Raw genomic sequence first — 144,179 nt, forward strand, 5'->3', positions numbered from 1 at the left:
GAATGGTTAAGCTCAAGGAGACAAGAAATACCACTTTCCAGATACTGAAGACCATCTTAGGTTCAAGTAATAGAACTGGAATGTGAAAGAACACATTTCACTTAATTTCACTAGAGTTAAAATGACAAGGTGACTCTGATTATCTCCCTTCTGTGTGTTTTCCATAGTTGAATATTAATATAAGAATTCTTGAAAATTACAGAGAGATGAACACAGTATTGCATTATTTCTGCCTAGGACATACTTCCTCTGCCCTATGTCATACTCTGCACCCACACAGCATAGAGTCTTTTCTGGCATGCACAATAACTAAAAGATGAGGGCAGAAGTAACACTGCCCTGTGGTTTTTACTTGTTTTTATCAGGCTACTTAAGGGAATATTCTTCCCAGTGGGCACATTTTCTGGGTGAGAAAATTACCTACATTCATTTCAGAGAGAATAAGAGAAAACGAAACAAAATTATAGAGCAAGGTAACCATTGTCCTGAGGGAATTGTTTGTGTTTGTCAACCTCCCAGTTGTTCCTCTATACAGGCAAAATGATGAGAGACTTGCCCCACTTTCAATTGTGGGAAAAGCTTATTGTTGGCAGCTTTTAAATTATCAATGCTCTATACATAGTTGATGACTTTTTTTAGTTGTTGTTTTTCTCTACAAATGTCTAATGTGTCTGTCATGCTTGATGGCACAAATTTAAGAGGAAGATGAGAGAAGGAAAGAGGAATAAAGGGACAATAGACCTGAAAACAACTTTGTTATATATTCTTTCCTCTATTTCCCTGTGCCAGGCAGGTAGGGAAAATGTCATGAGTCTCTAGCAAAATCGAAACTATCAAGTCCTACTTCTGTAGAAGATTCTTAATGCCAGAGATAAGACAAAAGTACCCTCAGAGAATTCAATAAAACAAGTATCACATAACAATATTACCATACTTCATTTAACTGTGAGATCATATATGGAGAGAATTAGAAAGGATGAGAGAAGCAACATAAGCAAAATTAAAGATTAGGAGTTTTCTACTCTTTTCTGCCACAGAAGCATCACTTTTCACAACCACTCACAGATGGGAATAGTTCTACAGGTATCCAGGAGTTCATCAGAGAAGTTTTAGCACGGCACCAGGGCAAAATATCTGAGAACAGATACACTGATGATGGTAGGAACAAGTTCACATTACCTGTATATCATTCCTTCCACAAGAAAAAAATGCAGTACCACAAAAGTTTCCTCAATCAGCAATTTCTTCATGGAGGAAAATGAGAACATAAGAGTGAGCACCTGGCTCCTAAAACATAGTAAGTACTCAGCTTCCCCAGCTATGTCAAATGCTGCCTAAGGCTCAACTTTTTCTCATTTACTGAGATTACTGAGATGATTAGCAAAGCTGAGAGATTGGGAGAGGCTAGAGCAGGGTGAAGAGGCCATGGACCATACAAACAGCACCACAGACTCCATCAGGAAGGCAGTTGGTATACCTTGCCTGTAGAGTTTCCCCACTGGCCCATGGGCAACAGAAATACTCTATACATCTAACAGCCACTTCCCCACACCAACTCCCCAGGCATAATATCACAGAAGATGAATGCAAGTATTTCATGCTGAAAGTCAGCAAGACTCGAAACTTGCGGTAAGGCACACAAACTTGAAAATTTCAAGGCATTTTTCCTAGGCAAAACTAATGGAAAGATTTCAGCATTCAATCTGGAATTTCAGGATCAACATAAGACATACAATCCTAAGAATTCTCCACCAAGAACAAGAGACATGTGAACTGGGTACATCCACATGAAGTGGGTGAAAGATTTTTAGAATAGTTGTTAGGGCTAGCAGGTGAAAGCATTTCTCTCTGGAAGGCAGTTAGTAAAGATTGCAACTATGGACAAATAAATATTTCCAAAAGCACGCGTGCGCACGCGCGCGCACACACACACACACACACACACACACACACACACAACTAATAAAAATGTTATAACCAAAGAACATAATAGTATTATAGTCAATGACCCCAAAGAAATGGATATCCATGAATTGCCTGACAAAGAATTCAAAAGAACTGGTTTAAGAAATCTCAGCTACAAAAGAACACAGATGGAAAATGGAATAATATTAGAAAAGCAATATATGAACAAAATGAGAAGTTCAATAAAAACATGGAAACCCTAAAAAGAACCAAACAGAAATGCCAAACAGTAAACAATGTCAGGAGAGAAAACTGCAATGAAGACTTTAACAGAGTTGATCAAGCAGAAAACACAATCTGTGAACTCAGGTCACTTCTAATTAGCTAATTGAGAAACAAAAAGTTAAAAAAAGAATAAAGATTTGAGAAAGCATATGGGATCTATGGGACACTGTCAAGAATATGAATACATGAATTCTGGAAGTCTCAGAAGGAGAGACAAATAGATAAAAGGGTTATTCAAAGAAATGCTCTCTGAAAACTTCCCAAATCTCAGAAGTGATATGGACAGCAAAATTTCATAAAGCTCAAATGACCACAAACAAAATTGGCTCAAAGAAGAATACATCCAAGCATATTAAAATAATATGGTCAAGTCAGAAAAGAATCCTGAAAGGAGTCAGAGAAAAGATCCAAATCAAATAAGGGAACCTCAGTAAGACTATTAATGGACTTGTAAACAGAAACCTTAAAAGCCAACAGAAGAGAGTGAGAATATATATTGAAAGTAATTAAAATATTTGCCAGACAATAATATACACGAATATATATTCAAAGTAATTAAAATATTTGCCAGACAAGATAATATACACAGCAAAGCTGTTCCTCAGAAACTAAAGGAAAATAAAAATACCCTCCACCAAAAAAACAAAAACAAAAAAAGAAAGTTGAGATCTAGCTTATAAAGCTAAAAATGTTAAGAAATGTTCAGTTTCTTTAACACTGAAACAAAAGGATGCTAATTAACAATATGAAAATCTATGTCATGGTAAAGATAAAAATAAACAAACCAGAATACTCTAATAATATAATTATAGTGTTCATGTCACTTACATTTCTAATATAAAGGTTAAAATACAAAACGGTTGAAAATAGTTATAACCACGATAATTTATTAAGGGATACATAATATTTAAAAATATAAATTTGCCATTAAAACATAAAATATGAAGAAGATTGGAGCAAATATGTACAGTTTTTGTATGTGTTACAAGACAAGTTGTTGTCAGCTTAAAACAGCCTTTTATAACCCTGAGATATTTTATGTAAGCTTCACCTGAATTTGGAATATCTCATTCTAAGTCCTTCTCGATTTTAGAGTCTGAATTGAAAAATCAGACTTGAACCTTATTGGTTTAATGTGACCCAAATGTTTCTCTCTTACAGTTTTTATTATTTTCTATGTTAGGTATGTTGACCATGATGTGTCTTAGAGAAGTTCTCATTAGGTCTATTTGGGATCCTGTATGCATCTTGTATATGAATATCTCATTTTTGATAAAGAGTTTTCTGTAATTATCTTATTAAAAATGTTCTTAATACCTTTAACTTGTATCTCCATGTTCTCTTCTATCCCCATGGTTCTCAGGTTTGGTCTCTTCATCTTGTCCCAGAGTTCTTATATATTTGATTATGTTCTATCATTTCTGTCCTTTATTGCACTCTGTGTACTCAAGTTTATAGAGCCTGCTTCAAGGCCTCAGGTTCTGTCTTCAAGGGCTGAAGTTCTATTTTCTACGCAGACTAATATGTTCGTGATGTTTCTGAAGTAAATTTTTAATTTGATTGATTGTGTCTTTCATTTCTAGGAGTTGTGATTGGTTTCTTTTCAATGTTTCTACTTCTTTATTGAAGCAATCTTTTTTTCTCCTATATTTGGTTTCTTAATTCCTTCCTTAGATCTTCTTTTAGTTCACTGGACATTTTAATGATCAGTTTTTTATAATATTTTACTAGAATTTCATCCACTTCAATATCGGTGGATCCTTTATTTGTAGATTATGAATTTTGGGGGAAAACTGATTGGCTGTTTTCTCAGGTTTTCAGAGGTCTTGGACTTGTCCCTCAATTCAGATGGATTCCCCTTTTTATTTTATATGCATGTCCTTTGTGCTATTGTCTTATTTGTTCTGAGACTTTTCTCTTTTTTTTTTTTCTTTTTGATATATTAGTAAATGTCAAAGGATGGAACCTGAGGTCCCACTCTGACTAGCCCTTCTTAGGTCCTGGCTGTTGGTTTGGGGTTTTTGCTCTTCATTGAGTTAGAGTAAATGTTAAGGCTCTGGAGGGCCTAGATTAGGTATGGGGTGAGATTCAGTGTTGCTTGGTTAAGATGTAAGTATTTCTCAGCAGCTGGATCTCTACTCTGTGATCTTACAATGTCTCAATTTATTTTTGGCCCTCCTTAAGAGGAGAGGAAGCTAGGAATGGCTTCAATGCCAACAACAGATTACAGTCTCAAGATAAATGTCTGGTGTCTACTTTGACATCTTTAACACTAATTGTCACCTACATTTGAATGGTGGGGTCAATAATTAACAACAGTACCAATAATAAAAAACTGAGAAGCAGACCGTGCACTTGATAGCAGGTGTCTATTATGTTGTCCACTGTATTAATAATCACAGAAACTTTAATGGGGGAGAAATCCACATAATTTCTATTATTTAGCAGGGTTACAGTTTCTTAAGTAAGCGGAAATAGGGTAAGTGGTCAAGAGAAAGTTTGAAGTGTTTGAAAAGGTGATCATAGGAGAAGCAAGAGATAAAGAGCAATTGTCAGCTATAAAAAGGGAATAAAAAGTGAACTGAAAATAATTTTAAAAAAGAAATAGGAAGAAACTGGAAAATTTTGGCTATTACTGGGGGAAAAAAGAGAAAATAGGCTAGATATAAAGGCCCAGAACCTAGGGATGAACAAACCAGCAAATGTAAGATCTAAACAACGCAAACTCTTGAATAATATTCACCTAAGTATAATGTAGGTAAACAATGAACACATTCAGGAGAGAGCTATTAGTATGTAAATAAAGCTATATGAATACATACACGTATATTCAAATCCATTCACACAATGAGAAGCATACACTACCATACACATACTGTCACACACACACATAAATCATGCATAATGAAAAAAATAAGTGAAGAACAATACAATACAATGGAACGATGTTTGAAAACTTGTAAAAAGTTAAAATTCAAAAATAATTGAAAAATGGGAATAGAGAGGGGGGAAAACAGAAAAAAAAATATTTTTATGAGAGTTCATTTTCACTGTGGTGATGAAATCTGTCAGCAGGGATGAATTTTCAGTCTTTATATTATTTTTAGCTTCATATTTTTGAACACTGTCTTTGTGTTCCTCACCTTGCTGCCAGCTAATTGTAGTAGTTCTCATCTTCCAAACTCCCAGTATTCGGTGGGATCCACTGGGGATTTCTGATGAATTATGTAATACTGTAGTGGGGGTAATGCAGTGCTCTAGACTGGCAATTCAGTGGTTGGGATTTGGACTTTGGTGGGTTTTGGAACTCTGTCCATGGGTATTTGAGATTTAGTCCACATCTCATATTGGTATGGAGCTTCCTACCTCTACTGGTCTTCTGGAAAAAAAATCACTTTTAGGGTATAGGGACTAAGCCTCCACAAGATTCGCCTTCACCAGTATGGATATGAATTATCTGTTGTCTGCCTTGGAGCGCAGATGCACTTGCATGGCCATGTTAGTGTCTTCACAATATCTTTGATGGAGTGCCAGCTATTATGGAATTTTTCTACATTGGGATCCAGAGCCTGAGTATTCCAGTTAAAATGGTCTTTGCACCCATTTCAGTCTCTCTGGTTCAGGCACCCTCTGGGAATATTTTGTTGACTGCTGGTGACTATCCTATCTCTGTTCACAGCTGTGTAAGCTGTTCTGGGATTGCTATCAGCCCCTGGGAACATTTTTTTCACCTAGTAACATGTTCCACTCCCTCAGAGGGATTTGTGTCCATGTCCTCAGAGGACTGGTCACCCCCACAGACTGTTTTCACCCCAGACCACATTGGATTTTTTTTCACTGATACACTTACCCTACCAACTATATGTCCATTAAAATTAGCCTTTCCCTGTAAACCGCATGTTTCCCCAGGTCATTTTGTCTTTATTTTTTAGCTTCTTTTTCCACTGGCCACATTTCTTTTGCTTGTGCTTTCTGCTTCACTCTGCTGCTGGCAGTGGATGGCACATGTATAAGCGATTATTTCTTATGCTTAAATTACCAACTTTTTGTAGTTATATAAATTTTTTTTTGCAGTTCAGTGTTATGTTTCATTAATTTTCCTTTGTTACTCACCTAGTTGAGGCCAAGTCTTCCTGCTTTATAAATCTGGTGCTGAGGAACTTCTGGGCCCACTTCCTTTCTCTACTCTGCCATCTTGTCCCATCTTCTGCAATAAATGATTTAAATAAAGTACTTAGGAATGAATTTATTCAAGTAGTAATAGTTTATACTTTGAAAACTATAAAACATTGCTGAAAAATACAAATACAAATAATGGAAAAATATCCCACAGACTTGAATTGAAAGAATTAGCATTGTTTAAATGTCTATACTTCACAAGTTGATCTATAAATTTAAAAAGATCCCTATCAAAATAATGATAACATTTTATACAGAAAGTTTAAAAAGAAATACTTTAAAATGTGGTATAAACCAGGCTTGGTAGCACACATCTGCAATCTCAGTGGCTCAGGAGGCTGAGGCAGGAGAATCAAAGCCAGCCTCAGTAACGTAGCAAGGGCCTAAGGAACTCAGGGAGAATCCAGTCCAAAATAAAGAATCAAAAGGGCTAGGTATGTGGCTCAGGGTTTTAACTGCCCCGGAGTTCAATCCCTGGGCCAGAGGTGGTATATTAAATACACAAAGGGATACTATGTGGTTTTCAAAAATAAATGATAATAAGGAAATACTGTCATTTGTGACAACATGAATGAACTTGGAGTACATTATCTTACGTAAAATAAGGTAGACCCAGAAAGATAAATACTACATGATCTCACTTACACATATGAAATCTGAACAAGTCAAACTCACAGAAATGTAGAGAAAAATAGTTTTATAAAAAGGTGAGGATAGGAGACTGTATTGGGAAGATGTTGTCAAAGGATACAAAATTTCAATTCCATGGAGTAATAAGTTCAGGAGATCTACTGTAAAACATGGCATTTAAGATAATAACAATCTTTTGTATCCTTGAAAATTGCTGAGAGAAATTTTAAATGTTTTTATCACCTCAAAAAGGAAAAGTATATTAAGTAATGGATAGATTAATTAGCTTGACTACTCATTCTGAGATGTATACATATACCAAAACATCATGTTATATACCATAAACATATAACAGTGGAATTTGTCAATCTAGATTTTTTTTCACAATTTCAATAGCAATTTTTGCAGAAATATATAGAAGTAATTTTAAAATTTATATGAAGCCACAAAAGACCCCAAATAGTTAATGCAATTTTGAGCAAGAATGACAAAGCTGTTTGCATCATACTTCCTGATTACAAATCACATTATAAAACTATTGTAACCAGAACAGAATAATACAGGAATGGAATAAAATCAGACATTGAATAAAAAATTGATTGAATTAAAAAATAAAACTCAGAAATAAATTCATGCATACACTATCATGCAATCTTTGACAAAGACACCAACAATATATAATGGATAAAGATATACTCTTCAACATATGGTGTTGGAAAAAAGCAACATATCTACAAGTTGAAAAGAAGAAGCAGCAATTGTATCCTTATCATATACCATTCAAAAAAATCAACTCAACCTGGACTAAGACTTTCGCATAAGTCCTAAGACCATAAAACTCCTGGAGGTAGGGGCATTGGGAAAAAGTATCATGAAATTGGTTTTCACAGTGATTTCTTGGATATAACATGTAAAGCATAGGTCACAAAAACAAAACTCAACAAGTGGAAGCTTGTTAAACTAAAACATTTCTGCAGAACAAAGGAAACAAGGGAAAAGCAAGCACAAAATGGGAGAAACCATACATCTGACAAGGGGTTAATATCCAAAATACATGACAACTCATACAACTCAACAGCAGCAAAAAGCAGACCTAATGGAACAATGGGCAAAGGACCTAAATGGACATGTTCCAAAGAAAGCATCTGACTGGCCATCAGGTATATTAAAAGGTGCTCATCATCACCAATAATCAGGTAAATATAAATCAAAACCACAATGAAAGATCACCTCACAATTGCTAGAAAGGCTATTATCAAAAAGATAGAAGATAGGGTCTGGGATTGTGGTTCAGTGGTAGAGCAATCATCTAGCACATGCGAGGCTCTGGGTTCGATCCTCAGCACCACATAAAAATAAATAAACAAAATAAAAGTATTGTGTCCAACTACTTCTAAAAATAAATATTTAAAAATGAAAAAAAGATAATTATTATCAAGGAAATGGAGAAAAGAGAAAACCTGTACACTATTAGTGGGATTGTAAATTAGTATAGCTGTTATGGCAAACACTATAAAGGATCCTCAAAAAGAAAAAATAAATAAAAGTCCTATGACCAGATGCTCACCAATACCATTTCTGGGTACATATACAAAGGGAATAAAATCAATGTCTCAAAGAGGTATTGGTGCCTTCATATTTATTGCAGCATTATTTATAATAACCCAAATGTGGAAATAGCCTGAGTGTCTGAAAAAATGGATAGATTAAAACTGTGATATATATATATATATATGTGTGTGTGTGTGTGTGTGTGTGTGTGTGTGTGTGTGTATACTTGAATGAAATACTCTTCAGCCTTATTAAAGGAGATTCTGTCATTTATAACAACATGAATGACTTGGAGAATACTGTGTGAAATAAACAAGATGTAGACAAACATTATATTATATCATTTGCATGTTAAATCTAAGAAAGTAGAACTCAGAAATAGTAGGTTAGTTTCAGGGGTAAGGGGGTGAGGGGATGTAGAAATACTGTTGGTCAGAGGATACAAAGTTTCAGTTATACAGGAAGAATAAGTTCTGAAGCTCTAATGGACAGCATGGTGACTAGAGTTAATAATACTGCACTATATACTTGAAATTTACCTAGATCTCAAGTAGTCTTGCCACTTAAAAAACAAATGGTAGCTACTTGAGGTTAATTAGGTTGATTTGTATACATTTAACAAAATATATGTATAAAAATATCACAGTTAAAATATGAAATTTTTATTTTAAATTTTACCTGAATGAAAATGGAAAAAATAATTAGGTTACTTAAAAAATGGGAGGAATCTGACAATATGTATGATTTTCAAGATGTTATGAATAGGGAAGAGCCTCAACTCACAGACAGTGAAGTTGGAAGTTTAGGATCAATGTGGGAAATGTAAGCTAAGAAAAAGAGGGGAGAAATTACAGAAAGATTTTCAAGGAAATAACCATCCGAGTAATTGGTGTAGTAAAATATTAAACTAAAAAGGAATTTATAACCAGGGACTGGGAGGCAAAAGAAAAAGCTCATAAATAATCCATTAACTGAGATGTTATTGAAGGATTTTTTTCCAGAGGAAGAAGGCAATTGAAGCTATAATTTAAGATATAAACTGATCATCACATATAGCATGGATCAGAGTAGAGGGAGAAATCAATCCTGTAGGGGCAAGAGAAATCAACCAGGACAGTGATGTACTTAGCAAAGGAGTACAGGTCAAATGTATATGACATTTGAGATTGGTTTAAATGTTCCAAAGGAGAGTGTGTTGCCAAAGTTGGGTTTTGATCTTGATTCACTAAAATAATGCTCATGGCAAAAAGAAGAAAAAATATGTGAAGTGAAAATAACAAGTTTGTTTTTTGAAATGTTGATATCAACAGCATTCAAAACAAACAGGTGGAAAGGTAAGGCATAGAGGTTTAAGATTTAGAAAGGTCTAGACCAGCCATAGAGTTATGGGAATTATATTCACAGAAGCAATACACAGAGGTCATAGAAATGGATGAAATGCTTATGAGATACAAAACGCAAAATCATAAACACACGCAGACTAATATTAGAACTTGGCCCAAGTGTATGTTCAGGACATGGGCAGAAAATAAGCAGCAAGGGGGAGAAATAAGGAATGTACTAAGAGTAGTAGGAAAAACAAAACAATGCAGAGATTCTCATGTACAAGGTTCTCAGTATTGACAACCTACTGATAGCACTCTAATTTTAAGAAAGTAAGAACTAGATAACTTATAGAAAATATAACGAGAACTAATCAAGATCAGAGTTATTAAATGCCACATCCACATATTTGAGAAGGAATATATGTTTCCCTAAATCTTGCATTTATATATCTGTTTTTTTTTCCTTTTCCACATTTTTATTGTTGCACTGTACTTGTACATAATGATGGAGTTTGTTATGTAGTATACATGCACAAAATATAACAATATAATTTGATCACTGTCACTCACCAGCATCTCCCCTCCCTCCCCATTTCTCATCCCTTGGTTCCTTTCCTCTATTGATCTCTTTTTGATTTTTTAAAAGATCCACCCCCACATTTCTTTTCCATTTTTCTCTCTAGCTTCCATATATGGAAGAAAACATACAACCCTTAATCTGAGTTTGATTTATTTTGCTTAACATGAAGGTCTCTAGTTCCATCCATTTTCCTGAAAATATCATAATTTTATATCTTATGGCCAAATAAAATTTTATTTTGTATATATACAATATTTTCTTTATGGATTCATCTATTGATGGAGACCTAGGCTGGTTTCATAGTTTTGCTATTGTGCATTGTGTTGCTATAAACATGGGTGTGAATGTGTCACTTAGTAAGATGATTTGAATTCCTCAGGATAAATATTGAGGAGTGGTATAGCTGGGTCTTAGGGTGGTTCCATGCCTAATCATTTCAGGTAACTCCATACTGATTTCCAGTGTGGTTGTACTGATCTACCATTTCACCAACAGTGTAAATATGTTCCTTTTTCTCCACATCCTCTCCAATGTTTATATTCGTTGTATTCTGGATGACTAACTTTCTGACTGGTATCAGATGAAATCTCAGTGTAGTTTTTATTTACATTTCCCTAATTTCATGTATTTGTTGAGCATTTGTATTCTTCTTCTGAGGTATATCTGTATAGTTCATTTGCCTATTTATTAATTGGGCCATTTCACTTTTTGGCATCAAGTTTTTTGAGTTCTTTATATATTCTAGATATTAATCCTCTGTCAGAAGAGTAACCAGTGAAGACTTTCTCCCATTCTATAGGTTCTCTCTTCACATTCCAGATTGTTTCCTTTTCTGTTCAGAAGCTATTAAATTTGATGCTGTCCCATTAATTAACTCTTGACATTATTTCCAAAGCTTTAGGAATTCTATTGAGACAGTCTTTGCCTGTGCCTAAAAGCCAGAATGTTGATCTACGTTTTATTCTATGTAGAATAGAATAGTGTCTGGTCTAATTCCAAGGTCTTCAATCTATTTTGAGTTGATTTTTGTGCAGGGAGAGAGATAAGAGCTGAGTGTCATTCTTCTACATATGCATAATCAGTTGTCCCAGCCCATTTATTAAAAAGTCTATCTTTTCTCCAATGTATGTTTTTTGCTCCTTTGTCAGGGATTAGATCATTGCAGATATGGGTGTTTGTCTCTGTGTATTCTATTCTGTACCATTGATCTATGTATCTGCTTTTAAGCCAGAACCATGCAGTTTTTGTTACTCTGGCTCGATAGTATAATTTGAAGTCAGGTATTGTGAAGCCTCCAACATTGCTTTTGACTTAAAATTGTTTTGGCTATTTTAGGTTTCTATTCTTCCAAATGAATTTTAGGACTATTTGTTCTAGTTCTATGAAGAATGTCATTGGTATTTTGATGGGAATTGCATTGAATCTGTATAATACTTTTGGTGGTATGGCCATTTTAAAAATACAAATGCTGCCTATCCATGCATTGGCTGTTTTTCCGTCTACTGAGATCTACTTCACTTTCTTTTTTTCAGTGTTCTATAGTTTTCATTGTAGAGGTCTTTCACCTCCTTGATTAGATTTATTTTTTCCTAGGTTTTCTTTTTTCCTGGGGATTGGGCCCCGGGGGGTGTTGTTGGTGGTGGTGTTGTTTGAGACTATTGTGAATGAAAAATTTTTCCTGATTTCTCAGCAGATTCATTGTTGCTATATTGGAAAGGTATTGATTTTTGTATATCGATTTTGTAACCTGCTACTTAGCCAAATTTGTTTATTAGCTCTATCAGTCTTTTGGTAGAGTTCTTTGGATCTTCTAGAATAGAATCATATCAGCTGCAAACAGTGATAATTTAACTTCTTCCTTTCCTATTTTTATTTCTTTGTTTGCCTAATTGCTCTGGCTCGAATTTCTACCACTGAATTAAATAAGACTGGTGAGAATGGACATCTTTGTCTTGTCCCAGATTTTAAAGGAAACGCTTTCAGTTTTTCCCCATTTACTATGAGGTTGGCTTTGGATTTTTCATATATAGCCTTATGATATTGAAGTAGGTTCCTTATATCCCTAGTTTCTTCAGTGTTATTATCATGAATGGATACTGACTTTTGTCAAAGGCCTTCTCTGCATCTTTTGAGATTACTAATCTTTGTTCTTAATTCTGTGAATGTGATGAATTATATTTTACACATTTCATTTCATTAATGTATACATTTATGCAAATATTAAACCATTCTTGCATCTCTGGAATAAAATCAAGTTGGTCATGGTGTATAATCCTCTTAATTGTTGTTGAGCAGAATTTGCCAAAAATTTATTAAGTATTTTTGTATCGAAGCCCATCATTATTCTGTAGTTTTCTTTCCTTGATGTATCCTTATCTGGTTTTGGTATGAGTGTTATACTAGCTTCATAGAATGAATTTCAAAGTGTTCCACCCCTTTCTATTTAATGGAATAATTTGAGGGGAATTGGCTTTAGTTCTTCCTTAAAGGTTTTGTGAAATTCAGTTGAGAATCCATCTGGTCTTGGGCTTTTCTTGTTGAAAGGCTGTTTATCACTACTTGTATCTCATTACAGACTATTGGTTTGTTTAGATTTTCTGTGTTTTCTTGATTCAGTTTTGGCAGATTTTATTGTCCAGAAATGTATCCATTTCTTCAAGGTTTTCCAATTTATTGGAGTCTAAGTTTTCAAAATAGGCCCTAATGGTCTGATGGATTTCTGAGATGTCTGTGGTGATTTCTCCCTTTTCATCTCCAATTTTATTAGTTTGGTTTTTCTCTATATCTGGTTTTGACCACTTCTCTATTGAAAGAATATTAGGCTAAGATTTTTATCAGTATTTGCTACTTCTTTTCATTTGTCATTAATGATCTCGAGGACAAATGACAGACAGTAGAGAAAAGGCCTGGTCTGGAGAGTGCCAGTGAATAACATGGGGTGCTCATTTGATCTTTGTTTCTTTAGATCTTTGTTTCTTTAGTGCATAAAAAGTGAAATGATTGAACATTTCAAAAAGTTACAAAAAGAAATTTAGTCACTAAATAATCAATAGGAAAATAAACAAATAAATGTGTTTAAAATTTTCTCCTTAAATCTACAAAACTACTGCTATAAGAAGGGGCTTTGATAGATTAGATTTCAAACTCTATCCTTCTCCACAAAGTCAGAGGTGTCTAACGGAGCCTCAGTGAGACACACAGTCTCTTTGAGCACAAGATACTCATGTGCCAAAGCACAAGACAAAAGTTCTAGATGCAAATTTGACTTTAACACTCCATGAACCAATTACCTATATCTGCCTACAGTGTATTAGCCAACATTGGAGATAAATGTTTTCTGACCCAGTTGCAAATATCAATAAAGTCTTTTGACTTTGATAAGAGGAAATGATTTATAATTAGCATAGAATATTCTTGAAACACCTTTCTGTGATATTTACCTCACCCTGGAGGACAATGTTATAGTGGCATCATCTCTAAAATATGATTTAAACCCACTTAAGAACATTTACAAAGGCTTGAGGAACTTTTAATTATTTACAATTGGCAAAAAGCAAGCATGCACAGCTGCCTATGGAAACATGTAGCATAAGATTAACAATAAATTAGGATGCAAACCTGCAATTTCACAAGTATGAAAAGAACAAATTTTCAATTTCCCAGAAGTAGAGAGAAATACTTATGGAAATGTTAAAACTTTACATAATGAGTATCTATGGAAAACCAACAGGAATAATAAAAATATAATTTAACTTTTTATTGAATTTTACAATTAAGACTTGGAAACTTATGAGGTACTTTATCACCGGTTCTAGAAGATATTTACTTAAAAATGCTTTATTATAGTTTAATATATGTAAAACATAAAATTATACATACTAATGTGGAACCATATAATGTTTTGATACATGGATACATTGTCTAATGTTAAATGAAGTGAAATATATCTCCTCAAACATTTATTATTTCTTTGTGATGAATACATTCAAAATTCTTTCCCCTAGCTTTCTGCCAAAACTGAATCAAGAGTACATTACTGTTATCTGTAGTCACTGTGCACTCTCTGCTCCTATCTAACTGTAACTTTGTACCCAGTGATCGTCCTTTGCATCACACCCTGGCCTCTGGTAAGAACCACAATTTTACTCTCAATTGCTATGAGCCCAGCTTTTGTCGATTCACATGAGTGGAATCATGTGACAGTTGTTCTGTATGCCTGGCTTACTTCACTTAACAGAATGATCTACAGTTCAATCCACATTGTTGCAAAGCATCTTACATTGTTTATTGTAGTCACAGGAATAACTGCTAATAGGTGAGTATAATGAAAGAAGTCAACTTTACAATTCAAATTACCTTAGCCTGTAATTTGCTGTTCAGCAAGGGTGGTAAGTTACACCATTTAAATATACATAAATTTGTTTTAGAGGATGTCAGCTCTGTAGGTAAGCTAAGTCATAAGCAAAGACAAACAAATATCCTTTTCCAATTATAGTTGTGAGGCAAATTAAGGACTTCTGCATCTGGCTATTAGGATCAACCCATATACCAAGGAAAATTCTGAAACCTCAGTGAATTAATTTTTTAAATGTTACTTTAAATCATCAACAAACTAACAAGCTGTACACTCAGAAAAAATGAGAAATTATACCCCATTTGATTCAAATGTATGATATGTCAAGATCATTGTATTGTCATGTTCAACTAATAAAAAAAAAAGATGAGAGTTACTGGGAAAAAATAAAAATAAAATTATGAAAATATAAGAGTCTGTAGATATAAATCCAGACTTTTAACCATAATAACCCTGGGGGTATCTCTAATTTCAAATATAACTGCAAAACTATTGGTGACCATACTGAGCTGGGAGAACAAAAGTCCTGGGCTTATTGAAGGTGAAAAGGCTGGCAACCTGGTATAAACTAAATCCTCCCTTATCTCCTCTGACTTTTAATGCTGAAGCTAAAAATCTACAAACCACATTTTTCCTTAGGAGGCATGATTCTTTTTCTGCTCCACAAATTGGAAAGACTTTAGAGACCCTGAAAGGCAAATGGAGAAGAGAAGGGTCTTATTCCTTTCTTGCTTGCTACTCCTGTAAATGTAACCCAAGGAATATCCCTGTACAGGAGACTCAGCTCTGCCCTGGACTTTTTCTTTTTTAATGTTCCAGAACCAGTTTCACTTTGCACTTCAGAGGTACCAGAATTTTCCAGGCATCATCCCTTTCTTAGATGTCTGTCTCTTTTGTAAACAAGAATATATCCATACATATTTATTTCTATTCTAGTAAACACTGCAGAAAATAAAAAACAAAAAGCTATTAGAACAACTTAAGAGCAGCTAGAAGGAAAAATAAGTTATCTTCATAGAATGATCATTAGAAAGGGGGATGGTTTGCCAAAGACAATAAAATCAAGAAAATAGCGTGATATATTCAATGTACTGAAAAAAAAATGTAACTCTCAACCAGGAACTCTAGATCCAGCAAAATATATACTTCAAAAATAAAGGGAGAAAAAAACAAATATACTACAGCAGGCCCTGATTAAAGGAACTATTAATGAATGACCTTCAGCAAGGATACATTTCATAGATGCAAGAAAATATGACAAGAAGTATTGAATATGTGCATAAATAGGAAGCTAATATAAGTAGAATAATAGTATTTTATAGTTTCCTTCACTATGCTAAAACCAAATCTCCGCTTCACTTTCCTAGAAAAGTAAACAGTGAGAAAGGAAGTGCTAAGAAAATTCATTTTTTCTCTTGAATGAGAAACACTATTATTCTATTTATATGTGCAATTTATTTCATTTATTAAATGGTTTCACCATTCATTCTCCTCCTCATGTATTCTATTTTATCAATTCTTTAAGATACAACATTTTAAACAAAAATTCATTAGATTTGTCTGCCTTCTACAGACAGATACAGAAACGATGTACTAGTGGTGAAAACAAAAATGGATTTGGTTTAGATTCCAAGTAGTAATGTGCAGAGATTTAGATTTGGCTTTGCCATTGGGCCAAATCTGCCAATTAAGGCAAGGTCTAATGGTCAAATTTCTACTTATTTCTGATATCCCTAAACTGGGGCTTGGTCAATGATTGATTTCATAAGTTATCATCACATGTAATCTGTTTAGCAATTATGAACAATATGAACGAAGCTATCTTTTGGATACAATATAAATATTTATAATGAATGAGTTTGCTACATAAATTTTAGAAGAATATTATGTTTCTTCTGAAAAATAAATGTTTTTAAAAATTTAAATAAGACATGGCAGAATACCAAAGACCAGATAATGTCATCATTCTAAAATTTATAGAATTATGTGGTGCCAGCATACATGACATTAAGCAAAATAACCTTTAAAAAACAATTCCATGAAGTTATGAGTCATAAAGATGCCATATTTAGGACTTTTTTAGATTTTTCAAGGATGAATTAAAAGTCAAATACCAACTCTGCCTCTTCACAATTTTAAAAGAAGGAAAAATTTCAAAATCATGCATGACAACATCCTTTACAAATTATCTTTCATCCAAATACAACAGAATTTAAATAAATTATATTGCAAAAACTATAATACAAAAGTATATTAAATAATTAAGCATACAAAATAAAGTGCCTTCATCTGCTAACCTCATTTGAAATGTAATATCTCTTCCATTATTACAAATATTATTCTAGGAATAAATAGCTGACAGATAATTTATTATCCCACACAATATTAAACTTTAAAAATCTGATCACCAAAATGTTAATAATAAAATGGCAAAAGTCTTTAAAATTCTGGTAATTGTGTAAATAGTTTATGCCATGGTGAAGAGTATGCTTGGTTCACAGCTCTAGCTATATTTCTTTTAACATAAAGTCCTTTAGCACTTGGCAAAAACATGCATTTAGTGCTACTTAACCTCTGTTCCAAATCCTGTTTTACTATAAACAAGTCACTTACTGTTCCTCATTTTCTATATTGAAATTTGAGATTTAAATGTTTAAATCTGATTATAGCTGTGAAATCAATTAGTACAATGTTTGGCATAGAGTAGGTGCTTTAAAATCAAATTTCTTTATTTATGTTGGTAGTTCTGATTTTTTTTTCTTAAAATATGTTTCCATATATATTAGTTGATTTCTAATCTATTTTAGGAGATCATTTGCAAGTTCCATTTAATTCTTATTGAATAAAATTTGGGAACAGAAGCTAATAAATAGTCTGGTCTAGACTATTACACTTACACATGTGCAAAATCTGTAATCTAATTCAAATATCTCTTTGAAACTTTCAAACAGTTTAATACATTGATTCCCAACTAGAAAAGGCACATTACATTTCCAACTTATTTGAAATGGAATCACTTGACAACATTTTCTATTGGTAAGCAAGTATTCTGAATCTAGATACACAGAGTTGAATCTCAAAACTCATAGAGTACATATTCCCTTTGTAAGCATAGCCAAAAACAACCCCAAGGTCATATATATATATAATCTGTTAAAAGACTTTTTAAAGGGGAAAAATGGGGATCAAGTAATGAATAAAAACAAATTCGTAGAAAAGGTGATAAACATATGTCTAGATTAATTTGCACAAAAAAGTAAACATATTCATTAGTCACTGTGGCTATTTCAATTCCAATTCAATTAATTTCAAATTTGCTTCCTCTTACATACTACATTCCAGTTGTTCAGAACCCACTTTAAATACAAAACATTTATATCAATGCAGAACATTCTATAGAGTAATGCTGATTAGATGATGGTGGAAAATTTTTATGGGTGATTTCTCCCCCAAAGAAATAAAATATTATCATTTAAAGAGGAAATCAACTGTTTGTAGAGTAAATACTCTAGGGATTTGGTGGTAATATTCTGTTGATCTGAAAGTGTTTATGCAGGTATTCTGAAAACAAGGAGCAGAAGGAATAATAAGAATAGGGATTAGCATTTTCATGCTCAAATCATTCCTCACTGGTGTAAACAAATAAGATTGCACACTGCAGTTGGATGTTAATGGCAATACTCAGATTTTCCCACTACCACTACCACTATGGCTGCTTTTACAGCTACGGGAAACTGGCGCAAATCACAGTCACTGGTGCTACACTTGTGCTGAGATATCCACGTAATAATAAAAAATGAACTGATGGCCACTAGTTGCGTGCAGGAGATGAGGAAAGTTCTTCTTTTCCATTACTGCATTAGTAAATGTTTAACAGCAGGCTCTCTGTGCCAAAATGAGGACATAAGATCCCTGATTTGTAAAGTTAGTTTTTGTTTCTCTGGTGTAAATTCTCCTAGCATGGCATGTGTCAAGTTACCAGCATGAAGCAACTAATGCCAAGCTGGGAAGGCAGGTGCACAACAGCTCTTGAGAACAATGCAAGCCAGTTCCAGCTCACCACTGACTTCTGCTACCCAATCATTTCATTTATTTCTGCAAGATGAAGTCCTTCAGACATCATATAGCAGAGAACTGAGATTTTTGTACAAATTCTCATAGACTACCTTAAGACTAACTTAAGGGCTTCAATAAATTAAAACAAAAGAATTAAAAACTATTTAAATCAATAAAGACTCAGAATTTGTTTTTCTGCTACCAGAAAACAGAGAGCAACTGTCTACCATGTGTGATCTCCACCATTTTTAAGCAAAGCAGGAGTAAATATGGGCTCTGAAGATATACAAAATTACCATAACAACAAAAAACAATTCATCCAGTGGAAAAATGTTTAATTAATGGATGTTAATTTATAATAAACTCAATAAACCAAGAATCTCAATAATCAAAATAATTACTTTGACACAGAAATATAGAAGCAAGAAAAAAATGAATCGCAAAATGTAATACCTATCAATCTTAAATTGTACTTTTTATTATGCTTGCATCTACCATTTGGAAATGCTAACTGAGCTATATCTGTACCTAGATTAAATTCCTAGACATGACTATATAGCCTGCATCCTTTAGTTTGTCTTAGAAAAATTTTGCTCTCTAACCTTCAGTAGTTTCACTCATGAAGATTAGTTAGTTGGAAAGTGTTGGCCATTGTAACACTATATTCAGTAGATATGAAGTAAGTATGTATCAGCTGGAATACTTTTCTTACTTGGGTTACAAAAAACAATAAAGCCACATATACCATCAATATACCCCATAAGCTTCTTAAGGCCTGGGACTATGTTGGTTTTTCCACAGCTGCATGTTCAATAGCTAAGGATTTGACCTACAGGCATTAACTATTGGATGAACAAGTGAATGTTAAAAATCTCCATAAAATCTCTGATGTTTGTCACTTTGGGGCAGGGGATAAACATTTTGGGGGGGATTATGGGGGATTGAACTCAGTGCTCAACCACTGAGTCACATCCCCAGTCTTATTTTGTATTTTATTTAGAGACAGGGTCTCACTGAGTTGCTTAGCATCTCACTGTTGGTGAGGCAAGCTTTGAGCTCTTGATCCTCCTGCCTCAGCCTCCCAAGCCACTGGGTTTACAGGCATGCACCACCATGCCCAGTGATAAACAACTATTTAAAATACTATTTTACTGAAATAAACACTTATTATCTAGGATAGGGCATACTATTTATTATTAGCTAGGATAGATTATACTTGACATTTATATTCATCATGTTGTTTCTCAAATTTGTGTGTGCATGGAAGTATCATATTTGTCCTCTTCTTTGTAACATCTCCCAAAATTTATTTCACTTAAGATGTATTATTTCTCTGAGGACAATTTAAAGATAAGATATTCTTATATTCTTATTTTGTTCAAAATTGCATCTGAAAATGAAAACATTGGGAAGTTCAGCTTATGTTGTCTGTGAGGGTTGGCATCAGTCCTTCTACTTCAGGTCTGAGGTCTCATGCCTGTGAGGATTCTGAAAGACCAAGAGAATACCAGGCCCTAATCTCATGATCAAAGACACTGTTTGATGAGCCACTATTACCATTCATTACTGCTTCATGTTCCCTTAATTTATAGACTGGTCATACAACCTTGAAGGCAAATTTATCTGAGAAAGTAAAAACTATATACCAATAATGCACCAGTCCAATGCAGAGCATAGGCATTCCAAGAGAGGCAGTCTGAGACTGAGTGATAGATAATTAAAGGAGGGAGGCAATTGGACCATGATCTAATTCTTTCCCATTAATTTTTTGAGTGGCACTCTACCCTATGTTTTCAGTGCCAATAGGGCTATACTCCTTTCATTTATTAAACTTATATCAAATTAAATGAGAAGATTTTTACCTATTTATTTATTGACTGGTTAAATCAACTTTCTTACTAAGAGGAAATTGCAATCTATAGTTGGCTGCATTTGATAATATCATCAGAGTATGATCTTACCTGAAAATTCAAGATGGAACCAAGTGACTTGCTATGGTTCCCTGTCCAGTACAGAAGCTTCTACAAATATGAGGCAGCTTTATGTTTGCATTTCAAAACATGGAATGAAAATGGCATCCATTGGAAGGGATAATTTAGGAGGAGTACAAAGGTAAATTAATCTAGGAAAAGTGTTTTTTAAGGAAAAAGGGAAAAAAAAAGATTCAAAAGCTTTCTATGTGACAAATAGATAACTAAAACATGCTAATATTTAGTTGTAAGCCAAAATCAATATTAAAACAAACTTGAAAGCCATGATCTTTATACTTGAATCACAGCAGCAAAGGTCACTGCTATGTAAGAAGTGTTTACTTAAATCTACAAAGGAGTAAAAAAATCATATTTTAAATATTTGAAAGGAAATCGCAGGAAAACTTAGAGATACTTTGACTGGTTCAGTGTGAAATTCCTCTAAGGTTTTCAAATGCAGTTAATAGCAGCACAATTCACAATAGCTAAACTGTGGGGCCAACCTAGATGCCCTTCAGTGGATGAATGGATTAAAAAAATGTGGCATATTTACACAATGGAATTTTACTCAGAATAAAAAAAGAATAAAATCATGCCATTTGCAGGTAAATGGATGGCACTGGAGAAGAAAATGCTAAGTAAAGTTAGCCAATCCCCAAAAAACAAATTAAGGAGGCTGGCTCATAGTGGGGTAGGGAGGGGGAGCATGGGAGGAATAGATGAATTCTAGATAGGGAAGAGAGGAGGGAGGGAAAGGGAGGGGGCAGGATATTGGCAAGAATAGTGGAATGTGATGGACATCAAATGCAGTTTATATGACAAGACTTATAATGGTTAGTAGAAGAGATCATTTCATTGCATTACTACCAAACTTCATTATCCCCAAACTAAGACAGAAACAAGGAGCTAAGTAAACAACTCAGATGACACACTTCTGGTCTTTCTGAGTGATGACAAAATTCCCACTATGCTAGTTAAATTCTCAACCATTAAATAGTTTGAGGAAGAAATGAGAGCTTTTCAATTCCAGAACATTATTTCCACATATAGAGGAATTAAACTGAAAATTTACCCTGAGGAGTAGAAAAAGTATGTGACTCAAAAAATATATATACCTGTACACAAAGGTGTTAAATGTTACTTAGGAATCTAGAAATTAATCCAGAAATCATTTTGGTGGGTATTATTCTTTGATAAATTTACTAGGGTCCCACCCAAAACTTAGATGCAAGGAGGAAGATGGGAAAAGGTGAGCTTTTACTTTGCTCAAGGCAAGGTTAGCAGGGGTCAGATTTAGATGAGGTCTCCCCAAATCACTCTTGGTCTCTTGATGCTATTGCTACTGTTGCTTTTCTGTGCCTGTTAAAGAGGGCTTAAAAAGGAAATGAGAGGCACATACAAATCATGCCTGGAAATTTCCCAGTTCCTGGTCTCTCTGTAACACTCTTCCACCATGATGTTCAGCCTCTCCTCAAGATGGAGAAATGGAGCGGCCTTCTATGGACTAAGACCTCTGAAACTGTGAGCCCTCAAATACACTTTTCCTCCTTTAAAAAAAAAAATCATTGATCAAAGGACAGCTGAGAGTTACTCCAAGTCATTAATGAGAAATGTGGACAAAGGAGTAATACTATATTGATCTTCTACCTGAAACTGCATTTCAATATACACCAAGCATGAAAAAAACATTATCTTTACACATAGTTTTACAATATTAGGGTTTATTTATTTTTAAATAAAATTGACATGGAAAATTTTAATTACACACACACACACACACACACACACACACACAGAAAGAGTTTGAAAAGAAAACTGACAACAGGTCTTAGAATTATTCAGATCTTGATCCTAGAGTCAGACAGAATTTGGAGTATTTGACCTTTAGGATTTTCTAAGCAGCATTTACTTCATGAAGATGCTTGAATCAGGAAGTAGTGTAGCCAGAAGAATCTGAAGAAAACGTATGAGGCACACACTCAAGCCTTGACATATTACATTCTGTTCTGTGAAATTCTTCAGAGTTCAAGTACAGACTGCCTTTCATTCAGAAATGCACCTAAAAGCCAGTAATAGAGCATGAGTGACATGTTGCACTGAGCATGAGGTGACCCTCACCGTCTTAGGCTTTATTGTCATATGAGACAGTCTCCCTAAGTGGATAGGAAGCCTGAAATCAGCAGCTCTGTTTATAATGAGAATCTTCTGAATTATTTAGAGAAGTAAAATAATTTATGATGGTGTTGTTTACGTCTGGACTCATCCCTATCAATTCTTATTTACCTTTGCCAAATACTGCTCATGGAAACCAGCAGTAAACTCACTTCCCTTTATCTTCTGTCCTTTCTCCTGTTTTCCCAACATTAATATTATAGTTTTACTTAACATGAATATGTATATTTGTTCATTGGTGGTTTGTGTGCTATGTTTTTGTATCTTCCTATATATATATATATATATATATATATATATATATATATATATATATATATATATTTATATTTCTCAGAGTATCTACCTTCTTATTTTTCTATCTCCTTATTTTTCTTCAAATCTTCTCTATCCTGACATCAAACTTCAGGTAACCTGACAGATCTATGTTCTTTCTTGTTTCCTGTTCTTATCTGGCCTGACTGCTTACTAAATCTGCAACAATAAAACTATGATTCATGGAACTTCTATTCTTTTTCTTATGTTGGACTCCTTGTTTTCATAATCCCTTATCTTCACTATTTTTCTTTATTTTGATGGAGCACATCTTCTAATGGTTACCTAAGAAAGAGTATGAGGAAGCTCAACATTACCTTCACACTTGACTGATACTTATGCTAGGTATAAAAATATGTGATAGAATCATTTCCCTTAGAATTGTTAAAGCATTATCTAATTGTCTTTTGCTTTTAATGTTGCTTCTGATAAATCTGATACAACTCTTATGCTAAGTTCTTTGCATGTAATTTGTTATTTGTTTCTGAAATGTCTAGGTTCTCAATATCACTGGTATTATCTCTGGTGTTTTCATATGCCTTTAACTAGGTCATTTTGCTGAATATCCAATGAGCCTTTTAGACTCCATAACTAACTATATCTTGCAGTCTAGAAAACGCTTTCTTTGTATTTTCATAATAATTTAACCATTTTTCTTAGAACCTCATATTAGATGTTCAATCTACAGAATATATACCATATATATCATACTTTTATTTTTACATCTTCAGGTCTTCAAATTAAATTCTGGTATTTGCAAATAGAAAAAGCAAAAGGTAAACCAAAATATATATTGTAAATTTTTACATGTTGCTAGGATGAATATAGAAAAAAATGTACATAAGGGAGCACATGTATCTTTGTGCTATATCTCTTCACTAGTTTGACATTTGAATGATTTAAAATTTTCAATTAATAAATGAAATATGCCTTAAACATAAAATACCATGACAAATAATGCTTGGAAAACAACAAACAATACATAAATATCCATTTTTTTATCAGTGAGGATTTTATCAGAAAAGCAGAAAATCCACTCACTCTTTCAAGAAGGAATGTATTTAATTCAAAAGAATACCTTTTTTTAAAGCTATGGGCATAACCCCTGAATTTCAGTCAATCAAGATATAGAAATCTCTAAACCATGACTCAAGTCAGCCACATCAGAGACATTTTCACTTACAGAAGTTATAAACTGAACTTAGAGGAAGATACTGGCATTTGGTAGGACTGTTTAAATACACACACGAAAAGACCTCTGAAGATAAGCCCCATCTGCCTGAAGATACCCCTACCACATGTACAAGGCTCCTGGAGGCTTGCAGTATATCACCAGGAGTGCCATGCATTGGCAAAATCACCAACAACACAGCTACAATAAAAGAGATATAAACAGAGATAAAAGAGCTAAGGGAAAACAGAAGCAACATAGGAATCCCAATAACATTCCAAAGAGAAAATGTTAATATTAAAAACAATTGTAATCCTAAGAGTGTCAGGGTGCCTTTGGCAATACATTTTCTTTTATGCCTCCCTTATCACATGGGACCTAGAAGCCTGAGGACCTCACTTCTCTGAAACCTTGAATTATCTAACAAAATAAAAATAGAAAATTAGAGTCATGGAAACAATGTGGAAGACTTTGTAGCTATGGTAACTTTCAATTATTAGCCACCTCATTAAAACCTGAGTCTCCTGAGAATCTTGACAAAAAGAGACATCTATAGTAAGTAGATGGTTCTCATTTGTCTCAATGACAGAAGATGATTTGTTTTTTACTTAAACAGAAGACTCCACTCTGGTTTTTTGGTATATACCACTCACTTCCCAAAATGAAAAGGACTGTGTGTTTTCCACTACATACACTCACAGAGGTGCTTCTCTTAGGCTTTCTGCTTTTCCACATTCTTTTAACCAGAGGCAAGCACCATGATGTAGACAGTTGGTTTTCAGTATGCCTCAGTCTAAACTATGAGTACTTTCTCTTTTCTTCCATGTCTGAATGCATTTATATAATGTGAAAATTTGATGATCCAATAATCTTTAGGTTAGTGATATGCTGACATTGTTACTCTTTGTACTTTCATACATCTCTTGTAATATTGTAACAAGCATTCTTGAACCATTATCTAAATGGAGTCTAGAACCTCAACAATAATTCTCCTCTTGCCATAGACAACAACTCATACTTCTGCTTCTCCTTCAGCCTGAATCCTATATTTGCCACTCCCTTGCTTTAAAATATTTCTCCTTATTCTGATGATACAAAGAGTCACTCATGTTATTACATGAAACTATCATTCATAATATTCTGCAAATACACCTCTTCACCACCTTTATACATTCATCCAATCAAGATTTAGACTAATTAATGTGTATTTCTAAAGTATTGTGAATACAATGGTAAACAAAACAAACCTTTACTAGAATTTCAAATGCCATTCACATAACTGATGCTATCATGCATCTCATTTTCTCTTCCCTTTGATAAAAATTTATCTGGTAAGTACTAAACTATAAGTATACCCACATACAATAGTCCAAAACAGGGCAATGTTAAAGGTGAACTTTCAGGTAGGCCATCAGGGTGATGAGGAGTTTGAAAGCAGAGGACATGCACTTATTATCCCTAACATATTACATCTTAGATGGCAACCTGTGCCACAGTCTTATGTTTAACCCATGGCACAATCTAGAGTAAATTGTATTCATTATAAATTAACGTAACTGTAGCTAAATTGTGATTATGATTATGAGATACTGAGAAGCATGTGAATCCTAAATAAACCCTTGAAAGTGAAAAGGATTTTTAATTTAGCATCCTACTTATAGAGAATATACCAATTTTTTATAATATAGGCACATTTCAATACTCACAGTGAGAAGTAAGAGGAATAGCATGTACCTTTGAGGCTGAATGCATCTTTCCTTTCCTCAAACTATATAAGCACACTTGTCAGGTCACCTTTATTCTGTATACTAAAGAATTGTGCTTCCCTTAATATATAGCCACAGAGTATTTCACCAATCTGGCCTTTGTTTCTCTCCTCCTTCACTAGAATTGCCTTTGCTCCTGATTTTATCTTGCTATATTTATGTTTTGGGTAATTCTGTAGTTCTCCTACACATTTGCACCTGGTGTCATCTCTCCCACTCCTTCTTCCACAAACTGCTTCCAACTGCAACACCTACTCCACACAGAGTGTCTGTGGTAATACTCAGTGCTGCCCTTGAGATGATGGAAGATGTTGGCTATTTCACACATATACTTAAAACCTATCCATAAGAAATCTTTCAACATTTTCCTCTTCCTTATCATTTCTTTTCTATGATGCTTTCCCTCTCCTGGCACCTTCTCAAGTCCTCCGTCTGATGCTTTCTTCCAGATCCTTCTGATTTTCTACATTATACCATTTTTGTTCTCTTACCTGTCCTATTTCCCCTTTTCCTTTCCCTGAAAATCTATTTATTCCAGTTGTTTTTTTTTAAAATGTATCCATAGTGTTTTCCACTTTACATTATCTTCATATATGAATAATACAATATTTAACAAAAGCTTAGATTTAAAAAAATGCACATACTGACAATGAGTTCATTCTTCTGAAGGAGCACATGAAAATTTTAAAAGCACTTGAGAAATCTCTCAAAACCATACATTGAATTATTATCATTTGTGGTGGAGATGGTGTTGAAAGGATTCAAGTGGGTCCATTTACAAAAGTACTACATATGTCTTATTAAGACAGATAATTTTATTGAAATAATATGTGCAGTAGCAGTATTTTCTAATGAGAAAATAAAATGCAAAAATACATCTTCACAACTTAATCTTTACTCTGTGAATAAATGTACTCTAAGATAACTATAGATGACCTACATGTCAACTGAAAGGTTAGAGCTATTTTATACACCAGTACATTTTGATTTCAATGCACATTTATTTCATCCAAGTACTATCAAGGGCCAGACCTCCTTGGCTTCCAAGACCAGAAGATATCAGGCTTGTTTAGGTTGGTATGGCCCTTAGACTTATGTTCATAGAAGCTTTGTACAGAATAGCAAAAATCTGGAAACAACCCAAATTTCCTCCAACAGGTGAATGGTTTAATGAACTGAGTTACATCAATATGATTGATACTGTTCAGTGATCAAATGGAATTAACTATTGATATAGACAACAATTTGAGTGTATCTCAAGGAAATTATGATGAGTGGAAAAAATAAGTCAATTTCAAGAGGTCACACAATATATCACTCCATTTATGAGGCATTCTTTAAAATGACAAGACATAACTAATATGTTCTCTATCTCTATAATTTTGCCAAGGATTAGAGAGAAAGTAGGGAAGGTTTTGGAACTATATAACATGAAGAATTTTTGTAATGGAACTGTTGTTGTATATGTTGACTATGGTGATTTTGGTTATTTAATTCTACAGGTGTAGAATTAAATACAAAGGCATGTGAGTGCAGAAAAATTTGTGAAATATGCATAAGTTGGGTAGATTGCATCAGTGTCAGTTTCCTGGTTGTATGTACTGCTATAATTATGCAAGATAATACCACTAGGGTAAACCAAATCAACCCTATTTGGATCTCTCATTGGTCACAACTGCTTGTAAAGCTACAATCATCTCAAAATCAAGAGTTTAAAACTCATGATAAAAAGAAAAGAGAGAAAATATTTATATTTTTAATACACTGAAATTTAGTTTGTAAATGGCATAAAACAAATACAATAGCTACATTTATCTCGTCTCAACATTCATTTATGATAAAAATTGTTGGCAAACAAGGGACAAATGGGAAATTTCACCTAATATAAATTTCCTAATTTAAAAAACGTGAATATATTTTATGATGAATCAGTAGAACTCTCTTTCAAATGAGGGACAAAATACAAATGTTGGCTAATTTATTTTTTTCTCACTAGCAAGAATTGTACAAGAGCAAAAACATTTCTTCCTATTTAGATAAGATTAAAAATATAAGTGAATCATGGGAAAACAATAAAAAATTCAGTAGGGTAAAAAATCAACTACAAAATCGTATAACATTCTCATAGTCAAGTAATGAACAGATAAAAACTATAATAGAAAATGATAGTATTATCAATATCAATTAGGAGTGTGTCAAACAAAACACACAGAAGCCATTTCCTAGAAACAGAATGGGATTATGGAAGGATAAAAAGAAACCTTGGAAAACTGGTGAAATACACCTAAAAGATGACATAGTTGTTTCAAATCAATCTACAAATAAAAGTGAGATTTTTAATAAGTCTACAAATAGTTATTGATGGAATTTAGAAGCTGATCCTTAAATTAGTATAGAAGCATAAAAGACAGAAAATAGCCAAAATAATCCTTAATTTGAGAAGTAATATGCAGGCAACTGTCAGCCAGATTTGAAGGTTTATACTATAAGCTATGTTAACTAAACGAACATGGAACTGGTATAGGCAGGAACAAACACACTTCTGGAACACATGGGGGAACCTAGAAATAGATCCCATGAATCAATAAAAACTCAATGTGTGAAGAAGTGACAAAAGTTAGTATGTGGCACAGGTGGCATTACAAATCATGTGAAAAAGATGAATCCGTTTCAATACATTGTCATGGGACAGTTGGTTATCCATATGAAAATAAATAGTCCTAGATTTAATCTCACACAACAAAGTTAATTTCAGTGAATTAAAAAGTTAAATGTGTAAAGCAAAACTTAGCAATTTTTAGAAGAAATGTATAAGCATATTTTATGACCTTTGGGTAGAAAATTTTCTTGAAGTAAAATAAAAAGATTATAAATTCTACAGGGGAAAAAAAGATCAGTAAATTTAACTGCCTTAAAACTAAAATCTTATACTCTACAAAAACATCACAAAAAATAGAGACAAAGTCTTGGTCTGAGAAAAGATATTTGTCAGCATGTAACTCAAATGATTAGTATTCAGAATTTATAAAGGACTCCTAAAATCAATGAGAAAAAAGGAAAATAAGTTACTCAAAAATTTTTTTAAAAATGTTCAAGAAGAGTCTATTCACATAAGAACTTGAGAGGGGAAAAATCTCACTTTTATGAACAGAGATGTACAATTTCATATATACACAGACACATATATTCATATGCATATATGTGTGTGTGTAAAATTGAGTAATTTTATTCATACACTTATATTTGTCTAGTATAAGTTCTGTTCATGGATTATCAAAAGTCTTTAGGTTTTAAAAAATAAAAATTTCTGGAGAAACTTTGGAGAAATGAAAACCCTTTTAAAGTGCTTAACTGTTTATAAATTGGGACAAACATACCACAGAACATTTTGATAGAAACAAGCCAAGTAAACATGCATAATGTATATACATTTCAACAACTCAATTCTACAAGCAAAGTAAATGTGTTCAAATAAATGTGCATACCTTTTCAACCATGCAATTCTACTTCTGGATATGTAATACAGATCACTCATACATCTGTACAAGGAAACTCATTATAAGAGTTTAATTGCTTTATGATAACAAAAATGTTTTCAAATATCCTTTAACAGAAGAATGGACATATAAATTGTAGTAGAGATGCTGATTACAGAAATTAAACCAAAATTACATGTTGATATGGATAAATGTCAATAACATAATTCCAAAATCAAAAAGCAAACTGCCTACCAATGAATTCAGTAAATCTACAAGACAAAGACATAAAACTGTCTACAGATATAATTGTATTTATTATTGATGAACAACATAGATAATTGATAAATAGAAATTCCAAGACAGCAGCTACTGTTAAAAAGGAGTGAATCAGGGAAGTGAGCACAAAGAAACCTCAACATTAGCAATGAACTTTTAGTGTCTGCAAAAATTCCAGGTGTGAGAAGAACATCTAAATGCAAAATGAAATGGATATGATAAATCACCAAATAAAGAGATCAGATATGGACGTAGAGTCCAAACTAAAGGTCTTAGCATGAAATTCAAATAGGAAATAAAACACGGAAATATCCCAAAGATATGGAAAAAGTACCACAGACTCCTTGGACAGACTACGTGTGACATTTGCTCTCAGATTCAGAAGTTTCCTTCACCCTCAGACTGCAAGAGAGAAGATGGCAGAAGATCTTGCATGAAGCTTTACAATAGTGTTATTTTCCTAATTTTTTGAGAATTTCAAGGTCAGAGTATATTAGGACACCTGAAAATGCCTAGAAAAATACTAGTAACCAGGAAATTTAAAAGAAACAAATCATATTTCACATCATCACCCTGGTAAATAATGAAGTTAACAGGCCATCTGGTCATAGGAGTTGTCCGGTGCAGTCTCAGAGTAATTTGAATGCCAACAGAAAGACTTTTAAAGAAATTGGCACATAATTCACCTGCTCATTGCCATAGTCCTCTTTGAGACTTTGCATAAGGCAACATGCCTTCATGAACCACTCTGTCTCTCTCAGTATTGTCTTGAAGGCCTGAGTTATTCACAAGTGTAGAAAGGCCCAGGAAATATTAGATTCAAACTATCTCTTGTCTTCCTCTTTTCCAAATAATCTCTTTCTGCAGTGCATTTGGTGAAAGCCTCTCCCAGGAGAGATTAATGAGGTTGGGAGATGAGTTAAGTCATTTATTTTTCCATTCCATCAAGAAAGGTTTCAAGGTTACTGCTTTCAATAAGCAGCCAATTGATCATGTGACTACTAAGCATTCCTGATTCTCCTTCATTTTATTTGAATTTATTCATGAAGGCAGAGAGCATCATAAAAAGTCTTAGATGAAGCTACATGAAATTCAATAGACCTGATCCCTTCCTTAAAAGCTTTCCTATGTATCTAACCTGCATATGCATTCTGCAGAATAACCTATAATATATAGAAAATGTTGGCATTCATGAAACAGTATTCCATTTTGTCTACACCAGGACTGGCTTCAAAGCTGCAGTCTTGCAGAGACTGAACAAACCAAGAAAATATTAAGTGGAGATTATCTTTGCTCTCACAATGCCTCTTACTCTCTATCTAAACATCATTCATTTTTGTTTCAGCAAAATTGCTTTTTTTTCAGAAAATATTTCAGTGAAAGGTACAAGAATTCTGATACTTTCAGTACATTTTATATTTTACTAAACATGAGAGTACTGTGACTTGTATATTTAGCCACAAAATGTTACTGCTGAAGGGTTAATACCTGAATATCTAATCTGCCTTCCTGACAAAGACTTCTCACTAGCAAGTGAGAAGTATTTATATTTATTCTTCCTATATAATCTCTATTTTATAATCAGTCTGTGAAACTCCAACTTCTCCCTCAAATGCCTTTTTCAACCTTCCCTAAAAGTGTGTGTGTGTGTGTTTTTAACTTGTAGAATCTTCTTCAAAATTTTTAATTGCTTACCTGTCAGTCCCTTATTCTCTGGTTTCATAGTAATGAGAAAGACCACTTAAAAAGATGATAATGTTACTCATACAATGGGAAAAATTTCCATTTAGAATAAATAAAATTCCTAATCATTCCCATGAGTATGAATTCTCATTAATTATTTGAGGGGTGGGATGGATATTATCTAATATGACATTTATTTCTTTAACTGTTTTAGCCTAGCTAATAATAATGTCCTTGGAATTTGTCTGAATGCAGAAAGTTGTATTCAGGTCTTGCATTGTTTTCTTACTGCTGAGCACCTCCTTATGCATACCTATGGCAAATGTCAAGCTTTGCCTAGAGTTGGCAAAGCCAAAAGTCCACTGCAAATTAAATAATTTTGCTAAACTAATTCTTAAATAATACTCACTTTTCTCATCCCTGTTTGAACCACAAACTCAGCTGTTCACCTTTAGTTCTCTAAACTCACTCAAGAGTAAAAGAAATGAAGCTTGTGGCCTGGAAGGTAAGTTGAAGAATTTAGTACTGAGGTTTTTGATAATAATTATATTAGGCAAACTGAACAGTAGACTGTTAGTATTTGAATTCTGAAGACAGAAGATGACAGGGATAAAGGCAAATCTTAGTTTATAGTTAATAAGAGATTCGGGTTTTCCGTCACCAAATTTTAGAAATTTACTTTGCATTTTTGAAGATTTCAAATTTTACTCTGTATTGGTCATGTAAATTTATTTGTTTATGTTAAGGCTGAATAATTCTAAACAATTATATACCTTATAGATCAGAAGCTAAGTGGAACCCTACCCTTGTCCTAGGAAGAAGTCCTTGAGACATCACTGGTGGATGGAAAAATATTTATCGTCCTTGTGTACAATCTGAGAATTTATCTTACTGACAGCAAGAGAATAATCAGGCTAACATTCTGTGGTGCTGTGAGCATAAATTTGAGAATATTTAACCTGAATTTAAATTTTCAGTTGCTAATGAATTTAAAGTAGTAATGGCATATCATGACCTCCTTTGAGGACAGATTACTAACTATATTTTAGTCATTAAGGTATCGGGAGTTGAACCTAGGGGCACTCTGCCACTGAGCTACATCCCCAGCTCTTTTAATTTTTTTTTCTTTTTAGATAGGGTTTTACTAAGTTGCCTAGGATGACCTAGATCTTTAAGCCTCCCTGGTTGCTAGGATTATAGGCATGCAATACTATGCCTGCCCAAGAGCAGATTAATAAATATCTTAGTTTGCAATGAAAGAAAAGACATTTGCTATATAAGCTAATGGATATGCACAGAGTGTATACAAAGTCATCACTAGCGCACAGCTCCATCCATACACACATAATCAGGCAAAGATATGACAAACCATGCCAGAGGTGTGATGATAAGAATTCGAAATAGCCAAATACCCAGTTGAATTTTAATTTGAATTCCTTGATATGCTATAAATTCTCCCCTTTTCTGCTAAATCCAAGGAGTATAAATGAATCAACAAAAAGTTTTTCACTGAGACCTGTTCTCCCACATTACCAATTCTGTTTCTGAAAGACATAAGAGCAAGGCTCTGCCCTTTAAAAATTTATAACTTAAAAGTCAGAAATTTTTATGGCCTCCCTTATGCCTGACTTCCTGAAAGAATCCTACTATGTCCTTATTTTGCCCTGGTCACTCTCCCTTTCATTGGTATCACAAAATTCATATTTTCTTCCTTTGGGACACACTGTTATCTTTCCCAGATTTCCCAGAAATCTTCAAAAATGCAAATTAAGTATGGCCATGTGACTGCGTTCTTGCCAATTCAGACTATGAATAAAAGTGATACAACTGTCTGGCATATAAAATCTCTCACACGCTCCTCCAGGCTCTTTCTGTATCCTCCAGTGGGATACTAATGATTTTAAGTCCTAAGGGGATGAGGGAACCACAATGTGGAATGGTTCCCTGAATAACCATAAAAAGAAGAGCCAATGCAACTTACCACCCTCCCAGGACTACTAAGTGAGAAAGAAATTAATTTCTAGTGTGTAAAGTCTCTGAATTTTTGAAATCTGCTAACATAACCATGCCTTCCTTAATTGACATGACTGGAGTTTTCAGTAAAGGATTCTTCATATAACTCAAAGGACTCTCTCTGGGTCAGCTCTGCTTCTTGTGCCAAGATCCTCATTGCTGTCTTTATGAGGTGAATGTCTACATTTGTCAAAGTATAACAACCCTTAAGTTTCAGTCTCGAAGTCAGATAATGACTCCTTTATTGGAACTCCAAACACCCAACATATTGAACCATTTAGATATATATTCAATAGAAAAGGTATAGAATGGAAACTTAAAAGGGCAAAATGGTAGCAAATTCACCTAGGAAAATAAATCATACTGAGGAAGAAATGAGATTATGTTAAATAGTTTACATGAGTACAGAGATTCAACATGGACTTTTAAATTAATTTATCTCACTAGTATTTATGTTGAGGCTACAGTAATTTTATCATTGCCATATATGCTTTTATCACAAAATTAGCAGTATTTCTTAACTCCCATCGAAAGTCTCAAGGGAGAGTAATCTCTAATCTGCATCTGCAAATATTTCACATTCACTCTTAGATAGTTGAAAATATATACAAAGAACCCAAAGAACCTAACAAGAGAATTAACCTCCAAAAATAGGATCCAAAGACCTACGTGTGGTCTCGCTGGCATTCTCTGACAAGACTCTTATTCTGCTCTTTTCATTTTCTCACAAAATTTATTTCTGGTGAAGCATTATCTCCAAGGTCAAGAGGAGAATGAGAGCCCTATGGACACATTTTCCCTGCAGGTCATCACAACCCATTCCTCCTTTCTCCAAGAACAGAATTCTTTTCACCAACTTCTTCAATTGCTATATTTTCTGCATTCTTTATAGAGTGTCTTTCTTTCTTAAAAGATAATACTGGTTTTTTAAAAAAAGTGTCATTACATAGACTCAAAACCACACACTCTTTATCTCCCTAATTCAAATATTTACCCTCTTGAAACATAAATTCATACCTTCTACTCTCCACATTCCAATGCTTGCTCTTAATGACCTTTATTCTTGTTATGAGAACAGAGAAGGTACAGGGAGAGAATGCCAACAGTCTTTTGCAATCATATTCAGCAACCAATCTGTACCTGTCTATGTATACCCTGCTTCCTCCCTTTTATTAAGGATAAACCAATTAAAACACACATTTTCCCCTCAGAAAATTGGTGTCATGTTTTGGAAAATAAGCTTTAAAAAATAATTGTAGTGAAAATTACTCAAAATATGTATATATAAGATCCTACTCCATTTTGCCTTGTCAGGGAATTATTCCAGGAAAAAAAAAAAGCTGTCTCTTCTACACCATCAGTTTCCCCCTGTCTTGCTCATTCAACATAGAAACGTGCTGTGATTTCTCACATTTGAGAATTCTTTGCATTGACACACAGACCCTTGACTTCTAGTTATTGCCTTAGATCATCTTTTCTTTATGAAACCTCTCCTCAACAGAGTTGTCCATACTCATACTTTCTACCTCCAATTGCTCTCTGGTTTTCCCTTTTAAACTATCATTTCAAGTTATTCTCCCCACCACTCAACTATAACTTTTTGTGTAAAAGTCACCGAAGACTTCCAGTTCTCATTTTACTTGACTTCTCAAGAACATTTGATATTATTTTTCAATCCCTCTCTCTTATTTTATTTACTTGCTAACTCAGATGTGTCTATTTTCTGATATCAGTACCTGATAACTTCACTAAAACTCTTCACAGTAGGTTTGGCAGGACTATTAACATCCTCTACAAACCTTTCAATCTCCTCTCTCTTCTACTTAGGGTCATTCCGTCGAAGATCCCTGGGCATTGCAGAAAGCAAGGTTTCTGCCCAGAATACTGATTTCTGGAGCTAAGGATGACAATTGGAAAAATGACGGATAGAAAAATAAAGTCTTTGCTTTTTAAAATTAGATATATTCATTGAAATCATCTCCAAAATATTACCTAAGTGTAAAATATTGTATACTTATTTAGTAGGGTGTCATACATGCAAAATTTTAAAATGAGCCAAATTTCATAACAGTTACACCCACACCAATCGTTAATATAGTGGCCGTGGTGACAAGGCTATGATTATATAGGAGAGCTTCCACTGTTATTCACCAATCTAAACTATTGTGTCAAAACTTTTTCTAGTCAAAAACAGCTTCCCTTTTTCTAAGATTCCTCTTAAAAGGACATATCCTGGGTGCCAAATGCCTATAAGTAGGTGTTCTTAATCCTCCCATCTGGAGATATTCTTTCTTGCTCTAGAACAAGTGTGGCTTTGATTAATCATGTGTTGTTGGTCATCTCCTGAGAGGTAGAAAATCAATTCGTGAAAGAAGGATATTGAAATTTTAAGAGTTGAGAGGGCTTATGTTTCTAGGAAGAAAAGGTGTTTAATAGTTGTAACAAAGAAAAAATCAGGGAAAACTAAGAAGAAAGTTAGAAGTTTCTAAAAATATATGTAGTCCTAATAGTTAAAGCTTGGGCTCTTTGAGCAGAGAACATTAAGACATAAAAGGTTCACATTCCTTTCTTGCTTCAGAAAGTTGACAAAATATTAATTTCTTAAGATTTTGCATTAAAATTTTTTCAAAGGTCTTTCAAAAGCTGTCTTGGCCTAATTCCTATTACTACCTCAGAAGATCTAACCATTTCTGGAAAGTGCTAAAGGCCAAACTTGTAGCTGTTAGATAAACAAAGCAATACTTTTGTGGAAGTCTCTTGGGTATTTCTTTCATATACTCCCTTTCTCTTGGCACATAGGAACATAATATCCACAGTGGTTATTCTATTGACCTAATATTAAAACCTCCAAGATCATCATCACACAAGTTAGCAGTCAGAACATCAAAATACTAAATGGTTTTCAGTTGTTTTACATTAACAGAAGGCATGCCCTAAAGAACACCTGATAGCCTCTTTTTTGCCAATAATTGGAATCCTGAAATACATAAAAGGAAAACTATTATTTTTTAAAAAATTATAATGAATACTAACTTTTACAAGTAAGGAATATTATTTTCAAATGTCTGAGATGTATTTTTAAAGTTGTTAACAGTAAAAATTACAGAGAAATGAAAATCAATAAATCCCCATATTGGATATTGGGACAATCATAGTTTTTTATCTAAATGTAATAAAACTAGCATGTGATTGAAAATTTGAAAAAAAATTATGATACTGTTGGAAAAATAAAATATAAATATCTATAATTTATAATAAAAATAAAATAGTATGCATAAAAATTAATATATGTATCCAACCAAGTGTGATCTCAGAGGAAAATTTAAAAACTGTATTTTTAGTATTTAAAATGAAAGACATGAGGAAATTTGTTAAATATTTAACTCAAAGCAAGAAGAAATAAGAATTAAAGGTATAAACATCACTTAATGTATCCAAAAAAGCAATAGAATGGATGAATACATAGACTTGTTATTTGAAGTGACTGACATAGACAGACCTCTGACAATGCAATCAATAGCTACAGTTGATCCCCAGACATTGGTTCCTGTTCAGAGCCTCGAATTAACTACAAATATTGGAAAAAGGAGAGAAAAACGTATCAAGGGATAATTCTTTGAAGGTTTCTCTAAGGAGAGGTTTCCTTTCCAAAAACTGAGAAGGGGTCTCTAACCCAATTAGATTTGATTACAAATTCATCTTTGTATTTTTAAACAAATTACATTAATCTTTTATCTCATTTGGAAGAAGTGCTGTTTCTGACTGATGATCTATATTAGGGTTTAAGATAAATATAAATTGGAGAATCGAAAGTTTTCTGGCTGAATTTTAAAATTCTTTATATCAGCAATATATCCAATTATTGGCAGCCTACTTTGTACTGAAAGAGGCAGTCATTGGTATAAGACTATGATACCTAAGTCCACCTTGATCATTTGAGGAGGAAAAATAAAACTCTTAAGAAAATGTAAACAAGCAACATTAACTCAAAAATGTGTTCAATTTTTGGTTAAGCAAATAAAACTACAACCAGAATAAAATCTTTTACAAAACTCTAATTCTTGCAACTTTTAAATTATTCTACTATTTCCCAATCCCTCTTGCTACCTCCAGCCCTCAAGACATTAAAATGTATTCTCTTTTTAAATTTAAAAGATGTGAATGTGGTACAAATTCAAAGGTATTCATACATAGATAGTGAAAAATAAATATACCCACTATGTCCTCAGGCCACCCAAATTCTCTTTACAGAGAATACCATTATTTCTGATTTCTCACATATATTTCCATTCATATTCTATGCATACACATTTACAGTACTTCTGCATACAACTCATATAATTACCTGGTAAGCACCAGACTTTCCTCATATTTTAAAACATAATTGTCTTATTTAAAGCTTCATTGTATGGAATTTCTATTGTGTGGTGATTGTTCCATAAAGTATTTTAACTAGACATCTTGAGGAATATTTGGTTTATACTTTTTGCTATTACAAAGTGGCAATTAATATGAATGAATCTAAAGCCTGTAGTAATTGAGTGAGAATATATACATGATCAATTCCTAGAAATGTAATTGCTGGTTATAGATATAGGCATTATTTACTGTAGCTACAGGTGATTGTTTCACTAGTGAGATTCAGAGATGTGGGTGCCTACTGGTCAAAAACCTTGTCAACACAATCATGTTTTTCTCTCTGATAATCTTAGTGGAAAATATTATTTCTCTTTAGTTTTCATTTGCATTTCTCTTTTTATCAATCCAGCCTCAATAAGTTTACAGGATATTTGAATTTACTTTTCTGTGGACTGTGTCATTCATTATTCTATTGGGTTATAAGTCCTATGTTATATGATTCAAAGAATCTTATGTGTCATTCTTTATGAGAATTACTAGTATATTTAGCCTTTTGTTATTTTTCTGTCTTCATTTATGATGGTTTTTCTTTCCATGCAATTTTTTAAAATATTATCTGTAATTTAAATTTTCATCTTTCCTTTTATGACTTCTGCATTTGGTTATCATACTTAAAATCCTGTTTATACTTTAAAAATATATAAGTATTCACTGTTAATGCTTTTGACCTCATTTTTATCCTTCTGTCTCAAACTCATATGGTATTTATTTTGTTTAAAGGGTAAAGGGATTCAATTTTATTTTTATTTCCTAGAAAACAACCCAGTTATCCCAACAGCATAAAATATATATTCCATCTTTTTTCCATGTATTTGCAATGCTACCTATATCACATACAAAAAAAATTCTGATCTATTTTTGGGTGCATATCAGAACTTCATACTCTGTTCCAATCTATGTATGCTCGGTATAGTCATGTCACTTATATTCTTCAAAATTTATTGTAATATTATGTTTTATCATGTGATAAAGATAATCATTATTTTTCAGAATTTCCCTTTTATTTCTCAATTGTTTTATGCATATTTTATGATTAACTTACTTAATTTAAAATAATTTTGTTGGTATCTTTTTTTTTTTTTTTTAATTAATTTTTATTGTAGGTTGTTCAAAACATTACATAGTTTTTGATATATCATAATTCACACTTTGATTCAAGTGGGATATGAACTCCCATTTTTACCCCATATACAGATTGCAGAATCACATCAGTTGCACATTGATTTACATATTGCCATTCTGGAGTCTGTTGTATTCTGCTGCCTTTCCCATCCTCCGCTATCCCCCCTCCCCCCTCCCCTCCCCTCTTCTCTCTCTACCCCCTCTACTGTACTTCATTTCTCCCCCTTATATTTTCCCTCCTTTCCCCTCACTTCCTCTTGTATGTAATTTTGTATACCCCTGAGGGTCTCCTTCCATTTACATGCAATTTCCCTTCTCTCTCCCTTTCCCTCCCACCTCTCATCCCTGTTTAATGTTAATCTTCTTCTCATGCTCTTCTTCCCTACTCTGTTCTTAGTAACTCTCCTTATATCAAAGAAGACATTTGGCATTTGTTTTTAAGGGATTGGCTAGCTTCACTTAGCATAATCTGCTCTAATGCCATCCATTTCCCTCCAAATTCTATGATTTTGTCATTTCTTAATGCAGAGTAATACTCCATTGTGTATAAATGCCACATTTTTTTTATCCATTCGTCTATTGAAGGGCATCTAGGTTGGTTCCACAGTCTTGCTATTGTGAATTGTGCTGCTATGAACATGGATGTAGCAGTGTCCCTATAGTGTGCTCTTTTTAGGTCTTTAGGGAATAGACCGAGTAGTGGAATAGCTGGATCAAATGGTGGTTCCATTCCGAGCTTTCCAAGAAATCTCCATACTGCTTTCCAAATTGGCCGCACCAATTTGCAGTCCCACCAGCAATGTACAAGAGTACCCTTTTCTCCACATCCTCGCCAGCACTTGTTGCTGTTTGACTTCCTAATGGCTGCCAATCTTACTGGAGTGAGATGGTATCTTAAGGTGGTTTTGATTTGCATTTCTCTGACTGCTAGCGATGGTGAGCATTTTTTCATATACTTGTTGATTGATTGTATGTCCTCCTCTGAGAAATTTCTGTTCAGGTCCTTGGCCCATTTGTTGATTGGGTTATTCGTTATCTCATTGTCTAATTTTTTTAGTTCTTTGTATATTCTGGATATTAGGGCTCTGTCTGAAGTGTGAGGAGTAAAGATTTGTTCCCAGGACGTAGGCTCCCTATTCACCTCTCTTATTGTTTCTTTTGCTGAGAAAAAACTTTTTAGTTTTAGTAAGTCCCATTTGTTGATTCTAGTTATTAACTGTTGTGCTATGGGTGTCCTATTGAGGAATTTGGAGCCCGACCCCACAGTATGTAGATCATAGCCAACTTTTTCTTCTATCAGACGCCATGTCTCTGATTTGATATCAAGTTCCTTGATCCACTTTGAGTTAACTTTTGTGCATGGCGAGAGAAAGGGATTCAGTTTCATTTTGTTGCATATGGATTTCCAGTTTTCCCAACACCATTTGTTGAAGATGCTATCCTTCTTCCATTTCATGCTTTTAGCCCCTTTATCAAATATAAGATAGTTGTAGTTTTGTGGATTGGTTTCTGTGTCCTCTATTCTGTACCATTGGTCCACCTGCCTGTTTTGGTACCAGTACCATGCTGTTTTTGTTACTATTGCTCTGTAGTATAGTTTGAAGTCTGGTATAGCTATGCCGCCTGATTCACATTTCCTGCTTAGAATTGTTTTTGCTATTCTGGGTCTTTTATTTTTCCATATGAATTTCATGATTGCTTTCTCTATTTCTACAAGAAATGCCGTTGGGATTTTGATTGGCATTGCATTAAACCTATAGAGAACTTTTGGTAATATCGCCATTTTGATGATGTTACTTCTACCTATCCATGAACAGGGTATATTTTTCCATCTTCTAAGATCTTCTTCTATTTCTCTCTTTAGGGTTCTGTAGTTTTCATTGTATAAGTCTTTCACCTCTTTTGTTAGGTTGATTCCCAAGTATTTTATTTTCTTTGAGGATATTGTGAATGGGGTGGTTGTCCTCATTTCCATTTCAGAGGATTTGTTGCTGATATACAGGAATGCCTTTGATTTATGCGTGTTGATCTTATAGCCTGCCACTTTGCTGAATTCATTTATTAGCTCTAATAGTTTCTTTGTAGACCCTTTTGGGTCTGCTAGGTATAGAATCATGTCATCTGCAAATAGTGATAATTTGAGTTCTTCTTTTCCTATTTTTATGCCTTTAATTTCTTTCGTCTGTCTAATTGCTCTGGCCAGTGATTCGAGAACTATGTTGAACAGAAGTGGTGAGAGAGGGCATCCCTGTCTTGTTCCAGATTTTAGAGGGAACGCCTTCAGTTTTTCTCCATTCAGAATGATGCTAGCCTGAGGCTTAGCATAGATTGCTTTTACAATGTTGAGGTATGTTCCTGTTATCCCTAGTTTTTCTAGAGTTTTGAACATAAAGGGATGCTGTACTTTGTCGAATGCTTTTTCCGCATCTATCGAGATGACCATATGGTTCTTATTTTTAAGCCTGTTGATGTGGTGAATAACATTTATTGATTTCCGTATATTGAACCAACCTTGCATCCCAGGGATAAATCCTACCTGATCATGGTGCACAATTTTTTTGATATGTTTTTGTATCCGGTTCGCAAGAAGTTTATTGAGGATTTTTGCATCTAGGTTCATTAGAGATATTGGTCTGTAGTTTTCTTTCTTTGAAGTGTCTTTGTCTGGTTTAGGAATCAGGGTGATGTTGGCCTCATAGAATGAATTTGGAAGTTCTCCCTCTTTTTCTATTTCCTTAAATAGCTTGAAAAGTATTGGTGTTAATTCCTCTTTAAAGGTTTTGAAAAACTCTGCTGTATACCCATCCGGTCCTGGGCTTTTCTTAGTTGGTAGTCTTTTGATGGTATCTTCTATTTCCTCAATTGATATTGGTCTGTTTAGGTTGTCAATATCCTCTTGGCTCAATCTGGGCAAATCATATGACTTAAGAAATTTATCGATGCCTTCACTATCTTCTATTTTATTGGAGTATAAGGATTCAAAATAATTTCTGATAATCTTCTGTATTTCTGAAGTGTCTGTTGTGATATTGCCTTTTTCATCCCGTATGCTGGTAATTTGAGTTCTCTCTCTTCTTCTCTTTGTTAGCATGGCTAAGGGTCTGTCGATTTTATTTATTTTTTCAAAGAACCAACTTTTAGTTTTGTCAATTTTTTCAATTGTTTCTTTCGTTTCGATTTCATTAATTTCAGCTCTGATTTTAATTATTTCTTGTCTTCTACTTCTTTTGCTGTTTTTTTGCTCTTCTTTTTCTAGGATTTTGAGTTGAAGTATTAGATCATTTATTTGTTGGTTTTTCCTTTTTTTAAGGAATGAACTCCAAGCAATAAATTTTCCTCTTAGAACTGCTTTCAATGTGTCCCATAGATTCCGATATGTTGTGTCTGTGTTTTCATTTATCTCTAAGAATTTTTTAATTTCCTCCTTGATGTCTTCTATAACCCATTGATCATTCAGTAACCTATTGTTCATTCTCCAAGTGATGCATGATTTTTCCTTACTTCTTTTATTGTTGATTTTCAATTTCATTCCATTATGATCAGATAATATGCATGGTATTATCTCTACTCCTTTATATTGTCTAATAGTTGCCCTGTGACATAATATATGATCTATTTTTGAGAAGGATCCATGTGCTGCTGAGAAAAAAGTGTAACTGCTTGATGTTGGGTGGTATATTCTATATATGTCAATTAAGTCTAGGTTATTAATTGTGTTATTGAGCTCTATAGTTTCCTTATTCAACTTTTGTTTGGAAGATCTGTCCAGTGGTGAGAGAGGTGTGTTGAAGTCTCCCATGATTATTGTATGGTGGTCTATTAGACTCTTGAACTTGAGAAGAGTTTGTTTGATGAACATAGCTGCACCATTGTTTGGGGCATATATATTTATAATTGTTATGTCTTGTTGGTGTATGGTTCCCTTGAGAAGTATGTAGTGTCCCTCTTCATCCCTTTTGATTAACTTTGGCTTGAAATCTATTTTATTTGAAATGAGTATGGACACTCCTGCTTGTTTGCGAAGTCCATATGAGTGATATGATTTTTCCCAACCTTTCACCTTCAGTCTATGTATGTCTTTTCCTATCAGATGTGTCTCCTGAAGGCAGCATATTGTTGGGTCTTGTTTAGTGATCCATTCTGCTAGCCTGTGTCTCTTAATTGGTGAGTTTAAGCCATTAACATTTAGAGTTATTATTGAGATATGGTTTGTTCTTCCAGCCATATTTGTTTATTTATGTTACTAAACATGGTTTGTTTTCCTCTTTGATTATTCCCCCCCACCTTTACTGTACTACCTCCCGCTGTTGGTTTTCATTGATATTTTCCATTTCCTCTTCCTGTAATATTTTGCCGAGGATGTTTTGAAGAGCTGGTTTTCTAGCTGCAAATTCTTTTAACTTTTGTTTATCATGGAAGGTTTTAATTTCATCTTCCATCCTGAAGCTTAATTTCGCGGGATACACAATTCTTGGTTGGAACCCCTTTTCTTTCAACGTTTGAAATATGTTATTCCAGGATCTTCTAGCTTTCAGAGTCTGTGTTGAAAGATCAGCTGTTATCCTGATTGGTTTACCCCTAAATGTAATCTGCTTCCTTTCTCTTGTAGCTTTTAAAATTCTCTCCTTATTCTGTATGTTGGGCATCTTCATTATAATGTGTCTAGGTGTGGCTCTCTTATGATTTTGCACATTCGGCGTCCTGTAGGCTTCTAGGATTTGGGATTCTGTCTCATTCTTCAAGTCTGGGAAGTTTTCTCGTATTATTTCGTTGAATAGATTGGTCATTCCTTTGGTTTGGACCTCAATACCTTCCTGTATCCCCATGACCCTTAAGTTGGGTCTCTTTATGTTATCCCATATTTCTTGAATGTTCTGCTCATGGTTTCTTAACAGCTTTGCTGAGCTGTCTATGTTCTTCTCCAGTTGAAATACTTTGTCTTCATTGTCTGATGTTCTATCTTCTAAGTGTTCTACTCTGCTGGTAGTATTCTCAATTGAGTTTTTAAGTTGGTTTATTGTTTCCTGCATTTCCAGGATTTCTGTTTGTTTGTTTTTTATAACCTCTATCTCCCTGTATAATTGATCTTTTGCTTCTTGGATTTGTTTGTGTAATTTATTGTCGAAGTGGTCGAAGTGGTCTTTCATTGTCTGATTTTGCTGTCTAATGTCTTCCTTGAGACTCCAGATCATCTGAAGCATGTATATCCTGAATTCTTTATCTGACATTCCATCTGCTGCAGATATTACCTCTTCTAAAGTTGAGTTGACCTGCATTGCTTGTGGTCCTTTTTTCCTTGTCTTTTCATACTGATCGCGTTTCGTTCTTCTGGTAGCCACGCCCCCGTATCTGGTGCAAGAGACCTCAGTTGTCAGCACTGGTGGGGGCTGTAGCTGGGAGACCCGCGCCGCGCGGCTCCCGCCGGCTCCTGCGTCAGCGCCGCCTCAGCTCCCGCCGGTTCCCGTGCCGCTGCCGCGGTTCCCGCCAGCTCCGTCCGGCTCCCTCGCCGCTCCTGCTAATTTAGAGTCCGCTGGGAAGGAATCTCTTTGGCCGATCTTTGGTGACTTCCCCTCTCTGCTATGGCGGGCCCCTGGCTCCTTGCAGGAGTGACCGACGGGAGAGGTGGAACTGGCTTGTCTCTGGTCTGATATAATCTCTGGTTTTAGATCCCAGTTCGCTAATTCATAGAGGCTTGGTTAGATTTCCTTCCCATCCTCTCAAGGTGGGGAGCCCTTTCCTGGGTGGGCAGGGCCGTTAGCAGAGCCGGAAGGGCACGTGCCTTCTGTCGGGCCAGGCGGGGACCCTTCTGGCTGCGCTGGGCCGCCGGGGGCTCCCTCAGCGCCAGGCAGATGGCGCCCGCGTGGCTAAGAGCCGGGTGGGGTAACCCTTCGCAGAGCGGGCGGGCCGCCAGGAGTGCCGGGATGGTGGGAGCTGTCTGCAGGCCGGGCAGGGACCCTTCTCGACGAGCAGGGCCGCTGGGGGCGCTTGTAAAGCCGGGCGGCTGCCGCCGCGTGTCTAAGACCCAGGCGGGCGGGGTGGCTGTTTGCAGGGCAAGAGCGGGACCGGCAGGGTAGCCGGGATGGCGGAAACTGTCTGTTGGCCGGGCAGGGACCCTTCTCGCCAAGCAGGGTTGCCGGGGGCACTTGTAAAGCCGGGCGGCTGCAGCCTCGTGGCTAAGAACCAAGCGGGCGGGGTGGCTGTTTGCAGAACGAGAGCGGAATGGCGGGAGCTGTCTGCCGGCAGGGCGGGGACCCTTCTCGCAGAGCAGGGCCGCCGGGGGCGCTTGTAAAGCCGGGTGGCTGCCGCCGCGTGTCTAAGACCCAGGCGGGCGGGGTGGCTGTTTGCAGGGCAAGAGCGGGACCGGCAGGGTAGCCGGGATGGCGGAAACTGTCTGTTGGCCGGGCAGGGACCCTTCTCGCCGAGCAGGGTCGCCGGGGGCGCTTGTAAAGCCGGGCGGCTGCAGCCTCGTGGCTAAGAACCAAGCGGGCGGGGTGGCTGTTTGCAGAACAAGAGCGGAATGGCGGGAGCTGTCTGCCAGCAGGGCGGGGACCCTTCTCGCCGAGGAGGGTCGCCGGGGGCGCTTGTAAAGCCGGGCGGCTGCAGCCTCGTGGCTAAGAACCAAGCGGGCGGGCTAGCTGTTTGCAGAACAAGAGCGGAATGGCGGGAGCTGTCTGCCGGCAGGGCGGGGACCCTTCTCGCCGAGCAGGGTCGCCGGGGGCGCTTGTAAAGCCGGGCGGCTGCAGCCTCGTGGCTAAGAACCAAGCGGGCGGGGTGGCTGCTTGCAGAACAAGAGCGGAATGGCGGGAGCTGTCTGCCGGCAGGGCGGGGACCCTTCTCGCCGAGCAGGGTCGCCGGGGGCGTTTGTAAAGCCGGGCGGCTGCAGCCTCGTGGCTAAGAACCAAGCGGGCGGGGTGGCTGCTTGCAGAACAAGAGTGGAATGGCGGGAGCTGTCTGCCGGCAGGGCGGGGACCCTTCTCGCCGAGCAGGGTCGCCGGGGGCGCTTGTAAAGCCGGGCGGCTGCAGCCTCGTGGCTAAGAACCAAGCGGGCGGGGTAGCTGCTTGCAGAACAAGAGCGGAATGGCGGGAGCTGTCTGCCGGCAGGGCGGGGACCCTTCTCGCCGAGCAGGGCCGCCGGGGGTGCTTGTAAAGCCGGGTGTCTGCAGCGGCGTGGCTAAGAACCAGCCGGGTGGGGTGGCTGTTCGCCGGGCGAAAGCAGGGCCGCCAGGGTAGCCGGGATGGCGGGCGCTGTCTGCTGGCTGGGCGGGGACCCTTCTGCCGCGCTGCTCTGGGCCGCCTGCCGCTTGCAGAAGCGGCGGGTGGCCACGGGATTGGACTCTGAGCCCGCGCTGCCAGTCAAGTTTCACTTGTTTGGGGCAAACTGTCACGTCTAATAAACTTACTAATTCTCGGCAGGTCTCCTTTCAACGGAATTTTGCTAGAAGATCCTCAGTAGGTAGAATGTAGCTGTTTTAATTGGTGTTTCTGATCCCGTTAATGTGGAGATATTGAAAGTGCAGCTTCCTCGCCGGCCGCCATTTTGGATCCCTGTTGGTATCTTTATAGGGTTTCTTGACTCTAAACATTACCCCAACATTTTTCTCTGTTATTTCAAATGATGTCATGACTTGTCCTCTCTATTTGTTGACAGACCTTATGGATATCCACAATGGGACAATCATTTCATAAACACTGCATTATTTTCTTTGTTCTTTTCTCAGCTATTTTAAAATACATAATTTTTTCAAGAATTTCTAGGGTTCCTATGAAAAAGCAAACAAAACATGGTTGAAAAGTTCATGAAGAAATACCAATTGCTAATAAATATCTGAAAAAAGTTAACCTCACTTGTAATTTAATAATGACTATTACTAAGTCATATTTTTACTTGATAAAATTGTTGATGTAAGGACAGGTGATGTTTGTATATTGCCATGCAACTGTAAGTTTTTACCTCTCTGGAGGAATAGCATATCAAATGTCTAAAATACCCATATGACCTTTGGCTTATAACTTTAATTCTATTAATTTATCCTGCAAAAAAAAAGCAAAAGATGGACAAAGTTCTATGAATACAGATTTCAGTATGTACTAGGGTACTCAGCAAACAGTACATCTAGAATATGCTATTTGAATAAACAGCCATCAATGAGATATGGAAAATTGGAAACTACTTAAATGTCCAAATAAACTGTGGCACATCCATGAGATGGAACAATATGTACTCATACAAATTATTTTTATGTTTTAATAATATTTAGTGGTCTAGAAAAAGATCATAGTAAACATTTAAGTGGCAAACAATAAGAGCATACAACTATATGGACAATATGATTACAGAAGTCTGGATATAGTACACATATGAAAAATTGGATAGATGCACAATTACAGGTAAACACTAATTGTCTCTGGATTATGTAATTATTCATGAGTTGTATTTATCACTCAAAGATGAATCTTTGACACAAAAGCAATCAAATTAATAATGCATATTACTAAGACTAAATAAAAACAAATGTTTTCTGATGTGTATAATTATGAATAATTCCTCTATTATTCTGCTGTATTTATAGTTTTATAATCTTGTCTTGATTATAAAAGTTCATTTACTTTGAATATTTTCCTGTTAATTTAATTATTAGTTTTATCTGTAACCAAAGAGACATGGACAAAGGAACATTCCAAATCATATCTATGTCTACCTATATCACTAAATCTATATTTGTATATATCTATGAATATACTGTATCTATAGCTATGTCTAATCCTCTGGGATCCCACTGTGATTATTTCTATGCAGAGTGATATTTACTTTGAAGTCAATGAAGCCTAAGCTTAATAGTCTCTATAATTGCATGAAACCTTCCAGGGACATTGAAGGTGTCCATGCAGTGTATTCACATGGTGACATGCCTTCATAAAATTTTCTAAAGGAAGATTCTCTGTCATCAGTTTGGATCATTATCTCTCTACTCAGACATCTCTCTATCACAACCGAAATGGATTTAGGCATTTTGGAGACCTGGCTAATTAGAAGTCTAGTTTGAGGTACATCTGTTTCGATTTAATGGGATATATTTATATGGTTTACAGCAGTGTTCATATATAATTTAGTTACTGATAGCAGCCTGATATAGGAAAAGCTTTCAGAGTTGAAACATAACAGTGCAGAGCCAGAAGTAATACCACAATGTGAATCGTTTTCTGGCCACTGGTACTGGAAGTATATAAATAATTAAGAAGAAACAAAATGTGTGACTTATAGAGCCAAGATCTAGTTTTTCAGAAATTCATTTAGACCTTGAGGTATAAAAGTAATAGGAATAAGATAGAGGGTTTCTCCCATTCTTCTAATGTGAATACTTCACATGACATTTTATAACAATTTGTGAAACTCAATAAAATTTTATAAAGCATCACACAGAATTTCTAAATTTTAATCTCATAACAGAGAAAAGATTATCTTTTTATCATTTCTATAGAAAAGAAAGTAAATAAATGTTGTAAAATGAAGAAGTCACCAAATAATGTGCTATATAATATAAGAATAAGTATTAGAGAGGTGTGACAAGCAGTTGAAGCATTATGTTTTCCTGGCTACTGTAACTTTTGTGTTGTTATTATTACATTTAATATTTTTAAATTCATTTATTATTTCTAAATGTGGAAAGCCGGCTATGCCCTTCTCTGTATTACTCTTTGATATGCATAAGAGCAGTTTTTAGGCTGTGCCTAAGCCTGAGTTATTCCATTTTGTTAGGCAGTAGTTTACCATAAGTTGTTCCCTTTTGAGTACAAATGCCAAGGTAGAATGACCTCATACCTTGTTTGTATAAGTAAACCACTAACATCTTTCTGGAACCACCAGAAAGCAAAAATTGATAAATATCTTACATGTTCCCAATTTATCAAACTAAAGTAAAAACTAAAAGTTCCCATTTATCAAACATGGACAAAGGGACATTCCAAATCATATCAGGAGCACTGGACACAGGAGCTTATCAATCTTATCAGATCAGAACACCTCATTAAAAACCGATAAATGGAGGATCCCCCTGAGACTGAACATTATGGCACCTTGACCCTCTCACTTGGTTGCTCATAATGAGCCTTGCCGAGGAAAATCAACCACAGCAATGAACCTCCAAATTTCTGTCCTTAGGCTTTAGTAGAGCTTAGCTTCTTCTGCCCTTGATGATCAAATAAGTCACACTCAAAGCTAACATCTTGAACTGACAATCCATGCTGACACCGTGAAACTGTCCATGTCTGGACATCAGTCTAAAATAAGATTCTGTGGTTTGGCAGCTCTGCACCCTGAACAAATTCTTTGACTGGTTCAAAATCTTATCTGACCACATTCGTGACTCTGCCTCCACATCTGATCTCTGTCTTCTCTGTGTTTGCTCTCAGTTCCCCACATATTCTAAAATATGTGAGGAAAGCCTTTCGGTTCTGATTTCATTTAACTCTTTATAAATCAAGTCCACAAATTATTTACTCCTACTTGCAAATTAAAGTTTAGTACATTAAACGTAAACATACCACATTTCTATGGTTGGTTTTGGTTTCTGCTTCTTTTTTCATACTGATATTTTTCCTTTTCACTTTTTCTCACAGTTTTTATGTTAGATAAGGATATATGTGGAATTATTTAGATCTGGAATATTCCCCCAAAGTTAATATGCCAAGCCGATGTTCAGGGGCAAGAAGACAAGATCATGAGGTCTCTGACCTCATCAGTAGATTAGTCTATTTGATGGATTAATAATTTGAATGCAACTCCTGTAAGGTGCTGAAAACAATGGCTAGAGGAAGTAGGTCCCTGGGGGCATGGCTTGTGGAGTATATTTGTCCCTGGTCCCTTCCTGTCTCTCACTCTTTCTGCTTCCTAGCTGACATGTGCTAAGCAGTTTTCCTCCACCACGATGTTCCGTCTCTCCTCAGGCTCAGAGCAAGGGAGTCAGCTGACCATGGACTGAATCCTTTGAAATAAACTTTGTCTTCTATAAGTTGTTCTTGTCAGGTATTTTGGTCACAGGAATGAAAACTTGACTAACACAATATATTGTTAACTGGGCTATTCATTCCTTTTCTCTTACAACTCTACTTTTCAGTTTGAATATAGTTTGTCTTACTATTTAAAAATCCTGTCAGTAATTTTACTTTATTACTTTAATCAAAAAGTTGATTGGGAACTCAGTGCTGAGTAAAGATGCTCTATAGCGTCCTGGTGAGATTAAAAATCATGATAAACAATTAAACAAATACATAAAAAGAAAGGATGATATGGAAGGGTTCAAAAGAACAACTACTGGGCCAAGGATATAGCTCAGTGGTAGAATGTTTGCCTCTTATGCACGAGGGCCTGGGTCCAATTCCCAGCACTAATAATAACAAACAAACAAAGAAAAGAAAAGGAAAAAAAAAAAAACACCTCCAGACAGTTTGAAAAAGAAAAGAATTAACATACTTTACATCTATAGGGAATAGATTTACTAGATCCACACTGATCCTTTTCTCTGGTGTCTTCAGGTAGAGCCACAGGGATACTAATTTATTACACAGAGGACTCTGGGTGACAGCACTGGTTAATACATATTGGATTTATAAAAAAAAAAAAAAAAACATGAAGGGCTTTGCTATAGGTACATCCTAAAGACAAACACCTCGTAAAGAAATTCCAGGAATCCTGCCAAAATTCATCTCAAACTGACATCCTGGTTATAATAGGCCTCTATAGCCTAGACATCTGACCCTGAAAGAGTTTGGGGTCTCTTTGTGTTGTTTCCCAAAATGTTAAGAGTTCAAGGAGTATGTATGCCCTTAGGAAAGCCCACAACCCTCTTCAATCTACACCAGATTGAAAATGTCAGGATTTGGAGAAGAAACTATCCAGTTACAGGTATCCAGATACCAACTTCAAAAGTACTGTGGATAGATCTAAGTCTCTGAAACTTTCACCATAAGTATAGGAAATTATGCTCAATGGAAAGCTAGAATGCTAAGAGAGTCTCTCAGAATTCTCATCACTGGGTATTAGGTTATACAGACAGTCACTCATGTAGATCAGAATAGTCTGGAATGACCTTCTTTCTTATCCCTTCCTCTTAAGAGTTGCAGCACTTCAAAGCCCCTCCCAGTCAGTCCCAATCAGATTGTCAAGGAGGTGTTGAAAGGTGTTATTCATTTCAGGAAGCTCCAGGTCAGAGATTCCAATAAATACAGACTTTGGGTTAGGCTCATTAACAAACTTGTTTACTCATTCATTTAACAAACATTTTTTTTAAGAACCTACTGTTTTTAAAGCACTGTGTAAACACTGAGAAAATAGACATGCCTAGGATTTAGTCTCTGCCCTTAAGGATTTACTTTCTAATGAATATAAATTTAGAAATAGAAAATGACAGTAAAATATCCTACAGTCTGTAATAAAAAATTAATCAGAAGGCTATAAGAGCACAGAAGAAAAAGTAACTAACAGTTGGAGACATTCCTTAAGCAGAGAGAGTACTATTGGAGCTGCCAGTTTCAAGAATGTCTTCATTTACTGACCACAGAGAAGGAATTTAAAGAGTAGATTTAAAGAATACTCATCCAGGTGTTTGCCTTGAGATATAAAGGATATAATTCTTAATGTTCAGTAAAGTTTAAACCAATAATTAAAAAGTAATAAATTGTGAAATACAACAAACATTAAGCATCAAGGGAGAGAGAAAAACACATTTGGGGACAAGAAATGTACCCAACACTATTCTACATAGAATCAGTTCTCATACTAATATCTCCCCATTTAGATGTTCATTCCAATGAATCTCAGGCACCATGGCACTTTATTCCTTTCATGTGACATTTATATTTAAGCCTGAATGAAAGAAGCCATCCTTAAACTCTTTGAACTTTTATGTCTCTTTTTCAAAATCTTTTGAAGCACCATACCAGAATGTTGCATATAGAAATGCTCAATACACATCACTACAATGAATAATTAACATAGAAGACAATGATGTAACTTGTAGATAATGTTATTCATTAGAGGACCAGTCTTTCTTTTCAGAATTGAAAGGTTTACTGACAGAATGACGATGAGGTGGAAAATGAGGCAATCAGAAAAGGAGAGGAGGGATAGATGGTAACTGGGAGGTGAGATGGCCATGCTGAAAATGTTGACAGTCACAAGGAGAAAACTCTCATTTCATTTCCATGATTCCCTTGGAGCAACTCCAAGGCCACCAAGACTTCAGCTCTAAATGTATTCTCACATCAAGGCTCACTCAAAATTTATTGGATGTGTGTGTGTGCACAATTACTTGCAAGGCTCTTTAGAGAGCAGGCTCCTCTGTCACTAGTCCCCAGGCACTGTGACAAAGAGAATATTAAAAGACTCAACTGGCCAAAATCCAGGAGAAAGTAGAGAGACCGAATAGATAAGGCAAGTAGTTAATCTTCTGGAAGGTACTTCAGGTAAAGACAGGCTTGTTCGCCAACCTCCCTTCTTAAGCCAACTTTCTTTTTGTTTGTTAAATGACCCAATGGGAAATCTGTGCCTTGATGTTGAATCACAAAGTGCAGAAGCCTGCATCACTAAATAAGGTCAAAGAAAAAGAATAAAACTTTATTCAAACTTTATGGAAGAACTGAAATTTGAAAAAAATTTGGCCCTGGGTGTAAATGGCTCTAAGCACATTTATTATGACTTGAAGAAAAGAGAAACCAATGAATTGGCAATGAGCCTTATTATTACAAAGCAATCTTTCTTATCATCTTTCAATAATGACTTCTAGGTGGATATCTCAGGCAGAAAATTGCACTTACTGCAGAAAATTATATTATATGTATTACCATAAAGATGACATCTCAATTGTCAGAAACATTAAGTGCTACCTAGGTAGACAGCCCAGATTCAACAGAATTCACAACTGATTGAAGGTATCATATTCATTCTCTAATGTGCCATTACTTACCTTGATGTAAGCAAATGTAGTATTTTAATAGAATTAATATTATATCCACTTGCAGGACAAGCTCAAATATTTTTGTCATCTTCTAAAATGTAGCGGACATGATTGTATGATGACATTGTCTCCTTCAAAAACGTGCTCAAGAAAAAATTCACATGTTGGATAGCAGACACTGTGATTTTCTCAACCTCTATTTCAACTTTTCCCATTACATTTAAACATACAATTTATGGAATTAATCTAAGGCAGTCACAATAATACTATAAACCTTGTTAAAATGCCTGATTAAGGATGTTGAGACGTGGAATTTTCCTGTACATAAGCACTGACTGAGACATGGTTTTGTGACTTACTACCAGGTGTTGAGTCCCAAACAAAGGTTTCTCAGTATTGTTCTGAAGGACTGCTTTCTCATTCTTATGAAGTTTATTTAAACAAAATTTTTCTTCATGTACTCAGCATCATGGTATATGCTGCATAGTTCCGGGGGAACAGCCAAGAGTAAAACCCAAAATGAAAAAAAAGGAACAACCAAAGGACCACAAAGAAATAGAAATGAAACCATTGAATTTTGTTTAATTCAAAGTGTTAGTCTTATGTCAATAAATAATTCTATTACTTATAGCTAACATTTTACTTATATATGCTTAATATGCTTATTTAAAATAACTGAAGCATGCACTAGAGTTGTTTAACAGCTATCTATCCCAAACATAATAACTAAAATCAATGAATAACTTTCTGTTGAATACTAGAGAGGAGCAAGGAAAATACCAGGTCTTATATTAAGTAAATGTTTTAACTTTTTAAGATATGACTTTATTCTTCTCTAGGGTGGTTGTGCCATTTTTACATTTTTATTAGCAATATATGTGAGATGTAATTTTTCTACATCTTTACTATCATTAGATACTGTAAATATTTGTGTTGTTTTAGCCATTCTGGTAGGGTAATGATATTTTAATTTGCATTTTATCAAAAGTAAGCAATATTGAACACGTTTTCATGTGTTTATTTACCATTCAGAGACCTTCTTCAGTGAAGTGTTTACTCAAGTCTTTTGCCTATTTTCCAAACAGAATGTTTGTTTTCTTACTGTTTAAGTTAAAAAACTCTTTATGTATTTGTATACAAGCTCTTTTTCCCATAGGTGATTGCCTCCCAGTTGCTGGGAATGTTTTTATCTACTTTGTTTTCTCATTCTCTTAACACGATCTTCTGGAAAACAGTAATGTTGAAAACTTTATGAAGTCCAGTATATATATATGTGTGTGTGTGTGTATATATATATATATATATATATATATATATATATATACAAAAATTACTTTATGGATGTTGTATTTGGCATCATGTTGAAGATCTGTTTGCCTAATCCTACATCATGAATAATTGATTTTCATGTATTATCCACTTCTTGTTTCTCTATACATTGGGCATTTCTTTCTTCCTGCCTACTTTGCCTTGCCTGCATTTCTTCACTTCTAATCCACCTGTGCCTATCCTAACCCTTGCATCATACAATTAAGATAGTATATCAAACCTGGGCAAAGTACTTGTCTCCAAATGTGTCCAACACACACAAAGGTCTCCATTTAGGTCTGACCTATACTTTGGTTCTTTTATTTGTGGCCCAATAAACCTCTCATGCAGGAGGGTTTTTGGTTATGTTTCCTTTTCTAGCTAATAAATGTTATACCGAGGTAGATACCCACAGTAGGATAATGGAATAAAAGGTAAGTTTCTTCTCACATTATTTGTAAGATCAATCAAAAAAGAGATGTTATGATACAAATGAAACAAAAACCTAAGCAAGGACAGATCAAGATAAAATCTGAGATCTAAAATCTAATTCTAAAAAAAAATGCAAGCAAAAAAAATTTTCTTAAAGCCAAGAAGAAAAAATAGACAAACACATAATCAAATTAAATATGAGAATTGATACCATTAGAAAGTTATATATTGATGTGTTCCCACTTTTCTCTAAGGAGAAAAATAAAACTACTAATAATTGCTAACTCTTACAATTAGGTTCACACTATGCCATGAATGCTTTAAACACCTGATCAGTAGTTCTCAAAGAGTAGTCAAGGGAACCTCGAGAAACATGTAGTTCTTAATTTTTAGAATATGTATCTCCAAATTTATCCTATAGTCATCGTCTATATATACCCCTACATAACAAATTATTGTTCTATATATACCCCTACATAACAAATTATTGTTACTCAATGTAAAATATTATCTGTCTTACACTTGATTTTTGTAATGATTGAAGATATTCTTATTAAATGGCAGTTGAGCAAATTTCTTGTTTCAAATATGAAATAGATATTTTCAAATATAAAGTAGATATTGGATTAGTAAATTTAATCTACAGCAAAATTTCAGTTTTATTCTTTTAATTTGTATGGATTTAGCACTCTAAAAAAACCCACAATCTTAGAACTTGTTTTTACTCTTTAATTCCCTTACCAAATTTGTTTTTATTTACTTATTTTGTTTTTGGAGTAAATATTGAGTAATGCTATTATATTTCCTTTTCAAGTTTTATAATAAATTTTATTGTTAGGAGTTTCAGGTAGACATAAATTCAAGTAAAAAACCGAGGGTTCCCTTTTGTCCCCTCACCTTGCCATATACTCTCAATCTACACTATTTTTAACATCTTGAATTAGTGTGGTACATTTGTTACAATCAATGAGCCAATACTGAGCCAGGTGTGGTGCATGCCTGTAATCCCAGCAGCTCAGGAGGCTGAGGCAGGAGGATCCCAAGTTCAACGCCAGCCTCAGCAACTTAGTGAGTCCCTAAGCAACTTAGTGAGACCCTACCTTAAAATAAAACATTAAAAAGTCTGAGGATGTTGTTGTTCAGTGGTTAAGCACCCCTGGTTTTAATCCCCAGTACACACACACACACACACATACACGCCAATATTAAAACATTAACTAAAGTTCATAGTTGCCATTAGGTCTCATTCTTTGTGCTGTACATCCTATGGGTTTTAAAAATAGATAATAACATTTATCCATCATTACATACAAAATAGCTTCAGTGCCTAGAAAATCCTGTGCTCCACCTATTTTTCCCTCCCTCCATTTCTCCCTGTGAATCAGGCAACCATTGAACTTTTACTGTCTCCATAATTTTGCCTTCTCCAGAATGCCACACAGTTGGAATCACACAGGCTATAGGCTCTTAAAATTGGACTTTTTCGCTTATAATAGGCATTTTTTTAAGTTCCCTCTGTGCCTTTTCATGGCTTAACGACTCACTTCTTTTTAGTGCTAAATATCATTTCTTTGGATGTACCAAAGTTTACAGTTTACCTGTTGAGGGATGTCTTGGTTGTTTCCAAGTTTGGGAAATTATGAATAAAACTGTAAACATTTTTGTATGGATATAAGTTCTCAACTCTTGAGGAGAAAGATTGTTTCCACAAAACCCTTCTGAAATATTACTGCTTAGGTAAAGATAATGGGGAATAGAGAAACACAAATCCCCATAATGCTAACTGCCTATGGTCACAGGCACACTCACTTACTTAGATGATCTTTTGTGCATATTGATAATTTATTCCTCAGTTAAATTACAAATTATAAATTATTTTGTGTCATAAATCTTTGGTATCAATGAAGAATAGTTGTAATCCTATATGAGGTCTGTAAATTAAAATTCTCTTACACCCAAGGGCTAACTCCTCTTCATACACTTTGTACATAAATCTAGTCATGTTTAAACCTAAATATTACCTTGTCCAGTGTGTGATTAATTTTAAAATACTTAATGTCCCCAAATTCCAATTACTGAAGTTATTCTTTTGGCTATGTAAGTAATTTGTGCCTACAGTTTTTTCAAGATCAAATACTATGAAAGGAGTTGACTTTCAGTATGCTTATCAATAAGTCCATGGTATTATAGTTGCTATTTACTAGGATTTTACTATTTCTTATTGATTTGGTATATCTTTATGATTGGTATCATTTAACCAAATGCATCAATGTATCATTCATTTAAATGCATTATTGCAATGCTCCATTGCTATGGAGTTAACTTTTCTTTTTAATTTGTGATGAACTTTTCATAGCCTGTATAAAAATAAACACAATTCATTGGGAGCTTATAGCGGTTTATGTGCAAATAAGGTAAAAATGTGAGGCAAGAGTAATAAACAGTATCAACATGATAAAAAAATCAATAATGAACAAAGATTAGTGCTGTGTTCTAGTAATGAGAAAATTGTCTTTTCTCAGAAAGCCCAAAGTATACAGTTTTTCTTTTTTTATTTTCTTAGAGTTCATTTTATGAGCCCATGATCTAAAATTACTTATGTTTATGTTCATGTATCTACAATTGGTTGCTGTGTTACTCACAAAAGCCAACCTTATATTGAAGGAACAGAATACCCCTGACATCCTATTGCCTAAATATGTTTCTTTTACACTCACACTACATGCCCAGTTCAAGGCTCTACTCTACTCAGCCACTCAGGGACACAGGCTAAGAGAAGTTTTATTATCTTGAAGGTATTTTCACTTAAGTCTTGCAGTTCCAATATCACTAGCATCATCAGGAACTTTGTTAGAATTAAATCTCAGATCACAGTTCAGTCAAAGATCAAAATCTGCATTTTATCAAGGTCCCCAAATGATCTTATTGTAGGTTAAAAAGCATCAGGCTGGCAATTATGGTCTCTTGGATTGCCATGCCAGGGAAAGGGACAAGCAATACTTTAAAAATGGACATAAATGATGAAGTCCAGAAATGATGAAGTCACTTCTCTTTCAAGAACAATTAACCAGAGCCAGATACTTTGCCTCATCTAACTACAAGGAAGATACTCTGATTTCTCTTTGGAACATATAAAGCTTACAACTTTTAACTCAAGGAGGCAGGAATACAGTGAACACTTGGGATACATGATGATCATGGCTATTTCACATCACTTCAATATCCTCCTTTAAAAATAAACATTTTGAATGATTATGGGCAAATCTGTCAGATCTCTAAGAATGAAGGCTGTTCACTTTTACCTAACAATTGCAAATTTATCTTTTCATTTTTGTTAACATGAATAAGTAATGCAACTGCTTCATACCAAATGATGTGGTAAATTTGATTAATCCATGTACTCAATTCAGATGTTCTAGGAAAAATTCCAATTCCACTTAGCTCCTTCTTCATCATAAATATTGATGTTCAGAATCAAAATTGATGTATATGTGACACAGTATTTACATACCCCCGGAAGTTCCTGGATCATTTATACACTTCACCTTCTTTGGACAAACTGTCGTAAAATCAATTATAGTCCTCAGGAAATAAACTCAACATCGACAATCATTTTTATTCAAAGCTAAGGTTATGGTTCAATATTTTTTTCCTAAGGTTAACAGAGTCCTTACATATCATGCATTGGCTGCAACACAGTACCACAAATGAGCAGGTGAACTAAGTACTGTACAGAGGTAATAGTACAGCATAAGAGTAAATGAAGGTCAGTTGTTACCTAGAAGAGTGCATTATTCTAAGAACCTCTGCAAGTTTATAGTCAAATGAAGGGCAAGCAAATGACATAATAAGAAATGGAGATTTAAGCCAAAATCACAATTTGACTTAGAAAATGAAATCTTAAGAATAATTTGAGCACATTTTAAAAGAACTGGCACAACACCTCATATTATTTATTCATGCAACAATATTCTCCTTGTGTTTTAAAGGATTTTAAAAACCATTTCCTATTTTCCTTGATCTCATCATCCTCAGTTATTAAACTTTTTTGCTATCTTTATATCTCTTGAAATAAAACCATGTTAATACCAACCATACTAGGCATGTGAAATATTTAAATTCCTTACAGTAGTTGAACCACATATACAATATTCATACCTCACCTTAGAATCAATAGTAATTGTTTATCAAAATACATGGTGTTCCCAATCTCATCTAAATTACCTATGGCATATAGAATGATACATTCTTTAATGTGGAGACACTGGAGCACACTTGACTAAGCAATACTAAAAATGAACATTTTTTTTCTTCAATCCAGATATGATAGACTGAGGCAATCAACTAGGCCCTACTAATACAAAATCAAATCCTGGCTCTGATGCTTATCACCATGGTTCCACTATAGCTTCAATAAGCCACATTTCCATTATTTCTTACGTGAAAAAAAATGGTGTAAAAATTATTCAGAGGTCCAAGACCTGTTCCACATGCAAAAAAATTATATTGCTATTATTTTAGAAATAACTTTATTATATCCAACATCCCGAACATTGTAGGTGCCACCAGTGTGACACTTCTGAATGAGATTTACCAATTTCCATGAGAAATTTCCACTGACAGGAAGTGCACTAGCAAACAAAGTTGGCCAACTAATTCATTCAATGGACAATTCTAACTTATTTCAAAAGTGTTTTCTTGCATGCATCTCATCTTAAGTGAATGACCTTTTTATTACTTATATTTTTGGCCCCATTACTGCTTTCTGGGATAATCCAATAGAAATGTATTTACTTGAACTTGATGTCAAAAGTAATGGCATCAGAAATGTACTTTGTGAAAAATTAATCCTCATTGATTCCATATGCCCACATTACAAAGACCCCCCCCCTTTTAAAAAATATTTTTTATTTGTAGATGGACACAATACCTTTGTTTATTAATTTATTTTTATGTGGTGCTGAGGATCAAACCCAGTGCCTCATACTTAGGAGGTAGGCACTACACCACTGTGCTATAGCCCTAGCCAAAAAAGTCCCCTTTTAAGGTTTTCCTCTGCTTACCCCACAAGATATTCAAACAAGTGTTTAAGCCATTGATTATTATACAGGGGAGCAGCTGTGAGTCATGCACACATTTTAAGTTCTACTAAAGAAAGATTATGCTCTTCTGAGAACTGCTCATTTGTTGTTTCCACCTAGCTTCACCTAATATAAGCATGTCTCGAACAAGCTCACATTCTGCAAAATTGAGCACTAAAAGTAACAGGATTCATGGAAACATAGAATTGGGCTATCTTGGAACTTTGTGACCAGAGCAGTAAGAAAAACAATAATAGCTCCAATAAAGGAGCCTAGTAAAGTTAAATCTCTACTAGCATGACTGTCAGAAAAAACCTTTGCAATATTATATATACTGTGCTTCCTGCTTCCAGACATAGATCCTGGAAGACATTTACTTTTGATGGAGACTTTTCATCAGAATTCTTTAATACATTATTTTAATTCAAGGTGAAACATCTCCACCTCTGTTTCATCTGCCCTTCCCCAGAGAGCTGCATGAAGTAGCAAGACTAGAGCTCTTGAAGCAAGTAAACAGCCACTCCATGCTCCAAAGGGACTCACTTCTGAGGATACCTACAATTTTTAACTCTTCATTCATTGCCAAGGTAACCCTTTTAATTTTAAGAAAGGTTTCTCCTAATTACTTCAAAACATTGATAGGCCGAGGAATAGTTGTACATGAGACAACATAGGCTCCACATTATTTTTATACACTCAAATTTACCCTCAGTGGATGAGGTGGTTCAAATAAAAGAAGCCTATTATAGAGAGCCTGACTTTAGTAGCCAGCTTTTTCAACCCCTGAGCATGTAAATCCTGTAGGTGTTTGTCAACTGACATAGCACAGAGACTTCCCAAGGACATACAGCGAAATTGGTCCTTGAGCTGGAAAACCATGGCCTCATTGTATCCACTTAATACTCTGAAAAACAGAATACACTTTAAAGAGTCTTCGAAGTGAGCATAGGGCTTTTGGAATTTTTATTTATTTAAAATTTACACACCACTTACTTTCAAAGATGACTTTAGGGTAACTGCCAGAGAGGAAGGGCCATGTGCCAAAGATAATTTCATGCCCTTTTTGTTTGTCATAACATATAAATCAGATAAAATTTCTACCTAAATTTTAGAGGGCCAAATTGGATAGAGGGCTTAGTGGTTAAGAAAATAGATTTTTGGACTAAGATGAATCTAGTTTTGAATCTTGACTTGTCACTCATTAGCTATGTGACATTGAGTTAGTTCTCTTCTCCAAACCTTGGTTTCTTCCTTTCTGAAATGAGGCTAACAGTATCTCCTCAGAAAGGTTTCCTGGATAAGACAATGTGGGAAACAATACAGAAAACTGTAACTATACAAGGTATATTGTGTTTTTTTTTAAATTTTCATTATCATTGTCTTACTCCAAGAATGAATCTCATTCAGTGCAGACATACAACCATGCAACATCTATCTATGTACTCAATAACTTTAAAAATAAGTTGCAACAGGAATTATTTTGAGCTTCTATAGTAACATGTTATTAAAAACTTACAATATATTCTGTTGTCCTTTAGCAGTGCTGAAGGTCATTGAGATCACATCATGGTTTTTGTGAAACCAGCCAAGTAAAAGTGAAATGTCAAGAACTAAAAGCAAAGCAGGGAACTCACTTTTGTTTAGTCAATAAAAGTGATTGGACTTGGTTATCTTCCCTGCCTCTTTCATTAGCCCTGGAGACATTTGGAGGTTATAACTTAAGCTGTTTCTAACATAAGATCAAAGAAACAATCTCTTTCTGAGTATTAATATTTTAACAACCAGTTAAACCAAGCTTCTTAAGTGCTGTCTGAGAAAAAATAAGAGGAACCTGGACACTGTCCAAATTTTCCCCCTTTTGATTAGTTTCACATTGAAGCTTTCAATAATGACCATGGTCTGTTTGTTAATCAAGAAAAGGCATCTCAGTCTGAAACAGTATGCCTTATCCTGGTCTTTCCTAGACAGTGCCTCTTCTAATCCCTACCTGTCCTTTAGGCTCTGGCTACTCAAAATGTCATCCAGCAGCATCAGCATCACCTGGGAGCTGGGAGCTGGCAGAAAACTCTGTATCCTTCCCATACCTACTGAATCAGAATTTACATTGACACAGGTCTCCAGGGTGATTCCAATACACTACTGCATGTATGACTCTAACTTTAGTACTTCTGTCTTCCCTTTATTCCTCCAAAAAACATCTAAAACCCCCTCACTAACACATTGGTGATATATAATGTAATTTCTACTATAACCCAAGGTGTATATTCCAAAACACTGTGTTTTTCAAAACTGCACCTATGTAACATGGTTGATGAAAATAACGTTCAGTAAGATCATTCAAATCCTAAGTTGCTTAGTGACCAGAGGCACTAACCAAAACCATAATCAGTAGGTCCAAAGGTAACCTACATAGCCAGGAAGATGCCCAGTGGGACTGGAGGCTGCTTCAAAAAACATTAAAACTCATAACAAATGACAAAGAAGCAATGTAGGCTTGCAGGCAAAAAAAGTAGTGCAGAGGAAAATGATGCTCTAGAAATAGGAAGGTGAATGTCCGCCAAAAGATAGTAAGCTCAGGTTCAACATTCTGGACGTGAATCCCCCCACTGCACCTTACTATTCATTCACTTATAATAGAACTGAAGGAAATCCTATTGGTATAGGCTCTAAGCTAATAGAGTTTTTGTTTCCCTGCAGAATTTGTTAATTATACTCTTGTTACACCAGTTTCCTTTGCCTAGGATTAGACACATTATGGACTGACATATCTTTTCCTTATGTTGAAATCATTCTCATATTTACAAATGATATCAAGTTCACACTTGTTAAAGAAAAGGGTATCCCCTTATTTTTCTATAAGCTAAAAACCAAAAATTTCCCATGAACTAATTCTCACTGAGGTGTTAATGATTCATTCTGGATATACTTGAAAAGAGCAATGTGTAATATTCAGAAGTCAGTTTTAGGGATAAAATTTGAGATATTACACAGGCGTATTTTAGCAGAGGTTGCTCTCAAAACCCTTCATGACACACAACACAAGCAAACACTTATACCCTGCTGTCACCTTTCTTCCTTCCTGCCTTTATTCTTTTCTGCCTCCCTTCCTTCAACTATTATTTATGGAGCGTCCACTATGTGCATGGCATTGTGCTAGATGCTATAGATAAAATATATCTTATAATGGGAACACCATTTTAAGAAAACTATTTAGAGATCAAAAGAACCACCACAAAAATTGGTCAAAGTTTATATCTATAAAATAAAATCTATACAGAAACATTAGAGGGGAAACAAGTTATTTATCCTGAAGAAATTGTCCAGGGGTCACCTCACAAGTGACTGTAAGTATTGGAAATGCTATTTGATCAAGTAGGTTGTCCAGCAGCTCTCAGAGATACTTTGGTGAGAATAAAGAAAGTGACTCAAAATTGAGGAAAGTGGTTTTGATTAGGTGTTCGGAAGACCATCCTAAAATGAGAGATATTCAATGTCATAATAGGGTATAGTATTGAGATACAGAAAGGTCAAAGTCAGCCAGTTCACAGAAGGTTTATATCCAACAGAAAATTCTTCCCTATTTCTCCCCAGTACATACTGTCTTATTCTCCCAGGGTTCTTGGCTGACAATTCACTCACATAAAAGCAAGCAATATTCAATTTGGCCCAATGAAAATTACACCAGTGATTTGTCCACAGGTCATTTTGTCCTGGGTAAAGCAAGACAGTGATGCAATTCCCCTGGTTGCCAAACCTTTCTTTTTTGGGCAACACCATCACCATTATCCTCATGGTCACTTTGATTACCGATCCTCAGTACATATGTGTTAAGGCATTTTGTCTGCCATTCAGCACATGCATGATCTTCAAATGAATATACATGAATTCAAATTAAACTGTTCTGAAACTCTTAATAACCACATGGGTACTAGGTGCCAAAAAGGCAACTGTACATTCACCATCTTCCCTTGTGGTTCACTAAAATCAGCCTGACATGCAATTCTCTTTAGGTAGTCTAAATTCTGGCCTTTTGTTAGTCATTTTAGATATTTTAAAACCAGTTCTTATGTAGATATCCGTCTTAATTTAAATTAATCATAGATACACATCAAATTTATAACATTTATTGCCAAAAAATATACCCTTGCATCTTTATGGGTGAACAAGAGGTTTTCCCTCAAGGAAGTGAAGTTGGTTCTGCTATTGAAATAGTGGATAAGATATCACTTCAGCTATTCCAGAATGGCAGGAACTCAGGATATACCTATACCAGAAGCCCAAATTCAGTGCAAGCTTCTCTCTGTATATAGTCTATTCCACATCAGACAACAGCTCCTCTTCCTTGAAAGTTAACTCATGCATCTGCCCTTAGGTAATTAAGCACTTTCTTCTGGGTTACTAAGGCAGCTTACACACTTCCTATTTATCATAAGTTTTCTAGACTGCCACTGCAGTCCCTTCTGACAAATTTGGGGAAGTTTAGAAAGTGAACAGCTAATCATCTCACACACAAATACATGCACACACACACTTTGCTTCTCATCTGTGTGTGTGCATTTGTCTATAAGGGTTGTGAGGCATATAGTATATGCATGTATATAAGTTGAAAAGAAAGGATGAGAGGAAAAAAAGACTAAGAGAAATGAAAGGAAAAGCAATTTCTAAGATATGTATTCAATGCATGATTTAATTCTAACCTATGTAATACTGAAAAGCTTTACAATATCATTTTATATCTTAATTATTAACAGGAATATCTTTCTAATTTTACAACTAATCTCTTTAGCACATTGAATAAAAAGTAACTATCTCTACAAGTTACCAGCAAACATACAACTCATTTTCATTCATTGAAAGTTCTAACATATGTATTGGTCCTGGTATTTATATATTTAATTAAAATTTTTCTAGTTTTAATTTTTATAATGTATATGCTATTTGAAAATTTTAAGTAAATTTCCCAAATGATTTTTTTTACTTACTAAGAATAGAAAAATTATAGAGATTAAATTCACAGACTTTCTAAAAGCAGGATTTAATTACAGAGTAAGTTCTAGTCTTACTCTTGAGAAAGCATTTAAATATACTATTAATGCTTCCATAAATAGAAAAAGTGAGCTTTATAAGTTATGAACTTTATTTTCTTAAATGTCAACAAAACATTGTATTAATTGCTATTTAAATCACATTTGAATTTCAAAATTACCATGATTTTTCAGTAAGCCTCTATATTCTAAGGAAATAAATTTAATAATAAGTTTAATAATAAATTTAATGAAATCAACTTGGAAATTTTTCCAAAAAAGTAAAATTCATAATTGTGGAAAATAAAATGGAATATAGTTTTATTTTCTCCAATCATTGCATATAAAGCAACAGGACAAAACAGACTCATAATCTACTGATTTTAAATATGGAAGAATTTTGATACACAATAAAAAGTAAAAGTATTTGCTTCATTATGTTTTTAACTTGTTTCACAGAAACATAGGACCAAAGAGTAGAAAAAACTTAAAGTCAATTAATGCCACCTCTAGTTAATGCTTGATGAATACCTCCAGAACATGCCTTCAAGCAGCAGCGTTTGCTTAAAAATATTCAGTGAAAGTAAGATCATTACTCTCTTCTCTGTCTTGAGTTAAAAATTTCTGTGGGATTTTGTTCTAAAGCTCAGCATTCATATTCTGTGAGTACCGTACTCCAAGAACTCAGATCTAGAAAATGACTGCTTTAAATGAGAGAGAAAAAAAATAAGTTATAACATTTAATTTTTAATTGTGACATATAAATGGAAATGTTTTCTAGCCATCCAAGTTTCAGAGATACAAATGTGATCAGGAGTTTGGTCAGGTTTGGCCACATGCATGATGACTTCCTTAACCTTGTATATCCAAAGATATTCATTTCCTAATAGCTTTACTGTCATTTTCAGGTCATACAGACCACACTACAAATTTCTCATGTACTTTCTCAAAGACTTTCACCTCTGTTTCCTTCAAGGAAATGATTGGTACAACAGGTAGACATTTTTCTTGCCAGTTTCTTAATTTGAAACCATAGTTCCTCCAGTGCCGTTTCAACAGAAGACCTCCATTTCCCCTCCCTCAGGTCCTGTTTCTTTCTCAGGATTCTAACAGTGATGTGATCATTCTCAGCACAAGCAATCTCCACTACTTCAAGGCATTCCCCTTCCATAACTTGACTTCCATAGCTTGCCTGACTAGTTAACCCTACCCAATGGAATTCTTCTTTCTCTTTTCTCAGGTCTAGTCCTCTCCAGGACTGTGTCTCTTAACTTTTGAGAAACAGAAGTGTGTATTCACAAAGGTTTCTTGTGCCTCATGCATGAGTAGCATGTGGTAGTATTCATGTGCTATCATGTGACTTCACCTGTAAGTGTAATGAAACTCTCAGAATAAAGGAGGAGCCGTGTAACCAAGTAGCAGTCAGCAGGGCTCAGGAAATATAAATATATGCCAATAAACAAGGACCAGGAGCTATGGGTAACTTGTCTCTGATTATTATATGTCACAAGAAGTCCAGAGCAATAAGAAAGCAAGTTCAAACATGATTCTTAGATAGAAAAGTTACAACATAGGAAAGAACAAGAGGGCACAGATAAAGGTATAAAAGTAGGAATGAGGACAAGTGTGGGTGGCTAGAAGTGACTAATAAGATTCCAGTCATTCAGCTGGATGGCAGATACTTAAATCTCAGGCCTCAGATAACAAGTTATATCCTCAAAGTGGCTTTCTCAGAACACTCATTCTGAAATAGAACCTCATTTGTACCCTTTTTCATACTGTCATTTTTCCTTTCATAGCATTTATCCTACATTGTAAGTACTGATTATTTCTGTGTTTACTTTTTTTTGGCATAGTGCTTAATCAGTGTGTAGCTATGGAGGAAGACTTCCTGAACTCAAATACTGGTTCTGCAACTTACTAGCTGCGCAACCTTGGGCAAACTTCTTCTCTGTGTCTCAATATCCTCATCCATTCAATAGGAAAAATAATACCTGTCCCACTGGGTCATCAAAGAGATAAAACAAAGTTATAAACAGTGTCTTTGTGTGTGTGTATATATATATATATATATATATATATATATATATATATATATATATATATATATATAATAAATAAATAAAACTAATTCTACTATATTATTTGCACACCAGTAGGCACTCAAAATTTGAAGATGACCAAGCTGGGAACAACTCATAAGAAGTACAGGTACTTGAACTACATTGAGATGATGCCAACATTCCAGTCATTTTATTTTGATGTATTTAAAATGCCACTGTATTGATTTCTTGGCAGGGTATTGATAAGGTGCTAGTCATGCTATCCCCAAACAGTTTAAACAAAATGACACTGGGAAAACCACAGAGGCAGAAAGTCACCTTTTAACTTACTCTATCCATCTCCCCTGAGAAGGTCACAGGTCCTCCTGTGAGAGGTGGTCTCCCTTTACCCAGTGGAAATGAACACCCTCATGTCTGAAGACACATCGTCAAGGAGAAGAATGTGAACAGTGGCCAGTAAGTTCTCCCCACCTGATTGTCACTAGGTCAGACATTTGTATCTTATCATTCTTCTGCTGAAGTAGCCACTTCTCCATCAAAACTAGCATTAAAACAGGTTTCTATGCTTCTTCACATCTTCATTTCATTTTTAAGGTTCCTATGTCACATAAAACTTAGATAATTTTCTCTTTTTGATCCGTCTTTTGTTATAAGAGCCTCAGCATGACTCCAGGATGGGAATGAAACATATTTCTTTTCCCCTATAGTATCATTCTACGAACTGCTTCAACCAACTGGAAGAGCATCTGAGGAGAAGATTAAATATGCTGAAAGCTTTTTTTTGCCCAAAGAGGAATATTAAACTCAACAATGACCCCATAATATTTATCATAAATATTGATGAACAATGGTGCATTAGTAAGTAGAATATTCATAGAATAATTAAAACAGCACTTTATTCTGGCCCTTGTCCTCAGAACAAACTCACATTTTCTAACAGGCTAGCTGTTCACTTAGGCATTCAAATCATAAATCTTAACCCTTCATGTTATAATATCTGAGCAGTAATCGCAGTTATTTTATGACCACAAGTCACAAAAGTATAGTCAAAATTGCATTTCTCATTTAGGAGAACCAGAAATTAGTTCCAATTATAAACCATAGAATTAATTTTGCATTTAAGAATTATTATTATTTCTTTGATGAATAAAGTAACAATGCTATCAAGTAAAAATTAAAGGTCTTAGGGGCTGTTTTCAAGGATAGGAAAGGTTTATAATTTCTAAATCATGGTGATGTAAAATTAGAGGTTTTTTTTTTTTTTTTTTTTTTTTTACATTAGGTGAAACCTTGAAGTGTGCTTTAAAAAGTTTTTCAAGAAACTTAAAAATGCTCTCTAATATTTAGTTTCAGCTATTCATTTGTTTAGAATGTGTTCTGAATAAAGTTTACTTCAGTGTAAACTTAGTCCAGACTAATACAGATTTTCAAGTGGCTTGTCTGAGAATCAATAGAATTCATGGCTGGTATAATATGGGCAGAAATAATTTAACTGTTGAACAAGACATTAATATTCACCTCAACTTGACTGAACTTAAAGGAGCTCCTCCTGACTCTACTCACCCCTGTCTAGTCCTTTTCTTAGAGCATTTCTTTAACAAACTTATCTTTTTCTCTGCCCTTTTGATATGTGAATCTTTTCAAAAGTTTCTTGACAATTTTACAACACAGGGATGTCTTTCTCCAACACCTGAGAACTCTCTCTTTGAAATGGAATCATCAAGGAAGATAGCACTCCTATCTTCTTGGAGATTCTGTGGAATGATAGGAACCTAACTTCCTGAGCACCAATTAGCAAGCACAATTGGCCTAATTATAAAGAAAATCTTCTTCAAAGTCAGATAGAATCCAATCTGTTGGACATAGCCTGGTGATCAGCCTCACCCTAACATCCTTTAGTAATTCACCACTAGCTCACTCCACTGCTCAACAACCCTCCAGCAGAATTGTGTTAAATGTCTCCTATTGCGGTAGTCAAAAAGGAAGTCTTCCTTGCTTTTTTAACTTTTGTCCAGTATAATTTTTGTGTAGGCACCATGAAAGGCATGTTTCCAAATATGAAACTCATTATCTGAACTGCTGTTGTTACAATTGTCCAAAGGTGACAAGTTGAAGGCTACCTGGGCTATACAGCTGGTCCTGCCAAGATTCTGGCAGTGAAGGCTTATTTAAATAGATCAATCTCATTTACCTTCGCAAAAGGTGAGACGCTTGTTTGAGCTAAAAGAAGTAAGACAAATTCTTCATACCACTTCTGGGTCTCACTATGGATTGTAACAGGGAGGAAGGGAAGCAGTTCCTCTCTTCTAGTAGAAGGCCCAGAATAAAAGGAAGCTCAGTGGGTTATAAACTGTAATTTTAAACTTTAGTCCAACACATTTCCAGATGAACAAAAATACACAGAATGGTGAGTTCAAACTACTTCCTTCAGGACAAGAAAAGGAAAAAAAATGGAGAAAGGAAAAATTCCTTACTAGGCCAAGAAATAAATAATTTTCACACAAAACGTGCATCTTCAAAGGCAAGTACTATTGTACAGAACTGTATTTCTAAGCAAAAGCCTCTTGTAGTTACTCATCCCTTTGTATTTGGATGATAATGAACTGAAATTTAATGAATAAAATGGATAAAAGAATATCAAGAGAGAATTGAACTGTGTGTGCTGATAACAAAAGACTATTCTGTCTTTTATTCTTTTTTATTCCACAGCCGACCATTAACTTATGAAAGGTATAGAAGAGCCCTTGTTCTAGGAACTCCCCCTACAGAGAATTTGTGAATATATGTAAATATATATATAAATATATTAGAGAGAAAAAAGAGGACATGCAGTTACAAACATCTCCAAGTATCCATGCTTTAAATTAGCCAATAGTGTCTAAAACTGTGTGAACTAAAGAAATCTTATAAAAGCATAACTACTGTTATACTGTTATTAGGAAATCACCCCAAAGTAAATAAGTGAAATTCAAGAGAAGCATCCTGAAAAATTAAGTTTAAACAACTTAATGTGAAAGAAAGGATGGTATGTTTCAGCCCAAAATATGGAATTATATTTAACATTTTCAACACCAGCTGGAGGTGAAATTTTAGGGTAAAAGAGTTTTGTGTTTGCCTAATATTTCACTCTTCCTATAGATCCTCTACTCTCCTGCTGTGTCTGGGAAAACACAGTCCTGGTCCCCAAGGTCTGGGTACCTGCACCTGACTCTGAGGTTCTTACTGTCTGAACATTCTCAGAAGGAAGACAGGAAGAGAGAGACAAGGAGAGAACCAGAATATTAAAGGAAATCTTTCAGACCTTTGAAGGAGACCGTTTTATTTAGAGGTCACACATTCTGTGCACCTTAATTCAATGACTAGATCATTACTGACTTCACACATTTCTCAATAGATGTTCTATACAAAAATAAATAGCTTATGTGATAAATCCTCAATTTAATCAATCAGAAAACCATAATGATTACCAATAATAAAGTTCATAGCTCTGACATGATTATAATGATTGAAAACAGGAATAAAAAATTTTTGAACATAAAACTTCGGCATCCTATAAGCTTTTAATATGTTCCAATTTGAAAATAAAGGAGTTAATTTTTTCTTATGCTTAATGTACCTCTGTATCCAAAACTGTGTAGGGATTAAGCAATTTTCCTTGAGTTTTAAAGACATCAGAATGCACTTAACAGAGTGAAAAGTATAAAGTAAGGTACTTGGGTTAATAGTTTGAGAGACCACAGCAAATGTTTTGCTATTTGGAAATGGAGGTAAAAATGGAATTCTGGGTGTCAATTAGTGCTGCTTCTTGTAAAATGCAACAGATATAAAATAAAGGATTGGGGTGTGGTGGGGGGGATGTTGGAGCTCAGTAGAGTACTTGCCTAGCATGCATGAGACCGTGAGTCTGATCCTCAGCACCAAAAAATTTAAGCAAAAAATTATCATATTCCTATTAAAAATGCCAGGTACTATGGCATACATCTTACAAGACTAGCCTCAGCAACTTGGCCAGATCCTGTCTCAAATTCAAAAGTAGAGTGGTTGGTAGGGCAGGGTGGGAGTGGGTATCTAGCACAGTGGTATAGTTTTCCTGGATTCAATCTCTAGTACCACAAACAAACAAACAAAAACAAGGATTATGCCCCAAACCTTGTCATTTCTTCATATTATACTGTTTTTGTGGTTGGGGAAACTCATGTTATTTGGGAAATTTTGAAGAAAAGTAGGGAAAGTACATATACTTTCAAAACCATTTATCAGTTAACCTGGTTAAATTTTAACTAAAGAAAACAATTATAATTGTACACATATAATTAGCTGAGGAATTATTTTTTTAACTTCGTACCAAAAATATCATAGGAAAAGCTTTTAAACAATAATTCATCATTACAGAATTGCCTGTCAGTGAATACAATAATCTCTTTCAGCAGAACAATGCACTTATTAAAAAGTATAATTTGCTGTTTCATCACACCTTTGGACTTGAAATGCTAATCATTTATGGTTTGCTGCTGTTGTTTTTAACATCTTTAAAATTCATTGCAAATTATACCAAGATTGTAAACACCTGTATATTGCTGCATACATATGTATAGAAAAATCAATATTACTATGCTAAAATGTTCGGAAAATATTACAACTATCTCAGCAGTTCTGGGGATCATCACTACCTTGATTTTCCTTTATAGTATTTTTTTATGTTTTTATAATATAAGAAAATATATGGTCCCAATTTACTTATCCTTTTTTGAGGGAGAAAGATAGTTCGTCAAGACAATTAAGGTTTCTACAGGAGATGTATCTTCTAAAGTGTGGAAAGTCTTTATCCAGATGCTAAAGTGAGCAAATGAATATTTAACAGATGTAACAGGTCCTTCAACAGGATCTCTCCTCATAGCAATTCACAGGCTAAAGAAAAAAGAAAGGAGAGTTTCCATGGAGACAATACTGAGTAAACCAACCAACATTTGTTTGGGTATTTTTCAAATTGTTTTCAGAAAATTATCAGGAGAAGTCTTCCTTACTAGAGTAAAACATTAGACACTTCTCAAATAATTTTGTCACTTTATAAGAGCCAAAATAAGGGGCCTTCATTCACTCACTTGAGAGTATTCAGGGCATGTGAAAATAACCCTATTCTAGTGGATAAGAGCATAAACCAAACAATTCTGAAGGATTCCGCCACTTCCTACAGGACTTTAACACCAAGCTTCCAATGAAACGAATTACAAGTCACACAGTAATTTCTTCTGCTTTGTTTAAAGAGAAAAATAAATTAGAACTTTGTATTGAATGACTTCATATCTCATCCTCGTACTACTTATTACCATCATGACTTTGAGTCAACCACTTACCACTGTTAGTTTCTTCATTAGTAACAGAAGGATATTATTGCCAACACTGGGTAATTCCTGGCACATAGTTGGCCCTCAATCTTACTTTACTCTAAATTTGAAGAAAATTATCCACTCACGGTTCTTTGGCACACTTCTACTGAATCTTCACAGTCTTCTGGAAGATAGTCTGAGCAGTTGATTGTATTCAGGTTTATTAGGGACAAACTCAGGTGTAAAAAAAACAATTTGCACAAGTTCATACAATGAGGTCTGTTTAATGGCAAAGCTCCGATTTCAATCCATGTTTCCCTACGTAAACCCAAATAGGAATGTGTCTCTGTTTCTTAGAAGAACATACAATACTGTACAAGGTTTTGTAAATCATCTGCAAACTAAATTATTTGCCCATTTCTCTATTTTGTCTATATAAAGTAAGTGGCTTATTCATTCCTTCTCTGTAGTGCTATTTTCTCTATTTCAGAGATCCTACCATAGTGACTCATTAATATATGGTTAAATATCCACACGGGTTCTCAAAAAAAAAAAAAAAAAAAACAGACAATTAAAGTCATCCATCCCAATAGTAAAAAAGAAAAAAGAAACAAAGTCATTTAATTACAAATGCTTCTGAATAGAATATTTAGTGTTCCTTTAATAATGTAGACTCTTCTGAAAGGAGATAAATTTATCACACAGAAGTGTTGAGAAGTGGGGTGCAGACTGCACAGCATGGGCAGGGAGCTGTTGGGGAAACTGTCCAGAGCATAAGGAATCTGGGAAGTGCCTGGAGGGGTCCACCCGTGTTCATGGACACTGTGACCTGTGAACTCATAAAGTCACTCTATTTCTCAGTTCCTCTCACAGAACCCTGTTAATTTCCTTCATGCAATTTATAACCCTTCTCTTTAACTTATTTATACATATTGCTTTTCTAGCCATCAATTTTAAATTTCAAAAAGGCCAACACCAACATGACAACTGTGGTTTTCACCACTGATTCCCCAGTGTCTACAACCCTGTGTACAGGAGAAGCACAAAAATATGCATTTGTTAACTAAATTAATGATGCTCAGAGTAATACTAGCAGCAATATGCACCAGTCAGAATGAAAGCAGTACAAGAATCATAGCAAGACCTAGAGAATGCTGAATGACAGGCTGTGGTCCTTTATTTTGTTGATGGGGAACATAAATACAATTAAAACCAGCTAAGAAGTATAGACTATGAAAGATTTTGATTTGGAAAATAAGTTTTTGTTATAACATAGCATTTATGTTTGGTTAAAAGTTCCTCCAAACTATACTGGGTATGGTGGCACACCTCTGCAATCCCAGTAACTAGGGAAGCTCAGACAGGAAGATTGAAAGTTCAAGGCCAGCCTCAGCAACTTAGGGAAGCCCTAAGCAACTCAGTGAGACACTGCCTCAAATTTTTTTTTAAAAAAAAATTCCTTCAACTTGACATATAGATAACAGCACAATTCTGTTTTAACTACTTTATGCCTTTTCATTAGTGATCTATAATAGGCACATACAAACATTTTTCCTATTGCATTGGAAAGAATAAACGGTTCCCAGTTATCTCTACATGTTCAGTTAATACTTGGAAGACATAGACAAGCTTAATTCAGATTAAAAGAGCTGGTCATATGCAAGTTCCAGGTATTGTCATGAGCTAATGACTACCAGATTTTTCATCATGTTACTTATTTTTTTTTTTTTTTGGTTTTCTTGTAGCAATACTATTGATATTTAAAAACCTAGAGCTATTGTCAAAGTCACAACAATTATGATGAATTAAAAACTCTTTCACTGGAGTGCTGAAAATTTAAAAAGCCTACATTCTTTTTTTTGAAAGAAAACTCAAAATAATCTTTAATATATTTTATGTAAGTTTAAGTGTTGAAAGAAAAAATCAAATTTCTAAAGAAATACATTTTTTAACAATTAAGTAAATCCTTTTCCCATATGAATGAAAACTTTGACAGTTTATAAGCCTTTCAACTTTTATATCTTTTTTTAAATGCCTACATTCTGAGTCTAATTTTTCAGGAAATTCTTCCAACTACCAGAGTCCATATTCTTCTTGGTCATAACCAAACAAACAATTACAAGGGTAAAAGCCACTAAAGAAACCATTCTGTCTCATTATTTTAATTTATCTGTGCCCTTTAAAAATATTTAGTTAACAAACTGTTTTTCTTACCCCAAAAGAGTCTGACAGCAAGCCCTCCTCTGAGTTAAGTTAATGGGCTCTCCTTGGAAAAGAAAAAATTAGGGAAATCGTTGGCATATCATGGGCCTGATATTCTTGAAAGCTGTGTCTGAGAGTGGGTTTGATTGCTACTTCATTTGAATTACAGAGTAATTAGGTTTCTCCTTTGGGGAATATTTTCACATATGTGTTTAGAAATAGTCACTTTCATGAAAAGGCCAAATTGTCACTTGATGCCTCTTAGTGGTACTCAGACCTCCATTTACATATAATTTTATTCATTCATAAACTGAGGCTCTACTAAGTTGCAACTATCATTCTTGAGGCCGAAGTTTTATGTTAAAACAAAAACAAAGGCATAGTTCCTGTCTACAGGGCTCTTGCTGTATGTTGAAGGAATTGACAAAGTATAATAAAGTGAGCTACTTAGAAAGTTAGAAATAAGGAGTAAAAGAGAACACATGGGAGAGTGATACAACTTATATAAGACAGTGGGGTGTACAGGTGACAGGAGAACCTTCCATGATGAACTGATACACTAGCTAAATCTAGAAAACTAAGTACATAGAATTCAGACAGAAGAAAAAAGGAGAGAGGGGACTTCTAGGCATACAACGGCCAATGCAGACACACTGGGACAGCTGCTGCTTCTGCCACAGAGGGTTGGTACAGAAGGAGAAAGCTGCTGCCCACTGCTGACTCTTAAAAGAAGTCACCATTGTGTTATGAAGATGCAAAACTGGGACTGGGTGTGGTGGCACCCTCCTATAGTCCCAGTGGCCCAAGAGGCTGAGGAAGGAGGATTGCAAATTCAAAGCCAGCTTAAGCAACTTAGGAAGACCCTGTCTCAAAATTTATATATATATATATATATATATATATAATATATTATGTATTTTATATATTATATATAAGATATACATAATATATAATGGTGTGCATATATGATTACCTCTACATCTTGTAAAACCAGACAAATGAGAAGTTATACTCCATTTACGTAAGACGTGTCAAAATGAATTCTACTGTCATATATAACTAATTACAATTTTTTTAAAAAGTATAAAGAATATAAAATATATATGTATGTAGGTATGTATGTGTGTGTGTGTGTGTGGGTACACACACACACACACACCTATGGCTTGGGATGTGGCTCATGCCCCTGGGTTCAATTTCCAGTATAAAAAATTTAAAAAGGCCAAACTAGAAAGCCCTTGGCTGCAGAATTTGGAAGCTTCCTCTGTACCAACTAGCTCCAAAACAATGCTGCTACTGCTACAATCTGCGCGTGCGTATGTGCATGTGTGTGTGTGCGCGCGCGCACACACTCAGCAGATGCTCCTTAACCTCAGATTATTCAGATGTGGTCAGAGATCTCTCATTAAATAACAAAATTAAGTAACAAACCAAACTAGATAAAAATATCTCATAATTGTGTTTCAGTTCCCTGTCATTATTTCTCTTTCCTTTAAAATCAATCTCCCTCCCCATATCCTCTGCCAAACTGCTTCTCCTCTCACCACTGACCTCTGAATGGCCAAATCCAGTGAGGACTCTTCTGATTTTTTCTTTCAGATATAACCAGAATTAAAGACTCACTGACTGTCCAACCTGTATGTTTGGGTGATTCGTTTTTTACTTAAAGAAAAAAAAAATCCTTGTGAGTTCATGAAAATTTTCAAAAATCAACTGATCAGTGTTATGTATGCATAACTCAGGAGAAGGTGCCTGGTTTTAGGAACTCTGGACTTCAACATCTCCCTAAAAGTATTGCTTTCTTCCTTGAGTAGCCATTCCATACAACTGAAACTTTGTATCCTTTGACCAACATCTCCCAGACTCCCCAGTCCATGGTAAATACCATTCTGCTCTGCCTCTATGAATTCAACTTTTTCTGTTTCCAGGTAGGTGTGATTGCTGTCCCTTCATGCTTCAGAGAACACATTCAATGTCAACATGCCCTGATGTTGTCAGGAATCTCTAGGGGTGATGCCAAATTATTGCCAATAGAATAGGAAGCTTAATCTTTTGCAAGTGATGGTAGTAGATTAAGAAGGTTGTGACTTTGTAAGATAATTAATGGAAAGTGAAATAGTTTTTAAAGGACACAACAGGATTCACAGCTTTTTATGGGGATAGGAGAACACCTCCAGAGGGACCAATGAGAACACTTAAAGCATCATACAGATTATAAAAAAATCCATCCATCTTAGAGTTTTTAGTATATAATAATTCGTACATTCACTCTGAATAGCCAAGAAATATGGATTCCAATATTATGCATATTAATTTTATTTTTCTAAAGAAGTAAGTTTAAAAGTTCCCACTTATAGTTGCTTTGTATACATATGCATAGTTATTTTGGAGCTATCACCATTTTTATAGTTCATTTACTAAGAATAATTAATGAGTCATTAAGTAAAAGATTTTAAATCCCATGTAATGTTGCACATTCTTAAAGCATATGTAAGCCCTACTACAATGGAATATGAGAAGTATTTACCCTGAACATTTTGAAAATGAAGAGTGTCTTAACATAAAAAATAAATGGAGTCAAGGATTATGTACCCGAGTCGGATTTACAAAATAAATTAGTCATTTTTGAATAAGGGGGTAGTTTGCAGGAGACAAAATGAAGTCAATAAATTAATACATTGCAAATTCAGAAGCTTTTAAAACTCTTAGGGACCTTCAGCACCTAGATCATCACTCTTACTTGACTGCTGTAGAAACCAAGCTCCTGGTAGCTTAATAATTTGACCAAAATTAGACAACCGATTAGTGACAGAGCTGAGGAAGAAGAGGGGTTGGCTTATTTTAGGATTGCTAAAATATTCAACATGCTTAGTAAGATGAATTGCCAATGTTTATTCTAAGCTTGCAAACCATATATCTCAACTGCTTTTTCCTTTTCCATAACTTAATTTGGATATACTTATATTTTAAAATTTCTAAGTAAGAACTTTAAACCTTTTAACAAAAGATAAAAGGTGGGGATATGGAAAAGGAGGAAGGAAGAGAGGAGAAATGGAGAGAGAGAGAGAGAGAGAGGGGAGAGAGAGAGAAAGAGAGACTCTGTTCTGTTTCCTAGCTAAAGGCAGAACTTCTTGTGAGCACTGAACTCCAGGCCTTCCGGACTACTCATGTCTAAGACTCTAGCAATTTTCTCTTCTCAACTCTCTACTGTAACACCAATGTATCTTTAGCAATCAGTAGCCATTAGCATACATATTTCTCATCAAAAAGAGTAACCAAGCTCTACTGATTTCAGTCATGCAGTCAAAATCTCTTTCCTCTGCTCTCCATAACGTTATTGAAGGGGTCTTCTGTCTTCACTGACACCAATGTACCCTCAACCATAGTTCTCTCTCAAGCCCAGCCTCTGCGACACTATTCCTCTGAAATCGCTTGCCCAAGGTCAGCAGTGACTTCCATTCTACTAAATATACAAGTTTTCATTGTCAGTCCTTGTTTTCCTCATCTCATGGTCAGTGTCCTTGGGCACAATTGGTCACCCTTTCAAAAGCTCTCTTCACTTGCTTTCCAGACTACTGCATTTCCTCCTAGGTCACTTTTTTCAGTCTCCTTTGCTGGTGCCTCTTCAGCTTCTCAACCTCTACACATGGATGGTGACTCCTGGCTTCAGCTCAGGGACAACTCCTCTACTTTTGCTTGTTCATTTAAATACCAAGTACCTGCAGATGAGTCCCAAACATAAATTCTGAGACAGCTCCCCTGGACCCTAGACTCCTGTATCTCAATGCCTTCTTGATAATTATAGAAATCTTTAAGTAGGTATAAATTTAAAATATTCTAAAACAAATTCCTAATCTTCATCCCCAAACCTGTGTCTCATTTTCACCACTTCAGTAGATAACTATATTCCAATGAGGACAGAAACCTTAAGGTCATCCTTAATTCCTTTCTCTCACTTTCCAAATACAAGTGCCATCATATACACTTTCAAAATATTTCTGGTCTAATCTCATCACTTCCACAGCTAACCTCCTTGTCCACTGTCATCTCTGATTATCACCTCACCTGTGTTCCTGCAGTAACCTCAATAAGCTTACCCTGCATTCATTCTTGCCCCTGCCACCCTACCTACCCCCAATGTCTGTTTTTAATATGGCAGCTTGTGAGCCTCTCTCAAAATGAGAAGTCTTCTGTGGGTTTTCATCAAATTCAGTACCAAATGTCCACAAGGGCTTCAAAACCCTATTAGTCTGATATCTGCTATATTAACACCATTTCCTACTGTTCTTCCTATTTCTCACTCATCTCCAGAAACACTAGTCTCCTTGCTATTCCTCAAACACTCCAGCCATACTTCAGCCTAAAACTGTCTTCCTCTCCTGTTTCCACACCTGCACTGCTTCTCTAAGGGGCATCTCCATGGTTCTCTCCTTTGCTTCCTTCTTATCTTTACTCAATATCCCTTCATTGAGGACTTCCCTAATCATTCCATTTATATTTGAAAAACTACCTCCAACCCAGCTCTCCTATTTCTTGAATCCTGCTTTATTTTATCCACTTATTACCAGTTAGTATACAAATTTTGCTTATTTTAGTTGTCTATTTGCTCCAATTCAAGCAAATAAAATAAAATCCATTATACAAAGATTTCTAATCCTAGCACTTAGAACCAAGCCAGGCACATAGCAGACACTCAATATCCCCATCTGGCCTTATATTTGACAACTTTTCATTACCTATGTAGGAAAAGAAAACATAGAAATAAGATTCTGAGGACCAGATAATTGAGTACTGAGTGGAAATGTTCTCTTTGTGAAGCTCATCTGAGTTTGTTTGATATTTAAAATCCCTTGAGTTTCATCCACCACTGATTAAAGTTAATAAAGAACTAAAAAGCACCACCAGTTAATGCAGTGTCATTATTCATTTATGCATAGTCACTTTTGCTTTATTTAATGCTAAGAAGAGATTTAAAAACATTAGAAAAAATGAAGAGTTATCTCTTATTTATTTCTTGTAGCAGCCAGTACTGAGCTCAAGACCCAGAGAAGCCGGAAAGAGTGCAGTGTCTTCTACCACTTGTATATGCATATTTCTAAATACTATATCATAAAATAAGGTTAAAAAACCCAAATAAAATTCTTCATTTTTCAACTATTAGTATATCATATACATTTTTTAACTACCATAAGCATTCTTTTAAATAAATTCAGCACCATTGCTTTGATGCTACCATAAAACATCGGCTTATTTTATAATTCAACCTTGGGTGAATCATAAGAAAGATTTATTGTAAGAAGTGAGTACTTATTAATCCAAGTAATTCTTTTAAAATATTGATCTGAGTCCATAAAGAGAGCTTTGTCAGATGAGGATAAACAAGAAAAAAAAAAAAACAAATGCTCTATTTTTCTGCTCTTCTTCCTACCCTGGAGAACATACAGCCTGGTTCAAACTATGAGCTACACTCAAACAATTCCCAAATTCCTTTTTTCTTATCTCTACTGTCTCCCTTGAACTTCAGGATAATGTAGTTGTGCATCTCAAAGCAACATTTTTGTCAACAAAGTACTGCATATATGATGATGGTCCCCTGAGATTAAAAAGGATCTGAAAATTACTATTTTTTGCATATCCTATATGATTCTATAAATAGAATCATATTCCTTCTACTTATAAAGGAAAAATTTATTATAAAACATGCTATGTCAGGACTGCAGCAGCTCTTGTTCGTTGCACCAAGTGATCAACGTACACTTTACAATGTTCACCCAAAAACACATTTCTCAGACCATAGCCTCATTATTAAGCAATATACATTCAACTTCTCAGGCAAAATACCTAAATGACTGCTGAACTTCATTGGAACCAACCACCTCTTTCTTTAATACCAATCACAAGTGTCTACACCTACTTTTTCCATTCAGGCTTCTCCAATGTATGACCAGTATTCACCTAGTTACTCAGCCCAGAAATTTGAGTTTTCCTTCATTCTTACTTTTATCTCATATTTATCATCCAGCAATAAGGTGTGATACTTAATTTTTGTGTCAGCTTGACTTGACAGAAGGATACTCAGGTGAGAAAACAATTTCTGGGTATGACTTTGAAGGTGTTTGCAGAAACAATTAGCATTTGAATTCAATCTATGTCTGAAGGCCTGAGAGTGGGAAGACTGTGACTGAACTGCACCACTGGCTTTCCTACTGCTCCAGTTTGCAGGGGTCAGACCACAGGACGTCTGGGTCTCCATAACTGCATGAGCCGGTACCCACAATGTATAACTAAATCTCCTATTGGGGGTTTCTTTGGAAAACTCTGGCTTTACATCAAGCATCTCTGTCTCATCATTAACACCCTACTTTAAGATCCATACTCATATTATTGCTACAGACTTCTTATAAGTCTCTCTGCCATTCTCCAGGACCAGATCTCAATTCTCAACACAACAGACTCCTCAAGCAGACATGGAGATTATTAATTCTCTCCCTTAAGGATTCCCATGGCTTAGTCCCAAAGTATCTTCCCTAGGAGGGTCTCCTTGATCTGGCCTTTAACCAGTTTCATAGCTTTACCTCCAATGCCTCTCCTCTTTGCTCTTTCCACTCCAGCCCTACTGGTGTTTTTGATTGCTCCCCCCACTTCAAAGACTGTCCTTAGCATTGCTCTTGCCTCTGCTGACAGTGTTCTTGCTCAGAATCCATTCACAATTCTTTCACTTTTAAAGTCTCTGCCCAGATATCATCTTTGATCAAGAAAGCCTTGACCATCTCCTCAGCGTTACTAAACTTTAGACACATTTTTCTTTATTACAGGCCCCTGACCTCACTTTCCTAAGAACATTTACTTCAGAAAATTGGCAATTGCCTCTTTCCAGTTTGCAGTCCATGAACATGTTTCTCAAGGATCTTGGAGTAATCCATTCTCTATAAGAAGTTAAGAGCCTAACATTGGTAGGGGATAATTAAGAAACACAAATGATTTCATCATGTGTCCACCTACACCCTATATTTTCTAGATTATTTCCACTGGTGCACCCAGTAGTTAAGAATTCTTCTTGTTTTCATATTAACAAAACTGAGTTTGATCTTTCCCCTGTTTTGATCATCTTGAGCCCACTTCAATAGTCATGAATAAAGTTTTCCTTGCTGGTGTATTTCTATGTGGTGAATATTTTCTTTAACACCTTCTCAGAGAGTCTGTTTTGACAACCAGTTCAGACATAGCCTATCCTACAAAATTCCCCATACTGTAGTCTAGTCTCTCCTCATGTCTTGCTTCTTTGTTTTTTCCTTCATTGAACTTTTCATTACCTAACATTATGTTATATTTTTTTAATGCAGTTTCCCCAACTAAAATATGAGCTCCACAAGCCTGGTTATTTTGTGTGTACATCATTACCTTTATATTCTCAGCACATAGAACTGTACCTTGAACCTCATAGGCCCAAAATAACTGCTCATGGGAGGGAGGAAATGGGCATAGGATTAGGATTTTTTTTTTTAATTCAGCATGGGAGGAAAAATACAAAAGAACATTTTATATATTCAGTTTTGCCCACCCTATATTCTTTTGTACTTCCTGGAAGCTTGGGACTTTTGTCAGCACTTTGAAATTGTCCATATATCCTAATTTTACAGAGTTATTTCATTTATATCAGGTTGCAACTAAGTTTTCTATTTCATGCATTACCATGCCTCATTTGAAGCTTTGAAAGCAAAGCCAGAAGAAGCAACATCCCCCAAAGAAGCCCAGTACTCTCTATGGACAAGCAGTCCCCTGTATTTCTTCTCTGTAAGGGACATACAGGGACATTTTTTCCTGACATTTGTCAACACTCTATCAATATCCAGGCGGAATAGGAAAGGAAAGTTCATTTCTCAGTGAACCACTCATGGCCCTGGGACTCAGGGATTCCAGAACTATTAATTATCATTTCATTCAACAAACAATGTGATGTTGTGGGCATAAGACAATAAACACACCTGAGATATCTCTCATAGGGCCGTCTTAGGGCCTTCACTTCTATGGTGAACCCTCCAACAGTGATGTGGCAATGCAATTTGAAGGTTATGATAGAGGAATTAACCAGGTAGGGTAGTGGCAGAGAAACCTACCCAAGTCCAAGGAGGAGAGAAGAGTGAGACCTGAAAGGTAAGCAAGAGGAAGCCAGTCGGATAAGAATATGTCACAGGAAAAGGGGACCATAGGCCAAAAGGCAAAGGAAGTTAATAGGAAAAACCTAAGGAAATTTAGTTCAGTATGGAAAAAGGGGGGTGAGAGATAAGAACAGGGAGGTAAGTAGAAAACATTACAGGGCATCACACAGCAGTGGGAGGGAGTGTGAGCTTTTAAGGACAGTAGCAACATTGAGGATTATAAAGATTTCTGTCTTTCAGTAAGATCATTCTGGCTGCAGTGATAAATACATATTAGGAAGGTCCAAAACTTGGGCTGGGGGTAGAGCTCAACAGTACAGAAGTTGTCTAATTTATACAGGGTACTGTGTTGGATTCCCAATGAGAGAGAATGAGAGAGAGAGAGAGAAAGAGAGAGAGAGAGAGAGAGAGAGAGAGAGAGAGAGAGAGAGAGAAGAAGAAGAAGAAGAAGAAGAAGAAGAAGAAGAAGAAGAAGAAGAAGAAGAAGAAGAAAGAAGAAAGAAGAAAGAAGAAAGAAGGAGGAGGAGGAGGAGGAGAAGAAGAAGAAGAAGAAGAAGAAGAAGAAACAATAGAATGACTCAAACTTGAGCTAACAGGGTCATTTTGGGAGCGGTTTTAGTAACCCAGGAAACATACATTGGTGACATGAGTTAGAGACTTGGGTAGAGAGAAGTGAATGGATAAATTAATTATTGTAGGATTGGGAGTTTAGATGTGAGAGAATATGGGTTAGGGAAAAGTTACAATTGGTTTTCAGGTTACTATTGGGTCTCACCTGACTGAAATGAACAATGCTGGTGGAAGAATGAGGTTTGGAGAAAGATATATCGTTTACTTATTTTGTTCAGGGCATTTAATCACGACCCATGTCTTCTTGTTCCCTAACACAGGCAGGTAAAAAGTCATATATTTTGAGGTTATGTAAGCTTTCAAGGTACTATTTAGACTCAGTCCAAGCTGCCAATTATATTTCATAAGCTGCTTCTCAATCATCTATTATTGATATCACAGAAAGGTCTGCAGCTCTGGTACCTCAAATTGATGGGTGGGACCCTCCTGGATGCAGCAGAATTTCAGGTATATGTAGTCACCCTTTGAAATCGAACCTTGACTAGAGGCCAAGGACCCTCTCTGCCTCGTTAGCCTCTTGGTTGTATAGATTTCAAGATACAGTTCATGATTGCATTTCACACTTGATTTTTTTTCTTCTCCTCTCCTTTCTCTGATAATATATAGATCTTAGAAATGCTATAGATGGAGAAAAAGGAAATAAGCTCCCAGGGACAAAAGACTAAAAGGTGTCAGCAACTCTTCTCTCAAAGGAGAGAGCACAGCAGGGAGTTCTTCTTTTTTTATATATCCTACAGTCGGCCAGGCAACTACGTTATACTTGATGGATACATTTTGGGCTCATTATTTCCTCTTTGGACACTGGGAATTTTATTCATTTTGAAGGGTTCACAATGGGCAAAGGTTACAAAACAGGAAGGGCAATAGCAATTGAATGTTTTGTTTAGAACATAGGTAGGTTGAAGGGGCTGAAGGCAGCAAGGGCCATCCCACTGAGCCGACTGCTGACGGGTATCTGACCAAGTGAAGTTACTGGAGCTTCAGCCTGTGAATGATGCTTATTTACAGTGCAGTGATGATGAATGTCAAAATGATGTCTGAGTAAAACAAACAGAGCAAAGAGTTATAAAAAATAAAGTCACTATAGGTAATTCCTATAATAGATAGGGTTGCTGGACTAGGAAGATCCAACTCTACTAGAAACACTCAACAAGCAAGGAGTATCCAGCAAAAACCAGCTTTGTGTTTCCCCACATTTACACACACACACACACACACACACACACACATTAGAAGTTCATTTTAAGGATGTATAAGTGAAAAAGAAGAAATGTTATCTCTGGAACTAATTATAGATTTCTAAGCTTTTCAGTTTTTTAATTTTTTTTCCCTACTTATTTTAGGTTTTAACTACAGTTAAAAGAATGAAGCTACTCTTGCTTGTATTAAATGGAAAAAGAAGACGCTTAAAGAAAATAAAATCTTTTTACTTATCAGTAATATAACAAATTAAAAGTTCTATAAAATGCTAAATTTTATTCTCTTTTATTGCTGAGTAATATTCCATTGTGTATATATGCCACATTTTTTTTAAAGAATAGACCAGGAGGGTTTTTTTTGTTTTTGTTTTTGTTTTTTAAGAGAGAGAGAGAGAGAGCGGGAGAGAGAGAGAGAGAGAGCGAGAGAGAGAGAGAGAGAGAGAGAGAGCACAACATCTTTATTTTATTTTATGTGGTGCTGAGGATCAAACCCAGCACCCGGTGCATGCCAGGCGAGCATGTTACCGTATCCCCAGCCCCTGCCACATTTTTTTTTTTATCCATTCATCCACTGAAGGGCATCTAGGTTGATTCCACAGTTTAGCTATTGTGAATTTTGTTGCTATAAACATTGATGTGGCTGTGTCCCCGTAATATGCTGTTTGTTAGTCCTTTGGGTGTAGACCAAGGAGAGGGATAGCTGGGTCACATGGTGGTTCCACTCCCAATTTTCCAAGAAATCTTCCATACTGCTTTGCGTATTGGCTGTACCAATTTGCAGTCCCACCAGCAGTATATGAGTATACCTTTTTCCCCACATCCTCACCAACATTTATTTTTGTTTAAATAAAATCATGGCATTTGCAGGTAAATGAATGAAGTTTAACTTCTAAATGAAGTTAGCTAATCCCAAAAACCAAATGTCAAATGTTTTCTCTGATATAAAGAGGCTGATTCATAATGGGGTAGGGAAAGGGAGCCTGGGAGGAATAGACAAAGTCTAGATAGGGCAGAGGGTTTGAAGGGGAAGGGAGGGGGCATGGGGTTAGAAATGATGGTGGAATGTGATGGTCATTATTATCCAAAGTACATGTACAAAGACATGAATTGGTGTGAATATACTTTGTATACAACCAGAGATATGAAAAATGTGCTCTATATGTGTAAAAAGAATTGTAATGCATTCTGCTGTCATATATAATTTTTTTTAAAAAAAGCTAAATTTTGCTTAACTAATGCCAGTTTCTTGCACTAATTGTTCCCAAATAAAAAGAAGCTGGTAAAAGAAAAATACTGGACCTTAAGTTGAATGAACTCCTATAACTTTTTAATCTTAGTATGTAAAATGACCTTGAATAACATCAAGAGATAATGTAAGTCAGTACAGAGTACAAACAAAGGGTTACTTCACAAATCCAGAAAATCTATGAATCTCTGCAGTATTCAGCAAAATAGTGTCTGTAAAGGTTTGGACGTTAGTTGTCCCCCAAAGCTCATGTGTGAGACAATGCAAGAACATTCAGAGGTGAAATATTGGGTTATGATAGCCTTAACCTAATCAGTGAATTAATACCCTGGTAGGGATTAACTGAGTGGTAGATAAAGGCAGGGAGGGTGTGGCTGAAGGAGATGGGTCATTGGGGGCGTGCCTTTGGGGTACATCTGGCAAGTGAGGTATCTCTCAGCATCCCAGGTGGGATGTCTTGAGCTGCTTCTTTTTGCCACAATTTTCCACCCTGATGTTCAGCCTCATCTCACTCTGACTAGGACTGAAACTTCTGAAACTATGAGACCTCAGATAAACTTTCCCTCCTTAAAATTTTTTTTTCTCAAATCTTTTGGTCTCAGCAGTAAAAGAGCTAACTAAAACAGTGTCCAAATATTTTTGTCATTGCCCACTCTGTTTCTTTCACGAACCTCACAACCACATTGTCAACCCTCCTCACAGACTCCCCATAGCTGTTGATGAGTTGCCCCTACATCATTACTCCAGATATTTTTTAAAATTACACAAAATCACCAAAGTCCTAGAACCGAAAACTCTTTCTTCTCCCCGACATTTGCTGATTTCACCACACATTCAGTTTATATTTACCATATAGAAACTGATGTTACTTTCTAGGCAAGGAATCTCAAGGTAGACAAGATAGAGAAAGCAAAGAAATCTCAAGTCTCTCATTTCTCAAGTAAGCTGGCAATTTCACTCTATATTCAAGCTTGTGTTTAGGATGTAGATGAGAAATCTGGGTGTAGGCAAGTTAGAAAGAGAGGTCTAAGTTTTTACCCTCGTTTTCTACTAGGGCACCTGAGCTAGTTTTCTTTGTGTGAATCTCAGTTTCTTAAGGAAGCTTGAATACTGTGACTGGATAGTGTTGAGACTGAGGCTGAAATTATTCTCCTAAGCAACTGACAACCCACCCTTTCTGTTCTGTGCTTTCCAGATGCACAACAATGTTTAGGGAGGGGGCATAGCTATCTATACTTTCTATGCAGTCCTCTCTAAAATAGGTGCATTCAGTTCACTTAAATCTTCTCTACCTCTTATTGTTGAGTAAGAGTAAACAACCCTCAAGAGTGACCCCTTAACTGATACCCTTTTATGTTCTATATTTTCCCACTTGCTTCCTTGAGCATACCTTTCCTTATCTAGCTACAATATCTGCTTCTTTAATGTTCAATATTGTTGTTTGATTGTTTGTTTGCAGTACTGGGGATAGAATGCAGGGCCTTGAACATGATAGACAAGCACTCTATCACTGAGTCACACCCCAAGCTCTTTTAAATTCAACCTGCAACAAGACGATATACTTTCTTCTCAGCAGCACATGGACCATATACTATGCCACAAAGCAACTCTTAGCAAATACAAAAAAATAGAGATACTACCATGAATTTTATCAGATCATAATGGAATGAAATTGAAAATCAACAACAAAATAAAAAAGAAAAATTTCTCCATCACTGGAGACTAAACAATATGCTACTGAATGAACAATGGGTCACAGAAGACATCAAGAAGGAGATTAAAAAATTCTTAGAGATTAATGAGAACATAGACACAACATATCAAAATCTCTGGGACACTATGAAAGCAGTACTAAGAGGAAAATTCATTGCATGGAGTTCATTCCTGAAAAGAAGAAAAAGTCAACAAATAAATGACCTCACACTACATCTCAAAGCCCTAGAAAAAGAACAAACCAGCAGCAAAAGCAGTAGAAGGCGAGAAATAATTAAAATTAGAGCTGAAAGCAATGAAATTGAAACAAAAGAAACAATTAAAAAATTGACAAAACAAAAAGTTGGTTCTTTGAAAAAATAAATAAAATTAACAGACCTTTAGCCACACTACTGAAGAGAAGGAGAGAGAGAACTCAAATTACCAGCATACGTGATGAAAAAGGTAATATCACAACAGATACTACAGAAATACAGAGGATAATTAGAAATTATTTTGAAATTTTATACTCCAATAAAATAGAAGACATTGAAGGCATCAACAAATTTATTTATTTTTTTATCTTGAAATAGGATCTTACTAAGTTTCCCATGTTGGCCTTGAACTTGTGATCATTCTGCCTTAGCCTTCCCAGTTGCTAGGATTAAAGGCATGAGTCCCCATGCCTAATAAATAAGCTTTTAATTAACTACTGTCAATTGCAAAAATAGCCTTTTTAAGACCATATTTATACTTTCCAATAGAGCAATAGCTCCTGTCAATAAGATATCAAGTGATAGTGATAGTGAATTGACCCATTCTGAAAAGCATGTCTATTTTAGCCTTGATATCTTCATGTATTTAATAAATAAATAAAATAAATAAAAATAAAATTAAGCAAATCAGTTTTTTTTTCCCTATTGAGATTTTCAGAAAATGAGCCCTAGAAGTATTCAGCATCATTTAGCTACCATGGGCTACTAGGTCTTCCCATTTGGGGTCCATTATGTCACTATCCCTAGTTTACAGAAATACTGAAAAGATAATCCAGCATAAGATTGGGAATGCTGCATATGAAAAATCAGCTTTGAATGAAAGAACTTGGTACACTTAATGAACAGAATAAAGAAGAGTTAATAGAAAGACGATGGAAAGAAGGAAAGATGAAGGAAGAAAGGCAAGAGGAAGGAAATAAAGAAAAGATGGAGGGAGAATATGAATAAAAAAGAACAGAAGGACAAAGTTGAAAAGTATCATAAAGTATATTTGAAAATCAGATTCAAAGAAGAGTAATGTTATTGTAGACCAAAGATATACTCAAGGAAATCAAGACCCATGAATTCTATGTGTAAGGAGCATTTTAGGAAAATGATAGGGATGATTTTGAGAATTTGTGAAGATGAATCACTTGGAAATGAAATATAAACAGTAAGAACTGGCCAAGGAGTTAAGATGCATGGATTCATTTTAACTAATAAATCTGTGTATTAGTGAACAATTTTATGTGTAGTTAGGACACATGGATATAACTGTGCTTTATGACTGGCAGTTTGGGGTTGACATTAGTTCATGCTGAAGTCTTTTGTCTCACATCACTAACACACACTGTATTACATAATCCTTGTCACCTCAGTCAAAAGAACAGTGAGGTTCAACACAGTAACTTCAGATAAGTATACAGAGCTGCATGATTAAACCACTAAAGTAACAATGAGTAACACTGATTTTGAATACTACAGACATTAGATCTTTATATTTAATCTTGGAATGTTTGTTAAAGTCAAAAAGAAGCTTTGGGAGTATAAAGTGTATGGAAATAACAAAGTAGGTGATCACAAAGAAAATAAAACCCCGAAGTTTAACATCTCTCAAAAGGTATTAATTCTTATGACTCTGTCTTCTGCCATTCAATTCCTTTTAGATATCATTTCTATCAGTATTTCTATCATCTTAGGGATTACATCAAAAAAAATGTCTGTAACACATCACCATCATGCATTACTTTAACTGTAAACTAAATGCACCACATTATGTAATGTGGCCTTCTCAAATACCTTCTAGTTTCTTAAAGGTTCAATTAAGCTCCCGATTAATCTACAAAAGGTAATTTTAACTATATTATTTTAAGGCTTTAATGCCATGATATAAAAGTATCACAATATCTATCAAGTCACACCTTGACATTTTTTACTTACAATGCATGCTGACCATTAGAAACCATGAGCTACCATGGGCTACTAGGTCCTCCCATTTGGGGTCCATTATGTCACTATCCCTAGTTTACAGAAATACTGAAAAGATAATCCAGGCATAAGATTGGGAATGCTGCATATGAAAAATCAGCTTTTAATGAAAGACCTTGGTACACTTAATGACCAGAGATATTCTCTCATTATTATTATTTTGCTAATAATCTACTGAGTTTATATTCAGGACATTAGAAAATTAAAGATTTCTACAAAGGGAAAATAGGATTACTTTTTTACTGAAGTTCATTTTTTGCTGTTTTCCTGGAAATGTCTTGTGTCTTTATAGGATTTGAATCTTGCTGCTCATGAAATTCTGTGACTGATATGAAGCTAACCAGTGTCAACCACTAGAACTAATCCATCACATACAGTTGTCATAGCACAAAGAATGTCAATTATCTCTCACAAAGTAACTGAGATGGCAAAATCGATCCAAGAAGGTGCAGCAAATTATCTTCTAAATATAGCATGAAAAGCTAGACTCCGTGGCATTCTCAAAAGTTGCTTCCTTAAAGAAAAGCCAAATGACAGTCTGTTAGACAACGCACCAGATACAGAGATTTGAGGACCCGAATAAAGCCCGAAGAAATGGGAAAAGTCCAGTGTATTTCAAACGGAAGAATCCACGTACAATACACAGGTGAAGGAAAGCATCAGAGCTCTCATTCACGAGCTGCCTCTTTCTCTTGTTGGCCCACTGAAATTGTTTTTAATATTAGTTATCTTAGTTTTCTAGTTTAAGAAATAAATGAATGATATCCACTTGGCAGGATATTCTCTCATTCTTGATTTAAATCAAATTCTAATCTCTCCCATGGGAGATTGATATGGAGAATATGTGAAAGAATCTAAAGAAGAGTTTGAAGTCATGTTTTATGTTGCTGAAGTTGAAACTCCAGGTATTTTTATTTACCACCCAAGGGCAGATATTTATGCCTTAGTTTAGAATTTATTTAATTCAGTCTGACTAAAATAAGGCAGGATCATTTTTTCATGTTTCTTGAGCACTTACATCAAACACCCTGCCAGGCAATAATAGTATATAGTCACAAACAAACTCGAAACAATAGTATCCTCATGCAACCAAACTCTAGCAAAATGATCTGTAATTCTTAACAATAAATATCTGTTTGGGGATTCCTTTCTATTTGTGAGAGTTATTATATGCCTGCTTCATTCTCATTGCCTACCTAACTATATTAATGATGAAAGAATTTTGTACTGATGAAGTATAATCATACTTAAGCACATTGAAATTATTTTGCAATACCAAATAGCAAACTTTAGGAGTAAAGAAATTGAATGAAAGCCACCTTTGAGCAAAGAATATTAGAAGATTTTATTAACAGTATAGAACAGACAGCAAACTTGTTTTTAATTCTAGTTAAAGTTTATTGATCTGCACAAAAACCTTGACAACTCAAGGAGAGAGCAAAGAAATCCCTGAGCTATCAAAATGTATAAATTAGAAATTCAGTGAATATGTACAGTAGACAACATGAGAACTACATTCCAAAATGTATTTAAATCTTTTATTTTGACAGGTAGGATTTAGCTTCAATTAGTTAAGATTGTTTTGGTTGTATTATGTTACTAATCTGTGGTACATTTCAGAAACTCCGTGAATTCTTCTTAAGAAACGGATGGCATCACTGAACCATTTTATGGGGAACAAGCAGGCTTTAAGATTAACAAAATAAGAAATATTCAGTCCTTACTACATGTCTATTTTCTTTGTTCATCTGCCAATAAATGACCAAGAGATCATACACGTTGATTTTTCTAGGCAGTATGGGTTTCCATGTAGGCAAGGAACTAAATTATAAGTAATTAGCTATTTTATACAATAAACTATTTCATACAAATGAGCCTCAAGTCAGTCAAAAATACATGACATTACTAAATTATATAATGTATAAATACTGGGAGTAAATGAACAGGGATCCTTGAACCTCCTCAGAAACTATTGTCCATGCCACTTTTATGAAACAGGTAAACCAAATTGCACCCCAAGAGAGCAATATGTCCAGATGTATTAATCTAGGCTTAGTGTTCAACAACTAAGTTAAATAAATAAACAAGATCTTATGGTTTCTGAGTGACCATTTAGGAAATGAACATACAACCTCTAAACACTTGTTTTGGAATTTAAAAAAAAAATGTTTCCATGACATTCTCTCATCTGATACACTATTCTCACTATTCCATTGAGAAGCAGAGTTACAGAAGGTACAGGTTTGACCTTGGTATTTTGAACACTGCCAAGAGCAATATTCTCTTAAATTTTCTCCTCCTAATTAGTACAAGCTGTCTCTTGCTTTTTATCTCTCTACATTTAAGTGGAAATATGAGTCAAAAAAAGACAAATTGTTCTTTGCTCCTTTCCTAGCTGCCACCAAGACAAATGATACTCCTATAGGTTATGGGAACACTTCGAGTAGCTAAAAGCCCTTTATTACTTTTTACTAGTGCCATGTGTAATAAAGGAATGAAGAATTAGCAGAATAGCACATCGCTTAGATAATGAGCACCTTCTGCACTTGAAGCATTACGTGTGTCTTAGTCAACCATTCTATTGTTCGTTCCTTTACTTGTATAGGTTTGGAGTAAGTGAATTGGGGCAAAACCATGTGTGGTTGTGGATGTGGGTGTGTATGTACTCTGCTGTACAATTTGTAAGTGCCAATGCCTAAGGATAATGCCAAAGATGACAAAACAGAGAAAAATCTTAATAAGGGTTCAAATAAAATATATATCTCTATATATATATTATATTCATATATGTGTATATATAGCTACATGTAAATATGTACACACATATATATGCAAATATATATCTATAAGAATATGTTTGGATATTAATGAATATATGCATACATATATGTATATATAAAGAACAATCCCGTGACAATGACACCATAAGTGGGTGCCTTTCTAGTGGTGGAGAAAACAAAGTTAGACATAGAAATTCCTATTGTGTTTTGGATTCCCCAGATTTAGATACTCTAAATGGTGTGGTTTTCTTTTTTATTGGCATGTTGAAATGAAAACTGCCATGAAGCAGTGATTACTAATGACTAGAATTTTAAAACTTTGAAATCCATTTGCAAAGCAAGGTAACTGCTGAGGCTTAAGGAATGTTCCTCAATGACTACTTGATATGTAACTCCTAAAAGCTTCATGTTTGAGCCTCATGTGCCCTTATACTTAATCTCTATTTGGCTCACTTTTGGTATACTGTTCCCTTTCTGTTTTCATGGCAAACATCTATTCTAACCATCCATCAACCCATTGCACCTGGTGAATATGTAACCTCAACCCAGACCCTTCCCTTTTAACTCGGTTCTTCTCTCCCGAAGACCGTGAAGTCATATATGTATATATATATAATTTCAACCTGAGCATGAAGGTAGGAGAGAGGATTCATAAACTAGGCCTCCAATGTGTTCATTTGATTAACCATGTACTGAATTCCAAGCCAAAATTCATAGGTGACCAAATGTGGTCTTTGAAAACAACTGAGCACATGAAGAAAAATGAACTCATCTCTTTTTCCTTCCATCAAGGTATTAATTGTATAAACTGACATTACTTAAAACTTTACTTGCTTTATAGTACAAATAAATAAAAACAGAAAATGTCAAATGTTCATTCGTCACTGACGTGACAGCCCAGACTAAGATTCAGGGAATGGAAGATAATCATTCCACATCTTATTCCTAGAGTACCCAATACACTTCCAGCCAAACATTCAGAATCAGCACAACCTCTGAGATCAGTGTATTCTTCCTACCTCCTACTAGAGATGTGATAGTCATCTCAGAAAAGTCTCTTTTGCAACATCTTGTCTGTGAAGATGAACACAGTAATTCTAAGATTTGCATTTCTTGACTTTCCAGTTTATATTTTCCATTTAAACATCCGAATGCTGTAGGTGTTTTTATTTTGTTTTTACGTGCTTTTGCATATGTATATAAAAATATATCACATAGCATGACTAACCACTTCCCTCAGGCTTATAAGTATACATTTTGCAAAGTATTTTCAACTCCCCAGTGTTGTAAATATCATGAATAGCTGTTATTCTGTAGATATGCTATTTTATCATCAACAGCTGCAGAGAGAAAATAGATTTAATAGTGATATGCTTAATTTATTATATTTTTAGAGATTTTCAGGTAAGCATTCTGCATTTGAAGCAAAATTCTATTAGATAGAGATTATGTTCCCAGGTATCAATTCAGCTAGACCATTAGTTCTTTAATGGTTCAATTTCTAAAAACTAGATAATTAATTTTAAGGAACTTTTTTGAAAGCTCCCTCAAATTATGTTCATATTCATTCTATTCAAAGAAAAAATATATATATAAAAGCCTTAATGGTTACCTTTGTAAACCTGCCAAATTACTAGCATAAAATACATTGGTCTTTCATTGTATTGAGCCATTTTTCGTTAAGGATTTAGGGGAATTTGGTGTGTAAATATTTTTAGAGTATTTCCTAGAAGTTTCCTTGGCCTCCCAACAATAATAAATTTCTCCTTGGGGTCAACCTCATTCTACCTATACATCCTAGATAAAATTTTTAAAATACAATATTTTAATCCTCTTGTATTGTTAGATATTATCATCTTATGTTCAACCACAATGTAGGGATTTTCCCCTTAAGGCACATACATTAGTAGTAGCATCACATATGTTACTAATGAAACAAACTAATATAAGTATACCTATCTTTCACTTGCTTAATTTCATAACCAAGCCAAAAGTATTAATACATGTTCAGAGAAGCTACTAAACAAATTGATTTTCAAAGTATTTCTCTTGCATATAAAATTTCGTATTATAACATAGTAATAGATTTTTAAAAAGTATTAATCTATTAATGTGACATAATTTGGTCAACTTTTCCATAGTTAAAAAAGAGAAACCAAAAGAGCCCTGGGCACTTAGACCCAGCCTCTGATCAATATTCTGATACCCACCTGCCTTATAAACTTGGAAATCCATTTTATTTATCTTACCCTCATTTCCTTAATTGTAAGATGGAATAATAACAATTTGCTGGATGTGGTGGCACACGCCTGTAATCTCAGTGGCTTGGAAGGATGAGACAGGAGGATCACGAGTTCAAAACTCAGCAAAAGTGAGGCTCTAAGCAACTCAGTGAGACCCTGTCCCTAAATATAATACAAAATAGGGCTGGAGACGTGGCTCAGGGGTTGAGTACCCCCGAGTTCAATCCCTGGTACCCTACCACTAAAAAAAAAAAAGAAGTAACAAATTAGCTTACTTGGCACAGTGGAGTGATAAGAACCAATTTTCATAGAGACCCAGATACAAAATTTATTAATAAACCTTTTTTCCAGTTGCAGAGTTAAATATGAATGGAAATAATTATTATCACTAAAATTACTATGTGCATAAGACACATGATGGAATCCAGAAGGCAAGCTGTTATTAAGTACTTTGTATTTCCATAACATTTACTCAAATAGTTAAAACATTATTTATTCATGCATGAATTTATCACGTATTACTATATAAGAGAGAAGTGCATCAACATTCATTCAATATCCTCCAGAGATTCACTACTTTTATCCAATATTCCCAGCACTTTCTCTTGCTCTCTTCTCTCAACCCTATCAAAGTTTGAGAGGTTTTAAAACTAAAATCAAGTGAGCAATGTGTTGTCTGCTATTTGACAGTTTACAAATTAGGGTCCAATTTATTATGTTCACTCTCCCATGCAAACAAAGTCTGACAATTAGATTACAATAGAATGTGTACTGTAACCTGTTTTATTTTCTGTATCTTCATAACTGTCAATTTTGAAAGTTTTTGAAACACTTAAAATAACTGCTAACTGTTGTCAGGGTAAGATTTAATTACTTGCAAGACTTCTTTGTAATTTATGTTTCTTTTCAAGTTGTTCTCAGAGACGATTAACAGGAGGGTAGGAGTTAATTTTATTCTACTGGAGATGCAACAGAATTTACACAAGTCTAGACCAAGTGTACTTAAAGTCTTGCCTCAGGTCAGAGAAATTCCTTCATTTGCACTGGCACCAGCAGAACCAAGGTAGGGAATCAGTAATAGATTGTATGTTAGTTTCCATGAGCTGCAACAAATTACCAAAATCTTAGTAGCCTGAGACAATAGAACTTCATCTCTCACAGCTCAGGATGCCAGATGTCTGAAATCAAGGTGTATGCAGGGCCATAGTCCCGCTAAAGACTAAGTGAGCATCTTTCCTCACATAACCCCAATCTCTACCTTCATTTCCATGTGGCCTTCTTTCCTGTGACTGTCTCTGTCTCTTTCGGTTCAATCTGGCAGTGTTTCCATTTATACAACGTTGTCACTAACCTTATGGGCCTAACCTGTACATCAATGGGATGGAGACCATTAGACAAGAAGAGAACCACAACTCTTCTGGATGACTCAGTCTCCCTGCCTCATGTCAACTCTAACGTCACACACACCTGATCTATTCAGCCACCTTGTTGGCCTCACCTCTATAGCACATTTTTTCCTGAACAATGAATTTCCTATTTTTACCAAGATTTGCATTCTGATTATGTTGAGAGTCTTCTAAATTATCAAGTGCCATCTCTTTTTTTGCTTAGCAATCCTTATGCATTTTTTTTTCCTCTTATATTTTACTATATGCAACAAGGAGAAACCTCTTGACTCTAGTCTCTACCTCCATCTTCACACAGACTTCTCACCAGTATGTCTCCTTTTTTTCTCATAAGGGTATCAGTCATAGGAATTAAGGCCCACCCTAAATTCAAGGTGATCTCATTTTGTATATTGAATTTCTTTATACCTAGGAAGACTTTATTTTCATGTAAGTTTATATTTGTAGGTATCAGGGGTTATGACATGAACATATATTTTGGGGGATCATTATCAAACCCATTATAGATATCAAGTCATGATTTTAATCCCTACTATGTACCAGTAGTGTGGGCTTCCCAGTTTATCCCTGGAGAAATATGGCAATGATTTTCCCATCAGCTCACTGTAATAATGCTGTGCAGTTGGTGTAGGAGATCTTGGTCCAGAAGATCTGGGAAACCAGACTACCAAACTAGATGAGAGGAAAGTCATCCTTTCCTAGGGAAATTTACCTGACTTTCTGCAGGAAGGATTTCAACCATATAAATGTGCAGAGTGGGTGCTGGATGTGAGGAGGAAGTAAGTGGGAGAGGAAACAGAACCAGTGCTTTTGTTCCTTTCAGGTCCAGTGAGGAAGCTGTTGTGCAGTCAATAGCAAGTGTAGCTGCAGGTACCTTTTATCTCTAGATCTCAAGAGAATAAAATTCAATTGCATTTTGATTGTCATCAATTACTACCTATATGTCTGACAAATCTATTTTCTTTTCTAGCACTAATCTTGTGAACCCAAGCAAAAAAACAATCAGTATTACTGAAGAGGAGAAATGTAAACAAGATGTTATAGAACACTATTGAAAATGACACATTTCTCTGAATCAAATCATTTAGCTTTATAATAGTTCTCAGTAAAGCTAGTGCTGCCAGCATTCAGAGATATAAAATTCCAAGATTGATCGAGTGAGCCTTGAAAGTCACATATAGGCACTCTGATTTTACAAAGGAAGAGGGGAGTGGCTTGCAACCTGTCATTTACAAACAGTAACCTTTGGTTCAAAAACATCACCAGTAGTTCCACAGTTAGTGCTGTAGTTTTAAAAGGTCACACATATTACTGGTTTCTGAAATTAGAATAATAATATCAATTGCCCAAAAATAAATTTTTGCTGGTTAAACCTGACCCTCTCAGAGAAGAATAGGCACAAATGAGATAGACCTCAAGTAGCTCATGGCATTGGTAGGGGGAAGGAGAAGACCTCTCTTTCAACCTAGTATGTGACTATAGATCACTTCTTCTTAAAGTTGAAAAATAGATTCCTTTATTTTTTTCTCCCCTAAAGTTACAATCATAGCTTCCCAGACAGAAAAATTCTAATGATATACAAATCTAGAGAGTACAATCCTGTTCCCACATATCACCATTGAAAATCATCATTTTCTTCTTTCTAATGACTCTAGGCATATATCAGCTTTGTTTGTGGCTTGGAGATGGGAGGAAAGGGTCAGGATTATTTCTTTACATAAATGATACTCTCCAGTTATCACCCCCAAAGGAGATTCACCTTAGAACTTACCTATTTTAGTTAGCTATACCTGACTCACTTCTCTCTAGTCACTGCTACCCAAATAGGGGGCCCTCCTTAGTGCTTGCATTGTACCCCACATAGATAAGCATAATAACATCATTATCACTCTAGCCCACCTTTCTGTTTGATTGTTATGTTTTGTTTGTGTCATCTCCCACTAAACTCTCAGTATCCAAACAGGATGCCTGTCCTAAACAGTTCTTCCCATGCACAAGCAGAGCAATCTCAGGACTGGAGAAGTCCTCACAACAAAGCACACGCACAGAAGCGTTTGCAGAAGGCACCGATTTACTAGTCAATACCCTTAGATCAACTGCAATGCCTTATATTTATACCCACACTTAGCCTTCATGTTTCCCTCCAGTTCAGGATATTATAAGAAAACAATAGTACATGCCACTGTTTTTCTAAACTAGCAAATTTATCTCAAAAAGGAAATGAGACTAGGTTGGCATGAATGCTCTTAGTAAAGCCACTATTGTGTTCTCTAGACTAGAGTAAAATTTCTGTTGCCTTGGAGAGCAAAGGAGCAAAGAGAGGGAAGTGGCTTCGTGATGACCAGACACCTTACAGAGCTGTTCTGTTTTTATCCAGACACTAATGCCTCATATGATCCCGACACAGGGGCAGATGTGTTCCAGTGACAGGAAGGTACGGCAGGCAGTTTTACAGAGTGTGGGCACTTTCTTAACCTCCAGGGCATCAAAGGTGAGGCCATACTTAGAAGAGCAGAGAATGCCCAGGGAGTTTTAAAATAGTTGATGAAGACTATTCATAATGTGTAAATCTCATAATTGGGGACATATTCTTTATAATTAATATATTATGGTATACAAGGAAGTGATTTTCCAATGTTCTCAAAGGACGAAGAAAAATGAAGCAAAACTAAGATAAAAATATTAGGTTGGAATAATTGAGTCACACCTGTCCAAATATAAAACCTGTGCTTTGGTAAAGAGAAATGAAATTGTAATGCCTGAAACATACTAAACTATTGTCTTAATGTAGGAGGTTATGACTGTTAATTTTGTGAATCAATTTAAATGGCATTCTGGAGCAATGGCATTAGCATCTAAATATGTGGATCTGGAGTAAAGCAAATGGTTTCCTCCAATTAGTTGAGTGCCTGAATAACAAAAAGATTAGCTCCCCTGAGCAAAAGGGCTTCTCTATTAGACTGCTTTCTGAGTCAATCTGAAATGTTGACTATCCTGGTATGCAGCCTGTTGGCTCAAAATGAAGACCTTAAACTTGTCAGCTTCCAAATTGTTAACAATTTACCTTTAGAAATGGCAGGATCACTATGTATGCATTTTTATTCTGGAAAAAATAAAACAAATACTTAGATTTTTATCTGGAGGTTCAGATTTAGACTTACACATTTTCAATTTTTATATATTCTAGAGTTAATTTTATATGATAAGTTATACTAGATTTTCTGACCTCAGGACAGCATGATGCCACCTGCCCTGGAACTCCCTTGGGCTGCATCCCCTTGCCAGTGCAATTATGGTCATCAGTTAAAAGCATACTTCAGAAGGCAAAGAAAAGGAGAAACCTAGACTTGCCAGCATCAGTCACTTTGGACATTTTGTTAGTCACCCTGGGCTTCCATAACAAAATGCCACAAAACATGTGGCTGAATCAACATAAATGCACTTTCTCATTTTTTTGGAGACTAAGAGTTCAAGATCAAGATGACTGTACTTTGGTATCTTCTAAGGCCTCCCTGACTTACACCTGATCACTTTCTAGTATTTCTGCAGGGCATAAGCCTGAGAGGAATTGCTGATTTTGATTCCCTGTATACCTGTTATGGATCTGCAATTTCTACCACTAAAATGACTTGGATGAAGCTGAAGTCTCACAGAAAAAGCAAATATTAAAAGCATCAAGGGATGACAGAAGCCTAGGATTCATGGTAAGTATGACTTTCAAGGCTCAGGATGGCTTCCCAGGGTGACAGAGTCTTATCAGTGTATGCCCTATTTTGCACCACAGCTGAAAGACCCCTAAAAACAGATGGATCTGGATTCTTATACAGCAGGTGTCATTTTGCCTGCTCATCTATGGTGTCTCAGGTCATCCTTTCTAGGCAGATTAGTAACAGAACCTGGGCTGTTCCATAGTCCCTCTTTAACTCAGGATGTCGCATTCCAAGCACATTCTACAGTTTCTGAGAACTACCAGCCAGAAAAGCAGAGGAAAGTCAAGTCCATCAAACCCATCCAGACACCTGTCTCTTACTGGGCTATAGGATAGATGTAGGATCAACTTTACTCAGATACTCCAGAAGCATATCTCTAAAGTACTTGTACAGATTTTACTACTGCTAGCACTGGGTGTTTTAAATGTTTGCCTTCCTGGTGGTTATTTCATTCTTTTTAAACTACAACTTTATCATTTTCAGACAATTCAGCAAACACTTCTTTATCAGGCCCATAGTTTGGCACTAAAGTGGGCTCCAACTATGATGCCAGATGGGGACATTTTTAACCAGCTGTGAAGTATTTTATCATTAAGAAATTTTCTTTAAAGAATATTGATGCGATAAGTAGGGACTCATTCAGTAGCTACAGATAGCTTAGAAACCAATAACTCAACTCTACTTATTATGATGCACATTATTAAGATTTTATTAACTGACAATCCACAATGTTCTATTTGATTATTAATATGAGATTTTTCCCTTTTCTACATCTTCCTGGGGATTGCTTGATCTTTCTTTTATTAAAGCATCCTATCCTTTAATTTAGTTTTCTATTTCATTCCCAAGGGGCTACAGCTATTCTCATATATATAGACGTTGCTGAATACATTATTTTTGCTTGCAATATTTTAACTATCATAATTATATATCAATAGCACTTTCATATTACTATATGTTTAAATGGACATTATAATTATCACTGCATAGGAGTTGTGATCCTCCTACATCAAAATTTGATTAGGTGGCAGGCATGAAAGCTATCATTTATTGAAAACATATGTGTCAATCACTACCAAGCACTTAAACTAGACTAACTCTCAAAACAAGGTGTAGATATTTTATCAATCAGAGGTAACTTTTCTCTATACACCTCTTTTTCCTTCACAAACCGTATTACAGAACCTGATTTTTTAATTTTAATTTTCCAGGAACCATAAGAGACACTTATACCAAAGAATTATTGAGCAATATAGATTTTAGTGAAAGTGTCAATGAGAAGACACAGGGTTTTCTGTTCCTTTGCTATCAGGCTCATTTAACTCATCTCTTCTGATCTATTTGATCCAGTACCACACTGAGTTCTACCCTTCTCTCTCGGAAATTTTTATTAAGCAAAGTTGTGTGTCCTTTTCCCTTTGGAAATCTGGGCTACATTTTTGGATCTTCTTATACTCTGTAGTAATCTCTGTAGTAATCTAATTAAAGCCTCCTCTCACCAGCTATGAAAAAATAAATAAAAATTCTTCTTTGTGGTACAGTCATAAATCTCTAACTTAAACATGAGTAAATTAAGGTTCAGAGTTAGAAAAATTTCTACTTTCAGCTGCTTAACTGGCAAATGCCTACAACAGGAATAAAATCCAAGATTGTAAAAAATAACTACCTCCAAATTTATCAACTTTTGTCTGTTTTAAAATATGAATTTTTAAAATTCCAGAGAAATTACTAAACATTTGAATTATTGGTTGATTCACTTTCTCTTCCCTTCTAAATCCTAGAGCACTGGAGGCCAATTTATTGATAAGTATTGATTTTAATCTGTAAAGTACATAATTAAAGGTGACAAATTTTAGCCTTTATACTGCCTGATGTAGGACAGACATCGTATACCAATAGGCAGTAACATTAAATCAATTGTCAATGCAAGTTTAAATGACCAGTTTCTGAATGCAGGTTGTTGAGGTGAGCAGAGAGCAGAAGATTTCTCAAATAGCTGGAAAGATAATCTTGGAATAGAAAGAGAAAAACCAAAGCCAGTTCTATATATAGATGGAGTTGACCACAGCTTTCAGGCTGTGAGTTCAGAGAGACAACAAGTCCAGTTTTACCCACTCTTGTCTTTAGGATGCCTCAGTGTGAAAGAGGAAGCCTCTTTTTCACAGCTGGAGTTCAGGCTAAAATCCAACCAGCTTCTGACACATGGGTTTCATTGATGATGATCATGATAAAAAAAAATCACCTAGACATAAAATCTCTGTTCCTTTCTGGAGGACACATGGTATGAAGACAGGTGTTGAGACTGGGGAGCTAAGGATCCCTTTTGAGTTTTAACATGGGTTAGAGGAAGTGGGAACTCCAAAACTGTGGAGTATGGGTGTTGGAAAGGAACTCAGGGCTCCACTGATCCACTAATTCTTACTGAAAATGTATCCCTATCAGGGTGGGGTGGATCTGCATGCAGTTTTGGAAAAGCTCATTTAAGGTTACAAATCCTTAGGCCATTGTTTTTGTCATATAAGCTTAGAAAATAAAACTGTCTAGAACTACAAGGCAAGCACAGCTAAACCCAAGTTCTGTATCCTTCTTATTGGTGAGTCCACAAAATGCCGGAGACTACCTCTCAACAGAGATGTGTGAGACAGCATGGTCTCTGAACACTATGATTTTATCAAGTGGTAACAAAGATTAAAAAACAAAAAGTAAAGAATTAATATATTTCAACCCCTCTTAGTTTACCAATGAAAAACCAAGGCTTATAGAAGTTAAAAAGTAAAAACTTGGATACTTTTCTACTCTATTAATTTCTGTGCTTTGAAGCAAATGAGCACAAAACTAGAAGGTAAAACATTGTACCTTTACTGTCTGAAATTTTCTAGATTCACAGCCTGGGCACAGCTCAGCTAGGTTCTCCTCAAGGTTGCCATCAGTTTGTTGGGTAGAGTTGCTCCTCATGGGCAAGCTTGGCTGGAGAAGATCTGCTTCCAGAGCCCTCAGACTGTCTGCAGCATTCACCTCCCTGAGGTTATAGGACTAATGTCCATATTTTCTTGCTGGCTGTTAGTCAGCTCTTCAAGGGCACATAGCTTCTTGCCATTTAGCCTGGTCACAGCATGGTAGTTTACCTCATCAATACAGCAAGAGAGGCTTCTCACAGAGTCAGCTGAAATGGACTTTTACATAATGAAACGTAATCATGGGAATGATAGCCATCACCTTTGCCTTATTGAGTTGGTTAGAAGAGAGCACTAAGTCTCCCCACCCCCATACACATTCAAGTTAAGAGAATTTTACAAATGGTATGTGTGATACACTGAAGGTTGGCTATTTTAGTCAGCTTTTCCATTGCAGTGACCAAAAGACATAGAGGGCAGGGAGTTTATTTGGGGCTCAGTTTCAGAGGTCTCAGTCCATGGATGGCCGACTCCATAACTCTGGGCTTGAGATAAGGCAGAACATCATGATAGAAGAGCATGGGAAAGGAAAACAGCTTGGGACATGACAAGTAGGAAGCAGAAAGAGAGTTCCACTCACTGGGGACAAAATATATACCCCAAGGGACCACCTCCTTCAGTCACACCCTACCTGCCTACAGTTACCACCCCAAATTGTTCTACCCAAACCAGTGGATTAAGCTATTGATTAGGTTATACCTATCAGAACCTAATCATTTGGCCTCTAAACATTCTTACATTTTCTCACATGCACGCCTTTGGGTGTTACCATATAATCAAACCACAATATTGGCTAAGGGTTTGTCTCTCATGCCCACAAATCATTTTGAGAGGATAACAAGAAATTCAATCTTTTATCTCTTCTGGCTACCAAGGCCCACACTTCTAAGGTGAGTAAAAGAATCATTACTCTTCCCTCTGTATTGTTTTGTAGATAATGTCACTAGTATTTCAGGTGACAGGGTCAAATAAAGGGAAAGAGATAATTTCTAAGCAAGGAGGAAGTGTGCCATTGCATGGGAAGAAAAGTCACTAAAAACACAGACAGCATGGGCAAAAAGCCACCTTATACCACTGTAGGGCATAGAGAAAAACATGAAATATGAAAGTGTCTGTGTTCCACAGCTACATTTAAGAATATTGGGACCATGGGGTTGTAGTTATGGCTCAGCAAAAGAGTGCTCGCCTATCATGTGCGAGACGCTGGGTTCGATCCTCAGCACCACATAAAAATAAATAAAATAAAGGTATTGTGTCCAACTACCACTAAAAAATAAATATAAAAAAAATTGGGATTATAGGGAGACAACAAAGTATATAATTATGTGATTGACTCAACATGAGAATTGTTAACTATTATACAATTAGAAACCTGAGAAAGTCTACTGCATATGTGACTACTTTGTGCACACACCTTCTACACATGTCCCACTTTTATGTATGTGTGTATGTGTGTGTATTTGTTTTGGTTTTATTGAGGTGCTGGGGATTGAATCCAGGTCCTTGTGCATGTGAGGCAGCACTCTACCAGCTGAGCTTTATCCCCAGCTCTTATGAAATGTTCTATGCATGCATATCTATATACACATTGACAACACATGCACACACACATTTTAAATTAACAATGCCCCATAAATTTATTGTCATTAAAAGAAAATGGTCCTGATAGTCCCTCTCTTTTCCTGATTTATAATTTCTTTCTTAATCCTTTGTCATTTTTTGGTTGTATATCTGGGTCCAAAAATACTTGCTCCAGAAACCCTTCTCTGCTAATCTCTTGAAAAATTAGACAAAAAAAAAAAAAAAAATCTAGGGGATTTTAAAACACCTGAAACAAGTCCTGGTGGCTAATTTTCAATTGTTACTTACTTCTTAGCCCATTGCTTTGAGAATTGCTTTTCTACGAAGTGGGAGAGGCCTCTGAAGGTTAGAACTAAAGTTGAAATTCCTAGAAATATGAATGATCTCCAAAATGTGCTTCTTGTAGCAATGAAGCAAGACAATCCATTGGGGAACAAAATGAATATAAGAATGAATATTTTAAAATATAAAAGTATAAGAATGTTGTGTGCTAATATTTAATGTGTAGGTGGCTTTAGTCCCCTCATTTATTTGCATGTTAAATTGTCCCATGTCACCTATAGTATTGGGGTTTCCTGAAGGAAAAGTGAGGGCATGGGTTGATTATTCACTTGCTTTTCATATATTATGGTGTTTCACAGTTTATTCTATTTAGTGGATATAATTTACTATATAATTCTAATTAAACTAACCCTGTTGAAATGTCCAAAAAGCTTTCAAAGAATTCCACTAAATAACCTAAATAACCACGCATAAGACAATTCAAAGGGTTCTCCAAATGCCATATGTGAAAACATGGCAATATAACCCAGAACCAACAGGAAGCCAAACTATTTAGTAATCAAGAAGACTACTAAAATTTGGGGCTTATGGCCACCATTGCTAGTGTATACCTAACTCCACGTGTACATTACACCTTCATGTTCATGATGTTTCCATGCCATCTTCTGTTTGCACTTTTGTGTCTTTTGAGGTCTCTTTTTCACAGATAAGTCTAACATATAAATAAACTTAATTTAGAACCCTGCCTTTGATTCATCATATCATAAATTTTAAACAAATATTTTTTTAATAATCAAAGGCACATTATTTGCCAAAAGCTGTCATTTATTAAAATACTCTGGTAATGGAAAAAATGTTTGAAAAGTCAAATCTAAACATTATAAATATTTTCATTTTGTCTTCTTCTGAATTTCTATTTTACCTGGACAATAATGTACTTAATATACCAGAATATAGTAACAGGTATATGACCTATAAATAAATAAATATAGTTTGAGTAGAAGGAAGAAATCAAAATTTTGAAAGCCTCTAGTTAAAGTCTTGCTTCTTACTTCAGTATGTACTCATAAATTTTATTCATTTAACTTCCTTAAATTGCATAACAAAATTTATTAACATACATTTCTCAAAAAGTTAATGTTTAACTTGAAAAAAGGAAGTTAAATAAATGTAGTTATGTCTAGTTCTGTTGAGTTTTGTCTTTTTTTTTTTTTTCACTCAAACACCTCGAGATCCTCTATTATGTAATGTGTTAAATGAATTTCAAAGTGGAAAACTAAACATGCTACATGTCCCAGTTTTAGGAGTACTAGAACCCTGTCTTTATAAATCACCTCATGGAATTGATTTTCCAAATAATGTTCTTTGGAAGACACTGGCAAACACACTTTGATCTTACTCATCTATTTATGGGGTTCTAATAAATACTTCTGTAGCTCTAATCCTTAGCTAAGTGATAAAAGCCAAGCCAATCTGTGTTGCTTCTCTAACTACTTCTCTAACTATTTATTATTCAGGAATAATAAGTATATTATTATTCCTGAATAATATACTTTAAGCCAATACAGCATTATCAAATGAGAAAATGCTTCAGAGTCAAGATTGGGGAGTGGCTTCATCAATGTTATTTCAAATCCCAATAAAGAGGCAGCCCCCTACTCATTGTATTTATATGACTGGCTCTGGATGGCCATTCCAGCTCAATCCCACCTGAATTCCATGGTCCACTTGTACAATGCATTCTCCATAACCAGTACATCATTCCATAACCAGTGAGTGAACAATGTTAATCATAGTACAAAATACAATATTGTTAAAGAATTGAAATGTGAGTTGAAATAAGCAAGTAGTTGAAATGTTATTTTGAACGTAGTTAAACACTTGTGGGAGAAACTTCAAAATATCACAATGGGATTCACCTGACCAACTTCCAGAAAGGCTTTCAAAATGTAATACTTGATAAATAATTTTTTAAGATGTAACCACAAAAACCTTGAGTTGATGAGCTCAACTAATTTTTGGGGGGGTGGTCATCTATGTCCCACTTTTTCACCTGATAGTAATTAATTTCCAGGAGAAACACTTGGCATTCAACATTTCTTGTGCCTTGTACTATGCTTGGATGTCAGAAGCTCTGATTTCACATAGGTGGGATCCTGCTCCCCTTGAACCTGAATATTTATTTGAAAAAAAAAACTTTTATTAAATAAATTTACAATAACATATGGACAAAATGTTATAAAACCTGGGGAATTTTTATGCTGTTTAAAATCTAATAATAAATAAGGCCTTTCCTTTAATTGCTTAAATTATAAAATTGTCCTGGTTTCAGATGGATTAATTTTTTCAATGTGTATCTTTGAATTTATGAAAGTTTTAAAAATACAATGGCTTTAGGTAAAAAATAAAATAAAGTTTTAAAAGGACCTAAAAACAATCTTTCTATTGCATTACTTAAAACTACATGTGTTTTTATGGAATCATCACTCTATAAATCAATTTAATAGATCATTAATCTATTAAATACACATGTGGTTTCTTTATGTTCTTGTGTGTATGCCCTACAGATGCTGCCTCTAAACTACTTCTCTCTAGTTCTGCCTATCAGTCTTATTTCCACAGCTCCACCTCAATATAAGACACAAACCATTAACATCTCTATTTGGCTGTTAGACTGGATTCCTAACTTCTCTCCCAGCTTCCATTCTTTACCCAGAAAATAGATTTACTATAAATCAGAAAACTTAAAGTAGACCTTTTCCATAGCTCCCCATCACCCTCAAAACTAAATCCCAACTCTTCAGTATGGCTTACAAAGCCCTGACACATAAAACTGCCTGTTTCTCCTCCCTCCAACTGTCTGTGAGCCACTCTTGTCCCATCTCCCCACAACATCATTTTAGCCATCCCTCAGCTGATAGGTCCAGTCAAGCTGTTCTGCTCCTTAGAACTTTTACCTCTGTGACACCTTCTGCCTCTGTGGCTTCTCCATCAATTCCCTGCCATCATTGTATATTCTCAGTCCTTGCAGTCTCAGTGTTATGGTTTGGATGCGAGTTGTCCCCCATACCCCAAGCTCATGTGTGAGACAATGCAAGAAGGTTTAGAGGAAAGATGTTGGGGTTATGAGAGTCCTAACCCAATCAGTGATTTAACCCCATGATAGTATTAAGTGAAGGCCAGCCGGGTATAGCTATAGAGGTGGTGGGTCATTGGGAGCCTGCCTTTGGGGATACATTTTTGTATCTGGTGACTGGAGTAGCTATCTCTGATTTCTGATCATCATGTGAGCCACTTCCCTCCACCACACACTTTGGCCGTGGTATCCCTGGCCTCACCTCAAGCCCCAGGGAATGGAGCCAGATGTCTATGGACTGAGACCTCTGAAACCATGAGCTTCAAACATGCTTTTCTTTCTGTACAATTGGTTGGGTCTTTCAGTCACAGCAGTGAAAAAGTTGACTAACACACTCAGGTTAGATGTCACTTCCTCAATGAGGTTGTCCCTGTTACCAATTTAAAACAGGTCCTCTTCCATTATTCTCTCAGATTTGTCATTTTTCTTCACAGCATTTTTAAAACAATTGAGCACATAGTTATTTATTTTCTGTCTCCTCTAAATTTGTTGTTCCACACCAGTAGGGCTCAAGGTGATTTTGTATAGAGCTCTATAACTAGCACTTTCCAAGGTAGATTCTCAGTAAGTATTAAAGAAATTAATAGCTTTTTACCCTATTGCTGCCCACATATACCACACACATCCATCTCTCTCACTATATTGGATTCATTATTGAGCAAGTATTTATCACAGTCAAGCACTATGCTAAGACATTTATATGCATCATTTTATTTAAAATGGCTAATATGATGCCTTTTTAGTAAGTGCTAACTTGCAATAAGGATATCACACTATCCAACTTTAACTGCATATATGAAAAATACAGGGTGATTGAGGTAAAACAAACCTCCACCACTCCACTTTTCTCCTCTGTAATTCAGGAGGACTTGGGCATAAATAATAAGTAGAAAAATTATAACCCCAAAGGGGTGCTTTGAAATTCTAAACTTAGCTCTGTATTTATGAGGATCTGGGACTTTGGAAAAGTCATCACATTTCATCATGCCTCAGTTTTCTCCATTCTAAAATGGGCTTGAAGAAAATGATTTCCAAACCTCAAAAAGTATTAAAATTCTGAAACTACTTTTGTGAACTTTTCATTTTACTAGTAATAAAAGCAGTGATTTTCATTGTGGTAAAAGCTAACATTTAAGGAAGATTTACAACCTATGAGCATCATCTCATTAATCCTTACAATTTTCCTATCACACTTCTGCTGCTGGCAGTCCTTTGTGATATAAAGAATCAAGACAGAGCCAATGGATAACCTGTACAAGTTCTCACATCTGCAAGTCATGGTCAAGCAGGCAGCCTCACTACAGAGCCCGTCATCTTAATCAGTGCACTATGGAGTATCTTCTGCAATAGTAATTTTATTGCTAATTGTTCCATGCCAAGAATGCTCTCCAGGATGCTGAGAATTAGCCTGCAGGCTTACTGATGACCAGTACTCTCAGAAGCATCAATTATACTTATGTGCTTATCTTGTTATGTCTCCACAGAGCCTCGATAAAGAGAGTCTAATCCCACTTACATCCCTTCTGTTTGGTCTCTCTAGTAGGGGTTGGTTTGTGGATAAACTAGATTGCCTCTGCCTGGCAGACCTGCCCAGAAGGTCTGGTCAACCCCAGCTATTTCTTAGATGTCTTTATTGATTTTTGCATTGCTTCTGGCTTGTTTTCAGCACATCACTTTAGTGTCTTATTTGACAGCCCTCTGACCTATTCACTATTGAACTGTTGTTCAGAAATGTACTCACTTGCCCTGCCTGCACAATAGAGCTGAATTTCTACAGTACTCTGATCAGCTTGACACTTTAAAGGGTGATCATAGAAATGTGGTAGAAATTTCTGTGACCATGATTCAGTAATACTTAGTAAAATGGATCAGAGAATGATGAATTAGGTAAGAATTTCATCTTTTCTCATTTTATAGCATGAATATTAACTAACCTATTCAGTGCAAATAATAGGAATTATTTAGTATTAACTATCAGACCATCATTATTGGGAATATAGCCCACAATGGGAAATATGTGTGTGTGTGTTTGTGTATATGTGTGTGTGTGTGTGATTGAATGGCCTTGCACAAGCAACTGGGTTTCCATAGACTCTAATTTGATTATTTGTAAATAGAGAATAATAGTATTTATCTTATAGAATTATGATCAGATTAAGATGAATAATACTTTAAAAAGCAACCTAGTGGTGAGATATAGAACATACTCAGTAACTACCATTAGCTCATACTATTAAAGATGGATGCTGTTTGCATGGGAGGATGGCTGGGAAAGGATTTCAAAAAGGAACTAGCATCAACATAGGTCAGGAGCTGAGAGTGAGCGGGGCATGTGCTCAGGAAGGGGAGGGAGCTTCCTCAGTGGAATATATAATAGTCTAGTATTCTTCTATTAGACACTTTGTTCTACTATTTGAGTTTGGATAAAAAGCAAAAGTAATGCTATTGCAATTTACCAAGAATTGTACCCTGCCTCCAAAGAGAATTCAATACCGTTCTCACTGTGAAGCATTTACATCTGCACGGCACATTGCTCCATTACCATTCATGCCAGTCTTCCAAGAGATGCTCTCACTTTCTTAATGTGGGATGTTATCTCCTTGTCAAGTGAGGCCTCAATGCAGGCAGTGTTCCCAAGTTACACCAGTATAGATGTAAATTTTGGCTTTGGGCCATTTATAGGCTAGCAACCCAAAGTCGGGACAAGTAAAATATACCTCTACCTTTTACCCTATAAAGGGGATTGGAATAGTTTCTTTTATAAGAATATCTTTGTGTCTCTTGCAGTGAATTTTACCAACAGCTACAGTGAGATATGTAATGAGAGGAGTTAGAAGATATCGGAGCCCTTCTGTAGAGGTATGGATGACAATCAGCAGGCTTACCAATAAAAGGTAGGGCTGAGCTACAGCAAGCTAATCTCCTCATAGCAGAAAAATTACTCTTTCTTGTTTTTCTGGAAACAACAGGAAAATTCTTGCATCATTTCCATGGAGTCTATAAAATGGAAATACAGTCATACAGACTATGAGAGAAACAGTATTGATGTTTTCAGAAAAATACTGTGAGTACCTCATTCTTTTATCTGTGAAGCTCATAATACCTTCAGAGAGTCACATGGCTAGAAGACCCTTCCAGGCCAGCTTTACTTTAATCCTTTCTAATCTTGCAGCTTTCCCTGTTCTTTCATTTTGGTCCAAAGCACATAGAATATGTGGCAACCTCTGTATGGTTTGTGTTGCCAGGTAGCCCATGCTTCACTGCCCCGTGTCACTAAAAGATCTACTTATCCCACACTTGAGGTACCTTGGCAAAAGAAAAAGAAGGGCACTACAGAATGCTGTTTCAATATGCACAGTTTGAAAGAAAGACGCAGCAAGGTTCATGGCTCCCACTCCTACAGTGTGGAGCTTCTTGAAGAACAGACAGATGATCTGGAAGGTGCAGAGGGCAGTAAACCACTTCTGGCTAATATTCAGATGCTTAAGACTGGCACATACTCATTTTGTCTATGAGATGAAAAATCATTCAGAGAAAAAGCAGAATGCAAGCCAATCATCTAAAACTCTAGGATTTGAGAGTGATGTTGACGAAAGAGCCATGAGATTAGGTAAAATGTTTTCTTTCCTTTGGGATATGCTGCATCCCACATAAAGCCTCTGAAGGATAAACAAAATAAAAGCAGGAGCGAGCACCCCTCCTCCTGAGCTTCTGACTAGAAATATATCTGCCTGCAATATTGTCAGACATAAGAAACCTCAAGGAGACAGGGCCTGGGCATGATGGGCCCCATTTTCTCTCTTGGATACTAGCTGCCCTCAGCCCACCCAGGCCCTCATGAAGCTACAGCTGCAGCAACAGAACAGAATGTGCTCAACCCCAGGAACAATGGACCAAACTATCATGGTGCCACCCTTGGGCACTGATTTCCCAGGTTTAATAAATTCCATTTTAAATAAAACCAGATAGCCTTGTATTGATTTGCCTTTTTTGTTTAAAAAAAAGACTAATTTAGTGGTTTCTCACATACCTGCCTGAGAAAATATGAAGGACTGGCCAAGCAACCAAACATTTGAGAGATATGAATGTTTCGTTGGCTCCTGTGCTTATCCAAAACCAATCTCTGCTGAGCCCCAAACTTCAAAATTCCACAGACAAAGATGACTAGGAAATGTATAAATCATGATTTTGCTCCTGGGTACTTAGCCACAGTGATGAGGTGCTTAGCGTCCTATACCACCTGCATCCTAATGGGCTGTAAGCTATTCTGTTTTTTCTAAGCTTTGCTAAAAGCAAAGAGGATAAGCAGCATGCTCTGTCTTTAGTATTCATGACTGAGAAGAACTGCATGATATGCCATCTCTTGTGCCTTACTGCCAGCGTAGTCTTGCAAGGGGATTCGACTATATTGGATAGCTTTAGAATAGCATCCAAAGTGATCATTGAAGTAACAGGCCACAGCTTGGTTAATGCCTGCAGTGCTCTTGACAATCATCTCAGACTTCCTCGTGGTTAGGGCTCCTGAGGTGATTGTAACTATGATATCCACATATAACACATGGAGAGAGGAAGGATCATGCATGCTTTGGAGAGTGAGAAGCCTTGCTCTTTGTTCTCAGTCAATTTTGCACTGTGCCTCAAAAGAACTTTCTAGTAGATATAATTTCTCTGATGCTGTTTTGGTTCTAGAGGCATCACAGAGGAAGGGCTAACATCTGGCAACATATATCCTGTGGGATTTAGAAAACTGGCAGATGTCACATATAAGAAGCTTGCTTTGGATTTACATTGTGTTACCATAAAAAAGAAATTTTTACCACAGACTGAAAACTAAATTTCAATATCTTTTTCCAAAGCTAGTTGCCATTAGAAAGTATCATTCATAATTTCCATAAGAATGTATGCTACGTTCGTGCTGCCAATGACATTGAAGCATTTATTAGATATTGGGTTCAGAGAATAGTTCATAGAAAGATGAGTTGGGTCCAATCTAGAGCAAATCTCTTTTCAATCATCTTGGAGACTGTCCTATTTTAAACAGGTCCTTAGGAATGGTTAATTTGGAAACAAAAAAGAGACACAGATTCTTAATAACCAATATGATATTTTCTATTTTTTATACAAGCTATGAGTTTCTTCTTCCTGAAACCCTGCGATAAAAGTATTGTCTGATAGATTCATAGCTGGACACAAACAAGCCTGCATGATTCTAGAGATCCAGTTCTCCTGTCAGCTCCATGTCAACTCATGTAAGAAGGTCCAGAGAATGATCACCATTAGTTAGTTAAACAGAGTTCCTTCCAGTACTGAAAACTCTTAATCTCTAAAGAATGCAGAAAAGATAGGCTGTATAGAATTTCTTTTCTTCTTCTTTTCAATGTTGGCAATGACTTGCAGCAACTTGACATTGGAGACTAATTGTGTAAAAGATTTACTATATATTCACATTCATCCTCTCTTAAGTCTGCTTTCATTTAGCAAAGATTTATTGAGCACCTATTATGTGCTAAACATTGTTTTTGGAACTATGACTAGACGAATTAATAATATAGACAAAAATCTCATACCTCATGATTTTTTTTTCAATAAGAGAAAATATACAGTAAGCAAGAAAAAATAAGCAAAAATAGATCACACTAAATAAGAATAAGAATTAAGGAGAAAAAGAAAAGATGTATGCATGCCAAGATAGGAAAAGGTTATTAAAATTTTGGTCAGATATTCAGGAAGAACCACTGAGAAAATATTTTTCAGTAAATTACTAAAGGAAGTAAAGAAGCAAGCCAGAAAAATTAATCTGGAGTAAGAATGCTCTAGTCAGAGAAAATGGCATGTAGAAAATCCCTGTGGCATGGCAAGTCATGTTCAAAGAACAGCAAGGATACCTGTGTGCCTGGAACAGGTCAAGTGATGGCAGGTTAGGAGAAGAAGGGTCATTGACTTGAGCATTTACTCTGCATGAGATCAGTATCCAGAAGAGGATTTTGAGCAAAATAGTTACATGATCTTACTGACATTTTAGCAGTGTCACACAGGCTGATATGCTATAATAAGATGTTACGAGGAACAAGGTTAGGGAACCAGGTAAGAGGCTATCGCAATAATCCAGTCAAGAGATGATGGATTTTGTACTAGAGTGTTGATTGCATGGACTTGTGGGAGAGGGTGAAATCTGGATATGCTTTTATATATATATACTGTTTACTCACACTTGGTACTGGGCCAAGCTAACAGCTATCAGGATCCTTTTTAGATCTTATCAGATACATGGAATATATGCTTCCTCTGCAAACATATGCAGTAAAAAGATCTACACTCATTTATATTCCCTGTTCAGGTTACATATTTATTCTTAGTAACATCATTAGATGAAACATCTTGAATCAACTTAGCTGACTTAAACTGAGTTCCTTAGAAAAAAACATACTACATATACACATAATTTTGGAATTACACATTCGTACTTGAGTATAACTACTAAATGGAAATTCACCATTGATATCTAATACATGATCTCTATAGCATTTCTCTGTTGATTTGTGGAAAACATTGCAAAACTCATCTTCCATGCCATACTTATCTCAGAGTGTCAGATTTTAATTCTAAACACAATATCCTAAACCTTTTTTTTTTTTTTTTTTTGCTGGGGGTGGGAGGGAGACACTTTGTGCAAAAGTGACCTACATCACATAAAGCTATATAATTTTCCTGGGCACAGCCCATATTCAATGTCTGGTTCATGCAGGGTTCAAAGACACACACCAATTACCTTGATTCACAACTATGAAGGAAGGACCACGTGAGCTTGCGTTCCCTATGGACTCCTCTCATACTCCCTCAGAGGTGCTACTCCCTAGAGCACTCCCCAGAGTACTACTCACAATCTTTTGTCTCAGAGTCTGTTTTCCTGGGACCCAAACTAAGATCACAACCTTATTTATTTATTTTTTAAATACACGATAACAGTGGAATGCATTAGAAACCTTATTACACATATAGAGCACATTTTTTCATATCTCTTTATATAAAGTGTGTTCACATCAATTTATGCCATTATATGTATACTTTTTTGCATTATAATTCTTAATATACATATATATCACAATTTATCATATCTGTTTGTATATAAGGTATGTCGATACCCAATTCAAGTCTTCATACATGTACTTTGTATAATGATGACCATCACATTCCACTATCCTTGCTAATCTCCTTCCCCCTCCCTTTCCCTCCCACCCCTCTGCCCTATCTAGAATTCATCTATTCCTCCCATGTTTCTCCTCCCTACCCCACTATGAGTCAGCCTCCTTATATCAGATAAAACATTTCTTTTTGGGATTGGCTGACTTCACTTCTCCAACGCCATCCATTTATCTTCAAATACCATGATTTTGTTCTTTTTTAATGCTGAGTAATATTCCATTGTGTATAAATGCCACATTTTTTTTTATCCATTCATCCACTGAAGGACATCTAGGTTGGCTCCACAGTTTAGCTATTGTGAATTGCTATAAACATTGATGTGGCTGTATGGAAATTCCTTGGAAATCTGGGAATGGAACCATCATTTGACCCAGCTATTTCTCTTCTCAGACTATACCCAAAGGACTTAAAAATAGCATAGTGTAGAGACACAGCCACACCAATGACCTTATTTATATAACTGTTTCTTAATAACACTGAATACTGAAATCACAGATGTAACAGCCACTGAAAAATAATACCACGTTCATTAAAAATAATTAATGTTAACTACTACTCTTTTAAATTTTAACTTCTAACTAATCCCTAAATTGCTTCCTACATCAGCTTACTGTTTACCTTAAGGGAAAAGGCTATTAAAATGAAATGCTAATCTCTAAAAAAATGCTTTGCCATTATATAAAATATATTTCCTACTTTGCAATTACAACAAATACATATGCAGAATTGAAAAGATAACTGTCCTTAGAATCACAAGTATATGTCATAATTACCAGAGCATGCATACATCTTGGAAGGAAATAAAGATCCTTGTATTTGAAATTGTTCTCTAAGTTCCTCAGCTACTCAGGCATTAATGAAATGAGCATTTCCAAAATCTTGCTGAAGAAAAAAAATATATATATATATATACACACACACATACATATTTCAAGTTCACATCTACAGGGTGTATCTATTCATAGAAGAATATGCTTAGAAGTGCTCTCTTGACTTGGGATTCTTTCATAAAGTATTTTAAACATAAAGAGACATAGCCTGCCATTGGAGACATCTGTATGCCACTGTCAGTTCATCTCCCTGGAAACAGAAGAGAAGTTTATAACATAATGTATTCTAGTAATGGCAGTAACCCTGATAACATATGACATGGATATAGCTATTTTAATGATGCACCACAAACACTCTAATATGCATTAATGAATTCCAGTAAAATTAGAATGTAGTGAATTGAAATTGTTTTCCTCTTTTGTTCTGCTAAAAGCATCTCAAGATAAGAGATTCATTCTCTCTCTCTACCCCTCTCTCTCTGCCTCTATCCTATTTTGGTTTTGGTTTTGAAATGATTTCTGTTCTTCCTAAAGTTTTTATAACAACTAGGTAAACAGTCTGTTCTTCAGGGGTATGAGATATTATTGTATGATCATAATAAATCTCTGTAATGAGATATTTAAAATAATATGAGTATAATGATGTAGGAACAGTTCATTGTTGCTGTAAGATTTTACTTGCCAAACCTGGAACTCAATTATTTTATTTTATAATGTTAAAAATGAAAATAATTTAAAAAATCACCTAATTCAAGTTACTAATTTTTCAGAAGAGACATTTAGGCCCAGTAAAATAAAGTTATTTATCTCAAGTTCAGAGATTTATTCATGTTAGAACTAAAGTAAGAAATCCAGGTCTCCTTCCTTTCAGCATGATGTACTTGGCACAAGTTTTATTTTCTTTGTTCCCAATACACCACAGAGTAAGGAAAACAGTGTAAGTATAATCTCATAATTATGCTAGAAATCTGAAGAGGGCTTCATCAGCAGAACAGAAACACTATAAATTTCTGGAAGATATAAGTGGACTTTTCTGCCTGTTGAGTCCATCTGTCTTCATGTCAAGTACAGTCTTGTCTCTTTCCAATCCCATTCAGTGAACCCACTAAGGAGGGTCTTGGTGGCAGTTCAGCTTGTCTGCCTGCTTACTTACCCAGTAAGAAAATTCACACAAGAGTAAGAAATAGACCATTATGTCAGTCATTCCCAGTGAATCCAGGTTTACTAGAATCATTCAATGCACCATCTGAAGCCACACTTCCTGGATAAGAGAATTAGGACTCCTAACCACAGTGCCTGTGTGGAGCCTCAATCTACATATCTTCAAAGATTTGATAATAAGGGCACCTATTCAGGCAGTTATAATTATTTGATGCTTTTATTATTATCATTTTCTCTAAGTATCAAATATAAGCAATAAATAGAAATTTTTAAAAATACCAGATGTGCTTAGATAGGTGGTGAAATGAAGGCAAAAAGTTACGCACTCTATAAAAGGTGCAGGAGGGGATCAGCAAAAGGTGAGCACTCTTCCTTCACAGGAAGGTGTTTTTGACTCTACCCTTTGATCTAGATGCAACGACACCAAAAAACAGGAGTAAAACCTGCAGAGATTCTCTAAATAACACATTAGAGAACTCTCTGCCAAAAAAAGTTGAGACAGGCCACTCCCCACCCCAAATATAATAAGAGCTGACTGTGGAACTTTATGTGATGAAGCCAAAGAAGCATTATCTAAATTAACTGCTAATTTCATTGGCCTGGGGTAAGATATAGACATACAAATCTTTAAACTGTTCTTTGGATGGCTTTGGGGTTAAGAGCCAGTTTTCTAAGCTAATGGTTCTCAAAGTATGGTCCCTGGTCCAGCAACATCAGCATCATTTGGGAACTGATTAGATGTGCAAATAATTTGACCCTATGCTAAACCTGATGAATTAGAATCTCTGGGTGTAGGGTCCAACAATTCATATTTTAACAAGCCTGTTGGGTAATGCTGATGCATACTAGCTTGAGAACCACTGCTTATAGTAAAGGAGGAGGTTTTTATTAATCTGAGAATTTGGATAAGAGCCTAATATTAAACAGAGATGAGGGAGGGAAGGGAGTAAAAGAATGAAAAATTACTTCTATTCAGGTGACACAATGATCTATTTTGAGAGCACTTAGTATTGTTAATTAAAGCCAAGTATCTCACTTATAAGAAATAAATAATGCCAACATAATTAGACATTTAACAAAAAAGAAACCTTAATTAAACTCTATACACACACATACATATACACACTTAGATATAAAAGAATAAAATTTTTATATCTGAATACACATAGTGTTGAAAACACCTTCCTAGATTAAAAAATCCAAACTCATCAAAAAATATACATATTTGATCATGTGAACAGCCTTAATATAGAGAGAGTAAATAAGTCACAAGGAAATAATCAAGAGTCAAAGGATACGATAGATAAAACACAGAAAATGAATTTCAAATGATTCTATGAAATGATGCCCAATTTTCAGGTGTGAAAATGCCAATGGAAATCATATTTTAGTTATGAGATTGACAAAAAAAAAAAAACAAAAAATGTGGTACTACTCTCTTCTAAAGATTCAAACAAACAATGCCTGGCACTGTCCAAAAATATATATTTTAAGTTTTATTTAGAACCAGGAGAATCATTAATAGATGAATGAGAAAAATATGTCCTCTTGTCTTTTGTGTCAAAATTAGCTAACAGACATAACTTATCTGGAATCCCACCTCCATACATGCACACACACATACCACAGTATCATAGAAATGCAAGGTCAAACAGAGTGAAATTGAATTCAATGAGTTGAAAATACATAACAAAAAAAAAAACAAAACAAAAAAGCTCCTGAAACTCAAGAAATTATTCAAAACTCACAGAGTGGTAAGCAGGGGCTGCTGAGAAATTATTTACCAGTCATTTCAGGGGGCATATGAACCATAGTGTTGAGGGGTTGAGGAAAGAGACTCCAAGCTAACAGTCAAAAACACCAATACTGTGAGGCACAAAAGGCTTGAAAGAGGAACTTGATATGGGACATGGAAAATTCTACCCAATGTCTCAGATAATAAGCTACAAAGAAGTTTATTATCATATAGTGCCAGAGATAAAAATGAATCAACCACAAAAAAATGGAAGTCCACAGTAAAGTCATCAACCAAGACCAAAAGGCAAGAAGTTAATATGAAAACCTGTCATTACTGGTGGAACTCACGATGTGGAAGTAGAAAATCATATCTATGATTGACTTCACATACAGATGACCTCGAAAGGAAAACAAAATAACAACAAAAATTCATTGAAGATAGGCATACAGTGTATAATAATGAAGAAAATGTGGCATATATAATACAAATGTAATTAAACATCAGTGGGGGAAATGTTAGATATTTATTTTAAAAATTAGTCTCATTGGCTTCCTATATGAAAAAAAATTATATCCTTACCTCAAACTATACTTTAAAAGAAGATTCAGATATTTTGGAGACCTAAATAAACAGAAATCAAAAACCCTTTGAAACCATTAGAAAAAAACATAAAGAAAACTATCTTTATGACCTTGACATAGTAATAAATTTCTTACACAAGACACAAACAACATAATCAATGAAAAAAATAGGTTGATAAAATTAATGATAACAGAATTTTAAAAATTCTTCATGAATAGCAACTCCATGAACAAAGTTAAAAGTCCTGTTAAAGACTGAAAGAACAGTTGGAAATATATGTAATAGTCAAAGGATTTTCACTCAGAATATCAATGAACCACAAATCAATAAATAAAGGTCAAAACAGTAGAGAAAATATATGAAGCTGCAATTCACAAAACAAGGAACCAGGTGGCAAATAAACATATAAGAAATATATTTTGCCTCATTAGAAATTAGGGAAATAAAAATTAAACAAAAAAATACCATAGCTGTCAAAATAAGAAGTTTAAATATACCAAATGCTAAGGAAGTTGCTGCTAAAAGGAACTCTCAAACTGTTGGTGGGAGTAACAGATTGAAATGCAATTTTGGAGAGCAATCTGGGTAGTGCAGGGGGACTGGGCATTGGGGTCTAATTACTCCTCTATACCACTATACATACACACACACACATATATATACATACACACACATACACACACACACATATATATATATATGTATGTATGTATACTTATATATGTCTCTCTTCAGTCTAATAGTATGCTCAAAGGGGACAAAGTAAATATTGGAGGTTCTGATGAGGAGCTTATACCAGATGTTGTGGTTTATATATGAGGTGTCCCCTAAAAGCTCATGTGTGAGAGACAATGCCAGAATGTTTAGAAGTGAAAATATTAGATTATGAGAGCCTTAACCTAATCAGTGCATTAATCCACTTGAAATGGATTAACTGGATGGTAACTATATGGAGGTAGGGTATGGCTGGAGGAGGTAGATCACTGGGAGCTTGCTTTGGGGTATATATTTCGTCCCTGGTGAGTTGAGCTCTCTCTCTCTCTCTGCTTCCTGGTGCCATGTCCTAAGCTACTTTCCTCTGCCACGCTCTTCTGGTTGATATTCTGCCTCACCTTAGGCCAAGAAAATGGAATTGACTGCCTATGGACTGAGACCTCTGAAAACAGGAGCTCCCAAAGAAACCTTTCGTCCTCTAATTGTTCTTGTCAGGTATTTTGGTCAGCAATGAAAAAGCTGACGAAAACACCAGGACACTAGTTACACTATCATTTTGGTGCTGTGGGCTCCCTATTTAGCATTTTCTAATTAAATTAGGTTCTCAGTGTCTCATCTACTTCTAGACTCTTCATAACCTGGTTTGAATAATGTATATAGAACAAGGTGACTTTGTCAAATGTAATAGAACAGAGCAAACAACGAACAGAAAACTCAAAGTTTTCACGATACACCACACAGGCCAGAATCCACACTTACTTTATAAGATCACTTGGTATTTATTTTCCTTGTCCAGAAATGTTTGGGTAATACTTGCTTTTTTAAAACTTCACTCAACCAATTAATCAATTAGTAAGTATTTGACTATTACCTGTGAATAATAAACTCTTCATTATTACCTTAAGAATGTGAAGATTATATATATAATATTATATATACATACATATATATTTAATATATATATATATATATATATATATATATATATATATATATATATATATACAGTTTAATAATTGAAAGTTACCAACTACTCCACAGATGCTTTCCCAAGTATCACATGGTCAAAAAAAAGTACTTCAAGGAAAGAGAATAATCCATAAAGACCATATTGTTGTAGATATCGGTTTTGAGACTTCAGCAGAGATTTAAGCACTACACTATTATATGTGAAGTAAACAGGCAAGAAGTCTAAGTACCACTAGGTTAAGGCACTTCTAAGAGATTAAGAACAACAGAGTGTGGATTTCTTCTTGAAAAATAAAAAAAGTTTAAAAGTGAGAGGAAATCAATATTGATATACTTCTCTTACAAGAACTGATTAACTCTGTCATTTTGGTAAAGATTAAAAATATTTAAAGATAATAATACAGTACAATCCCTATTTGCATGGCCCTTGATTCCTTTTCTTTCCAACCTAAAGGAAATCTCTCTGCTAAATTACTGAACACATACTGAATATATCTCCACTATGTATTTTTAATGGCTTTTATTTATTTATTCATTCATATGTGGTGCTATGGATCAAATCCATTGCCTCACACATGCCAGGCAAGTGCTCTACCATTGAACCACAATATGAGCCCCTCCACTATGTTGTTGTTGTTGTTTACTATTAAATAATACAGATACCCGTGAATAACCTGTAAATGTAAGTTTTTGCAACTTCCATTTTTATTCCCTATTATGTTTTGAAATCTGTTAATATCCTGGTGAACTCATCTTAAGTTTTATATACCATTCATAGGTTGAATGTACCATCCTTTATCCATTACTATTGATGAGTACTTGGTTTATATCCAGTATTCACACTTAAAACACTTCAAATTTTTTAAATTACAGTATATATCTTTATGTCTATTTCCTGGTAAACACTGGAAATTTTTTCTCAAATTTACAGATTTAAAACCTTAAGCCTGAATTCTGGATTTTGAGTAATTTCAACTTTGATAGTGTCAAAAATACTGAGGGAGAAAGTAGGCCTTATGCAGTACTGTGAGCAGTAAAAATTGCAGTCTTTCTGCTACTCTGGCAAAACATTTTAAAATTACAAATGGACATAACTTTTGACTAGAAAGTCTATGTTTAGAACAATATTTTAACAAATTTTCTTATATGTGCATAAAATATTTAAAGATAATAATAACATTTTTAGAACATTACTAAATATAGCTTTTTTGTAATAGTAATAAAAACTGTAAAATTGTTGTTCTTTGTATATATAAGAAATACCATAAATTAATTTAAAGTGTACAATCCCAATTCGCTTCCCCACTCCCAACACACATATATATACACACATTGCTCTGTTAAATAAGGACAGGCTGATTTTCAGTTCTGGTCCTCTGATTTAACATTTCCATACTTCTCATATGCCTTTAGCTAAGAGGCCAATGTTTGAATTGCCCTCCTACTTTTTCTTGCTTTTTTCCTTTCTGGTACTTTTTGTCCTCCTAGAAACTAAGAGGATGGCAAAATCTCTACAGACTGTCCTCCTGGCAAAATTCAGTCTTATTTGATTTTGACTAAGACAGATTCCCTCTCTGGCAGTGGTAATCACACATCAATGCTTTGTGGTCCTAGAAAAACCTCCTGCTCTGTATTCTTTTCTTCCCTCTGTGTCCCTTGTCCTAGATTGTACCCTCACAGAATTTACTCAAAATCAATTTGCTTCTCTTCATGGAACCCCACTGTCTCTCAATATAGCTATTCCCATTCATTGTTAGGGGCTATGGAACATGTGGTTACCAGAGCTGCCCTATAAAATTATAATTATTTGTTCTGCCAATACACACACTCACACAACTACCAAAATGCACAATAAGATGCCTTAACTTCATGGAGAAAAGAACATATATGAAAAACTCAAATGAGAAAAGCATATGCATGTATTTCAACACATTTCCTATATACACATGTAACAGAATTTCTTCCGGAAACACTGGAAGAATAATAGAGCGGAAGGGATAAACAACTATTGGAAGAGTTATTAGAGTTCATTCTGTGTGGGTAGGAGGTAGTGTTCATCCATAAGTACAAGAGTCCACTCCAACTCCCTCTCCCTCACACAAATTTTAGGGAGTATGAATAAAACAAAGGGATATTGGAGCAGACCAAACACCTGTCCCTCTACCGTGAGGGAGAGGGAGAAGAAGGAGGAGTACTTGACTCCATGTTCTCTCCAAAACCTGTCTATAGATGGAGGCGATAAAGTGTTTTCATGGGGTATAAGAGTAGTTTCCATCTACTAGGACAGTGGTCTACTTTAATGCTTGCTCTTGCTTCTTGTTGCTTAGTTACTTTGAATAAATGAAAGTGACCAGACCACCTGCCCACCCAAAATGTAAGTGACCAGAGAGTTTAAAATCTATGCAAGTATTAAGGGATTGAGCAACATGGGTTGGTTGGCAAATAATAATAGAAGCAAAAAAATTTCACATTCATACTGCACTGCTTGGATTACTTAAAAAAATGTCTAAGTATGCATAAAACTTAGAAGATTAGAAATAAATATGACAGTATATAAACAAATATTATCTCTGCTGGTAAAATTATATGTAAATATTTTTATTTTATTTATGCTTTTGTGAATCTTTCATAAGTCCCATAATAAACTTTAAAAGTCAGAATCAATCTCTACTAATGTAAAATGAACAAATGGGCAAGAGTGGTATGAGAGTATTGAAAATTATTTTTAAGGTATAATTCTTATAATTGATTCTTCCATTTAATTCTCAACATAAGGAACAGAAGTAATTACCAATGTCATTAGAAACTTAGAAATTAATATTTTCTGAAAACCAAAGTAAAATGAAAACCACAGGGCTTATTAGAACCCCACGTTATAGAATAGAGAAGTAAAAAGGCTGCATCTTTGAAACGTGTGTGGTTTGCTTCAACTTTAAGGTAGGCTATCTGGGGGGAACCCGAGGCTCAGCAGAATTGCCCCTGTGCTGAATGTGACTACACATTTTTCTCTTCCTGTGCTGTGTTTTATTGCTCTGCCTTCAAAGCTTCATCTGTGGCAGGTCAGTGCCTGTGAATACACGACAAGCCCATCTACAGGTCAGCAAGAAGCCTCTAGGTTTCCCTTTAGCAGTTAACACAATGTTTCCCTAGGCCTTGATCATGCCCTCAGATCAAAGTGCATTTCTGTTTTCATAATCAAAGGGTCTCTCCTTGATAAACTTACTATTGCAGACTAAAAAATATTGAGACCAAGCAAAGCTTTGGTAACCATAACTCCAAGGATGATATTTCCTCAATTATTTTTGAAAGTATAGCTTTTAGGATACTATGTTTCTAGATAGATTGTTCTTTATCAAGTACATTAATTTTCTCTCATCAACTCTATTACTTTTGAAGATCTTATTACCATCATGCTGGGGAAACAGCATAGAGAGGGAAACTAGATTAATGACAGAATTATTGTTCCATCTTAAGTTCAAAAAACCTTCAGGCAAAGTTATCAAAAGCACAGGGTCAAATTAACATGTAATTTACTTTTCTCTTCTTCATTTGATATCAATGCCTACTTTCTGTTAGTCACTCTTATTGTATAATAGAAAATTCAGGGGTCACTACATGATAGCAGATTCCTTACTCATAATGCTATGGAACATAATTAGATGTTGGAAAGAAAATTCTGATACTATTTTAAAAGACATAAAGAACAAAAACATTATTTTACTAGCCCGAGCAGTTTTAGTCTTTGGAAGGTTATTTGTTGGATTAACCTCTTATTCACCACAAGAATTTTCAAGTGAGTTATTAGAAAAGTTTTGGGGTTTATTTTATTTAAGAACAAAAGACCCTTTTTGAATCAAGAGGAATCAAAACAGGATTCTGCTGCTGTTTTGTTTTCTACTACAGCTTAATTCTGATAAAAAACCAGACTGCAAGGGCCACTCACCTTCCCTCCTCTGCCATTTCCTTGAACACTGCCCTGAAGGACCAGTGGCTCTGATAAAATTGTGCTGTCCTCTGACCTCTCTACTAAGCTGAAATTCTCTTGCTGCGCCAATCTTCAAGCACAGCCACAGGTAACAGGATTGACACCTTAGCATATAAATAAAAATACCTAGAAGGTCAGTTTATCTGAAGTGGGCTTGATGTCACCGCAAAATCTCAGCCCTGGAAGCCAGGGATAGGCCAGAGCACCAACAGTCCCTCCCTGCCTCTCTTGGTCACTCCAAGTACCTGTTCTAATTTCTCCTGACTTTGCTTTCAACAAGCACAAGCAAACCACAGGGCAGTCAAGGGAGCATGTCCCCAAGTGCTGGTGAGACATCTTCCCCTTCAGTCAGGTTTAATTATGAACCTAAAGCAGTAATATGACTGGAGCCTCTGCGTTTTTCTGATAAGGGACAATTTTTCATTTCCCTTAGGTTTTATGATCTTCGGGGGTGGGAAAGTGCTGACAGCATGAGTCGACAACCAGAGGCACTGACTCCAACTGCTGATTTTTCAAAAATAAGGAGACAGAGGAGGTCTAGGAATTGAAATTGTGCTGAGGAGAAGTGTGTGGCTATGGCAACTGATTTGGAGGCCAAAGAAGGCAGAAAGGCTTCAGGACAAGCCAGTATATCTCTATCTAAGTGCAAATTAAGGGGAAAGATAAAAATATTTTGTCACTGTGTCTGCATTGCTGGGAGAGGCTTGCTGTTTACATCCTCCCAAAGTGGAAGCACTAGCATCGCTGCTGCTGGTACTGCTATGAACCATACCAATAATGACAGGACCTCCACAGAGTGCTGATGTGTACACAGGTCCTTTACACATAGCATCTCAGCAACCCTCACCCACCGCTATAATGAGCACTATCGCTATGCCCATCTTCAAGAAACTTAGGCTCAGAATAATTCAGTGACTTGCCAAAGACTAAAAAGCCAGCAAGTGGCAGAGCGAAGATGCAATGCTATAACTGTGTTCAGGTCCACTCTACAGTGCTGCCTCGGGTTTAGCATCACCAATGTTACCAAACATGGCGTTACACTTGATCTTTCAGGCTGCAGAAAGGTAAAAGAAAATGCAATCCTGCTAGCAAACCACCCATTATTCAGAACTCACAGCTATTGAATGAGCAAAATGCCTGACATATCCATTATGGCTCATTCCCCTCCCTGAAAGTGTACCAGTTGATAACACTGTGCATGCCTCCAAGTGATTAGGTATTCCATCAAAATTTGCAGATTTCATTTAACATAAAAACTATTGTCTAGCTATGCCTTAATCACAAAGAACTGTCAGGGTTGGGAGTGAGTTCCAACAGTTCATCCAGTCCTCAGATGGCAGGAGGATCCTCGCTGCTGCAAAAGTCCCTCCCAGGATTTTACTAGTGACATTGGAGTTACAATCCCAGGCACATCCCATTCCCAGACATAAAAACTGCTTCTCCTTCTCTCCAAAAAGAGAAACAAAAGCAAAAAATGAAACTATATCATCAAGCCATGAGAGAGTAAGCCATTTAATTTCTTTATTTTTTTAGAGATCAAGGCATAGTAAGTGTTGGGTACATTATCTACATGAATTTTTTTTTCAAAATTTAAAGTTTAATATTTGCCTGTTTTTTTTAGGGATATATGTTTCAGATTAAATGCAAGTAGTAAATATTTTATTATTCATTATATGCATGACACTAGTCTTAATGAGAAATATAAAGCATATGACATAAAGCATAATTTTTTCTCCTTTGAAATATGTCAACTCTTCCCCTTTCTCTTTTTGCTTCCTATAAAAAATAAGTGAAACATGTCATATAGTTTTGAACATAGATAAGATAAACATTTTTTACAAACAAATCATTTTCATCAAAATTATACTTAAATTACAAATTCAAGTGTAATTTTAGGATACAAAAGTATAAAGTGCTTCAAATTTTGCGTTGGAAACAGGCAGAGATTTCTTAAGACCCAGAAAACTATAGCCATAAAAGAGAAAATAATAAATCATACTTCACTAAACTTTTGCTTACCAAAAGCACTGTTAAGAAAATGGGAGAAAACATTTGCAAATTTCATATTAGCCAAAGACTAATGTCTAGGAATCAGAACTCCTACAATTCAATAAAAAACTGAGAATCAAAGGTTGGCAAAATATTTAAATGCTTTATAGAAGAATCATCAATGGCCAATAAATACCTGAAAAAGTGTTCAAAGTCATTAATAATCAAGGAAATGCAAATAGATTCCACAGTAAGACACTTATTCTTTAAAATGAGTAAAATGAAAAAATCAGACAAGACCAGGTGAGGATGTTAGCCAGCTGAAACTCTCATTTATTTCTGACAGGAATTTAAGATGGTATAAATACTCTGGAATAGGGAAGACTGCAGTTTCCTACAATAGGAAACAGATAACTTACAGCCCTACAACATCTCACTCCTCCTTATTTTTCTCAAGAGCAATGAAAATATGCAAAGAAAACTTATGCAAGGATGTTAACAGCTTGTCACTTGAAATGACCCAGGAAAATGAATGAATGAATGGTGTAATTTTCATATCATAAAATACTACTAAGCAAAAAAATTACAAAATACTGATAAAATAATGCAACTTAAAAATGTGAAAACATGCTGAGTGAAAGAAGACTCTTACAAATAATGTGTTTATGTTCCCACTTACAAGCCTTAAAATTTAAAACTAAACTATAGTGGAAACATATTAGAACAGTGCTACCTCTGGAACAGAGGTAGAGGGGATTGACTGGGAAGGAGATGAGAGAACTTTGTGGAAAGTGTAATAAGGTTGCATATTTTGATAGGGGTTTGGATTACCTAGGTGTATGCATATGTCAAAAATCAGTAAGCACTTAAAAATGTGTGTTTTCCATTGTATGAAGATTTTATCTTAAAATGGAAGGACTAAAACATTGAACTTATGCCAAAAGATATTTATATTGAAATATTTCATAGAAGGTAAACTAATATATTCAATCACTTTAAAATGTATAAATAAGTTGGATTAAGAATAAACACAGGGATAATCAGGAAGATAGATCTGTGATAAAGTGTGTGTGTGTGTATATACACACACACACACACATATATATATATGATAAAGTGTGTATATATATATATATAAATAAATAACAAAGAAGGAAAGAGAACAGGTTAAATGGGAAAGAATCAGAAGGAAAGAGCACTTTGTTTCATCATACATCTAAATGTTTATTGAGTATCTACCACATACCAGGCACTGCAGTAAATGAATAAGACATATCAAGTAATTTCCAAAAAAAAAAAAAAAACTTGGTGAATACAGTGAGCAAATACAAATTTGATATTCAAAAATTTTTCAATTTTTTCTTCATGCATTATAATTATACATATTAGTGGGATTCATTGTGATATAGTCTTACATGAAGTAATATTTCTGAGACAGAATTATAGTGTGCACTCTATTTTCCCAATATGTCACACAATGCCTAGTACACAGGTTGCACTTAACAAAATCTGTTGTATGAAGAAATAAATATAATATGCTAACATATACTCTACCCCACGGTGTCCATTAGGTACCATAATATATTAATAGAAAGTCCTAAAATTAGTCAAAGCTGATAGCCCAACATTTGTTTCTTTTTATACTGGGCGGCGGGGTGGTAAAGAGAAAGAGAAAACATTAAAACAAACTCTGAATGCATGAGACTTCAAAAATTTTCATCACATTATAGAGAACCATCATACCCTCATGGTTCATGATGGGCTAGCCAGCCATGTTGTTGATTGATCTGCTAAATAGATACTCAGGTCTTCTTAAAATGGACCTTCTGGTTGTCTTTTATCTTGGTTTGACTTTTGCAACAAACGCAGCTAACAAAACGGCACAGTAGAACAAAATGCAGGAGAAGAGCTAGCTGACAGCTTCATTATTTGCAGTAGAGAGTACTTGCAAACTCCTAAAATCTAGAATTTAGTCAGCTTCACAATAATGATGTGAGAAAGTGTCTGACAATCAAGAAATAAATTAATCTAGTTCTCAGAACAATCCCCAGTGGGAATTAGAGAGGAGTGAGAGGAATTCTTCTGGATAAAAACATGTTTTCATCAATGTTTTTCTCTCTATTTTGAGGTGTTTATGAACTGTTCACAAAATACACATTTACCGTAAACAGGAATTTTGTTGTCCACTTATCCTTAGGAGCCATATTTCCTGGAATTGGCTGGAACAAACCCAGTTGTACTGTTTCTACATGATGCAAGAATTGAAGATCAATGTGACAGAAGTTCTGAAATGTCACTGGACGGGACACTAAGTATAGTCCATTGTGAAGTGAACCTCAGAGTACAGCCACTTAAGATATTGTTCTATGTCATTTGGGTCAGACAAAAGAAGAGGAAAAGAAAATGCAAGCCAAGAGTTTCCCAAGCCAGTCTTTGTAACATAACTAAGAAAAATGCAAGTGAGAATGTGTGAAGTTCCAGCCACTATGGGGAGAAGTGAAAATTAAAATCTAACTGGTTATTCCCTCCAGAACAAATTGTTTCCTCCTCTTGAAAATCACAAAGAAGAAATCCTGCACCAAGTAAAGCTAAATTCTTTTAAAGCTTCATTAGTAGTGGGTTGATTTACGTTTTTCCCCCTGAGCAAGCATCATTGGATTCAAATGAAAAGCTCAAGGTATGTTTGGTAGATGATAATGAGTGATAAGGAATCTAGCCAGTACAAGCACAGTAGAAAATCAGAATTCTTGTAAGTGTACTTTTACAAACATTTACAGGCCATGCACAGAAACCTGAAGGCAAAATGGTTGACGGAAAAAAAATTGTGATATACCTAGGAGCATCTTTCAGCATCTAGTTCCGACTGAGGAAATAGTAAAACTAAGGAAAAAGCAAAAGCAAATGAAATCCTCATCAGTCAATCATAGAAATCATGAAGAGTAGGGGCACGAAAATACCATTCACCTTATCCACACCCAGGAATAAGGGAAAGGCTTTTTTATAGAGATTTAGTTTTTAAAAAAATGGCAATAATTTAAAAGAACAGGCTGTGTTTCAGGCAGAACCAGTTACCTTTCTGCTTTTCTAAATTTATTACCTGTTTCTGAAGTTTCTTTAAAAAAAAAAAAAAGTTAAAGAAATTCAACTGTTTGATTCTTCAGACATGATTAAAATACACAAATAAGGAGTTTCAGTGGCCCTATAGTAACAGTGTCTAAAAGCTGTTACTTTTAGACAATACTAAGCCATAACAGGGTATGCATGGAACAGTTACCACTTGTTCTAATTGTGGAGCACCTCTACTCCTGAATTTATGTGCCTCTCAAATTAAAGAGGAAAATATTGCCGAAATGACTCATGGCATCAGGCTTATTCTCCATCAATCCAAGTTCAGAGGGAAAGTACAAAATTTTAAATGCTAAAATGCTTTTTCTGCTGTGTCAGTAGCAATTCCAGAATCCTGTTCATTTTGGAAGCACTTATTCTTTGTCCCCAAAAGAATTAAATGGCAAATTTTGAAATAGCAGCACCTTAAAGACATCTTTTTAGAAAGGACAGTCTCTTCTTTAGTAGCAACGCACCTAGAAATAGATCTTCCTTTTACTCAAATTCATGGGTTTGAGGCAGGAAGAGAATCAAATGATAGAAGAATCTTCAAACAACTACCATGCTCTGGATGCCAGGAATAACACTTTACATGTTGTCTTAATTAGTATTTGGAACATCTTGAGAGTAATCACCATATTGAAGGTAAGAGTAATGAAGCTAAGTCTCTCTATCACAAGATGGCCTTCATGGTGAGCTGGGAGTAAAACCCATTCAGCAAGACCCCCAAAGCCTAGCCTATTAGCTCAGTATCCCCAGTGATTTGGAGTGTAGATCCTGTTTGTGTTTCCAGCGCGGGTTCATTCTAAGTCAGCCGTGAGATCAACTTCTCCAGGAATCCCTTCCTTACAGCTCCCAGAGTACACCACTATCTGGAGCCCCCCCGCCCCCCCCACCCCCGCACCAGCATGCTTCGCAAATTTTATTGAAAATAGTAACTACATCAAATAAAATTACAAAGTTAATCCTCTCCAGAATGTAAACGCCTAAAGTTTGGAACCATAGTCACTTTTGGATCCTAAGTACTCAGCACAGTGTCAAGAATATAAGGGGAAATTAACAAATATTTGATGATTTGTAATTGAATTGAGAGGGTTGATTAAGGATTTTCAAACTATAAAAAAATCTCATGGAACCATACAGTTCTTCGGCAGCTGAGGATGCCGTTCAGTGGTAAAGTACTTGTCTAGAATGTACAACGGCCTGGGTTCAATCACCATCTCCACAAGAAAAAAAAAAAAAAAAACTTCTTCAGACCTCACTGAGTAGGGAAGGAGGCTTTGAAACGGTATCTCCCAAACCTATTGCTTCCCTCACTATAAAGTACTGAAGTTGGTTATGCCTCTAAATAGTACAGAATGACACCTAATCAAGCCCCATCTTCAAAGAGCAAACAAGTTTATAGAAATGATTTGTGCTAGTCGAGCACAAGCAAGTTCACACTGATAATGATCACACTAGCAGGGTATAACATTTAATAGTGGTTGAGAACTGGACTTTAGAATTATGCAGACCTGGGTTCAGGTGTTGATCCTACCATTTACTCACTGACATTGAGAAAGTTACTTTAATGTTCTCCATGCATGAAAACTAAGTGATTGCTCTAAAAATTAACAAATAAATGAACTGAAACTCTTGGCAAGTGCCTACTACATAATAAAAGCTTTATAAATGCTAACTATTACTATTAATGTTGCTTTTATTATAATTGTAACCATGTTTCAGTTATTGTACATTTTTTCCTTTACTAGCTAAAATAAGTTTTTCCTGTTCAATTCTTTCTTAGAATACCACAGGATGAAACCGAGGTCTTAAATATATTTATAAATGGTTATTGCTCATTGGAGCACTCTAAATAGAATACAAGTTAATTAGTAAATTAGTTTCATCATATATATTTGCATGTAGCAGAGATACAAACATTTTAGCATTAAGAGAAGAATGAACAAATAATGGAGAAAAAATTAATTACCAGTGCTAATTTTCTTAAGACTTGTAGTGATAATGTGGCCAGGAAGGAAAATGTACTCAATATTAGGAGACATACACCGAAGTGTTGAGGGATGGCACCCATTGATGTCCACAAACTACTCTTATATTTCTCAGTGAGACTCACATTTCTGTACACTTTTTCAGCTTGGACCAAGTTTTTTCCATGCTATCCTTGTAAGGGTATCTGAATAGTGAACAACCTTGAAAGGCAGAGAGAGTGTACCTTTGGAGCAAAAGTTAAGCAAATTTGTTTGTAATCCCCCAATAAAAGTTTGGACTTCCTCCACTGAGATACTACCTCCTGTGTGCGCAAAATCTACCTGGGCCTCTCTTGACCTGGGGGCAAGGGAACAAATGTGAACATAAAGCTCTTGCTACCTGCTGTGCTGTGAGTAAGTGTTTTTGATTTCTAACTCACGAGTAGTATGATTTCATAGCATCCATGAAACTTGAGCTGGCTTACTTGTTTTCAAAAAACAATGTCAAACTTCTCACAGTTCTTGATATCTACTTTCAATTTTCTGTGCCAAATAAATATATGTGTATGCATATATAGAGAGATAGTAAAGTCAAGGGACAAATTACCTATTTTAAGGATTTAGATACGTTGACCTCAACTATAAATCACAGGACCCTACATCTGAGTATGTAGTCTCAAATGAAAATGGAAAACAAAACAAAACAGGCATTTCCTGAAACTATGTGGGCAAGGAGGCACTGGGTGCCTCTTTCAGGGATCTCTCCCTGTTGTTTCATATATAAAAAAGTAAGAGAACATCCATTCAAAGGGGCCTCAGGGGTTTGAAAAAGCACATAGTCTGGATCTTAAATGCTTAAAAACAGATAAATATTAAGATAGAATTTGCATAATGCTTTATTCTGTTCCTCTAACACATGCATTCCTCAACATTTCTCAGACATTTAATTAGGATCTATAATGTGCCAGGTATCACAATACATCTTATAATAACCCAGCATTAGGTGGGTGATGATTATTAAACTTATTCTGGAGAACAAGAAAATCAAGCAGCACAAGGTTTAAGGATGTGCCTAATACTCAGAATGACAGACTAGAATGTGGAATTACAATCAATCTTGACATTTTCCATTAGTCCATGAATTTTATATTCTAAAACATAGGTAAGATAAAGTTATTAGAGTCAACTTTAAAGTCTCATTTTGAATTCAATGATATTAATGTAGAAAAGATCTTATTTTAAAATTATTTCAGGAAGATGTTTACTCATAGCCAATACATGTTTGCACTATTTTGTGAGACGTGTCTATTTAACTTAAAGTGTAGTGAGTATTATTAACTTACTGAGGGCTGAGCAGAGAAGCACCGAATTGTACTCTTTAGAAAAGCGGAATCCAGTTCCTTTATGGGTGGAATCTTGGTGCTCATTTTACACAGAAATGGCATGGTAAAACGAACCAGGATTGGGGAACTTCAGTATATATTATGTTCATATTCATATAATTTTATTTATCTTTTAACAATAAACAATAATTTTCAAGGTGAGAAAAAACTGTTGGACTTAAACACACCCAGATGTAATATTTTAATTGTTAGATACTTGTTTTATCTTTTCTCAGCATTATTGAGGTATCATTAACAAATTAAACATATATATATATTTAAGGTATACAAAGTGATGATTTGATACACACACACTGTGAAATGATTACTATAATCAAGCTAATGAACTTATTTATCACGTCACATAATTATTCATTTGTGTGTGTATGTGATGAGAACACTTAAGATTCATTCTCCTAGGACATTTCAAGTATAGACAATACAGTGTAATTAACTATAGTCACCAGGCTGTACATAAAGTCTTCAGGACTTATGCATCTTATAATTGAAGGTTTGTACCCTTGGCCAACCTCACACCTGACACATATACAAAGGAAATGAAATCGATATCTCTAAGAGATATCTGTACTCACATATTCATTACAACATTACCCACAACAGCCATGACTGAATCAATACAGAGAATGTAATACATATGTACAATGTAATATTATTCGACCTTAGAAAAGAAGAAAATCCTGCCATTTGTGAAAACATGGGCAAACTCAGAGGATATTGTGCTAAATAAATAAGGCAGTTACAGACAAATACTTACAGATCTCACTTATTTGTGGAATCCAAAAAAATAAAACAGAATCAGAGAATAGAAAAGTTCTTTTATATTATTATAGTGTCACTAAAGATACACAATCCACCAAATATTTTAAAATTTATCATTTTATATCCAGTTTGGCTCATTAATGATCCTCCAGCTGGTTTCTTGTTAATCTGAGTATGTTCTCACTAATTTAATAATTAAATATGTTAATCTGAATATGTTCTCATTAAAATAATTTAATAATTATTTTAAAACCCTATTGAAAATAATAGTCATGATTTATTAGCATCTTCAGCCTACAGAAGTTTCTTTACAATTCCAACTGTCTAATGATTGGACTAGGTTCATATTCTTCTTTAAAATATAAAATTAAAAATTTTAGAAATGAAATGACTAGCTACAAGTATACTCTTTCAGTCAGTTGATATAGGAAAGTCCAAGGTAGGAATTATTGAAAATTCAGAGAACTCATTCCATTGACAATATACCATCTTACCGGTATTCCTATATGAACTTTAGGCAACATAATCTCTGAGCATTACACACACACACACACACACACACACACACACACACACATGTATATCACTGAAAACAACTTTTCATAATCACAAGATTTTTTATCTGCATATTAAGTGTGGCTATTGATTTATAAAGAAAGTCCAAGCTGATCCCATCTAGATTTATTCATAGATTGCTTAAGATTTTGAACTTTGTAGCTTTCTACTGAGCCATCTAAATTGTTTGGCTCTGTTACATAAGCCAAACTGTTTTTAAAAGGTGGTTTTCATAGAATTTCTGATATAGTTTCCATTAAAAGGCAAGAAACCAATCTCATTTTTAATGATGTTTTATCATTTCTAAGGCAGAAGACTCAAACTGTCAAAAGTTAACATAATGTAAAGAGGTCAATATATTAATATTTATATCCATTTAAATTATTAAAATATACTAATATTTGTATCCATTTAAAAAGAAAGGAAAGATGGGAGGAAGGTAAGAGGGGGAGAGAGAGAGACAATCTTTTGACTTAGACTAACTCTACTATTTGTATGACCTGGCTAAGTGTCAAAAGCAGAATATAAACATTGGAGTACTTGCCCATTCTTATAAAACTCTTCATTGAACATTTGGCCACTTTGTAACTAAAAGATTTTTATTTTTATTTTCTGGAAGTATTAACTGAGAGGCCATTTTCCCAATTACTACTTAACATAATTGGTTTGAATAAGCATAACAATTGTATACAGTCAGTGATTCAAATGCACATATTAAGGGAACAGGGTCATTTCTTCAGTTGAAAACCAATCTTTTCATGTATCCCCATCAAGTCAAGTTTTTTTGTCCAATTTCACTCTCTGTGATATACAATACATGCATATTATTTTAAAAACAAAAGTGACATAAGTTTGATTATGATCTATAAAACTACATCCTAATTTTTCCTGATAGACATTTTGATATGCTGTAATATAATGATTTCAATGGAATGGCATTTGCTGTTTAAAAACTGCCTAACAAAAAAAAAAAAAGAATGGTATTTCTGGAAATTATTACCTTTCAAAATATCTTTTTAGTAGGATATAATATTTATATCAATGGTTCAGTGTATATTATTTGACAGTTAATGACTAAGAAATTTGGGGGGAAATAAACCTTTAAATAGCTTTGCAAATGTTAATAACATTGTTTTCTAAGCATCTCCCTAGCATCTAAAGGTGTGACAGGACTGGTACCAAGAACAAAACATGAGAAGAGTTAATGAATAGAAGGAAGTATCTCACAAATAATTGTTAATGCCAGATGTTCCATTCAATGATATAGACACATAGATGTCATATTCTGAATGCATAGTTATAAGTAAAGATATACAAGATATCATAAGCTATATAATAGAGTCAACTTAACACAGTGACCATACAATCAAGAAATTGTGTTACTATGCTGGGAAAAGTTAACAAATAGTCCTCTGAATTTGGACATTAAACTGTATGACAATCAATAAATATAGATCTAGATATGCATTACATAGCAATGAGCACACATTCTAAAAATGCACCTTTAGTACATATCTTCATTGTGTGAATATCATGGAGTGGATTACATAACCAATATGATAAATGTTAATCACTCAATATGGCTTCATGGTGCGATCAATAGAGAGTAACCCCACGACTTTGCCAGTGTATCATGGCATACTATTTTAGAGTAAAGTTTTCTTTTTTAGGAGTATACTCTAGAATAACTATAAATAGAATAGTAAATACATGAGATAGTAACATAGTTATTTATTATATGTATCAAGTATTATGCACTGTGCATAATTATATATGCTACACTTTTATTGCCTGGGGGTGGGGAGGGTACAAGGATTGAACTCAGGGGTACTGGACCACGGGGCCACATCCCCAGCCTATTTTTTATTTTATTGAGAGACAGGATCTTACTGAGTTGCATGGCACCTCACTTTTGCTGAGGCTGGCTTTGAAATCATGATCCTCCTGCCTCAGCTTCCCGAGCTGCTGGGAATACAGGCGAGCATCCATGCCTGGCTATATGTACTATACTTTTATATGACTAGTAGCACAGTTTTTTTTACACAAGCATTGTCAAGTGAGTGATAGGTTGTGTTGGACATTATAACAGCTACAATGCCCCCAGACAATAGGAAATTTTAGTTCCATTACAGACTATTAGACTAGTGGACAGGAAACAGGTTATTATATTCAACCTGAAAATAGACTACTGAAGCCATCTTCATTATACTTGGCTTTTGTGTGTGTGAGCAGAGCACTCAGCAAGTCCCTAGCCTTCTCTGGACCTCATTTTATCTGCGGAATTCAATTAAATGATTCTTTTTTGAGCTTCTTTCTTGCTCTCTTATGATTCTGTATTTCTATGACGGCACATAGAATTCAACCCCTTTGCCTGTCAAGAATCTTAGAACTATGAGGAAAACTGTCATCTAAACATTATTCACACACCCCCAATTTGGCTATTTTAGTTCAAAATTTACAAGTTCTTCCATTTTGAAGATCAGCCTGTGTACAGATGTAATTAATCTATTTTTAAAGAAATGTTGACCTGGATGTATAACTAATTAAAACAAACAAAAAATTTAAAAAAAATAGAAAAAAGAAGAAGAAAATATGTTGACCTGTAAATTAAGTCATTTGCTACCATGCCAGCTTAGGATACACTACAAAAGTAAACACTGAGGGTCCTCAACTTAGGATGGTTCAGCTTAACAATTTTTTTTAGTTATAAGAAGATACAAAAGTGATATGCACTTAGTGAAAAATATATTTTGAATCTTGATTTTTTTCCCCTGGGCTAGTCCCATGCCCTAGAACACCCTCTCTCCATGCTGGGCAGCAGCAGTGAGCTGCAGTTCCTAGTTGGCCTGAAGATCATGAGGGGACTCTGTAGTGAGTGGGGCTTCTGGTCTGTGATGTTCAGGTCAGTCGTATTCATTGCATTTTCAATCTGTGGTATTTTCAACTTATGATAGATTTGTTAGGATATGTCCCATTGTAAGTTGAGGAATATTGGTACACTGGTAAAAAAATAAAATAAAAAAAATATTTACTCAAATGCTATTTGTTAACTCTGCCATCTTGAATAGTTGTCTTAGTGTTGGCCAGTACATTATAGTCTGCCCTAGCTTTCTTAGCTAAATACTTATAAAAATATAAAAAAAAAAAATAGAAATATCTTTGTGAAATGGTTTTGAGTAAATACTACAACAATGGAACATAATTAGGAGGGCTAAGGATGTAGCTCAGTGGTAGAGCTTGTCCAGCATGTATGAGGCCCTGGGTTCCATCTAAGGAGGGGTGAGGGGTGAGGGAAAAAAAAATATATATATAGTGGGGGATCGCCTCCACCATATATATATATATTTTAGGAAATGTTTCCATATATAAGCATATATACATATTTAAAATATGTATATATAAAACATTACATTGAATATAAAATGACACAAAAGTTTACACAGAGAAGTTACTAAACATATATTAACATATTTGTCTTTTCCATTCCATGCATTCTACCTTTAAGGGTACCAACCCCATACCTGATACATAGAAAGGATTTAATAAACGTTTGCTAAATAAGTAAATAATGATCTCCCCCCTCTGATTGTATAGGTACTAGTATTGAGGAAGAAAGAAATCATCTCATTTGTTAGTTTGAGATAAAACCAAACTCAAACTCTGGGTGCTTTCATTTCTACTCCAGTTGTAATTTTTACATTATATAAGTACAAGAATTTTGAAGTTAGATAAACAATAAAGCAGAATTTTGTAAATATAAATGCTTTGGTGCTTCCAGGGAGCTATAACAAAATACCTTAGGCTGGGGAATTTATAACTCAACAGAAATTTATTTCTCCCTGTACTAGAGGCTTTAATGTCCAGGATTCAGAGGCCAGCAGTGTGGGGCCTGGGCTTGCTTGCTCAAAGATACTTCCAGCTGTGTCCTCACATGGGGGGATGAGGCAGCTTTCAGGGGCCACTTAACCAAGGTTTCTCTTCTGTACTCTGCCTTCTGGACCTAATCACCTCTGTTGAGTGTGTGGGAGACTCCCCGCTGAAGTTAAATTTCCATCTCTGGAGAACATCACAGAATCCCTTACCCCTCCCCCTCCTCTCTAAAGGGTGCCAAGCTCAAAAGTTTTCTTGACCAATCCCCGTGGGACACAGTGTCTGCTCACCATTCCTGAGTCACTCTGCCAATCAGCACCTGCCAGGTTGCCTAAGCAACCCTTCTTAAGCCAAAGCTCACAAACTCAGGCTCTCTGCCCTCTTCTTTCTCTCCCTTCTCTCTCTGCTTTCTTACTCTGCTCTCTTCCTCTCCTCTCTCTGCCTCTCCTTTCTTCCCCTTTGAGCAGCCCCCCCAATAAAATCTCTTGGTTGAATCTCTGTCTCAGGGTGAGTCACTTGCCTTTCCACCTCCCCTAAAGGCCCTAGCTCCTAATACTATAGCACTAAGTGTTAGGGTTTTAATATAAAAATTGTGAGGATACACAAACCTTCAGATCCCAGTAATAACAATTTCCACTCAGAGTCTGATAATTTTTCAAGTCACTCTCTCAATTGGAAATGCAACCAAGAACCTTTTGCTATACCTTTACAGAGCACAGTAAAGTGGCCATGGCTTAAGATAGTAGCTTTATCTCTTAGCTCTCATTAAGTACTGCTTCTCCACTTCATGTGCTTTATGGGGATGCAGCCCCATGTTTCAGTAGAGAGCCCTAGATTTTACCAAGGGCTTTACAGTTCAGTAGTATTCTAGAATTTCGTGGGATCTGTTGACCTGTACTAACACTTCAGGAATAAAGTTAGAAGGCGTTTTACATTAGCATCTTACCTAACACATGAATCCTTTACTCAGCAACTTCTACAGGCAAGTGCCCAGGTGTGGCTCTAGTTAGCAGTCTTCACTACTTCAAGACAACTGGAAGGAAAGAACTCAAGGATATTTTTGTTGTTGTTTTCCCTCCAATTCCAATGAGGTATAGCTGATGGATAAAAATTGTGTATATTTAAGTGGTACACCTTGATGATTTGATATATGTATACATTGTGAAATACTCACCACAATCAAGCTATATAATATATTCATCACCTCTCCCTTGTGTGAGCATGTGAGGGATGGGCAGAAGTGAGAACATTTAAGATTCATCCTCTCAGCTTTGAAACTAAAAGTTGAGTGTCACTATGGTGAATGTTCTTATGGTCTCAGTTTCCCCAGTTTTAAAAGGTAGATACTAATATCTTTCTTGCATGCTATTGTGAAAACTGGACAAATTATATGAAGCTCTGTCACATATTAGCAGTCAAAAATACTTATTTCCTCCAACAAATGCTTTATCAATATATATGAGTAAAATTTGCTTTTCTTCAGATGTATTGATTTCCTAGATCTGTCATGACAAAGTACTGCAAACTAGGTAGCTTGAAGCAATATGTTCTCTCCCTGTTCTAGAGCTTACAAGTCCTAATCCAGGTGTCAGAAGGACTATGCCCTCTCTGAAGGCTGCAGGGAGGACTGCTCCTGGGCTCTTCCTAGCTTCTGGGTATTGCAGACATTGTTGGCATTGCTGGGCTGGACATATGGAAGGCTTGCTCTAATCTTTCCTCTGTCATTTGTGTTGTCCTTGTGATCCTGTATGTGTTCAGAGGTCCCTCTTCTGACAAGGACACAAGTCACAGTGACTTTAGGACTCATTCTAACCCAGTATTACTTAATGTGATTACATCTGCCAAGACTTGATTTCTACAGAATGTCATATTCATGGGTTCTGGATAGAAATGAATTTAGGGGCGGATACAATTCAACCCAGTACACTAGAGTTGTAATGAAAATTAAAAGAAATATTACATAAACTGTAAGGTAAAAGTAAATTCCATTTCTTGATTTTCCAATTTTTAGATTATGTACCTAAAAATTATGCATTCAAGAAAGACTTACTAACAGTATTTTTAAAAAAAAAACTCATGTACCCATCAGATAGAAGAGAAATGAGATAATCTTTATCTCCAAATAATAAAGTCACAAAAGAATTCATAAAATTGTTTATATCCACTATGAAGTTTCTTTATATAAAATTAATCTATTTTAGAAAATCTATTTTCATGGAATATACATGTAGGAGTTGCAATATACTACAGATCAAATTTAGTTTTCCATTCGTTTATGCTGATGATTAAGTTATGTCGATGTCAGGGTTATTGTGTCCGTGAGCCAAAGTTTAACAGTCCACTTCTAGTTTTTTAATAAAAACTTCTAAGGAATGATAGTTCTTTTGTAACAGCAGAAACAGATTTAATGATTATTTACATACAAATATTTAAATGAAAAGTTTATGACATTAATCATCTTTTATAATCCCTAAATTTGTTATATAATGACATCTTAGGACATGTTGTTACTTATTTTCAAATTGTGAACAATGTAAGTATCAGCATTTAAACTAACATTAGAAGAGCAATTGAGTTTGGTGAAGTATTTTTTTCCCAGGGTAACCTATAGCAAATCAATCAATGTCACTTGAATTTGTGCACTTGGACTCCCAACAGCATATGATTCTCAGAGTAGTACTGAGTAAAATATACCGCAAATACTATGATCAGGTCTAGGAGAGAAAAAAATAAGACTTCTTTTGCAAAGATAAGATGTAATCATAAGATTACTTCATGCTTCCTTCATAGAAATAAAGAAATCTATATAAATAGTAGAAAGTCTACATTTTTATCATGAGATGAGGCATTTATGTTTTGAATATTTGAAGACACATTGGGGTTATATGTCCATTAAAAATAGCCTATTAGAAAATGAGAACATTTTTAATTATCTAAAAGGAGAACAAGGAAGACATCTAAAAATTGTTTTAATCTCTTTAAACTTTTATCTTCTAGGATAAAAATTCTAATCTTCCCAAGATTCATAAATCCCTTTCTCACCTTAGATTGTAAGGCCTGTAAAGCTACATTGATCTCAATGGGTGCCAACTGTATCATTCAAGCTGGCACTGTCTCCAGACTACAGTCATTCCTATCACCTCAACCTACTGCATTCATTCCTTAATTTTTCTCTCTGCTTGCTATGGCTTAAATGTTTATTCCCTTCTCCCAGGAATCTTGTTGAAATTCAGATACCATTTTGGTGTTAAAAGGAGGAAACTTGAGAATTTGATAAGGCCACCTACAGCTTTAAAAGTGTGAGTCTGGTCCCTTTTTGTCTCATGCCTTCCGCCCTTCCACCATGTGATGATCAGCAAGAGAAACCTGACGGGATGCCAGTGCCTTGATCTTGGATTTCCCAGCCCACAGAGTATGAGAAAATAAATTTCTGTTTGCTCTAAACTATCCAGGCTTATATATTTTGTTATAGCAGCACACAGAGACTATGGCACTTCTATAGCTTTTTCCCATTCTCACTCCACTTTTGAGTTTCTGATCAATCTTCCTGTAGCTTATGCCCACTCCTGAGGGAAAATCTGCATGTGCTATAATTGCATGCAAGTCACCTTCATTCCAACTCTTCTCAGCTCTGACCACAGCCAGTTTCTCCAGTTTCATACTACTTTGTCCTCTCAAAACCCCACACTTCAGAGAATCCAGATTCTTCTCTATGGTCTGGAGATCATCTGTGCTTTCCAGTTGCTCTGCTTCTGCTCAAATTATTCTACCTGAATTGACCTTTTCCCATCCAAATCTTTTCAAACCAGCTCTATTGTCCTGTACTTTACAAAGCTTCTCAGATTCAATTCCTTTCCTCATAATTGCTCCCAAGTATTATGCGTATCTGTTACAATGTTCAGCATATTCTGGTTCATCAGCAACTCAATTGCTTATTTTTCTCCCTTAGTGATATTAATTGTACAGTTTGTGAGAAATCATATTTTCCTCATATCTGGATCATCTCCAGCAACTAGCATAACACCTTCATGGATTAAATCAAATGAGTTTGCATATGATTTTTTTTTTGTCCTGAAAATTCCACAGGAGATTACCATTTTAGAGAGAAAACTAATTTAAGACTCCTTCACAGAGTATGGGATGAGGATGACAGAATCAAAGACATAGAGTTTTGAATTGTTACAAATTTGTTGATCCTCAGAAGAAAGATGAAGGTAAATTATATAATTTTTCAACTAAATACTGTAGACATTTTCTTTCAAATAAAATCTTTTCATTTTACCTTTTCTGAGTAATCATAGCTCATATTTCGCATCTTCCTCATTTGCAGAGTTTTCTTTGTAAAATCTTGCTATAACCCTAAAATCAAATTGAGATTTGGAAATGTGTAGGATTATATAAGGTCTGCACCTAAGCCCCCATGAGAAGTGGTCCTCAGCCCCTTTAAGTTCACAACTCAACAACTTGGTGTTATCATGAATGACTTTCATGGGTGAAAAGAAAAGAGGAAGGAAATAATCTATTTAGATACAATTCCTAAAAAGATGATGGGAAACAAATAAGAGTAAATGATCTTTCTCCCATTACTTATTTGTAAGGCAGAGAGAAGAATCTAGAACAAATTCACATTTACCACAGTGCCTTTTAAGAGTACTAGGATGTTTAAACATGATTTCTACAAAATAGAAAAAGCTGCATTGCATTTACCTGGCCTTCATTCAAACACTTCTGATTTTATTGAGCTCTCATTCAGCTGAGTCACATGATGTTAGGAAATACAACTTCACATTCTACCCATGGAACTGCTTGGCACTGGGGTTCTGGCTGGATATTCCCTATGAGAAGTTCACATTCAATGTGCATTGTTGAGCACATCACTGTATGTTGAGGCAAAGCTTGTACTTCATGACTTCTTTGTTACTCTTCTTTATGTAATCCAAGTAGTAAAAATCAGTTCTTCGGACTTATACATATTAATTAGAGCAGTAGTGAAGATAAAGGTATTAATGAAATCCTTTCTTCCATTAAAATGGAGGTCAACAGTGGCATATTACTACTCTATAGGGAGCATAACAAAATTTAAAGGAGTACTGAGCTGCTTGGCAGATATTAGGCTCTCGAGAATAATTAAACTCCTATAAATGCTCTGGAAAAAATCTCACCATCAAATAGGAAATGTAGAATAAAAATGCTTTTTAAAATTTAAACTAATTAGGTTATGTCTTAATGCTTGCCACTGTTGCTCATAAAAATGGTTATTCATAAAAATAAATAATTGCTCTCTTTCTATTCCATTTTATACTATTCATTTGGGTGAGAATTTTTTTTAAATTTTGTTTTCCTTTCTTTCTGTTTAAGTACACTGTTTCTTTCATTAGATATTGATGTTTGTCTGTTTTATTATTATATGTGCTTAATCACAGTACATAACATTATGCAATACAA

Source organism: Callospermophilus lateralis, chromosome 1 (genome assembly GCF_048772815.1).
Source record: "Callospermophilus lateralis isolate mCalLat2 chromosome 1, mCalLat2.hap1, whole genome shotgun sequence".
NCBI classification, from domain to species: domain Eukaryota; kingdom Metazoa; phylum Chordata; class Mammalia; order Rodentia; family Sciuridae; genus Callospermophilus; species Callospermophilus lateralis.